A 137015-nucleotide genomic window follows, 5' to 3' on the forward strand; every position below is an offset into this window, starting at 1 on the left:
TGCCTTGAAGGAATTTATTTTCCTAGTTGGAAGACAAATTTAGTAAATGCACAAATGGATAAACAAAATAGTTATATGTCCTGGGAAATATTTTGTAGGAAATAAACAGGGTGCCCTGAGAGAGGATCACTGGTGGGGAGGGCGATTTTGGAGAGGGTGGTCAGGGAAGGCCTCACTGAGGAGGTTACATTTAGCTGAAACTTCAGGGTTGAGAAGGGAGGGAATGGCACCGAGCACGGAGTGGGCAAAGGGCAGCGGGAAATGGGTTTCAGGTGGAAGGAGCTGAAGTGTAAATGCTTAGAGTTGGGAAAAGAGCTTGGCCAGAAAACCGGGACCTATGGCAGCTGTTTGACTTCAGAGGAGATTGAAGACAAATATTTGCAAGGTATGTGGGGAGGTGAAGGAACAAAAGTGTGACAGGAGCAGGGGCCAGGTGGAGAGTGGTACAAGATGAGGCTGGACAAGCTACTCAGAGAACTCCGGACAGGGCCCTGTGGAGCACGTTGAAGAGTATGGATTTTATTCCAAGTATGACGGGAAGCCAGGAAGAGTTTTTTTTAAAAGAGCAAAGTGAAAAGGATCTGATTTATCTTTTTCAAAGCTCACTCCATGGAGAAGGGCTTCAGGGAAAAACAAGCAGAATCAGGGAGAAAAGTCAGAATGCTACGAAAATAGTCCAGGCAGACGACAGCTGCATTTTGTTTTAAAGAGGTGGGAGTGGAGCGGCAGACCTCTCTGAGTCGCAGAGGTGGAGCTCAGGGAACCTGAGAAGGACGAGGTGTGGAGGAAGACAAGGGAAAGGGAAGAATCAAGGATGCCCCGTTCTCTGGCTTGGGCCACTGGCTGGATGTTGGACTGTTTACAGAGAGGAGGAAGATTAGGGGACAGTAGGGATGGAGAAAGACTGATAAGGTGAAGAGTCAGACAGCAGGCAGATGGCTGCCGGAGCCTAGGACCCAGCCTAGGGGAAGCTTTTTTCCAGTTTCTTAGTGGTCGAGCAGGTTTCTCAGGTCAAACTGGCCTGGCCAAAAGGGATCTCCAGCAGGCCTGGGTGTCCTCACTAGAAATGGGGTTTAGATGTGAAGCCCCAGGGGGTAAAAAGCATTCCTATACCTTGCTTTGTCATTCGTGCACATATTTTCTTTGAAGATCTCAAAGAAAGAGAAGGCCGGTTGAAAGCAAGATACGAGAATTGCTAGGTCTTTGACTAAATGCCATCATAATCTTGCCTCTTGAGTTCCAGTTTCAACATGACTTAATGGTATATTTAAAGAACAGCCCCCAGAGTCCAGTTTGGCTGACGTACAGTAACATCCTTATGGGGGGAGGCATGTACCCATAGTAAGAGATAAGATGCTGAGGCTTTTCATTCCAGTTGTCATGGCAACAGCCTTAAGGGCTCTGGAGGTAGGAAGGAGGAAGCTGGGAGGAGAGAGGGGAAACCAGAAGCTGTGGTGGCTGCTCGTCTTCCGAAGATGATTAAAGGCAGATATTTGTAAGCTGCATGGAGAACACACCCTGTAAATCCAGGGCAGTTATAAGTGAACAGTTTGTTAGTGGACAACTTGTTCGTTTTAAGGACCAGAGATACACATGAAAGCTTTATTAGACTTGATGCTAGGAGTACTTCATGCACCTGTTTTATCCCCTCTGCCTATCACACTGCCTGGGCGGGGTCGGGGGGGGGCATGTACTTGAATGAACAAGCAAATGAGGTCCCAAAAGGAGAGTCACGTCTCTCCTTAATTTGTGTGTGTTTTGTATTTTGCAAGGTGGACAGATTCTTCGGGTAAAGATTCTATGTTACATCAACACCGTATTCATATCATGGTCAGTGATTACAGGGTGACAAGCCTGAAATGAAGACTCACTCTCACCTGCAAACCCAAAGACCAAATCAGGAGGTCTCCCTCTCCAGGTCTGGTTCCGACACTCACTCACTAAACGTGGATGGGATGTTATGTAACCATATGCTTCCCACGGGGATCTCTGGTAGAACAGGCTTTGGATTCGATCCTTGAGGTGACAACATTTCATCTAGAAACTGAGAATCTTGGATGCACTGAAAGTTGTGGCAGTGAGGGAAGGTGACGGTGTGATAAAGAATACAGACAAGTGGACAGTTAACCATAAAACACAAGGAAACCCAGGGAATGAAAATGCGTTCAAGGGAGGGTGTTCCCTTTGGTGCTCACGTAAACATCAGACACTCAGATGGGAAAATCCTCAGCGGTGGGATCCTTCTGTAGCCCATATAAAACATCCCTCGAGAGCTTCCATTTACCTTTTCTCTCGTTCTGCCCTCACCGAGCAGCCAATATTTTAATTGTAATTCTGTTTTCCTTAGATGCTGAAGAGAGTACCTTGGACAAGAACCATGCCTAACTGGAAAAGTATATCCTCCTCTCTAAAATTTAAACACTCTACAGAGATCTCCCAGCCCTCATGCTCTGGTCCCTGCTGATTTCTCTGACCTCAGTTCCCATCACTCTCCCCCTTTGCTCTACACTCTAGTCACATGGCCTTTCCATTCTGGAAACACCCCAAACTGTTTAAAGTGTTTAAACGTTGCCAAGCTGAGTAATACGACACCAAACTTCCCCACCTGCCAGCAGCGCTTTTCCCCAGATCTCCTCACGGCTGGTGAGTTCTTACCAGTCAGGTCTCAGCTCACCTGTCCCCTTTCCAAAAAAAAGGACTTCCCTGATCTCCGTGCCTGTGGTGGCAACCTTTCCCCTTTCACATCCCCCTTCCCCATCCAGCAGTCACTACCTACCCTTAGCCTGTTTTATGTCTCACTATATAATATCTTTTTGGTTTATTATGATTCCCAAACTAGAATAAAAGTCCAACATAGCTGAAGCCCCAGCAGTGAGCAGAGCATAACAAATAAATATTTCTTAAATGAGTTGTTATGTGGGAGAAAATGAAGAATGAGACTAGAGAGAGATGCAGCAAATGCAGAGAGCTATCTGAGGTATATGCAACCTTCCCTTGGGCCCACATTGTTAATTTTGCAAAGCACCATGACAGTACAGTCATTGCATATGTCTTATTTTTGTTTTTGTATGTCCCTTCACCCCCACTCCACATTAGACCGTGAACAACTTGGGGCAAGGACCATCCTGTTCATTTGGACATCCCCAATGTCCACATAAATGCACATAGGAGCACTCAACGCCCTGCTGATGGAAATGGGAAGTTCAGAGAAAAATTAGAGACTTTCTGTTGGGTGAGCTTGGCTTAACTGTCTGGACAAGAGCCTGCCAGAATAAGCAGTTTCTACAAGAAAACAAACAGGTATGTACGGGTAATGGCAGCACCAAAAGATGATCCAGGGTGAGTCCTTTAGCCCTCCCTCCTCTGTAGTCTCACCGCCCCGCTCCAAGTAACTCCCAAAAAGATTCCAGGCAACTACCCATCCAAACTGCTGCCCTGAGCTCCTCCTGCTTAGAAATGCTAGAGCCATCTCTGTACATGGAAATCAGACAGAAACAGATCCCACGTGACCCACGTCCAAAATGAGACTTATGAAAACAGACCAGCTGAACGTAAGGGTGCACAAAGGAGGCACCAGTGAGGACCAGCACCCGAAAGAAATGACTGGAAAGAACTGTTTAATGTGTTTCAACGTTGCCAAGCTGAGTAACACAACACTCAACATCTTTTTTTTTTTTTAGCTCAACTATATATAGTTTGCATCCTGGAATTCACTCATACTATATATAGTAGAGTCTTATGCATGCATTCGAACTGATTATGTGTGCCGGACTGAAGTGTTCCAGTGGTGCCAGAAATGGAAAAAAAAATGGAAATCTTCCCCCGGACCTATGGGCATGTTCCTTAAGCCCCGTTACCGGCTTCACTAATGCGTGGCGGCAGCAGAAAGCTAATTGAGACCAGCCATGGAATAACAGGGTAGAGCCTCCCCTGGAAAGAATGCCTCCTTTCAGTCTTTTCTTTGTGGAGTATTTATTTATTTATTTCAAAACTGGCTATGGTCATCGTTCAGAAATAATACATATTAAAAAGAGGGTTTACAGGCCCAAATAATTCCCCAGCTTTTATAACAAAAGAATCACATACACAAAAATAGTTTATTGTCTTGTCTACCTCAAGAAAGGCAGTTCTATGAAACTGCTCAATATAAACTGTTTCACGAATTTCAGTCTTTGGGATAGAAACAATTTGTATTTAACTTTTGTTCTTTCTTGATTAAAACGGCAATTTTTCTGACCTGCTTTGAAAAGTAAAATGTTCTCTCTGCCTAGCCTATTTCAGGCTGAGAAACTCTTACTTAATTCAGGCATCTCAAATCTCTTTTTAAAAGCTACTTTTGGTCATCTTTCTCCAAAACTTGAGCTGTCTGGTGGGAGCGAGCCCTGAGAAGACAGCCTCTGAGGGAGGGGGAGTCTTTCTGAGGAGGTGCTGTAGTGAATGTTTTTACTGCCTAGCCTTTAGCATCCTTCCTGACAATGCACCCCGGTTCCACTTGGGAGGGTTACTTCTCTCCTCTCAACCTGCCCATTTCAGAGGAAGCGCACTTACTCCTGTGCCCACAGTGGAGCATGTGAGCTAGACTAAGCCAATGACTAGCATGCTGGCTCTCTGGTTACAGTGACTGGTTGGGAGATGGGCACATGATTCAAAACAGGCCAATCAAAACCCATAAGACTCAATGCTGGGACTTTGATTGGCGCCATTAGAGAAAAAGTGGACCTTTCTTCTGTAATTGGTTGTTGTGATGTTGACAGCCTGTAGTGGCCAGGGACAGTTTATCCATTGGCAACTACAGAACAGAATTCATTTGGAGGAAGTAGAGCTGAGGACTGGACCCCAGTGTTCTCTAATTTAATGCCTGAATCAAGTTGTGTCTGAAGATCAATGCCTGGACTTTTTGATGTACCTCAATCAATAAATTCCCTTTCTGCTGAAATCAATTTGGGTTGGGTTTTCTGACACCTGCATCAAATCCAGGTGCAGAAAATTTAGCGCTTGAACAAGAGTAGCTGAGGATTCACGGGCTGGTGGAAGCAATTCGCATGGAGGATCTGATGGGATGGAGGCCCAAAGATAACTTTATAGATCCCAGTCTAGTAGTTGGGGAATTCTCATCCTACAAGTAATTTTTATTTTAATTTTGTATTTCATGATCCAAAGTCAAACTAAATAAAAAGGTATACAAAAAGAGATTCTATGCTTTCCCCCGTCCCTAGCTCTTTTACTTCATGGGTAATTAATTTTTGTTTGTTTTTTTTTGTTTGTTTGTTTATTCTTCCAGTGTTTATGCAAATATAATCAAATGTGAATATGTTTTTTATTTCCCTATATTTGTTATGCAAGAGATAGCATGCTTGTCTCTGTTTAACATGCATTTTATCTCTTCAGTATAGGTTCATTCAAAGAGTGCCCTTCTTTGAAATTCTGTAGTGCCTTTGATTATTCCTGGTTGCTTTCCACATAATATTTGAAATCGCTCAGAGCCTTATTTTGCATATCCTACCACTTCTCTGCTCTGTTGCCCTGGAGACAGCTTGGTTTAATACTGGAGAGTCCTCTTTCACCAGAATTAGAGAATTCAAATCAAGGAGCCAAAATGAGGGTCCAACTCTAAACTAAAAACAAAACAAAACAAAATAAATCTAGAAAGTCCAAATTCAATACCAACAAACAGACTGTTGCAGGTGGTGGAGCGGGGATAGCTCTAAAAATTAAAATGCCAAGAAGTCTAAATTTTAGACCAAAAATAGAGACTGGCATTGACAGGTACATAGGCAAATATCCCGGAAAGAAGAGGGTATATTGCCACCAAATGATACATGATTTTGAATAGATGTCAAATACAGTCCTCTTGGTTGGGCAAAAAATCTCTGATGAGAGTAATACACTGACCCACAGGATCTTTCAACAGGCTGTGGCTTAAACAGGCCTGACAGCCTCAGAACTCAGACCTGAAAACATGGGATAATTTACTTGGGACAGTGTGAAAGAGAACATTTTCAAACTGAGTCTGTATGATGAAAGATCTAAAATTAACCTTTTTAAGAAAAATTATATTTAGCTTTCACTATGAGAGAAAGTATCTAAAGGAATATGAATTTCAATGAAACAATGGGTTGAAAATGAAAGGCAATCTACAGATACAATTTCACTGCAGAAAGACGATAATTTACCCTATTCTACTGAGTGTTTGGCGCTTGGATAGAAGGAACACAGTACTTGGCACACAACTGGATACTGAGTAAGTCTTTCTGGGTGAATAAAGAGATGAATTTCTCTACACAGTGTGTTCATCATTGTTTTCCCCTAATACCTAGAGGCAAACCAGCATGTTAACTTAGTTTATTTGCGCACTTATATATTTAGTAGAGGAAAATTATTTTAAGAAAAGAGATTAACCATTGGATCTTATTTTTCTGGTCACTTTTTCTTCTCTTAAATTACAAACTGTGTATTGACACACCCAGTGAGGGCTGTTTTCTCTGGATTGGCTAGCTTTTAAGTGGGTTACATAAACACATTTCCATTTTTATGGTTTCATGCAGGTCTTAATTAGAAATAAATGAGCCAGGCACTCTTTTATTTTATCCTTCAAAAATTAGCATTTATTGCTTACTTCCCTTTTGATCTTCTAAAATTTCAATTGGGGAGTTAAAAGAGTCATGAGAAAAAAATTGTTTTTAAGTTTTAGATAAATGTATTTGCCACTGTGTTTTACCAAACCACAAACCCCAAGGAATAAATGAAAATTCAAAGCAGACATTCACAAAGGAAAAAAAAAAAAAAACAAAAACCTTGCAATATACTATGGTTTCTGTAAAACATAGCCTTAATAATTAGGAGTTAAAGCTTCATCTTTTCAGCCCTAAAAATGAAATATTTGTTTGCTGGTCAGGTGATGTTGGGGATGCATTTCCAGATGCTGGGTTCTCAAGAAACAATTATTGAACATACTTTATACTCAGATATGTGCTATTATTAATTAAGGTAAATATTGTATCATCAAAATTCATCTATCATCAAATTTCAGTAATTTTGTTTTGGGTGCAATAAAGCAACCAAAGAACCTACGTATATTTTGGAGCTAATGCTATTATTCTAAGAAAGCACATTTTATAAGAGCTAATCCAGCATTAAACTTATTCTAGTCATGAATCCAATAGGCTCAAACTGCGACTCAGCTCATAGATTTACACTTGTAAAATAAGCAAGATTTCAATTAAAACTCAATAGGTTATATGTAAGGATCAATTAATTTTTGCCCTGGGGCACCTGCCATTTTCTGCCTAATAGAAAACACTTCACTTTCAGTTTTATTTCCAATTTCACTCACACACCATGTGTGAAATATACATTCTTGGCACAATATATTATACAATGTTTGATCACTTGCCTGTGTTTCTGATGTTTACAATACCTGCATTGTCTTCAGAAGGTGCTACAGAGTTTACGAGGCTGAACAACAAGCAACAGGAAAACAAGCTGGTTCACAATTTGAATAGACAGGAATGTGTAGCCAAAGAACAATGGGAACACTCCTTGCTTGTGGCTTTTTTAGAATGTAGTAAACAACTCTCTTTTAAGGATGGGTCACCAACCAAAAACTGTTACGAAACAAAATCTTAAGCTTTGCAGAAGAGAAACTAGCTTATTAGATGAGTAATTTGCAGAGAAAAATAAAGGCAATGGTGAAATCCACAAGACTTGGCCATCAAGAAATCTGAACTTACATACATTTACCTACTACTAAGGGCCTTTGAATCTGTTATGATGCGCACCTTAAAATCAGTGCAATTAAAAAACAAACAACTACAAACATTACAACTTTCCCTTTGTTTTTCTTCTCCCTTAACAGCTAACAACCCCATTACGGCTTCAATTTTGTCTTTCTTTGCTCATCAAGTACTTTTGACTCACTTTTACTCTTTACAAATGTAATTGACAATGATGCTGTTATAAATATCAAATTACCTGCTTTATAACGACAAAATGTCACTGTTAAATTCTAAATCCACTTTGCTTATAAAAATGTCCTTATGAAATGAGTCATTTTTCTTTCAGGGGTTCTTAGAGCTGAGAACATCGTAAGTTTTAAAAATATATCAGGGCACAGATCTTCTCCGTCTGATATCATTTTATTGGGCGTTGACATCTAATATATTTGTGCCTCTGTCCCATTTGTGTGTTGGGACTGTTATTTATATTAGACCTGAAGATTTACAAAGTAGTTGATGAGGGGGGAGGGGATAGCTTAGTGGTAGAGTGCCTTCCTAACATGCACAAGGTCCTGGGTTCAGTCCCCAGTACCTCCACTTAAAAAATAAGTCAATAAATAAACCTAATTCTTTCCTCCCGTAAAAAACAAAAAAGTAGTTGATGAAGGACTAAAATAAATTTATGTCAGGCTTTTAGCCACTAACTATCATGATACATTTTCTACTATGTGCTGTGTGTGTTTCTATATACAGTATTTCCAGAACATCATAGTTTTGCTGTTTACTTGGTAGAATTTGCAACTCCTTCAGTTATCTTAGAGAGGTTTTTTAATCTTAAATCTTTAATCTTTGTTTAAAGACAAGATTAAATTGCTTACATTTAAAATAAACGTAATACGTATATTTAAAAATAAATATATACATTACATCACCTTTGGAGAAAGAAGGAATAATTCCAAACTAAACTCAAGGAGATGTGGGAATTTCTTGGCCCTAGATTAATTTACTCAAAACAGAGAACTCCTTGTCCACGTCTGGTGGAAAAAGAGACATTCTCATGATCAATATTCTACGAGATTCTATCCAACAAGCATGAACAGAGTTGCCTTTTCTGAATGTTGTGTGCATAGTTTAGGTAAAAAAGGAAATGTCTAGAAAGGAGGGATGGGGGAGGAAATAAATTCCTGGGACGGTAAGTTCGTATATGTGCACTCTAACGACTTAAACATTATTCAGCACACGTGCTAGTTAGCTCATGTTGCTAACTGAGTATCGGTCCCAGGAGATTAATAAATGTACCTATCACCTTTGGAGAACTCTAGTTACAGGTCAGCCATTTCCTCTTCCTGTCCCTGCCTCTCAGTAAGTGACTTCTGTTTCACATTATCCAGAGTGGCCAAGTCCAACTGAAGTAAAACATCATGGTTCTTAATGAGGAGAGTTTCAAATACCTCTTGCCTTCATAGTGAGCTTTCAGTGAACAGCCAGGCATCAAGAGTTACTAGTAAAAAGAGCTATATTTTCTTTATAGCCAGTTCTTGCCCTGAGACTGAAGCATGTTTGGTTAAGGATCCTAAATTGAGACAGGCTCCCTTCATTTAAAAAAAAAAAAAAGATTAAGAACAAGTTCTGCAATGTTTTTATAATAATTCAAACTGAAAGCAAATGAATGTTCCACTTTTTAGGCACAGACCAAAAAAATGAGGATCTGTTTCATTTTATTTATTTTTCAAGTTATTGCCAAGAAAAGACCATTCTTTACACAAGCCTGTTTGGACTGAGTCTGAGAGGTAAAGAAATGGATTCTTTGTCTTAAGAGGAACGATGCTACAGGTCCAAGAAGAAGAAAAGGACCAAGGGGGGTTGACAAAACTGTTCGCTGCTCAGACTTGAAGGGACTGTCCCTGACTTGAGATACTCAAGGATAGGATTTTTTTTTTTTTTCTTAATGGCTGTTTCGGTGGTATTTACCCTTCATACTTTTCTTCTCTGAAATCTTGCACAACCAAATTCAATTATTATTTTTACTCTTACTCTTGAACAGGTATGTGCTCTCTTTTCCACCCCCTTTGCCGTCTCTCCGTTTCCTCAAGGCTTCGCAGCTCTTCCTTCATCTGCCCGTTTGACCCTCTCTTCACTCTTTCTTACCCTTCGCCCCGAACTCTTTTTATTTGCTAAGCTGTGTTTGCAGGTTGCCTGCCATGTACCAAGCACATTTCTCATGAAGGCCTCAGGTGTGTTCCTGTCATCTGCTCCCCATGGGAGGCCCACGTACTTACTACCCAGTCCTGTCATTCCTGAGTCCCCCTTGTCCTACTCATCCCTTCTCAAAAGATGCAGCCAGGAGCTCCTAACACTGAGAACAAATCCAAGCAGAACGAAAATGAAAACCAGCCAAAGAAAATGTCCCCATTTCCCCTTTTCATGTTTATGAGGAACTATATGATGTGGGTCTACATCTGTGTTATCTCACTTCGTTTATATAGTTCGTGAGAGAAAGAGATTCGATTCCTGGCTCTGCCACTTATTGTCTGGGTGATTCTTGGACACGTTACTTAACCAGATGCCTGAAATCCTTTCTGGAACAAGGCAATGGTATAAATAAATAAATGATCTTGCTCAGACTTAATTTCCTAATTATAGAGGAAAGATTGCTTGGAGGTTAAAAGTACAGGCTTGACTTAAACATACTTGGGTGGGAGTCTGGGGCTTTCCGCTGACTCGATCTAAGGCCTTGGTTTCCTCATTTGTGAAATGGAGCCAATAATAATACCAACTTCATAAGGCTGTGGTGAGCATTGAATGAGATAATGCATAGAAAGCTTTCAACATAGTGCCTGGCGCTCCATAAACGTTAATTATTATTATCACTGATGATATTTTTAATAAGGGAGCATCATGACAATTAAAATCTTGGAGGCTGTATCAAGAAGTTAAAAGTGAAATACCATTTTATAGGAATAATCGACTATGAAATAATAATAAACATATATATCGGTCTCTGTCCCCAGTTCCTGGCATAGAGCTCCTAAAACTCTTGTAAATAGGGATGCTAAGGGGGAGGGGATAGCTCAGTGGTAGAACACATGCACAGCATGCATGAGGTCCTGAGTTCAATCCCCAGCCCCTCCATTAAAATAAATACATAAATAAACCTAATTACCTTCCCCCGCCAAATAGATAAAATAGGGATGCTAGAAGTTTCTTTTGTTCTAACATTTACCTTTGACCCTGAATCCTCACACTGAGCTCCTGAGGTCTTTATAACTTCCTGGGTGATAGGAGAATCTGACACAGATCTTTTAAATCCTTTGAAATTTCCTGGGTGATAGGAACATCTTTTATTCTAATGAGGTGACTCTTGGTGGGCTCTTCGATGGTGGATGGTCACCAGAAAGACCATGCAATGAATAGAAGCTTGGAAATTTCAGCTCACTCCTCCCACCTTTCTCCAGAGAAGGAAGAGAGACTAGTAATGGAATTAATGATCGATCATGCCTGTGTAATGAAGCCTCATAAATATCCCTCATAAATAATACAGTGTTCGGAGAGCTTCTGGGTTGGTGAACACATCTACCTACCAGGAAGGTGGCACACCTAGTTTCCCAAGGACAGGAGCTCCTACACTTGGACACTTCTGCATCCTATATATCTCTGCATCTGGTGTTCACTCATATCTTTTATTCTACCCTTTGTAATAGACCAGTGAACATAAAGTGTTTCCCTGAAGTTCTGTGACAATTCTAGCTAACTGTTGAGCCCAAAGAGGGGGGCATGGGAATTCTGATTTATAGCCAGTGGGTCAGAGGTACCGGTGACTATCTGAGCCTTACAATTGGCATCTGAAGTGAGAATGCTCTTCTGCATTTGAGTGCTTAACCTGTGATTCCAACAGGTTAAGGTAACCGCAGGTGGATGGTGTCAGAACTGAATTGCATTGTAAGGACACTCAGTTCGTGTTGAAAGTTGCTTGATGTGTGGAAAACCCACACATTTGGTGTTAGAAGTATTGTGTAGTAATAGTGTGAGAATAAAGAAGAAACACAGGAGTGTTTTTCCAACTCACCTGCATTAGAAGAATTCCAAGCACATTTAAGTATTATCGATTCTACTTTTACTTATTAACACTCCCTTTTAAAATAAGTTTATTGTCTTTTCTCATCATAGACGTGCAAACACACTTGCTTGCAAATGTTCTATGTTCTTTTAAACGTCTAAAATACATATATGTTATATTTATCAAAACTCATCAAATTGTTCATCTCAAATACGTGTAGTTTACTGTATAGGAATCACACCATAATAAAGGTGTTAAAAATACATACATGTTGCACACCTGAAACTTACATAATGTTGTACATCAACTATACCTCAATAAAAAAATTTTTACTGTATATATATATTTATTCATTTTTATAAAACTAGGGACATACTGTACATACTATTTATAACTTGCTTTTTTAATTTAATAGTACATAATGGACAGTGTCCATGTAAACAAATATGGGACCACATCATAATTTCTAATGGCTATAAAGCACTCTAACATATGGCTGTATCATCATTATTTAACTAGTTTCCTATTGTTGGACAATTAGGGCATCTCCAATGTTGCTATTCCAAGCAATAATAAAATAACCAACCATCTATATTTTTGCTCAATTAATCAATTTTCTCTTAGAAAAATTCTTAAATGTGAAATTGATTGATCAAAGAGTATGTACTTAAAATATGTATGTATATATTTTAGTGTACTATCAAACTGACTCCCAGAAGAAAGCTGAGGCAATTTCCTTGCAACAGCAGAGGATGAGAATGCCTGTTTCCACACAACTGCGCCAGCAATGGGGCTTGGTAAACTTTACATCTTTGCGAATCTAATCACACTGGCTCAACCACAGAGTTGTGGTATGACCCAAGCTTGGCCAACCAAACTTTCTCCAGGACTTTGAACCTTGTCTGGAGTGACCCAGAGATGGAAGAAACCACAGGGGGAGATAGCTGAGCAGTTCCTACTACCAAGACATTCTGGAAGTGCCAGCCTCCTTTCTCTCTTCTTCAGCTTTCTTGACCGCTCCTGTTACATCCTCACGTTTTCCATCAAATTTCCTTTTCCTTAGGTAGCTAGAATTAGTTTTTGTAGCTTGTAACCAAACTGAACTATCAAGCAGGTTGTTGAATATATGTCTGAGGCTCAGTCGGTGGGGGATGGTGAGGGGGAATCTGGGCAGGAGATGTAAATTTGGGTGACACCAACAATCCTATTAACTCCAGAAGGAGATGAAGTTAAACCTCTAACTCCCAACCTACTTCTAAGAACAGCATTAATTTCTTCAGAATGAATTTGATTTTTAATTTACCTTCATGTCTTAGGCAGAAACCAAAGTGCAGACTAACTACACTGATTCATTTAAGTACTATAGATGTGTTTGTAATGAAAAAAAAGTATATATATGTACACACACACAGGATTAACATGATAAAATTAATGTGGTTTTTTTTTTAATGAAACCACAAGCAAACAAAATTTTTGAACTGGAGCCCAGGCTCACCTGGGACATTTCTTTAAAATTCAAATTAATTTCTCTTCGGCCCACATTCTCATCTATTTGCCTAAGCAAAGAAGACATTAACTTTTCATTTCATTTAGCTCGTCTCATTTCCAGCCTAAGAACAAAGCCCAAACTCCAAATGTCGGTCCAGGAGTGTACCCTAAGAGTACCAAACACTGTTGCATAAAATAATAACGTTATTTATTTTTGTAGCAGTTTTGCCATGGAACTACCTAGGATTTAATGCCAATTTCCTCGATATTTATGTATCCAAGCCAGTTTCCCTGATATTTATATACCCAAGTGAACAGAGTTCAGTATTGTATACGGTAATTTCTAAATAAAAAGGCCTTTTCTTCAGAAAAGATTAAAAAAAAAACCATGAAAAGAGTGTTTTAGTGCTGACCATAGTAAGCCAGCAAGAGCATGAAGGAGGTTGGGGGGAGGGCGATGAAGATGTGGGACAGTTGCTCTGCTTATGGCATGCCTAATTTTGGATCAACAAGTTCCCTTAGGAAGAGGCAGGGAGGGATAAATTACGAATATGGGACTACCATACAGAAAATAGATAAACAACAAGTTTCTACTGTATAGCACAGGGAACGATATTCAATATCTTATAATAATCTAATGGAAGATAATAAAAAAAAAGAATATAGATACATACATACATATGTATAAGCGAATCACTTTGCTGTACACCTGGAACTAACACAATATTGTAAATCACTTTTACTTCCAAAAAAAAAAAAAAAGCTCCCTTAGATGACACCAGAACAGTGCACAGTACCTAGCGACAATGCCTGAGTCAAATGTCTGTTGAAAGTTAATAAATGATGCTGTTTAAATAAAAGATAGCTTGCAGATAAGGGAAAAACTGGATGAATTATGCAAAAAAAAATTGCCTATTTGTTGTTATTGGCTAGGAAATGCTAGAACAAGAAGGATACTAAGAGGTGACCTAAGTTGCTTCCTGTATCTCAATTTATAAATGAAACTATGGGTGTCCAAATAGATTAATGACTTTTTCAGACACAGTGCTTGAGTTTTCAAACAGTGTAAAGCAATCTTATTGTTCTGTACACCCTTAACTTTGGTTCTTATACCTGATCAGTTTTTCAGTCACTATTACTACATAATAAATTATCCCCCAAACTTAGTGATGTAAAACAACCACCATGTGATTTGGCTTGTGATTTTATGAGTCAGGAAACTGGAGGGAGCTCCAGTGGGCAGTTTTATCTTGGGCTCTCTCACTTGGCTGCAAATAAAGCTTACTCTAAGATCAGAAAACACACACACACACACACAGAAATATTTCAGCTTAGATTTTACCTGTGGATTTAACAATGATCTCTTTCACTCACTTGCAGTGGCTTTTTACTGCCTTAAAAAAACTGAATCTTTTTTTTCTTTACTTCCAGTACATCCTCGGTTATAATCACTAGCTTCTACATCACACCTTCACAGATTACTCAAAGTCACTTTATTTTATCATCTCACTCCTAACTCTCAACCTGATTTCAGGCTAAATCCTCTTCTGGAAGTGGCCTATCAATTGCATTGATCTCACTGGACTGCCCCAGTCCATTATGAAATAGTGGTTCAGAGCTTGCAGCTCTGGCATCCAGCAGACCCAGTTCATCCCTGCTGGGCCAACCTGGGATCAGATGACCTTGGGGAAGTTGCTCTCGTTGCCTCAATTTCTCCATCAGCAGGATAGTAAGAGTACCTATTCCACAGGTGCAAAGGTTAAAAGAGAAAATATCTGTAAACAGGATAAACCTCCGAGATACATATGAGTTACTACTGTTAAAGAGCAGGCAGGCATGCAATCAGAGGCATCTCTCCTAACTCTTATCTAAAAACACGAAACGGTGCTCCTGTGCAGGTGAACTGGAGAAGTCCATTCACAGGATGCCCAGGAAAGACTAGCACATGGTAGGCACTGGAGGTGGAAGATAAGACACATACCCTCCCTTCAACAGGCCTAAGACTAGCGGAGGAAGCAGACAGACAATGTGGTAGGTGATAGAATAAAGGTAGAGCAGGGAACCCACACACCTATGGTCAATTAATCTTAGACAAAGGAGGCAGGAATATACAATGGAGAAAAGACAGCCTCTTCAGCAAGTGATGTTGGGAAAGCTGGACAGCCGCATGTAAATCAATGAAGTTAGAACACTCCCTCACACCATACACAAAAATAAATTCAAAATGACTTTAAGACTTAAATATAAGCCATGACACTATAAGCCTCCTACAAGAAAACACAGGAAAACATTCTCTGATATAAATCTCAGCAATGTTCTCCTAGGACAGCCTACCTAGGCGGTAGAAATAAAAGCAAAATTAAACAAATGGGACCCAGTTAAACTTATAAGATTTTGCACAGCAAAGGGAACTATAAACGAAACAAAAAGGACAATCTACTGAATGAGAGAAAATATTTGCAAACAATGTAACTGACAAAGGCTTAATTTCCAGGATATACAAACAACTCATACAATTCAGTAACAAAAAACAAACAACTCAATCCAAAAATGGGCAGAAGACCTAAACAAACAATTCTCCAATGAAGACAGATAAATGACCAATAGGCACATGAAAAAATGCTCAGTATCGCTAATTATCAGAGACATGCAAATCAAACCTCCAATGAGGTATCACCTCACACCAGTCAGAATCGACATCATTCAAAAGTCCACAAATGACAAATGCTGGAGAGGGTGTGGAGAAAAGGGAACCCTCCTCCACTGTTAGTGGGAATGTAATTTGGTGTAGCCACTGTGGAAAACAGTACAGAGATTCCTTAAAAAGCTAAAAATAGATTTACCAGAAGATCCAGCAATCCTTTTCCTCGGCACATACCCAAAGGGAACTCCAATTAGAAAAGATACATGCACCCCAACGTTCATAGCAGCACTATTTACAAATAGCCAAGACATGGAAGCAACCTAAATGTCCATCCACAGATGACTGGATAAAGAAGATGTGTATAAATACACAATGGAATACTACTCAACCATAAAAAAGAATAAAATAATGCCATTTGCAGGAATATAGATGGACCTGGAGATTGTCATTCTAAGTGAAATAAGCCAGAAAAAGAAAGAAAAATACCATATGATATCACTTATATGTGGAATCTAAAAAAAAAATGACACAACTGAACTTATTTACAAAGCAGAAACAGACTCACAGACATAGAGAACAAGCTTATGGTTACCAGAGGAGGGGAAGGGGTGTAGGGTTAAATTGGGAGCTCGAAATTTGCAGATGCTGACTACTATATATAGGATAGATAAACAGCAAGGTCCTACTGTGCAGTACAGGGAACTATATTCAGTGCTTTGCAATAGCTTTTAATGAAAAGGAAAAGGAATATATACATATATATACATATATATATATAACTGAACCACTATGCTTGTACCTCCAGAAATTAACACAACATTGTAAACTGACTATATTCTTCAATTAAAAAAAAAAGGAAGAACACGGAACATGTTCATCATGACTGAGTGGGGCCACCACGATTCTCCCCGTGGTAACAGTTGTTTTATGCAAGGGCATTTAGAAGAAGGCTGTGGACTCTTCCCCCATGTGACACAAAGAGGACCTTTTTTGCAAAGCAGGTTTTTTAATAGTAAAGCAGATTCAGACACGGAATCTGCTAGCACAGTGGCAGGGATGGTGGTTGCAGTGGTGAATCTTGCAGTGGGTAAAAGCTCACTATGGATTGCATCGAATATCGCCTTAGCCTCATTTCAAACTTCGATGGATACGTGGATGGTGATACCCCTGGGCTGGCCAGGAGAGGCAGGACCAGGAATATAGCCAAGAGGGTCTGAGGGATAGTAAAGGGACAAATTAGCTATGTAATAAGAAACTTACCCAAGAGAGGTCTGACCTACGGCTTCAGCTATGGAGAGGTAATCTCCAGGCCCCTGGAATGTCCTGCCTGACCGGAGTGGTATTTTTCACCTGGGGCCTTTAGTCATTTGACAGTCTAATAATGTGATTTATAATGAGGGCTTTGGGTCACACCATATCAGCTCCGACCTCCAGAAAGGGCTGGAGACTAAAGGTCAGTCAGAGGGACAATATGTGATCAAGCCCTGGTTAAAAACTCTGGACAACAAAGTTTTGGGTAAGCTGCCTTCGTTGGCAATACCATGCGCATATTGTCACACATCAAGGTCAGGGCTCCACGTCTCCATTCAGAGAGGATGACCGGAAGCTCCGTGTTTGGACCCTCCTGGACTCTGCCCTTGCGTCTCTTCCCTTGACTGATTATAATAAAACTGTACTCTTAAGGGTAGCACTTCCTGAGTTCTGCGAGTTGTTCTAGCAAATTATAGAAGATGAGGTGGTCATGGGAACCTCTGACTTTGTAGCCAGCTAGTTTGAAGTGAGGGCAGGCTTGTGGGGACTGGTCACTCAGAATGTACAGTTAGCTATACTCAGTAGAGTAGCTAAGAGTTGCCAGGACAAGGACCAGTGGGATCTGAAAGTCTTTACAGGTATCGAACTCTTCTTAACCCTCCAGGGTGTGCCGTGGCCCCCTCCCGGCACCTCTAACCATGGAGCACCCACCTCAAGTTCAGCACCTCTTTCCCACCATCCCAAGGCTTAGAGACCAATCCTGCCTTAGACTGTGGGGGGTTAAAGAGCACCGACCCAACACTCGGGGACTCAACCCAACCTCACGGCTGGGAATGGGGAGAAGCGGGAGACAGAGTTAAAGGCAAGGCCTTCAGCAACAGACCACCCGGCGTAGCAGTCAGGGTCTCCCTAGAAAGAAGATCACAAAGAAGGACTTATTATAAAGGGGTTTTCTACAAAATAGCAGGTGCAGGGACCACAGGGGATTGGGCAGTAGCCTGGAATAGCAGCCCTCGACTCAGAGACCCGAGGGGAGGAGATAGGAGAGGATTCTGTAGAAGCATCCACTCTGTGGCTCAGCCAGACGAAAGCCACCTCTCCTTTCTTGCCCCTGATCTGTGGGGGGGCCACTGATGCAGCCCATGCAGGTCAGCCTCTGGGGTGGAGAAGAGCGGAAAGTGGGTCTGGAGGGACAGATGGAAGCTACTCGGCACTGGGTTCAAATCCTTGCTCTGTACCTACCAGCTGTGTGATCTTCAACAAGTCACATACGCTTAGTTCCTTCACTGATAAACAGAGAGCTTTAATAAGCAAGGACCAGAGGGCGGTAATGCCCACGAAGTGCTTGGTGTAGCACCTCCTTCATAATAAGGAGCTCAGAATCCGGCAGACACTACTTCTAAGCTGGATTGCTGCTCTGCCTCTGCCTTCGTGCCCAGTTCTAACAACTAGGCTTCTGACTTGCTTCTGAGACCCAGTTGCCCCCAGTATCCTTTTCCCATCATTGAATCCAGGTTATTATCACTGTGCCAGAGGCCCTGTCTTGATTATTTTCCTAATCCCGGGGCCTCCTAGGAATGACACCTTGCTGCATGCTTGTAGGTAACCATGGAAACCTGCTGCCTTGCTCAGGCGACCAAACGCAAGTCGGTAATAGCCCTTGATGGCGATGATGGAGAGAGAGGCTGACAACAAAGACTTTTAAGGATCCAGATTAAATAAAATTAATCACTTGGGGGTTGAATATTTTCATCCCTCAAGAGAGTTAGGACTCAGCTCTACATCGGGCACCCCCTCCCTCAGGCCACAGTGTCTACTGGACAGCATCCTCAAGGCTCCAGGCAGGGTTGGAGGTGTCCCCGCCACTCTGCCTGCTGACTTCTAGTGAGCTCTGCAGCCCCGCGAGCTCTGGCAGAGCGCTTTTATTTGACATTCATTGTGTGTGTTTGTGTGTGTGTGTCTGTGTCAAATTATCCCTATTTCTAAGGACACCAGTCATAATGGATGAGGGCCCACCTTAATCACCTCAACTGAACTAGTTACATCTTCAAGGACCCTTTTTCCAAATAAGATCACATACTGAGATACTGGAGCTTAGGGGTTCAAGATAATGGATTTTGAAAGGCAGAGGGGAAGAGCTCCAGTGGTAGAGCGTGTGCTCAGCATGCATGACGTCCTGGGTTCAATCCCCAGTTTGTCCTTAAAATAAATAAATAAACCTAATTACCCACATCCCCTCAAAAAAAAAAAAAAAACTTAAAAGATAGATTTTTAGGAGACACAGTTCAGCATATAACAGGGGATATAGGTGAGGAAAGGCCAGAATTTCTCACTACTGACTACCTTCCCATCAGCAAGCCCTTGATATTCTGGGCTGGGCCTTCTGCCCTGCTGCACTGACCTTTGCCCATCCACGTGCTCCCTTTCAGCAATCTGGTTCCACCTCCAGCTCTCACGGTTGGGTGAGGGTCTCTAGGCTCCTAACCTGCCAGTGCTGCTTCTGTTTGCCTGAGCAGACTTCCTCAAAGTCCAGTGTGTGCCTCTGAGAACAGGCCTCACCTCGGGGAGAGTGCTAATGCAGTTCCCTGCTTCTTTAGCTGTGCCCCAACCTCTTCAGGTGCTGGGGCCACCCCCAGCTGCATCCTAAGGGAAGCCAGCAGTGCTTGAAGTTCATGGAAGTGAGGACGTTTCGAATCAGACAGGCAAGGTTGAGAACCAGGTGGAAGAACACACAAAAGTCAAGAGTGCAACTTGGTAGATCTAAAGATGTTTACTGCTGCCCCCTTGTATGGATGGCCTGGGCCCACCAGGCTGGATTATGGCCACATAAAGGTCTGCAGGTAGGTCGTGCCCCAGGGTAAAGCAGGAACAGCCTGGCAGTGGCTACAGGCATGAACTTTGTTCATTAAACCTCAATTTCTGCCTCTAGAAAATGAGACCCATAAATCAAATTTATCTTATGGGATTTTTGTGGGAATTAAATGAATAATGAATATACGGCCTTAACCCAGTGCCTGGTAAAATGTGAACATTCAATATGTTAACTGCGGTGACCATGACGGCCACTTACATTTGACTGCTTCCACCAAGTTTCATGATGTTGATGATGAAGTAGTTTCTGGATATGACAGGTTAGAACTCCTGCTCCTCTCTTCTTGAAATTATGCACCCACACAGAATTACGCACACTCTTGGAAAAATGCTGGTATTTGGGGGGCTATTTCTAGAAAAGAGTATAGCTGGATTATAACCACTGACTCAGGATGGGGACTAACAGTTTGCAGTCTACCCAAATATATTAAGTTGCTTTCCTGTAATGAGCAGGGAAAGAGTAACAGGTATTTTCCTTTCCCTGCAGGGAGAGGAGGAATTCTATGGGTTCCTGAGATGTCAACACCGGGCTAGAACTAGGTCCTCTGAGTGCTAACAATTATCCTACACGTTTCCTAACTTAGCTCAGAAATACCCACACTCTCTCCAACAGGGTCAGGAGCACCTTGATCATTTTGAAAAGATAATTTCCTCAGATGAGAAGTGAACCACTTAAATCGTCATTATGTGCATCCCCTCCTGCCCCTCCTTTGAAGCCAAAGTGTGACCTAATGTATTTATAGGAACTAAAGTTCAAAATGTGAATTTCCTGTGTAGAGAAAAATAATCTGTCAGAAAGCACTTAGGAAAAGGCACAGCAGACAGATTAAATATGTTCAGAGATCTGGCCTTGGTCTCCTTTTCTGTTTTCCGTGACAGTGTCATTCAAACTCCAGCTTGTGATGGAGGCTGCGTCTGCCTGTGTCTGGGGCCTTGCTCAGTCTCTGGTGGCCTGGGTGCTCCATAGCCAGTGCCCTTTGGAAGATCCGCCTACAGCATCGTGAAAGCAACAGATCTCAGCGGGAAGGGATCACCTCTACTCTCTTCCAGCCAACCCCACCTCCTGACTTCTTCCTTGTACCTCTTTTTCTTGAAAGCTACTGCCATCCTACTGGTCATCTGGGCATGAAACTGCTAAGTAAGTGGTGCTTCCTAGCCTTCTTTGAAGTCTCAGATGCCTTCGAGATTGCATTGACACCATGGATTCTCCCCTCTGAAAAAGAAATCTATGGCTATTCACACATTTATTCAAAAATTCAGGGGTTCTTTGGGCTCTCTTATCTAAGCAATTTTTATTCTTCTCTTTTATTTCCTAATAATACCTGCTCAAAAATCCTTAGTGACTCCCACTGTACATAGAATAAAATATGTCCATATCCCTTAGCCTGGCACAGAACATATCACGATCTGACTACAGCCCATCTTTCTGAAATAATGGGTTAATGCATGCAAAACACAGTACTTGGCACATGGTGAGCACTGTGGAAGTGTTTTTTTATTATTATTATTATTATTATTACTATTATTACTACTACTACTACTACTACTACTACTACTACTACTATTATTATTATTATTATTACCCTTTGTTTCCATCCTAGTAATCTCTCACTGGTCCTCTTGGTGTCCTGTGTTTCATTCTTTTCTGGGTCTTTTTCATCTCCCTACCAGTCATTTCCTCCCCATGTCACTAAGACCTCCAGCCTTCTCAGATCAGAAATCCCTTCATTCACGCCCCTAATCTATAAGAAATTCAACCTCTTCCTCAATATTTCTGAATCCACCCAGATCTATTTTACCTTCTTCCAGTTGGGGCTTATCACCTCCTGCCCCAAACCCCTGTCCTGGCTCTTTCTCTGTGGTGTCTGACTGTAGCACAGCTGGGGCCACTCCACACACTTCATCACCATAAGCAGGGACCAGCCCCTCTTCTTCATGGCCCCACTAACACCATGTTCATTGCATATGACCCAGGAGCCAGAGCAATCTTTCTAAAATATCAGTCAGTTCATGTCACTTGTGTAACCAAAACTCTTTAATAGCTTCCCATCATACCTAGAAGAAAATCCAGACCCCTCCCTTAGCCAACAAAGCCATACTTCATTTTACACTCACGGGCAGATTTAAGTTTTGTGGAACCTGAAACTTATACAATTTTTGTGGGGGGAGGAGGAGTAGCCTCTGTAAGGAAAAATATAAAACCACAAATGAAAAATTAAATGGAAAGCATGGGATTACTATGGGTACTAATTCACAATTACTGAAAAATAATATGCACTTTATTATGGTCCATATTAAAAAATATTGTCTTAGCTACACTTCATTAACTAATTAATAAACATTATATATTCTAATTGTTCTTATATGATAATAAATACATAATTTATGCTAGATTTGTGCCATTTTAATCCAAATTTAAATGTCTTTGTTAATCCGTGTCACATAATGCATTCAAAAATTTGGGGATGTTTTCAAAAAAAAACTAATTGAAAATAAACATTTATTTAAAATCCGAGAAGAAACTACAATAAATTTCAAACTTATAAAAGCTTACAAATATTACAATTACAAATATCAGAAAAACAATAGAATGTAATATTTTATTAATTAACTGCTTAACACAACTATACTACTTTTTTCTACAATTTTTGTCTACCAATTATTTGTGCCTTCAAAAGACAACAAATTTTAACATCACCTTAAATTTCATCTCCCAAGGAGAGGATAGAAAGATAATTCATCTTTCCTTCAGCAGAGTTACTCAAAATTTGTTTTTTATCATCATTTAGAAGAGTTTCTTTCAGCTTCACAACTCTTCATTATGTAAAATTTTAGGACTGATGTCAAATCTGGCCAAACTGCTATCAGATTTCAATTACAGATGATCTAAAAGATTTCAGGGCATTTCATGTTTTCTTGTTAAAAAATTAATCTTAAGAAGTGGGGAGGGTATAGCTCAGTGGTAGAGTGAGTGCTTAGCATGCACGAGATCCTGGGTTCAATCCCCAGCATCTCCATTTAAATAAATAAATTAATAAATAAACCAAATTACCCCCCCAAAAGAATTTAAAAAATTAATCTTAAGTACTCTTTGATTTGACAATAACCATTTAACTGGTTTGTTGTTGAAATCCTTATTTTAGAGGTAAATTCTGAGTGTTACATTACTTTCATTGACATCAGTATTTCATATCAAATCAGCAAGAATTCAGAATCTTTTTCTGATGAGTTCCTATGATTCCCTCATCTTCATTAACTGGATTAGCAAACAATCCAAGAGTTTATTTATAACTTCCATTCAAGTTTTGTCTCTTCCTTTTAACATATTAGCACTTTCTGTAGAATCTAAAACTTCTGTTGTTGTCTACTTCACTTCTCAATGTCAGAGTATTGACTATTAAATTGATCATCTCTATCACTTTTATTTCATATTCTAACTTTTTCTACTGTGAGCTTCACTCAGACCTTTAGTCTACTAATTTTTTTTTTTTAACTGTTTTGTTTTGGCAGCGAGGAGGTAATTCGGTTTGCTTGTTTGGTTATTTATTTATTTATTTATTTACTTACTTACTTACTTACTTACTTATTTTTAGAGGAGTAACTGGGGATTGAACCCACAATCTTGTGCATGCTAAGCATGCACTCTATCACGAGCTATACCCTCCCCTCCTAGTCTACTCCTTTTCAATCCGATTTTTTCAGCCTTATAATAACTAAATATAAAAGATTTCAAAAGAAGATTGACTTCATACTCAAATCAGAGACCTGTAATTTCTGAGTTATTGAAATGCTGCAAAATGTCATTCCACTGACTTCAGGGTAAACCAACCTGGGATTACAGTGTGTGCTCCTCAGCCTCCCCCTCACCATGCTCCAGCCACCTGGACATTTGGTTCTTTGAACAAGCCAAGCTTGTTCCAGCCCTAGGGCCTTTGTACTAGCTGAGCTCTCTCTCTAAATATTCTATCTTCTGATCTTCACTTACCTGACTCTTGCCTGTCATTCAGACCTCAACATAAAGTCATCCCCTCAGAGAAATCTCTGGCTACCTCGTGTTAAGTAAACACCAATGCTATCATATCAACCTGCTTTAAAGCTTTTTGGATCTAAGTTTGGTTAAATATACATAAAGCCATAATATTGCAGTTTTCAATGAATTATCCCTGATAATCAACTATGAAATTTATCAGATGGCCTATCTCCCGATTCTCTATCCTCCCCCAACCAGAACTCCTAGGAATGGCTGAAATGTAGAAGAGAAATTCCTACCACTTAGCTATTGGAACGGATTCAGCAGCAAACTGCCTACCTGGATTCTCCCTTTCACGACTGAGCACTCAGTCCCCTGTCTGCTGGGAGACTCAGCTGACAGCTCTCAGATGAGTGTCTCTCCAAGAAATGCTCACCCTCAACTGAAGAGAGCTGACTTGTCCAAGATCATGTCCTTGTCCTTGAGGGCAGCCACTCCTCATGACTGGCCAGTGATGGGAGGCAAGGGGGCAATAGTGTGGGGTAGGAGGGTAGGATGGGGTGCGGATCCCAAGTCCTTAGGTGCTCAATGAGCAGACTGCTAGGGAGGCGTGGCTTCCAGGTTCCAAAGAAGCTAAAGATTCCAGGACACATCAAACCCAGTCCCCTAATGGCCCCATTAGCAGCTGCTAGCGTTCCACCCTCACCGCTCAGACTCTCTCCTCAAAAGACTTTGCAAGCCTGGGAGTGTGGGAATCACTACCAACGCTGAAAGGGAGGAAGAGGACCTCACTGACTTCACAGCGTTAGACGATGTTGGCTGAAGTTGTTTACCTTTACCTCTAGCTGGAAAAACAGAAGTTGCAGGCAGAGGTATTTTGTGAAATGGGGCTGTGTGCCAGGAACAGGACCATGTAGCCATCATGATGCAAAATAGCTCAATTTTACAAGATGTTTTAGGTTTTGCTTTTGTTGTGGCTGTCTTACTAAGAGCTGGACGCTGGGCATGCATTATCTAATTTAGCCTTTACAATAGCCCTTTGACTCCAGGGTCATATTAAATGATTAAAAAAATTAAGTTTAGAGAGATTTAAAAACTGTGCCCCTGGGATTCACTGCTAGTAAAAAACAAAAGCAAAAACAAAAATAAAAACATTTAGCAAGTGGAAGCCAGGTCCATTAGGAATTTCAGTTCGACTACTGCTCTCTGCAGACTCGCCATGAAGTTGCAGCCCACCGTAATCTTTGTCCAAAGAGCTCCTGTGATGAACTGAAAAAGATCCAGTTACAATCTTCCTATCAGCACTGCCTAGCATAGTGCTTTGTACATAGAACCTGAATTGAATTAAAAGGTGCTGACGGATCTCTTTAATAATAGACGTGATCGTGATAGACCGCAAACATACTGAAAAAGGCAGAGTTGATTTGTACTCATGCAGAGGAAAAGAACGGAAGCCTCATCTGCCTTTATCAGAGCTTTCTGTTTCCTGTAACAAAGCAGAACTCACAAAATCAGGATCCCAAGGTGACGTGTTTCTCTCTAAATAGAAGTACTGATGAGTCAGACGCTGTCATTGCTGTTGGAGACAAAGGGTTAGGTGGGCTTATCTTCTGAGCGGTTCTCCTGCTGGGAAGGACTTGCAGGGGGAAGGGGTGGTTGCTCAGCTGCCTGCTTTGGCTCCTCACTGCATCCCCAGCTGCTGACACAGTTTCTGGCACAGAGGAGTCTTTGGGTAAATCTGTGTTGTAGTCAGTGCGTTGCCGAGGAACGTCTCGGGGTACTGGGACCGGGAAGGCGAACTAACCTTTACTGAACACCCACAGAGCATCAGTACTGTGCCAAGTACTGGGGATACAAATTTGGATTCAGGACGACTGAATTTGCAGGGCCGGTGCAAAATGAAAATGAGCAGCACCTGCACCTTGTTCCAAAATTGTTAAGAATTTCAACATGGTGACAGCAGAGCATTCAGCCAAATGTACTTAAACCCTTCTGAATAGCTTGTGTGACTCACCGGTTGCAAGCTCAGGAAGCTGGCCCTGGGTGAATTACAAAGTTTATCTTATCAAAGGGCTCTCAGTTCAGTGGGCAACACAAACCCATGCTCAGTGATGATTTGATGTGATAGATAGTGTGTATTGGGGAGGGGAGCCTGAGGTCTTAGGAGAGCAGAGACTCAGATCTCACACAAGTATTTCAATCTCCTTTTTTTAACATCAAATATTTTTTACAATATTACCTGTAAATACTGAATTTACACTTCCATAGTTTTTAGTGCATTGATAGAGATGTGCAACCATCACCACAGTCAATTTTAGAACATTTTCATCACTCGGGAAAGAAGTCTCTCTCCATTATCCTCCACCTCTCCCAGCCCTAGGCAACCACTAATCTGCTTTCTGTCTCTATGGATTTGTCTATTCCTACAAGTGAAATTGCTGGGTTATATAGTAACTCTATGTTACTGAATTTTTTTAAATAACAGGTTTATTGAGATATAATTAATATGCCATAAAATTTACCCTCTTAAAATGTACAGTTTGGCAGAGTTGTGCAACCAGTATTATCTAATTCAAGAATATTTTCATCACCCCAAAAAGAAATCTCTTACTCCTTCACAATCATCCCCATCTCCTCCTCCCTCCAGGCCCTGGCAACCACTAATCTGCTTTCTGTCTCTACGGATTTGCCTCTTCTGGAAATTTCATATAAATGGAATCATATATTATGTGGCTTTTGTGTCTAGCTGCTTTCACTGAGCATGTTTTCAAGGTTCACGCGTGCTGTAGCATGTAGATGATTTCCTTTTTACAGATGAGGAAGCCAAAACTCTGGGAAGCTAAATGATTTGCTCGAGATCACATAAGTGATAAAACAGCAGGATGGCTGGGGGTGACCAGTCATTCCAGTTTGACCAGGACAGTTCCTGTTTTAGCTTTGAATGTCCCATTCTTCAGAAAATCCCTTAGTTGTGAGCAAACTAGGACAGCTGGTCACTCTAGAAGGGATTCAGCCTAGTCTTCCTGTGATACAATGGAAATGGCTTTATGAGATGAAGAGTTCACTATTTTAAGTGAAGCTAAGCCAACATATCCTAGGGTACTATAAAAAATTTGGACATTTTCTCAGTATTCCTTAAATCAATCTCTGTGCTCCTTTCACTGATCTAAGCCTCCACTTTAATAATCCCCAATTGCCCCCACAACCTTATTATTTTTTTCCATAGTGCTACAAAGTTTATTTATTAATTATATCTATTGTTTCTGTTGGTCTGCCCCTGCTGGAAAGTGATCTCCATGGAACCAGAGATCTCTGTTTTCTTCATTTAAGTATCCAAGTTGCCAAAAATAGTGTGTGGTTCGTAGTAGGCACTCAAAACATTTTACTGAATAATTCTTATGTGATAGCTAGACCTTGTGTCAGGATGTCTAGCTAAGCATATCTTAATATCTGCCAAAAGGTGATTATGAATATCGGTCACAATAAGACTTAAAATTCCAAGGCATAGCATGAAGCCCAAGACGTTTTTCTTTCTTTTCTTTGGTTTTTTGAAAAGTTTTAAATGTCCAAACAAGTTGAAAGAATTGTTCAATAAACATCCTAAAGCCTTTACATAGATTCACCAATTATTAACATTTTGTCACATTTGCCTCCACACGCCCCCCCCCATACTTTGTCAAAAAGTAGGATGCAGCGGGGGAGGGTATAGCTCAGTGGGTGCTTAGCATGCACGAGATCCTGGGTTCAATCCCTAGTCTTCTATTAAAATAAATAAATAAACCTAATTACCCACTCCCCCCAAAAAAGAAATACGCTTAAAAGATTTAATTAAAGACAATGAGAAAAATAGGAAATAAAAAAAATTTTTTTAATTACAATACAGCCATCATGATACTTAACCCCTAAATATCTCAATATGGATCTCCTAGAAAAAGAGCATTTTACCAATAACCAGAATACCATTACTACCACAGCTAAGAAGATTAACATTAATTCAGTAATACTTTTTGACAAAATGACAACCTATGGAATAGGAGAAAATATTTGCAAATGATGCAACTGACAAAGGCTTAATTTCCAGAATATATGAACAGCTCATAAAACTTAATAACAAAAAAACAAACAACCCAGTCCAAAAATGGGCAGAAGACCTAAACAAGCAAATCTTCAATGAAGACATACAAATGGCCAATAGGCACATGAAAAAATGCTCAATATCACTAATTATCAGAGAAATGCAAATCAAAACTACAATGAGGTATCACCTCACACCAGTCAGAATGGCCATCATTCAAAAGTCTACAAATGATAAATGCTGGAGAGGGTGTGGAGAAAAGGGAACCCTCCTACACTGCTGGTGGGAATGTAGTTTGATGCAGCTATTATAAGAAACAGTATGGAGATTCCTCAAAAAACTAAAGACAGGCTTACCATATGATCCAGCAATCCCACTCCTGGGCATATATCTAGAGGGAATTCTAATTCAAAAAGATATATGCACACCATGTTCACAGCAGCACTATATACAATAGCCAAGATATAGAAGCAACCTATATTTCCATTGATAGATGACTGGATAAAGAAGCTGTGGTATATTTATACAATGGAATACTACTTAGCCATAAAAAGGAATAAAATAATGCCATTTGCAGCAACAGGGATGGACCTAGAGATTGTCATTCTAAGTGAAGTAAGCCAGAAAGAGAAAGAACAATACCACATAATATCATTCATAGATGGAATCTTAAAAAAAGAGAAAAAAGAAAGGATAGTATGAATTCATCTACAAAACAGAAGTACACTTGCCGACATAGTAAACAATCTTACGATTACCAGGGAAAGAGAGTGGGAAGGGATAAATTTGGGAGTTTGAGATTTGCAAATTTACCTACTATATATATAAATAGATTAAAAAAACCAAGTTTTTTCCATATAGCACAGGGAACTGTATTCAATATCTTGTAATAATTTTTAATGAAAAAGAATATGAAATATGTATGTATACACATAACTGGGACATTGGGCTGTACACCAGAAATTGACACATTGTAACTAACTGTACTTCAATTTAAAAAATAATAAATAATAATACTCTTTGATATTCTATTTCTATTCAAATTTCCCTAATAGTCTTTAAATATATAGCAGGATTTTCTCCCTCAATCCAGAATCTGATTAAGATTTACACATTGCATTTGGTTGTTTTTTTTCCTTAGTCTCTCTTGGTAGAGAAAAATCTCTGCATTTTGGTGTTTTCCATGACATTGAACTTTTTCAAAAAATTTAAGCCAGTTGTCTTGCAGCTTTTTCCAAATTCTGGATTTGACTCATTATTTCTTCATGTTTAGATTCAGGATAAGCATTCGGGCAAGAATTCTGCATAAGCAGTATTGTGCACCCCTTGCATAACATCAGAAGGCTGGTCATTGTCTTACCATTGGTGATGCCAAGTTTGATCTCTTGGTTAAGATGGCATCTGACAGATCTCTCCATGATAAAGGAGATTTTCCCTTTGGAAGTAATAATAATAATAATAAAAAGATAATAATTCCCTTGGGAATTATTAATTGAGCTGTGGGATGCTACTTTGAAACCATCTCATTATCTTGTTTCTCAACATTCTTTCACTCAAAGCCTTTAGTGTCCATTAATGGTCCTACCCTAAATCAATTATTACATTGGCAGTTGCAAACGCTATCATTTGCCTACATTTATTAGCTGGCATCCTTGTGAATCACTGTGGATTCATAGATTTTATTTTACATTTCATTTAAAGTATTATCATCTATTACTACCATTACTTTTTTCCTTTTAATATGCTGAAATTGTCCAAAATTTGGCAACTGGGAGCTCTTAAAAACCAAAATTTGAAAAGTCTTTAAAACAGGCTAATGTACATGTCACAAAATAGGATGATTTTCGGGGCCATGAAGCTTTAAAATATATGAATATAGTCTACATTTTAAACTATCTTTTGGATAGTTTGTTGGTGTAAAATGTTTGCTACCTAAAACTAGTTCAGAAGGAATCTTTTGACAATACCTTTGATTTTCTCAGAAGCTTTATCATAGAACATTTTCTTTGAACTTGATGTTGATGTATTATAATAGGACTTCCTAGGAAAACTGATGAAGTTTGATCTTTACATATTACCTGAGTTTGTAACAAGATTTTAAAACTCTTTAAAGTGGCACAGGAAGAGCTGGAGAATTAATACAACTTCATTAGACACCAGAAATTTCATTTCCTGAGTGACGGTGATGGAATGTGAGACTAGAAGGAAACTCTAAATAGCCTCAAATAGATAGGATTGGGTGGGGTTGCAAGTAATAGAAAACCAGATCATAATGGCTTTACCCTACAGGGACTTTATTTTTTCCTCATGTAATTAGAAACCCAAAGGTGGTCAGTTCAGGGCTAGTGGAGTTGCTCAGTGATGTCATCAAGCCTTCCTCTTCCTTTTCATTCCAGCATCCTACTGAACCTCTAAGGTATTGTGTCTAAGTTCTAGGTCAAGAAGAAGAAAGAAGGGATATGAAGCCAAACTGAGTCAGTCCCTAGTAGGAAACATTCTTAGGAGCCCAAGCAGATCCTTGTGTTTACACCCTGTTGGTTAGAATTGGAACATATGGTCCCCTTACCTGCAGGGGAGTGTACAGTAGAAGAAAGCAAAGGAGGAAAAGGCTACAAATAGCTTTTGGCAACCAATTCACAGTATCTAGAGCCATATAAATAGCTATGGATCTTTAGTTGATATTTTATGAAGTTACATTGGGAGAAATTAACATGGCCATAGTCTATACGCCTTCCATTCATAAAGCAAAAAAAAATGTTGAGCTTCTTCTATGTGCTGTTACTTCACTGAGGATATAAAGATGAAAATGATACATTGCTTCATTTGTTCTCTTTAGAAAATCGTTACGAAAGTTCCAAGTACTTAACTCCTAGGACTCAGGAAACAAGCAGGTGTGCTCAGCCACCTGGTTCCTCCTGACAACGTTTCAATACCAGACAAAACAGGAATTGAATCACTCCACCGAGATAACTAGCTCAGTCAAATAGTCAATGTTCTCCTGTGTAAATAGTTCCTTTTATGAAAAAAATATCCTACCTGAAATTCATATTCAGACAGCCTTGCTGAAGTAAAGTCAGTAGCTAGGTAGGGCCAGTGTTATCTCCAATGTTCTGTTTATGCTTACAGAATAGTGATGATCGTTTGTGTTACACTAAATGATAATAGAGAGCTATTTGGAGCATCTAACTTACAAAAATAACTTTAAAATTGTAGTGATATGACCCTAATCCCTTGTCTTAATAGGAAAAGCATAAACATGTAGGACTCCTTAAAGAAAACTGTTTCATTAGGCTGCAAGCTCTCTTAGATATTCTTAGATATTGGCAAACCATGGCCCATGGGCCAAATCTGAAGTACTGCCTGTTGGGAACAAAGTTTTTCTGGAACACAGCCATACCTATTTGTTTCTATACTGTTTAAGGCTGCTTTGCGACTGCAGCCAGCAGAGCTAAGTAGTTGTGATGGATATTTTCTGGCCCACAAAGCCTAAAATATTTACTCTCTGGCCCTTTACAGAAAAAGCTTTATTTATCATTACTTAGCACATATTAGGTGCTCAATAAATGCTTCTTGATTTTCTGAATGACCACATTCAAGGCTTTCCAGCTGGATATAAAAAAAGTGAACAAATTAATACATCTAAGCACAAAGCAGTCTGTGCTTCCCCAATTTATCTGGTATTTACTTGTTTGATTGCAGTTTGTTACTGTTGACAGAAGACCACATGATTCGCAAGGATCACGTAAACGCTTTGAGATTCCAGAATGCAAATTGCTCTGAATCCAAGTTTTCAAAGAGTTGGCCTTTGGGCTAAATATGTCTCATTGACATGTTTTATTTGGCCCACACAAGGCTGCTGTTGTTTGTTTTGAAAGCAGCATTAACTGCCAACATTTAAAAATAAGGAGACTTCTCATAATAATGCAAATCTCCAGCTTCTTTTGAAAATTTGAACGATCAGGCAATGTGGGTATACAGTTTGGTTAGGGTCATAACCACCTGGGGCTTAAGTAGTTTTTGCCTTCTTTGATGGGGTAAGTGCCCTCCAATTCACCACAGTCCCCACTACTCCTCACAGTCTTACCCCAGGCTGCCCCCATCCAGGTACCTTATCAGCTGGTCCTTCTGTAGACATCTGCATTTAGCATCCTTACTCTAAAGGACTATCGTTTGCTACAAAGGCCCCTGAACTACAACACTTTCTATACCTTTGCTTCCTTTTCCTGGCTTGAAAACAGACCGGCACATCTGAAAGCAAAACAGGAAAGAGCAACAATGCTATGAGGACCGTTACCTTCATTCCAACTAGAAGGCAACTTCATCCTCCTGCCCCCTCTTTCCTTTTTCAGACAAGCCTGAGGATTTAGCCTGCTTTCCTTGCCGCTATTCCGCTCCCTCCACCCACTCCATCTCCTGGAGTTGTTGACTTCAAACCCTGGAGTGCAGTCTCCCCAGTTCCCCGCTGCCCTTGAAAACAAACACCGTGGCCCTTCTTGTTTTTAGAGCTGCACCACTAATCATTATAGGGAAACAGACAGGAAATAACAAATAAGGAGGAAATTACAAAGTTAAAAAAAAATCATATAGTTCTTGCAGTCGTAGTCCATGATTCCCTTAATGAGGCAGCACCTGGAAGGAAGTCCCCTATTATTACTGTCTCCTGTTAGGGTCTCATAGCTGGTGGATTATGTATAAAGGGCCCAAAGCTTCTACAAGATCCAAACGGCGCTGAAGAATCGACTTGACAGCGCAGGAACCATTAGGTGGCAGCACAGGGCATATCTTTTCCAGTCTCTCTCCAACCGGGCAGGCGGATGTGAGGCACCCAACTGTCTAGGAAGGGATAACTTAGCGCCAGATCAGGGCAAGCATTTGGGCTGAGACCAGGCAGAGGATAAGAGCCAAAAGGCTCCCAGTCGCATTGTGCCCTCAGGAAGCCAGGTGTGGAGTTCTTGTCTCCTCTGTGCCTTTCCCTGATGTGTCGATTAGAACCAGACTTGAAGGACTGATAGAACCTTCCAGTCCAACATCTTGATTTCATGACAAATACACCTCCGAGGCCTGGAGAGATTTGACTTGGCCTCTGTTGTCGCCATGCCATGGGCCCAGTCAGCTGTCTTGGCAGGTTCACTGGTGCCAGCTTATCCTTCTGCCCTGTCCCTCTGGTTAAAAAGCATTTATTGAGGTCTGCTAAGAATAAAGACTAATTTTCCTAGCCTCAAAGGTGAAATGGAGAAGTGCCTCCCTGCCTCTAATACAGCAGGACTTTATGTAGGAAACTGAGACTTAACTGGCTGCAGGAAAACACAGGTTAAACCTTACTTTTGCTTCTACCAACCTAACCCACCGGGAAGAAAAGTGAGGGCCCCTATTCCAGAAGGGGAGTTACAGCTCTCAGCAGGCCAGCGTGTGCCCCTTTTGGGGACTGGCCAGTATTGTTGTGGCTCTGATCACAAGTGGCCTATAGCATAGCGGGGCTGGGCCACGCACAGCCACATAAATCACCAGTCCTCTTGATTTACATTACTAAAACCACCCGTATTCCTAGAAGTTAAACACAAATCCAAACTGCCCTTTAACAAAATCATGTCCCCAGGCTTCAGTTGGTTTACAGGAGAGTCTAGTGACCCAAAGGTTACCTTACTGCGAGGCAGCATTAGCTTGAAGGCGCCAGGCCTCAGAAGAGGAATTTTCCCAAAACTACTGTCAATGTAAAGTCTTACCTGTTTCTGTTGAAAGCACCATGCTGGATGTTACAGGGCCTTGCCTCTTCAAATGTGGTCTTTCAACCCGTGGCAACACCTGGAAGCTGGTTAAAAATGGAGAATCCCGGGCCCAGCCCGTTCCTGCTGAATCGGCATTTCCGTTTCAGCAAGATTTCCCTGTTGGTTCCCTTGCGTGTTCAAGTTTGAGAAGCGCTGCTTTAGGACACCTGGGAGAAAAGATCAAACCGACAACAGACAAAGAGACAGTCCCGACCTCAAAGGGGCTTATAGATTGCTTTAAGAGCTCAGACCACACGTGTGAGAAATGTCCTGAAAATGACCAATAAGAAATGTATATTATTAATGCCATGTGGGCTGCCCTAGGACAACATAGGACACACATTTTGAGAGGGTGCAAAAGAATGATTACAGTGAAGAGGGGTCAGCTGCGCCGTCTTCCCCGGGTTGGTGAGATTTTGAGAAGTATGGACGAATGAAGAGGGAAAGGACAGGGAGAGGCCCTTCTAGAGGACAGATCAGTAGGCAAACTAAATTCTAGGCAGTGGCCTACAGATTATTATCCTATGCATGTGTCCAGACTTCCGCTGGATCTTTCCAGCATGGGACACGTTACTGTGGCTGCACACACATAGAACCTCATGTTAAGTATTTTGGTTTAATCAATGGTTCTCATGGAAATTCTTCAAATGTGCTCACCAAACTTGCAAACTGTTCTTTCTTTGCATTCAAAAAGGCAAGTCCTCACCCCTTTCTTGTGTAGTTTCTAGCTTTTATTTTAGAATTCGGTAAAAGGCAGTTCCTTACAGGTAGCGCTCTCCTATATTGCTAGAGCCTTTCAAACACGGGGCAAATCTCTGTAAAGCTCTTAATCAGATCTCAGAAATGATTAGCCCAAATGCGTTCTCGGTTTCTAGATAAAGTTAATCATCCTCGAAGGTCAGGAATTAACATGAAAATGGGGAACTTCGTAGTTCCCCCATGTTTACGTCTAGATTTAGTTTACAAAGCAAAAGTGATTGCACAGAAGAAATCCAGAGTTCCAGTGTTTATTTTCCAAATGAGCTGGTGTGATCTTAACCCTCTGCTCTTCACGCTGGTAACCCAGAGTTGTTCCCGGGATGGAAGAGCCGGGATGAAATGTAGAGTGTGAGAGCGCCCCCACTGGATGCCAGTGGGAAAGCACATAAGGAGAGCCTGACCCCTAACCCTACCCCTACCCCTACCCCCACCCACCTGCTTCAGGTTGAAGCAGCACAAGTAAACCGGAGTGTCCAGAAGAGAAATATGATTATTATGTGGAGATAATACCCTTTAAATAATTCTTCAGAATATTCCCACCATAAGCTCAAGGACTCTTCTTATCTGAGCCCTGTTGCAGGTCACTGAAATCAGGATAGAGCCCTGAGTTTGTCCGGGTGGATGTCTGCCCCTTGGCTACAGGGCTGCAAATTCCTCTGCCCAGCAACACTCTGGCAGGGATGGCCTCGACTGCCCAGAGCAGCTGACTGTTCATCTCTGTCAGAGCCTATTAGCAAGCAGCTTGTCACCAGTGGCCCAGCACACCCAGGAAAAAATGGTTCCTGTGTCCATAGAGATAATCCAGGTTGATAGGAATAGCATCAGAGAAGAGAATGGTGTTGCCAAATCAATACTTGAGCTTTGCAAATTAACGTCTTGGCTCTGGCTCTCAGTTTATATTCAGCAGGCCCTTGCTCCCAGACAGAGATGCTAAATGGAACAGACATTTCTCTCCAAACAACAGCAAATTCTGTTTTCTTAATGAGGAGTCAACTAGAGGCTTGACATACTAAAGAAAATTCATTTAGAACATCCATTAACAGTGAATTTTATCATGTTCCTTGTGGCACGCCATTTGGAGATGGTGTGGATAAGCTGGGAGAGGGGAGCTGCTACCTGGCACAAATGGTGACTGTAAGAATGAATCTTTCTACACCCATGTTCATAGTAGCGTTATTCACAGTAACAGGGAAGAAACCCAAGAGTCCACTGATGGATAAAAGAAATTTGCTATCTACATACAATGAAATTTGGTAAACCAAATGTGCTAGCTACATACAATGGAATATTACTCAGTCTTAAAAAGGAAGGGAATTCTGATATAAGCTACAACATGGATGAACTTTGAAGACGTTATGCTAAGTGAAATAAGCTAGTCACAAAAGCACAAATACTGTATGATTCCACTCATATGAAGTACCTAGAATCATTTAGTTCATAGAGACAGCAAATAGAACGGTGGTCATCAAGGGATGTTATGAGGGGGCGATGGGGATTACTGTTTAGTGGGTACAGTTTCAGCTTGGGAAGATGAAAAAGCTTTGGAGATAAATGGTGATGATGGTTGCACAGTAATGTGAATGTACTTATTGCTAATGAATTGTACACTTAAAAATCGTTAAGATGGTAACTTTAGGGGAGGATATAGCTCAGTGGTACAGTGCATGCTTAGTATGCATGAGGTCCTGGGTTCAATCCCCAGTACCTCTGTTTAAAAAAAAAAAAAGCCCTATAAGATGGTAGCTTTATGTTATGTATATTTTGTCACAGTTTGGCGGGGGTGGGGTGGGGGTGGGGTGGATGCTTGGAATGAATCTTTCACTCATCAGCCAGAGAGCAACCCCTTCATTTAAAGGGATCTCAACCTCATTGGCTCCAAGGGGATTTCTTGGAAATGTTTAGTAGAGTACAAATGGTTTCACCCCTGATTGAGTTTACTCTTGGACAGAAATCATAATCACAGAGGTTACAAATCGACTACATATCAATGGGCCATGCATTACAACGTAGATTGTAACATGGTGACAAGCCTTACCAGCTAAGCAGTTTTTTTATTTTGTAAATCGGGGCTTTTCAGACTTGAATGTGCACGGGAATCACCTGAGCATCTTGTTAATGATGCAGATTCTGTTTCAGGTTTGGGGTAGAGCTTGAGATTCTGTTTGTCAATCCAGCTCCCAGGTGATGCTGATTCTGCTGGACCAGGGGCCTCATTTGAAGCAGCAACAGTATAGACCTCTTTCCAGTTAAGAGACCTCCACACCTTGCAGGTTAACAGCCCCTCTGTTAAAACCAAACACGGGCATCTCCAGATTTGAGTGGAAGGAGAGTCTCTAGGTGATACGAATTCTTTCTGAGATCCTCATAATTTTGTTTGCCAACAAAGTTCTGGTCTCAGGGATCTACAACTCCTTTTTCTCTAGCCCAAGCATGGGCAAACCATAAATAAATCCCTTGCCCTTTAGGTATAGGCCAGATCAGCTGCAATTTCCAAAAGCATGCTTTTGAGGAGGGAAAGAAGAAAAGGAGAAAGGGAGGAAGAAAAATGTCAAAAGCAAAAGACTTCCTTTGAAGTCCTCTTTAAGAGTCAAAAAAAAAAAAAAAAAAGAAAAGAAAAGAAAAGAAAAAGAAAAAGAAAGAAAAGAGCCCTTCAGTAGCCCTCCATTACTTGCAGGCTAAAAACTTAGACTCCACAGAAGGGCTTATAGCCCTTGACCACCTCTCCCAGCTCATCTCTTGCCTTTCCCCTCCATGTGCTCTGTGTTCAGCCATATTGAAGTCTGTTCTTCATTGCTGGCTTCTTGATCTGCAACCTCTCCTCCTCCTTGTATCACTTTGGCCAGGTGTTGGCTCTTCTGGAAAGACTTCTCTAAACATGTTGCCACCCTCATTTCCTACCTTCTGCATTGGGTTGTCCTTGTCTGTCTTCAACTGCATAAAGTGCTTACCTCTTATCATAGCGCTTCACAGTATATTTGAAATGTATTCCCTTGTTGATGTCCCCACACCCACCTCCACTGGACGGTGAGCTCTTTGAGGGATGGGAAGATGTCTTTTGTCCCTAGCACAGTGTCTAGAACATATGAGGTGCTCAAACAATGTTTGTTGAAAGAATGAGCAAATGTAAAAGAACTATAACATTGTATGACATTTGAAGAAGTTGCTTAGTTCCTAAAACACCACGAAGTTGCCCTCGGAATGACTTTGCTAAAGGCCAAACATGTTGACTCCAATTTCTGTGTTCCGGCAACTAGGAATGAACTCCCCTATTCTGATAAACTGTATTTCCCCAGCTTCCTCATTTTATAGTATTAACCCTGTATCTTATCTGCAAAACAAAACACAAATAAATACACAAGGTGAAACTGTACTGTTTAATGAAATTTAGGGGAAGGCTAGAATCTCTGAATGTTAGTATGCTAATTGTCCTCTTTTTATTGACATATAGTTGATTTACAATATTATATCAGTTTCAGGTGTATAGCATAGCAATTCAACATTTTTATAGATTATACTCCATTTATAGCTATTACAAAATGATGGCTATATTTCTCTGTGCTGTACAAATATATCCTTGTTGCTCATTTATTTTATACACAGTCATTTGTTAGTTGTATGCTTCTTATTGCCCATTTAACCCTAAAATAAGTCTTTAATATTGCAGTGGCTCCAAATTTGAGGTCTCTGGGCATCTAGCTTTTACTAGCAATTTCCAAATTATCATATCTATGTATGTTTCTGTAGATTTTTACATGGATACTACCTGCTTTATGCAAAGTACTAGGGCAGGGGTTTTGGGAACTATTAAGCTCCTAATGTCACAAGTTTTGCCCATTAGTAGTCTGGTCTGTGCCAATTAATTCCAGGGCCTCAGCACCTACCTAAACCCTAGTCAATCTCTAGGCTCAACTCTCCACAGCTTGCCCATCGGAATGTCATGTAGGCATCTTAAGGCCAGCATGTCATTGTCTTTCCTCCCAAACCTGTTCTATTACCTACTGTGGTTAGTGGAACTCTCATTTCCTCTGCTGGGCTGGCTACTGATCCTGAACTTAAGCCACTCTTAACTCTTCCTTTCCCATGTCATCTCCCATCAATCATCTATCAAGTCTCATTGGTTGATTTAATCTCTCAATTCTTCCTTGAACCCATTCTGTTCCTCTTTTTCAACTGTCAAGACCTTATCACTTCATACCTCCCTGTTAATTCACCTTCCTGTTGATTTACCTGTTGAAATACCTCCCTGTTGATTCTTTGCCTCCAATCCCTCCCCACTATAACTCTTCTTTCAGACTGCTGCCAGAATGTCTTTCTAAAGCCCAAACTGAACACTGTACCTTCCTTTACTTAAAGTCCTTCAACAAATCCCCTTTATCTGTGAAATAAAGTCCAAAGCCCACAGCAAGAGCTATGCATGACACTCTGCGTGACTTACCTTTTACCCCACTTACCTTTTCAACCTCCTCTTCTGACACGCTCCCTACATACTTTAAGATCCCTTGATACCAAACTATAGACCATTTCCTTGACATACCATGCTGGCTCCTTCAGGGACTTTCCAGATACTCTGGAATTTCAGCCTAGAAAACTCCTGTTTTCTTTAAGATCCACTCAAATATCATCTCCTTTGTAAAGACTTCACCTCCAAGCACACAGTGTGTGCTTCTGTTACAGCACCTCTTGTGTTAAATGTTTTATATGCCTCTTCCCCTTCTGGACTGAGGGGACCTGGAATGTAGGGACCACGTCTCACTCTGTTTTGTACCCTGGCCTTTGACCCAGTACTTGGTGCATAACAAGCCTGCCATAAATGTTCAATGAGAGACCGACAAAATAATTGAATGAATAAATAACTGACTGTGATAGGAGTCAGAATACGAACAGTAAGAAATGTACAAATGAACTGCCGCTGTTGGGTGCTCAGAGGACTGTGTCACATTTATTTGGAAGACCAAAAAATACTGTAATTGATTGCAATCTTTCAATTTAACCCTATATATTTGTTTGTCTTAAAGCAAGATTCACTTAAATTCACCCATGGCCCATTTCTTCTCCAACTTCCACCTCCAAATGAAACTAGCTTTACTTTCTGCCTCTGATACAACAGTAGATCTTTAGTTCATCTTAGGTTTGCCTATAGTAAACTGGTTTCTTATAATAATTTATCGTAAATGGAGATTCCTTCTTTTTTTCCAAAAAGAATTTAAGTTGCAGCCTCATAACTGAAATTATGTATTCCTATTATAGCTTCTTGTACAGAAAATACCCAATAAATGTTTGTTGAATGAAGAAATAAAGGATTGCTCTGGCCCTGCCAGAACTCTTGAGATGTCTAGCAAGAACTGAGACCTCTTGAGAGAGTCCAAGCTCACACTGCTCATTGCACAACAGGCCAATGATTGAGAGAGACGAGTTGCTGGGGCAAGGAGTAGCAACTCAGAAAACCAGCAGACAGCAAAGATGGTGGACTAGCATCCCGGAGAACAAACTTACCCAAGTTAGAATTCAGGCTTCTTTTATACTAAAAGGGAAGGGGGTGTGGTTGTTTGTTGCAAATTTCTTGGTATTGGAATCCTTTGTTCTTGCAGCTGTCCACGTAGGTCAGGTCACCGTGCTCCTGTAAACCTCCAACAGGACAAATGCTATTCGCTATTCTGCAACTCCGTATCTCTATGTGAAGGGGAAAATGTTATACCTTTAAAGGTCAGAGCCTGGAGAATGGGCTGTCCTGTATATCTCAGGGTATATCTCAGGCTATGGGCAACATTCTTAACTTGTAGCAAAAGCAATAGAATGCAAAGGTTAAAGGAAAGGAAACAGATCTGATACGGAGTCAGATTTCCTGGGCACTTAGCTGGGGCACTCTCCCTACCCTGCATGTCTGACTGCATTTCTGCCCATTTTCAACTCATTTGGGTTGTATATTATTTCACACAGATCTTTGAACTTAGGACACTGAAGGCCTGTATGTCTTCAGGGTTCGTAGCTCCTGTAGTGCTAATCTGCCCCAGGGTGGTTAATGTTTAACCCCTAAACCACTGGCTGAATGTCCATAAATCTGAAAGAATAACAAGCACATGCCAATAAATAGCTCGGGTTTATTTAGTGACAGGTGCTTCGGAGGCCATCACCTCTGCTACCCTTTTAGCATGCTCCTCAGTCACCTTCTCCTCCTTTCCATAAAGAGAAAAGGGACCACAAAGCAGGAGAATTCAACCTGAGGGCAGTTCTTGAGGGGCCAGTTCATGAATGACTTTCTGAAGGGCCTCTTGTGCCCTGCACAGAATTTCTGATCCAAATCTCTGATTCCTAGGCCTGTAATTGACTCACCAGGTAATAATGGGATATCTGTGTTTTCTGCAAGCTGAACTGTTCCCTCAGAGCAGGATTATTTTATTTATTGTCTTTTCCTTCTATCATGGACAGTTACAGCTTGCTGCCCCTTCTTCCTTCCCACTAGGTCCCCCCAATTTTTTTTTTCCTTTTCTTTTTACACCCAAGGAGAGAGGGAAGGGCACAAAGCCAGAGGCCCTCCCGGAGCCCATCCCCTCCCAAGCTGCCTCCAGGAAGGCCCTTGGACCCATTCCAGGCCCCAGGCCCTTAGGGTGGACTTTCAACCCCCTTGGCGGCCCTGAGAGGCTCCTGAGACCCTCCAGGGGCCCTGACTACCCCTCACTCTGGCTATGGCAGGGGAGGCACTCCGCTCTCAGCTGCCCCATCTCCTGCCAAGCACTGTGCCCATAGCTCTCTGCTCCACGTGCCCGCCCTGCCACACAGAAGGCCCCTGAATTTCTGAGCCCTGTAGGGACTAGGTTTATGCCCATCAGTGTACCCCATGACACTAAGCCAGGTTCCTAAAGGGATGGCCTGTGACTTAAAATGGTCTCATCAGAGCGACCTCCGGGGTTGGCAGGGAATGCTGGGACTTGGACCCTTCTCAGCCTGGTAAATGCTATGTCTTGTTTCTGCTGCAGCCATAGTGGAAAGTTTGAAGCTGCCAGGAGAGAGGAGGGGTTGCATCATGTGGCAACAAAAGAATGAATCCCGCCCGGGGGAAGCAGAGCCAAGCAATGGATCCCTGTTGTTTGAGTCCTGGATCAAATTGTGCCTGGATCCCCAGTAAGCCAATAAATTTTCTTTATTGCTTAAGCCTGTTTGAGGTTGTTTTATTTCGCTCGGAACATTAAAATTTCTAATTGATACACCCTAGTTAGACTATAAACTTTGTGACAGCAGAGAGGGTCCACCTTGATCACCCTTGGCACATAGTAGGCATTCAATAAACAAATGTTGAATGGAAACATTTCAGCTGGAAGGAACACCTTCTATAAACTCCCCTTTACTCATCTGACAACGAAGGAACCTAGTATTCTGTAGGAAAGTGGTGATGTGGCTCCGGAAGCCAGGATCTTACCCCAACACAAGGCTGTTTCTAACCTCCAAGGGTCTTTGATGGAGTAAACACGTGAGGGTCTTTGAGGAGGCCACAAAAGCAGTCGCTCCCCACCCCCTACTTTCTCTGTGAGTTTTGAACTAAATCAGAGGTAAATAGCCATAAGCTAGATGAGGACCAAAAGTGTCCTTTATTACTAATAAAGCTGATATTAGAGAATGTGGCTTATATTGTCTGGCAAAAGAGCTTCACAGTATTCAAACTCAGAATTCGGCAGAGCTGACCACTCAGCGACAGGCAGCTGGGCCCCATCCTGGGGGAGCAGTATCATCTCCCAAGAAGAAAGGAAGAGAAGATATTATGAGGCACAAATTCTCCTTTGAAACTCACCAGTCATACTGAACCACTCCTTCCCAGGGAGGAATGAGGAGGTGGAGAGAAACCAGGCGTGCTTTGCTAATTGGGCTCCTTCCACCAGGAAGAAAACAGCAAGAGTGGAAAAGACAAGTCTCCCTGACATAAGGCAAGTGTGATTCGGTCAGGTCGGTTGAATCTGCTTTGTTTTTAATCAAAATGTGTTATTTTTCAAAGTGAAGGAATGTGTTTGCTGTCTACAATATCATTCTCCGTGGAATTAGCTCACACACCACAGTCACAGCAAGCTCCCAAAGGAATTCGAGATCTTCATTGAAAATCATGCAAAATTCAAAGGAAGAACCAAGAATTCATGATAAAAGTACACAACTGAGGGCACTAGGTGGCAATAGTCCTTGTGCTCGCACACCATGCCCATCAAAGGCATTTCAAGAGCACTGAAATCTCACACACTTCCCACGCCGACTGTCAGTTTCTTTCTCGCTGATCTCAGAGCCACACGGTGCCTATTAGTCACCGGAGAGCAGAGCCAAAGTTTAACTCCTTGGTGGCACAGGGGAAACGGCACTTCAGATTGGATTCCAGGAAATCTAGGGAAATACTTGACAGGAAGTCTGTTACTGTTCCCAGTTTTGCCAGTGTCAAGGCTGGGGCTGGAGGCATTTTCCGAAACAAATGGTCAGTTTGTTGCCACGTGCTTTTTGTTTTATTCACCAGGGCACTTTATCCTGCTCCAGGTTTTGTTTGTTTGTTGTTTTGTTTTGGGGTTTTTTGTTTGTTTGTTTTTTAAGGTAAACATTTCCCATTCAGGCTTCAAGAGGCTTTCCCAAAAAAAACATTGTTTGTTAATTTGAAGTTTGGTCGACAAATAAATTACATCAACTGGACAATAACAACCCCCCCATTAGCCTACAATACATGTACAATTTAATAGGTTTTACTGAAAACTGTGGTGCTGGATGTTTAATGTGACTCTGAACACAGTGAGGACCAGGATGCCCTGATGCCAGCATGGATCTCCTCTTATGTGGCTGCTAAGACAAAGCTTTGATCTCATCCTGAGAAGCTCCCTTAATGGACTTCTTGCTGAAGGTCACTGGCCAGAACTGGGAGAGAACCCAAGCCAACGATGGAGACCCAGATTGAAATAACATGTTCCCATCCTCTCTTAGCAAATGCAAAGCTCTTTTCTTAGCTATTACCTGCCCCAATTTGTACCATGAGAAGTTCTCCAATGCCACTTTAGCTATCAATAATTGGCAATGCGTTTTGCAATTAACAGCTGCCCACAATCAATTTCAAGGAGCTACGCAGAAACCACTTCCAAAAAAGCAGATTTGGGGATTACTCAGCTGCTTACCTGTCCTCCAGTCCTTTTCTTAGCCCCCACGTCATCTGCTGGAAGAACCTGAAACTTGAAACGTGTGCCTAAATGCCCAATTCTGAGTAGATGGTAGATATTTGAGAAATTCTCTACTTGATGTGTACCTAGAGAAAGGGAACGGGCAGTTCCATAAGGACTTGCTGTGTAATTCATAGCAAGGAGCTGACTCATAAGCCCTTTCTAATTTCAGACCAAAGACCCCAGGGAAAGATTTGGGTAAAAAACTTGGCCTCAGAGAAAAGCCACTGAAGTTTATTCATTCCCCTGACGAGAAGCAATTGGGGAATTGCCAGCTGTGATGGACACGTCTCAGTCTTCTCTGGTTTATCTTGTTCATCGGCAGTAGTGAAGGTCCGTGGTAAAGCTGAACTTCCCACCCACCTCACCCAAGCCAACTGGAGGCATAATCCAAGGCTTTGGTTAGTTTCTCACAGCTTCTGCTCACATGCAACATGAAGGGAGCCGGTTCCCCTACCATGACCTCTAAATGACACTTTCCAACACTGAAGACTGCGGGGCCTACTTGAGAAGTAGGAGGTATCTATTGTTAGAGACATTCTGTCATCTGAGCAGCCTCAAGTGGATTTTTTCCCCCCATCTTTCCTTAGCTCCTGATCTGGTGAGTTTGGGGCAAGAAACCCTCCAAGGGCAGCAACCTCGGAGGAAGTGTTTACCAATGCAAGAGGCAGGGCAAGGAGGCAGCCAGAGGGGGCCTGGAGCTGCTCAAGCTCCTGGAACCGTCAGTGCTCAGGCCAAAACTCGAGATTTGTGCGCTGGCCTCTCCCTCGTGATTCCGCATTGAGCTTCTGGAAAATCAGCCTCAGCCAAGCAGCTATCTGGGGCTTAGTGTTTACAGCTGAGCCGGAGACGATAAAACCACAGAGATGCCACCCCTGTTTACGTACTGACCCAGTGGTCAAGGAATCATCCCCGGGGCCCGAGGACAATCTTTGCTGGGTTTCCTCTCTGCAAAACGCCAGAATGCCTTTGCCTCGAAGAGGTCGACTCTGTTGTCAGCTGTGGGAAAAAAAACAGCCAGAGTTGCTATTTACACCCTGAACTGCAAGCTGGGTAAAAATAGCATAAGCAGCCTGGTCCAGCTTCAAACCCCACTGCAGAAAGAGATTATTTTTGGAAGAGAAGATTTTCCTCCCCACCTACAGATCTGAAAACGGTCACCTCCCAGTAGGAGAAGAGGAGAGACGATCCCACGCAAAGGTGAAACATACCCTCTTCTCCACCCCCACGCCCAGAACAGCACACCGAGAGCCAGATTAGAAATACCCTCCCCTGCCAGCCGGGTCAGGCCCCAGCACAGACCTGCAGGTGACCTAGTTCAAGGTAGAGTGGGAATTAATTAACTTTGAGTACAGTGAGAGGAGGCTGCTGTCTGAACATGGATGCTGCCACCATCCTGTTGACTGTCATTGCTGTTTGTCAGGCTACTTGTTTGCCTTTCAAAAAAAAAAAAAAAAAAAAAAAAAAGGAAGAAAAGAGAATTGACCAAAAGAATGCATAAGACCCCAAAACAATCACTTAGATGCTCTATTGCCTGAGGACTTGGAAATCACCCAAGCCTGGTCTGGTCCCATCTCTGTGGAGCCACCCTGAGAGCTGGGGGCCGAAACTCTCACCTGATGTATTTGCTAGAGCTTAGGACCTGATGTTTGGGGCCCCAGGATCTCTTTCAGGTTCGGAAAGTGGCCCACATGACAAGGAAGGAAAGTCACTTCTTTCTTTTCTGTGAAGAGGTATTTTATAGATGCCTATAAGATTATGACACCTGTGTAACTCTAAAGAGATATACACATGCGGATAGTTCCTAGGAAACGTGCAAAACAGCAGAGAAAAATACCAGATCAATGACATCATTCAATTGTTCTATGACCTGAACGTGCCCAGGCCACCCAGAGCTGAGCCCAATAGGTGCTTAGTAGTTATTTTTAGGTAGGAAGGGGGAAAAAAAATCTCCCACATCCTAACTTCATCTGAACCTCCTTCTTCAGAGATCTGGGAACCAAAGTGAATCTACTTTGAGGAAACATACCTAGGCATGCCTAACCAACTGAAAGGAAGGGGAGAAGATGACAACATACCACTGCCCCACTTCTCAGCACCTCCCAGCAACACGCACACACAGTCCTTTATCACCTTGTCCTCCATGCGGGTACTGGTGTAGCTACGGAGCGGGGACGACTGGGTCAAGGTAGAAGCAGCAGAGAAGATCGGATGTGCTTTGGGCACAAAGCCTGGCTTTTCCTCTAGCCTCAGACAGACCTAGTTTTGACTCCTATCTTTGACTCCTATCTTTGACCAAGTCACTTTACTTTTTTGAATCTCACTTTTTTCCCTCTGGGAAGAGAGGTGATAGTACCCACCTGCGGGTTGGTGCAGACGAAATGTCACAACATCTGTAGAGCATGTGTTCTGTGCCTGGTACAGAGTAAGGGATGCTCTGAACCCAGCATCCAGGAGCAGTTGTAGCTTTCCTGTGATACACTGTGGGCCAAATTTTGGACTCTAGCTTGCTTCCAGCTGCCAGATGATGGCAAGTCTACCAAACGGCTAAGATTTAACTCCCTGCAAAAGGCATTGCATTTTCAGAAATTATTGAAAACTTTCTCCCACATTATTATGCCCTTCTGCACATGCCCTTCATTCTCTGTGGACCTTCACCTCTCCGCTGGCATCTTTCTGTAACACCCACTTCCCCAAGCCTTATCAAGAAGCTAGAAATAGAATCTCCCTACTCAGCCATCTCTGCCAATGGAGAGCTCTGGGCAGCTGACTTCCCACTTGAGGGAGGCCACAGAGAGGTAGCCCAGCACCTTTCCAAGTCGCACTGACTGATGACATTGAGAGGGAAGAGCTGCTGCTCTGCTGAGTCATAGCTATTTAAGCTATTTGTCCTCAGGGCTCTGAGACTCCCTAAGGACCTGGGAAAGACGGCTGCATATCCCTTGGAGCAGGACTTCTTTAGGTTTCTATTTGCAAAGTTAAGAAATCCAGATTGCGCTGACTCCGGCCCAGGAACGAGAAGAGCTCAGGTCTTTCCGCCCCCCTCTATCTCGCTGACCTCTGGCTGAGGATTGTAGGCCAAGGTGGCCAGGATCTCCCCTCCAGTCTAAGTCAGCTTCCCCCTGAATCAGCTTTCTTCACCTCCCTATTAATAGCCACTGCTCTGGCTGGCTCCACGCACGGTATGATTACAGTTTAATAATATGTCACAAATAAGGAAGCAGGGAACTTCCTGGAGCTGGGCTGCTGAGGCCAGGAGAGCTCATGTTCCCCCCCAGAAGGCAGAGGTGGGGGCTTGTTTTCTGCAGAAGGAGCAGCTGGCTAGAGATTGGCCTCTAAGACAAGGCACTGCTTTGCGATTTCTGTCTTACTGAGATGCCTTTGGTTTAGGGCAGGAGACAAGCCTGCAGGTGATCTTCCATTTTACTGGAGCCTTTATTCCCACAGGTATTCCTGGGTAGCACTGAAAAAGTGTAGTTTTCATCCAATGATGCAGTTCCTTCAGCTACCCTGGTTGGAAGTTCTGGGCCAAGCTAGGGTTAGTCCCTCCCAAGGTCACCTTTTCTCTGACACTACAGCAGCAAGGTGGCCTAGTTAGAGAGGCTTGGATTCTCTGGATGTGACAGGATGCCAAGAGCAGACTGAACCCTGGCAAAAAAAAAAAAAAAAAAAAAAAAATTGTTTTCATGCCATTCTCCACCCCCTCCTCTGTCTCTCCCTAGTAAAAGCAGACATGCTGAACAATCTTTGGTATTAAATTCATACTGACAAGCAATGTATTCGGGTTGCCCTATATTCTGTTCCAGCATTCTTGTTCTTTGTTAGCCCTAGAGAGGGAAGAAGACACAAATTTAGGAGCCAGGCACTGAGTTCAAATTCTGACTCAATCTCTCAGTTGAGAGGGTTTAGTAAGTTTATTCAATTTTCCTGAATCTCCATCTTCTCATGTATATAAAAGGAATAATAATCTATCCTGAAATGGCTTTATACAAGTAAAATGAAACAACTTTGGCAAAAATCCTGGTACAGTACCTGGAATATAGTAGGTGATCAATAAACAGTCTTAATTTTCTTTCCAGAAAATAAAAAGTCAGGAAAATATGAGGTCAAACCAAGGATGTCCAGGCACCTCACACTCGTGGGGGAAAATGGGCAGCATCTCCAAATGTGCAGACCCATGACAGATACATCTCTGACACGAAAGCTCGCAAGAACAAGTAGAACCTCGTTTCCTTTCTCTGAATTCGTACCATTTAGAGTCCCAAAGAGAGGCCCAATCTAGACTGTGATGCGTCTTGCTGAGGCCATAGTGAGGAGTCTTCTGGCTCCATTTATCTTCCCTAATGACATTTATTGGAGGTCTCAGAGTTGATAAACAAAGGATGGCAGGGGAGGGTAGAGCTCGGTGGTAGAGTGTGTGCTTAGCATGCATGAGGTCCTGGGTTCAATCCCCAGTACTGCCATTAAATAAATAAGTAAATAAATACTACCCCCACCCCCAAATATTGTGTATTTAAAAAAAAAAAAAAAGGATGGCATGAGGAAGAATGGGTAAGGCAAAGTGTAGGGACTGTATGCTTAGCTACATTTCAAGGTCCCCATTCAAAGAACCAGGTCAACCAGACCTCCAGGGTGAACCCTGCTATCAGCAAGGCCAAAGGAGAAACAAAATGTCATGCCTGCTGAGAAATGATCTGCCCTCAAACACCTGCTTATTAGATGACAAATAATGGTCTCCTTAACCCAGTACCAGCTGGCTTCCCTCAGCGACTACTTCAAGTCTGGGAAGGTGGCAGACTTTGTTCTTGCTGCAGTTTGCTCCCTTCTCGCTTGCCAACAGCCGGCATATATCTGATGGGAGGCAGCCAGGGCTCCCAGCGGCACAAAGTGGGGCAAGCCCCAGCATGATCTGCCCCCAACTGGGCACTGAGTGGGGGCTGGGGTGGGGAGGAGAGACAGGCTGAGTGGACTTGGGCTCACTTCCATAAAAGCAGCCCAGAATCCCCTCCGCCTCAGTAGCCAAAGGAGCAGGACTGCCCCGATACCTCTTGGTGTCCCCTTGGGACCTATCCTTGGTATTAACTCTCACATGATTTTCTTATATGCAGATGGTGAGGGGGATGAGCACACTGTCATTTATTTACATGCCATGGAGATCACCCACCCAGACACCGATCACTCCTTCAGTCACTAAACGAATAGTGTTTGAACACTAACCTCACACTAGCACTGTTTGAGGTTCTGAACAGACATTGGTGAATAGAACAAAGATGCTCTCTGCCCTTGGAGGGGTGGGAGCCAGACAATGAGTGTGAAAGTAAATGGGTATGTATTTCAAATGGTGAGACATGCCTAGTGAGAGAAGAGCTTGGTACAGTTACAGAATGATGGCGGTGGTGAGGGTGTCTGATTTCATAGTCAGGGGAGGCCATTCTGAGGAGGTGACAGTTAAGGACCTGACTGATGGAATATTGGTGGCATTTGGCCATGAAGGTACCCCCTCACTGCTCAGCTAAGTTCCCTTCTCTCTTAATGAAAGACTCTAAGAAGAATGAAAGGGTCCCTCAGCCAGGGATGCAGTGAAGAACATTCTGGGAGAATGAATGCTGCCACCAAACCCTTCTTCCAAGTCTCCTGCTGTCCTGCCGTGCGCACATTTACTTCTCTCCCCTTTCTCCCGCACCCCCAGCACTCATCTGCCCTCTGCCCAGGGCCTTTCTGCTACATTTGTTTCCCTGCCAACTCTTCCTTGTTCCTGTTACCCGGCAGGTTCTCATCACTGGGAGGACATTGCCCCTCACCAGCTCAGCTCATGTCTTTGAAAGCAGTTTTCTCCAAGGTCCCCACAGTCCTGCCTATGGATCTCCAGAAGCCAAAAAGCTGTGACCTGCAACAGATAAAACTCATCATTCCTGCTGGACCCGCAGGCTAATCAGGGTCTTTGCTCTCTTGCTCTCTCTCTCAGGATTGTTCTCCTCAATTAGCATTGGCTAAGTTGACATCAATGCCATCCACCACCTGCATGGAGGTTTTCCCTCAAGACTGTTGGGGAACCAGCCCAGACGTTGGAGCCAGACAGCTGTGGATTTGAATCCCAGCTCCCCACTGTAACAAGCTTAGTGACCTTGGGCAGGTCAGGAGTTTCCTCTGGGCTCAGGTTCCTTACATGCAAGAGGAAGAGAATGCGTACTCTGCAGAGTGGATGTAAGAATTAGCCAAGAGGGATGCAAAGTGGATGGAATGTAGTAGGTGCATTTGTTTCTGTACCAGCTATAAACACCCTGAGCAGAGCTCTGGCAGTGCCTCTTTTAGGAAGGTGATTGATTGCTCTTTTAAGAATGGTGGCCAAGTCTCTATTTCACCAACCATTTGGCCACAGTAGCTCTTCAATCTGAGTATCGCTAAAAAAACCAGGTGAAAAGAGGACATTTCAGGACATGGTAAAGGGCATGGATCCCAGAATCTTGGATTGGAAGGAATCTTGAGAAAATTCGAGTCCAAGTTCTTGCCATCAGGCAGGATTGAATTTAAATTTCAGACAGATGGAAGTCTTTTCCAATACATAGTTGAGCAGGCATCACCACGCTGCCCCAGCAGAACTGTTCTTGTGATCACACACACTTTATTACTCACTCAGTTCTTCAATCAGTAATTCAAAAATGTTTACGGAGCAGTTACTATGTGCCGAGTACTATTCAAGTCACGTGGGATATGGGGGCAGGAAGACAAATTCTAGCCCTCATGGAGACCAGATATCTGTAGAGATTTAAAAAGAAAGAGAGACAGAATGGAAGGAAGGGAGGGGAAAAGGAGTTAGAGAAAAAAAGAAAAAGAAGTGATACGAAGGAAATAAAACAAGGTAACAGGATGGAGCGATGGGGTGAGGGTGATGAAGTGGGGCGGCCAGAGACGGTCCTTTCTGAGGAGACGACATGTGAGCAGAGACCTGACCAGTGAGAAGGAGGCGGGCACAGCAGGATGAGGGATCTTCGTGTGGCTGTGGTTAGACTGCAGGAGCAAGAGCATGTAGGGCCACGAAGATTGAATGTTATTCTAATTACAGGGTTTTAAGCAGAGGTCTGGTCTGATTTACGTTTTGAAAAGCTCCCTGTGGCTATTCTTGGAAATGAGCTACAAGGCGCACGGGTGACAGTAAGGAGACCAGGTAAGGAGGTTGTTGCCGAGTCCGGATAAGGGGAGACGGTGAAAACTGGCCAGATTTGAGATATATATTTTGAGGGTAGAGCTAACAGGACTTACCCGTAGGTGAGATATGGGGGCCGGGGAGTGGGGTGGTAGAAAGAGAGAAGTCAGAGGGGAGGGTAGAGCTCAGTGGCAGAGCACTTGCTAGGCATGCCCAAGGTCCTGCGTTCGATCCCTGGTACTTCCATCTAAATAAACCTAATTACCGCCCCCCCCCAAAGTGAAATAAAAAGTTTTTGTTTTTTTTTAAAGAGAGAGAGAATTCAAAGATGACTGCTAGATTTTGAACCTAATAAACTGGTAGAATAGTAGTGCTGTTTAATAAGATGGGATTGTTTCGGAGAAATTACGTATTCCATGTCTTTCTCATTCTCTAGACTATATGTTCCTGAAGGCAGGGCCCCTAACTCTCTCATTCACTGCTGTGTTCTCTGTGTCCTGGCACAATGGCTGGTTTGCAGAATGACAAAGCAACCACCTGCCAATGATTGAGTGTGTAGCCCGTGCCCAGCCCTGTAGTCATTTTCATTTAATCTGCACAAGAGAAATGTGAGGAGATACTTGTGTGAACCCTCATTTCACAAACAAGGAGTAGGGTTCAGAGGGTTAATTGACAGCCTCAAGGTCTCCTAGGTGTTGCACGGTAAAGCTTAATAATGGTGTGTCTGGCTGCAAACTCTAGGCTCTTCACCGGTGAACCACACAGTCCGTCTTGGATGGGTAGGTGGATGGGTGGACAGATGGATCAAAGGATGGATGAATGGATAGATGGGAAGAAGTTAACATCACATGCTGAAAATCATCTGTACCAAAGTGTCTCCCTGAGAGTAAAAGAAACTCAAACCGAAAGGAACTACCCCTGAAAGGCAAAAATAGAGGCACCAAGTACAAATTCCCACTAGAGTTATTTCCAAGAATTCCGAGGAGATAGAATTCAGTCTCTAGGGGGAAACCATAGAAAGTTCTAAAAAGCTTTGTCACGTTAAAAAAGAAAACTTAGAAATCTGAAGAAATGATCTTTTCAGGGAGCATTTCCTAGTACTTTTTTCGGTGATCTGGGATTACTTTAAGAGCATTAGGATCACATGAAATATTTTTGATATTTGAAAAATATCTTCTGAGAACAAAGGCAGAAAAATATTGCTTATGAGCCAGGCTGCCCAGAACCTGGAGCTACTCAGGGGTGCCACTGATTACTTCCACGGCTCAGTAAGTACATCAAATCTTAGCCGTGGCCCATTAGAACCCAGTTTCCCGGTGTTCTTGGTAGGTGCTCTGCTAGACTACGACCTTCTCCCTGAGGGTAGCCTGCACCTAGTTTATGTCGACCCGGTGACCCTGGTCAGGAACGTGGGGCCCAGCCTCGATCCCTCCCCTTCTCTCACTATGACATAAACACAAAACCTGTTGAGCACTTACTATGCCAGACACTGTTCTCGACGCATGGCTCTCATTTGACGTTTGCTGTGAGCGCTTTGCTGGAGATGAGGACACTGAGGCCACTGACTGGCCAAGTCACACTGCCAGGAAGTGTATGGAACCAGTGCTGTCTGGAGCCACAGCCTGGACGGCTAAACACCACATGACCTTGCGGTGAAACAATCCTCCATCCCATGGACTCTGCCGTCTTAATCATACTCTCAGGTGTCTCTTCCTCCCCATCCCCGTGGGCACTGCCCTCCTGTGGCATTTTATCTTTTCTCATCTCTGAAATTGCCCCATCCTCCTAAATTACCTCCCTGCCTCCCTATTACCTCCCATCCAGCCTTCCTGCCTCTCTCTTATCCTTCCTTCCATAACTGACCAAGTTGGGATCTGACACCTGTCGGACCAGGTCATGCTTCTGCTCAAAATCCTTTATTGGTTTCTTGTTGCCTGTGAGTTAAAAACCCTTATAAGGCCCTTCAAATACCTGGTGCCAGCCTCATCCTTCTCTCCTGCTGTTTCCCTTGAAACCCGTGTTCCAGGCAGACCAAACACGCGCTCTCAGGTATGAACGCTACGCTTCTTCCTTTTCTCGTCTGTGCAACACCCCCCCACCCCATGTGCACGAGCACCTGTGCACACGCACACACGCACTCTCCTTGTCTATTCCGTGATTCCTCTTTATTCTCTGAGACTCAGTTGCTAAGATGCCTTCTCTGTGAAGCCTTTCCTCATTCTCACAATCCCATAGAGGCACCGCTTCCCTCTCTTTGGCATTGTGCCTTCATAGCACTGATAAAACACGTAGTTTTTTTTATTATAATTTTCTGTTCACAAACTGTTTCTTTCTAAGATTGTAAGGTCCTTGAGGGCGGGGAACCGTGGTTATCTTGTTACTATTGTGTATCCCCAGCATCTGTGCATATTTATAAATCTTTGTTAAATGAGTAAAGGAATGACTTGTTGAAATTAATTGATTTTCGAAGTAGATTTCAAAATCTGGGCAACATTTGGTCCTCACTTTCCCATTGTCAGACTTCTCTACCTGGGGATTCCTGCTGCCGAGGGGCTCTGGTTGAGACTGAATGTCATAGTAGCTAACAAAAAGGACTCACATTACCTGGTTTTAAAACCTGGGACTACCATCTGCTAGCTACGGGTGGGCTCTTAAGGAAGTTACCCTCTCACTAAGCCTCAGTTTTCTCTACTATAAAACTGAGTTAATAATAGGACCTATCACAGGGCTAATGTGAGGGCTAATAAAAAAAAGACCATGTGGAGCATTTGGTGGCTGGCACAGAGCTAGTGCTCAGTACATATGTGCTATTATTAGTAGCTATTTTCCTGACAGCTTTGCTTGACCCCATTGTGTCACCATCACTTTTTGAACCAAATGTCTGGAGTCTGGTTCTCAAACACGAAGGCTCAATTTCAGCACACTCTCCATTCGTCAAAGTATTGGGTCATGACTTGGGGAATATGGAAGCAGGTGACAGCTGAAGGCAGGAGTCACCTTTTGCTTATAAGTCATGATTTATTGCTTAGAAACCAAAAGTAAGTCTTGCTAACCAGTCAGCAGATTACCTGAATTCAAAGTTCCTGTCCCTCTGCCCCCTGGCTCTCCCTTGCGTTTGGTAAAAGAGAGGTGATTGGTGTAGGCAGTTTTGGATACGAGCAGCAATTTCTCCTTGGAGGAAAGGAAGTGGGACACAGAATGTCAGGGCTGGCTGTAGGGTGCTTTTTTCCTTCTGCAGGCTGCACAGAGGTGTACAAAGTGACCTTAGGTAAACAAAATCCCCGGTGTGGGTCCCAAACCCAGCTGGAGGAAGTGCCCTCCTTTCAATTTTCATACATGAGGGTGTTGCAGTCTCTGTTTCAGACCTGAGTTTTCTAGATCTCTATTCAAGCAGCCTCTTTTATTAGAGGTCATGACAGTCTCAATGGAACCTCAAACTAAATGGCCAAGACATAAATTGCAAGATTATCCCACAAATGTGTGTGCCAATGAAGTGAATGAGAAGCGACAAGGAAAAGAACAAGATGATTGCTCAAAAGAATTCAAAGACTCTTCATGTCACATCATTTTCTAAAGAACTAAAAAAAAAAAACAAAAAACATAATTTTGGGTCAAGGGTGAGGACTTGCTTTGAATGTACAACCTTTTATAATCATGTTACATGTGGCTATTTTAGCAATGCTATTGTCCCAACTATCTTTCTGGGAGAGCTGGCATTTCTGGTTTAAAGGAGCCTAGGTTGGAAAACAGGAGTTAACAGAAAGTGATTGGTTTTATCATCTATGCAGAGAGCAGAAGTGGATTTTTCCAAATGGATTAATCAGAAAATTTGGCCAGGAGGGGAGGGTATAGCTCAGTGGTAGAAAGCATGCTTAGCATGCAGGAGGTCCTGGGTTCAATCCCTAGTACCTCCATTAAAAAAAAGAAAAAAGAAAAAGAAGAAAGAAATCAGGCTGGAAAGATTGTGAGATCCCATACCTGGGTCCCTCTTCCCAACACCTGCTCTCTCTCTTCTTTATTTTTTCATTCTTGCCTTTATGTTTTCTTATGAAGCAAAATATGTTTTTGTTTATTATGTGAAGTTACTCTTCAATTTCCTCTTGGTTTTACTTTATTTGGTCAGATAGGATTTTCTGCACATTCATCCCAAGGGAGAAATGTGGCAGGAGAAATCAGAAAGAAAATAAAAAGAGTATCTATATCTATCAGAATGACTAAACTGAAAAATAAACAAATAGACAATTTCAAGTGCTGGCAAGAACTCTCATGCACCGCTGCTGGGAATGCAACTGCTTTGGAAAAAGTTTGTTAGTTTCTTCTAAATTTAAACATCCACTTGCATATGATCCAGCAATCTCATTTCTAAGAATCTACCCAAGAGAAGTGAAAAAGTATACAAAATACATACAAGAGCCTGTCCACAAATGTTAATAGCAGCTTTTTCATAATATCCAGCAACTGGAAACAAAACAAATGTTCATCACCTGGTGGGTAATAAATAAATAAAAAGGAATGACATACTGAGCCATGTAACAACATGAATGAACCTCTAAAGAATTATGTTAAGGCATTACAAAAGAATCCAGATTCAGAAGGCTACATACATATTGTATGGTATTCTGGAAAAGGCAAAACTACAGAACAGAAATCAGATCAGTGGTTGTCAGGGGCTGGCGATGGAAGAAGTGTGTTCATTATAAAAGGGACATGAAGGAACTTTTTGAGGTGATGGAAAGAGTCTATCCCTTGATTGCGGTGATGATTAGTTACATGACTGTATACATTTGGCAAAACTCATAGAACAATACAGCTCCCTAGACCTGAAGAGAGTAGGGAAGAGAGAGGAAGAGGAAAGGATCAGAGAGAATAGTGGGGCCTGGAGATGCAGAGGCTGAACATAAAGGGACCCACAGGAAGGATTAGGGTCCATGTTCACCACTTCCCAGCCTGTGATCGAGTGATGGGCAACCTTGCATTGCCTGTGTCCAGGCCATACTGGTGAGGACTTTCCTTGGGTAGCAGATAGCACATCACCCTCTGACCAGCCAGCTAAAATGACTCAACTTTGATTCCCTAAGACTTTGCTCAGCTCTTTGTCCAACATACACCAGGAGGAGACATCCTCCTCCTTGCTGTTACGGGAGTGACTGCCAGCTACCCGACACTCCCAGCACTTGAACTTGGTTAGACTGAATGAAACCATTTGAGAACCTTCACTCCCACCAGGAGATTTCCCACGTTAGTTACATTTCCTGCCTTCTAAACTTCTCTCTTGTACCTTGTTTCCAATGGAATGAAGGTAAAAGCCAAAGCAAGTTGCACCCCCACCCCCACCATATATTCGATGAATGTCACTAATTTCCTTTTGCACTGGGGTCGAAAAGAATTCTTTTGTTGGAAGACCATCAGTTCATCAGCTTTTCACTGGCCAGCTCTAGAGTCTGGGTCCCTGCCCAGGAGGAAGTCTTAGGGAAGGAGACGGACAATCAACCTGGTGAAGACCGCCACAGAGGCCTGGGCCAAGTGCTACAAGGACCCAGTGGAAGACGGGCGGCAAGGGGCCCCTGGGAACCCTTTCTAGAACATTGCTTTCTAGTCCAGACCAGGAATTCCTGTCTAACTCTGACCTTTTCTTCAGTGGGCAACCTTCACTCCCCCTTGTTAAATAAACAAGCATTCCCTGAAGAGATTGAGAAAGCTCCCTGGGGGTGGGGAGGGTGTAGCTCAAGGGGTAGAGCCCATGCTTAGCATGTATCAGAGGTCCTGGATTTAATTCCTAGTACCTTCTCTAAAAATAAATAAATAAACCGAATTACTGCCCCCGCCCCACCCCCCACCCTCCGCCAAAAAAAAAAAAAAAAAAGAAAGAAAACTCCCTGAGGGCAGGGACCTCATCTGTTTATCCCTAGCTCACTCCTGGCTCCTAAAGACTAGTTGAGAGAACACGTTAAGTTATTGTATTTGGGGATATTGAGTATTTGTTAAATATACAGACATAAAGAAATAAAAAAAACATGGTCAGAAAGTGCATGCAAAGAGGAGGATCATTATAAATGAGCCTAACAACCCTTGTCATCTGACCAGTGGTTCACATGCATTTTCCCACTTCGAATATCATACACCCATGCCTTGCCTTCACTAAAGGAACACTAATCAGCATTTTTTTTTTTTTAGCTCTCAGGTGCCAGGCATTATCTCACTTTGTCCTTACAGCAGCCCTCTTTTACAGAGGACTCAACTGAGCCTCAGAAGGGAACCAACCTATCCAAGGTCACACAGCAAACTAGAGCCTGGAAGCCTGCTTTTTAATCCCCTCTGCCTGGTAGTCTCCTGCCCACAGGCAGAAAAAAATCTCTGCATTCTTCTGTTGAGCTCTACCTGCCTTATCTCTTTCAGGCGAGCTTCCCTTGGGCTAAATCTAGCTCTACCCAAGGCAAGATGAAGTATCTGAGGCAGAGGACACAACAGGTCCAAACCAGTCATCTCAGTGGTAACTCTGACCTTTTCTTTGCAAGATGACTACCCACTCCTCTGGTTAAACAGAAACTCCCAGAGCTCCCTCCTACAGCCAGGGCTCTCTCTTTCCTCAGCCCTGCTCCCTCAGATGGCCGGCTTTCTCACTGGTACCACTTCTTTATAATACTGAGATATAAAACCAAAATGAAACCTGAGCCTTGGGTACGTCTCATCACCATGGAAACAACTGCAACCCGGAGTGCCTCCAGGAGATGTGGGTGCTGTTCTTCCAATGGAAATAGGGTTTGGGAACTGGATAAAGCTAAAACAAGCTCCTGTTGGATTAGTGACAGTTTTCATAATAAACACCATGCTCGGTGTCAGATTATGTCAACAGCAGCATTATCAACTTATATTTTTCAATTTCCGACACCGTGCTGGCTCGGTGCAGAACATACCAGCCAAATGAACGCCAGCTCAAATTATCCTACTTTTGTGAAGGGATGTTTTAAACTCTATTAAGGTGGCTCAAAGAATGTGGTAGGGGAGAAAAAAACAGTAATAAATTTCAAGAGCGTTCTGTAGATGAATTTTTGCTTCTGGGAATGGGAAACCAAAATTTTCCCAAGAGACTCCATTATTAAAGCCATAAATAAAACATCCCTGAGTGAACTACTTGGTTGCAGTGATTGCGTGGCTGTGCTCTGGAGAAGTGGCTCGTAATTGGAGGCGGGCAGCCCAGGGGAGGCTGGGGAGGTGAGCAAGTCTGAGAACATTCTGCTGCTTCTTCCACGTGTTGCCCTCACATCAGACCAGGATACAAGGATAATGAGCAATTTTAGCTCTATGGAAGATGACCAAAGATGGTTACTATAAACATCTCAAACAGGATCCTAAAATTCAAGGATGTTTTTCTAGCTGACACCCTTCCTTTCTTTCCATAAAAGTACATACACTCCTCTTGAAGTAAAAGCTGGCAATGTGATGCGGGGACAATTAGCCTAACTGCCTGGGTGCTCTGGGTTCCAGTTCTGTTGTTTACCAGGCCAGTGACCAAGCGCTGGTTGCTTAACCTCCCTGGATGTCAGTCTCCTTTGCAGAGGTGGGTTGGAGGGATGAAAACTGGATCCTAAATGTTCTATGTGCTAGCAGTGCTTATAACAGTGAATTCTAATCACTCAGCCAGAAAAAAAAAAAAAAAAAAAAAACCAGACAGTGACACATGCTAAGGCCTATTTGGTCTGGGCAATGTAGTGGGCACTTTCTGGCTATTATCTGAGCCTCACAATAACTTGTGTGGTTGCTGGCACCCCTGGTTTACAAAGGATAGAAACTAGTCCTGAGAATCGCAGTGACTTCCTCTCCCTCCCTCTCTCATAGACCAATGTCTAAGCGGTCAGTCAGGCTTCAAATCCCCATCTGTCCAACTCCGAAGCCATCTGACCCTGCTAAGATCTGAGCGTGGGATAAATCACGAACATTTAATTCCAAATAAATATACCTCCATAGTTCTGTCAGAGCTTTCAAATAATTTGCGAATGCCTTGAAAAATTCAGCTTCTCTAGCTCTTCTGTCTCTCATCAAAAAAACGATCCCACAGTACTTGGGAATTAGAGGAACCTTCACAGAATGTGAATTTTTAATCCTTGGCTTCTTCAACCTGGCCGGAGCACCCGCCCCAAATTGCCCCATAGAGATGTTGGTATGTGTTAGAATACTTTAGTTACTTCCGCACTGATAAGTTTTATCTTTTTAAATCAGTCTGAACAACTGAAAGTAACACTTTTTTTTTCTTTTCCCTTCAAGAGAAACAAAAAAATCATAGTGCTGCAATCACAGGCCTGAAAGCCTATAAAGTAAAGGCATAATACAACAACTCTTCCTCAGTTCTAAGCTCCTGGCTTCCAATGTAAGAGCCAGGGTTTCCATTTCATGAAAAAGTAAAATAAGAGTGAACAAAATAGCCATGACATTTTGGGTGTGTGCTGAGTCTGATCTTCCAGAAGTTTTCCTATTTGATAGTTACTCCTGTTTCCTGAATGGCTGACTGGGGCCACAGATATGGTGTGGGCTTCAGAATCAGAGCAAGAGTTAAAAATCCCAGCTCTTTAAGGGACGCGTTATTCATGCTCTCTAGAGCATCAGTTTCTCCCTCTGTAAAATGGGAGTATTTGCTTCACAGGGTTGTTGAGAAATTAAACAAGTAACATACACATAGAGCAAACACAATAGTCTTCTTTATCCCATTCTCAAAGTCAAAATAGACTTAAGCAATTCGTAATAATAACAATCATTTTATTATTGTCTCCTCACTGGCACTGGGCTAGCCCTTTCCATAGACTGCCTTTTTATTACGGGAAACCAGTATTTGAAACCAGGTGCTCTAATTTCAGTGCTTGCCCTGTGCCCTGCTCTAGGACACGAGCCATTTATTGGGTTCAGATTAAAGGATTTATGAGCAATTGCTTCTGCAGGAAACAGCTGCCTGAGGGTGGTGGTCCATGTGGCTGGATGTTTGGCCAACAGTAGGGAAGGCCATGCATAATCCTTTGTTCTCACTCAGCACAACTAGTACCCCTGATTTTCTGCTCTCTGGGGTTAGTTTCTTGCCTGGACTAGGCACATTAGATGTCCAAAAAGTGCTATCTGAATAAATAAATGCAAATTAATAAGCTGACTGTTCACGGTATGACCATTTACTTCATGTAACATTTAACGCTAACTTCTCCATTCTTGTCTTAGGGAAACTAACATGTTAAACAGATTTTTTTATGCTGCCAATTCTCCACCATTCACATTAATTCAGTAAATACCTGCTATTGAGAGGCCAAAGATGACATATGTAATCCACTGCAGGGCATTAAAAAACAATAAAGCCCTGCTTATTATATTCAGCTATGGAATACACAATACCTTTCAGGTAGCAATGAACTTTGTGGCTTTGTTTACATTAATTTTCTATTTTGCATCCCCTGAACACTTACTTACTAAGCAGTCATGGTGGGCAGATGGGTAAGGGTCCTGTGAAGCCATGCTAGAATTAAGGCTGGAGGAAGAGAGAGGCTGAAATTGGGAGCATAATATAGGGAAAGAACACAGGGCTGTGAAGTCAGACGGGCTATGATTCCTGACCCCGTCATTAGCTAGGAAACCTTACAAACCTCAGTTTCATCAGCTACCCAGTGCAGATGATCAGCATTTGTCATTGCTTTCCCACAGGTGGTTAATAGCTCCTAGGAAGTACCTTGTACCTCTTAGTCACATACACTAAGCACCCAACACAGAGTCTGGTGCAAACCAGGCTCTCAGTGAACATCAGAGCTCTCCCCTCACTTTCTTCCAGCCTGATCTCCTAGACAGCCCCTGTAGGCTATGAGAGCTTGGAAGGGTGAGGGGGATCCAAGCATCGCTGGTTTGAGACTGGTTGTCTCCTACACGCGTTATCTTTTCTCTCCTCCCTGCCTGCCAAAGGCAAACGAAGAAATGATAACAGGCATAGCCACCGAACCAAAACAGGTCACAGGAAGAAGATAATGCACTCAAGGACAAACAAAAATCAACTGTAGGTGGGCCCAGAACGGGCAAGTAAAAATTCTAGGAGAGTAGAGAAGGTATTTCCTATTTCATAGGACTTTTAAAATATTATCGCCAATGTGAAAACACACAAACACATCAACGTGTGTAGCTTTAATGAAGTTTTGCTTTAGGTGGGAACTTCACCAGTTATGGAGGCAAGCTTTTGAAAAAGTGCTTTAAAATTGAGTATGAGTTGATGATGTCCAGGCAAATTTGTTTGGCCTGTTAAATGAGGCCACCAGAATACAAAACTGTTCTTACAATGGCTGGATATGCAAGACTGTGTGTGCATATGGACGAGACTGGAGGAAACATACTTGGGAAACAAAAATAGCTGCTTTACAGGATGGTTGAATCTGCCTTGCCCAGTTAAAATCTAATGGATGCTTAATATTTGTCCAGAGAGTGAGAAGACTTGATTTTCCACACATTGTAACTATTTATCTCCCTCTGTTAGCCAATCATTCAGAGATAATGCTGCCTCTTTTTGACATTATTTTGTTGTTCTGTTTCTTTTTCCCCTTCATCTAATGCAATTCTTTCTCCACCAAAGAAAATGGCATAAACAAAAAAAGGTTGCAGAATCTAAGAAAATGGGCTTCAGTAGACAGAAATGATAAAAGGTCACTCCTGCACTTCTGATCTCTAAAGCCAGAAGTTTTTGTACATAAGCAGGAGACCTGATTTGTATTCATTAATCAGCCAACTTGTCCTTGGAGAATATAACCCCTCAGGGTCTCAGCTGACAGATCTGTGAATGGGGTTTAACACGACCTCCTGCAGGCCTTTCAGTTGCTTTAAATGGTAAATGGCAAGACACAGAACTGCTGGGTCAATTGAGACAAATGAGCCCTCCAAAGAATTAATATTTGAAAACTTTTATTTTCTCAAATGAGCACCAACACAGATTGGAAATATGACAGAAACAATGCACTTTTCTCTAATACTGAATCACTATGTACAAATACAGGAAAAGGTGAAGACAAATTATTTGAAAAAAAAAATCATCTTTGTCATTGAAGCAAAGTGACCTGGAAATGCCACTAAAAAAAAAAAAAAAAAGGTAAAAGAAAAACAAAACCCAAACCCAACAAATACAGTTTGTAAACACAGGCATAAATAGACAGATTCTGTACTGAAAGATAGTCTCTGCAGGTTGGAAAAGGGAACTGACTCACTGACTTTCACCAAAATGTTATACAGAAACACACGGCAGATAGAATTTGGTAATATGAGAACAGCTTGTTTCTTCTTGGCTTTTACCTTTCACTGCTGGCAGGATTTCATGACTGTATTTTTATTTTGAATACTAAATATCTCTTTCCTCTACCTAGACCACTAGCATGTTTTCTCGTTCGAGGCAGACTTTTTTAAAATATGTAAGTTGATTGTGTTCAAGATTTGATTTCCCAGCCTCTTCCTGAACCTGAGGCAATCTGACCTTAAAAAAAAATTTAAAAAAAAAAGCTGTTTACCTACAAGGTATGTGTATCATGTTGACATTCCTTCAACCCAGACCAACTTTATGTTTAACATGATGTGGATGGTGTGGCTTCCATAACGAGAGCCCTGGATCCATGATGAGTACACTCACATCTCAGTGAGAAACACAAACAACTAACTTCCTTACAGTCTGTAAAAGCTGAGCACACAAAGAGAGACAAAGGGGCCAACAGGCAACAGCTCCATGCTCGGGAACACAAAATCCTCGAGGTCTGTGCTGCTGGTCCACTCAGAAACAACCACCAGAGTGAAAGAGAAGAAAAATCTTATGTGCCCAAGGTGTAAACTGTAGGTATAGTGTCCCCAGTTAAAAACGAAAACAGGAGGCACAATTCAAAGTGCTTACACACACACACACACACACACAGACACATACTTAAAAACAAGACTCCCATCTGTTGGAAATTCTTCCAACAAGAGGAATCACTCTAAGTTGTTGATAAATTTATTTGATTTTATTTATTTTCTTTTCTAGCCAATAATGGGCCAAGAAAATATTTTAATTCTCAATCTGGTAATGTACTGCAGAGTCTGTTCCACTGGGGAAAAAAAATGCAGAGGCACTGCTTTATTGCCTCCGTCCAGACTAAAGTGATGGAGATCTTTTTTTTTAAAAAAAAAGAGTATATTGGTGATCAATCACTGTTTCCCTTAAAATATACTTCAAGAAATGCTGAGGAAACCACAGAATTTAAAAATGAAAATAAAAAGTGCTCTCAGGGGATCTGAGAAGACAGCACCAAATATATTATTTAAAAAATTAAATATTATTTACAAAAGTATATTTCACAAGCAACTGTTTCTTATATATCCACTTGCAAATCTTTTTGTAAAGGGGACACCTCTCTTTCACACACTGATCCACCAGTAAAGAGTCACTCCATCCTACCTCCAGGATCTTACTGTCATAGGAGTTGGGGGAGCACTCAGTCAGGCCCAGCTGACAATCTGCAGACACCAAGCTCGGCTGTGATTCGTGTATGTCCAGTCAACCCATCAGCAGCCTGAGACTAATATCCCGGGGGGCGGGGCCGGTTCTAACTCTGGGCCACCAAGGCCATGTGACCCGGGGTGGCACAGGGGAGATGGAAAGAGAGTCTGACGGCTGGACTTCAGTTGAAAATGATGGCAGCTGCTGGCTGAGGTATAGAACTTCATGCCTTTCCCTTCCCCACGTCACCCTCTCCCCTTCCCTACTCCCCGCACCCCACCCAAGCTTTCCCATTGAACTCCAATTCCCCGAACCGACCAGGGGTGAATGGACGAGGTCTTTGGTTATGCTCTGAGTCGATAATTTGGTGAGGAAATTAAAAAATGAACTGACTGAGGCCTTGAGTTGATGCATCTCCATCTCTCCAATACTACTGGATGTTAGACAGACAAGCCAGGAATGGAGCTAAAGTTATAAGAAGCACTTTTGGTTTCATTGACACAAAGGGAAAGCCTAATGAGTTGGTTTTTTTTCTTTCTTTCTTTTTTTTTTTAAATTCCCTTGTAGTTGCAGAAAAACCAACATTCTGCTCAGATCTCTCGCACCAACTAGGGCGCCCTGCACCCACTGGCTACTCAATGGATAGTAACTGAGAAAACACCAGAACCAGGGTCTGCTCTGATCCATGCAACAGGCAGAGGCCCATCCCACGGAAGAACAGTGGCACATTGTTCTGCCCCTTGAAAATTCTAGGGCACCCCATGTCCAGTTTCTGTGTAACCACACTCCATTTTTCAGTTTTCAAGATAAAACACCTACCCATGTTTAACCACCATTTTCTTTTTATGGAAAGGACTGCCAACAGCCAGGACTCTCCCTGAGTAAAGGGGCTAACCAGAATACACACATGAGGGCCACTACCTTCAGGGTGGATGGAGAGGGGAATCTGTGATTTCTGTGCTGGCAAGCCAGCTTAGGAATGTAAAAGTTGGAAAAAAAAATTTTTTTTTTTTTTTTTTTTTTTTTTGAGATCTTGGGCCTGGGAGCCAGAGGAACTGTTTCTCTGGGATCAGAAATGAAAGACTTCTTCTGAACCTCATTCTGCTTCTTAATAACGTGGGGAGAACAACTTAATCTCCCAGGGCTACTAAAGCACCAAAAGATGAGGGCAAGAAACCTTTGGGAACAAAATCAGATTTTTAAAGAATCCTTTCTGTCTAAAGAAGCAGGCTACTGCTAACCCTGGGGTACCCAGCTTGCAGGGCAGGACCACCCCCACCTCGGGGCCCTCCTTTGGTATTCAGCACAGAGATACAAAAAAGGGCATTTCCGCAAGAGACTCACTGCCTCTGGAAATGTGGTGCAACTCTGACAACGTCCTGCGTTGGCTGCTTTAATCTTGGTAAGAATTTTACAGATTCTTGTCTCCACGAACTCACTCCTTCGTGACTTTTCAGGTGAACTTTCCTTACGGGCTCAGCCTACTTGGGGAATGAAATGCTGAGAATTACCTAACATAACCTACACCTATCTTAGCAATAATAGTATTTTCGGCCTCAGCGATGAAATTAACTCAGTTAAATGAGTTTTCGGTCAGGCAAGGCGTACTGGCTAAACTGCTGTAGAACAAACAGACTTCACAGTGTTGATTAAATGTAACGAACTTCTTTCTCTCTCTCTCTCTCATGAGCCTTACAGGGATTTGTTCTCCACTTCCCTGACACAACTTCGGATGGGGAAGGTGGTGGGGGGTGGTAATACTGGATGTCTGACATCAAATCTAAGCCATCCTCGTTGCTGGAACATACTGACAGACTTCTCCCCACACGAGAACAAGGAGGACGGGTAGGAGCATGAGGAATCTGCCAGCCAGGTTATCACTAAGCTTGAAGCCTTGGGACTTCACTTTCCACGATCTACCACGACAGAACTGGAGAAAAACACCCCCAAACTCTACGTACAAAGAATCGCTGATGTCAGTGAAGCCACAGCAAACCAAAGAAGAAAGATGCACCTGACTTGTAATGGTTCAAACCTAAACTATTCCCGGCAATGCCCTACCCCACCCCACTTCCTTGCCACAATGCTCTTCTCTTACTAAGGTTCAGAAAAAAGGTCAGTCAGAATTGCTAACTGGTTCTACTTTGTATTTTCTCTGGCCCACTGTCTGAGCCACTTCTGCAGGAGCTCCCAAGCAGCACCCTGCCCCGCTTTGTTCCCTGTTCTCCTCAGTTACTGATTTTACTTGGTTGCTGGTCAAAGCCTTTGGGATGTTTGGAACTTGCACCCATTGCAAATGGGCAGTCCCCTCCCCTGTACAGCGGCTGAAGAGGCAAAGAAGATTACCCAGAGGAGCAGTGAGGCATCAGGGTCCTCAAAACGACCTGGGCTTTTGCCGAGTCTCTCACTGCTGCCAGGACACTCCCCGGCTCGGCCCAGGAGAACCGGGCGCCTGCCCCACCAGCCAGAATGAGGGCTATTTCTTGTGCTCATTCGCTAACCTGGCACATTTGGTGTCAGGAACAGAAGCTTCTGATCAGAGAATGCAGCCATGAGGTATTTTTTTTTTCTCTTTGTCCATTTAGACAAGTCGACCATTTCAAGCCTAGTTACCAGGTCTCCAGGAGCAGCACAATTTTGTTCCTACCTCTCCCTTCCCATCCCCTCCCCACCCCGGGACCCTCGCGGTTCCCCTCGTCCTCACACCCCCGTGCTGTGCCACTGTTCTCCTGACAAGAGGCCATCAGGCAGCTCTTCCTGGGCCTCGGGGCCCTTCTCAAAGTGGGCTGCCACCATGCGGACAGACATCTGTTCCTTTTGTTGTTTCGTTTTCAGCCAACACTCAAACAGAGAGAGAAGCCAGGATCAACTCACAAACAGATACAAAGCAAAGAGACAGAGAGACAGCGATTTAGAGGCCGGTCACCAGAAAGATGGCGTCAGGATGGGAGAATGCCCCAGATGGCAAGGCCCCTAAATGGATGGAACCAAGTGTTCAGTCACTCTCTCACGCTTGGGTAGAATGTTCGGTTGGATGGCGTTCACGCGGACACTGGATTGGGGAGATGCTCTCTGCTCAGTCCCAGCCATTGTCCTTGATCATGTGTGCTAGCTCAATGATGTATTTGCCTTCTTTATATTTCTGGCTGCTTTCAAAGGCATGTTCCTAGGAAACACAAAGGAAGAGAAAAGACACCAGGTGACTGCTGGAGCAAAGGTGGGGCCGATGACAGGCATCAGGACCACTGAAGTCTGGCCCCAGCTCCACACAGATGCCCTGAGAGAATTTCCACCACTCAAGCACGCTATGTCCCCTTCGCTTAACTACAGCACTGAGGCAATGCCAGGACTTCCACAACATTTACAAGAGAATTTAAATATTTTTAAATTTAAATATTCTAAATTTAAATAGACATGATTTAAATATTCTAAATATTTTCTCAGTATTTGCAATCGGGTTTTTTCAGGATCTTTGCTCATTCGCTTCTTTGCCCAAACATCACCATCTCAGTCAGCTCTTTCCCAATGACTTTACTGAAAATCACCACTTTCCCTGCAGCAATCCTTCCCTGTATCTCCGTCTTGTCCTGCTTTATTTTTCTCCCCAACACTTGTCATGTTCAAACATGCAGTATAACGTGCATACCTACTTTGTGTATTGTCTGCCTCCCACTGCCTCAATATAAACTTCATGGAAGGCAGAGATTTTCATGTTTTGTTCATTGATAGATCCTTAGTGCCTAGAAACTCCTTGGCACATAACAGATCTTTAATAATAACTGCTAAATGAATGAATGAATAGATTATAATATTTATACATATAAATAAAATCTCAGGGGCACTTGGTTTCTGATGCTAACCAGAAATCTGCCCCATGGCTGTATCCACCAAGTTCCCCTGTCATTATTTTAAACTGGGCTTTGTTAGGCTTAGAGAAGACAGGCAGGGAGAGAAACAAAGTATATTGTGAGGCCAAACATGGGTCTCTTTTCTATTTCTTATCTTGCTATTTCCACGTCAGATGTGTTAAGTTTGTTTTCCCCTCACTGCCTTTCTCCAGGGAGACAGGAGCTGCGTGAACTCCAGGCAGAAGAACCTGGCCGCCCTTGAGCCCTATGCAGCTGCCAGGCTTCCAGAGGGAAAACCCAGTACAAACCAGCTGGGAGGTTATCATCTGAAACTTTCAGCACTGCAGGGTCTCCCAGCTAATAAGCCCCACAGAAAGAAGTCCCACATAAGTGTAAGATTAAGGTGATATTCTATTTGCAGACATAGACACATAAAACATCCTGGTGCATCATCTGAAAAACACTGGGCTTCAGAGAGCCATCAGATGGTGATGCCTGATGTGCAGAGCAGTGGACCTCAGCTCTCCCTCCTGAGTCCCACAAATTAGGAGGCAGCTAAATCCTACTGTCAGTAGGTTCTGGGCAGCATTTGCATGAACTGTATCTCCTATTCTAGAGTTCAGGGATTCTAGGTCTCAGAACAAGAGTTCAGACTTGAGTCTCTTGTTGAGAGAGGACCATTCCACAGAGTGGAGAGCGGAGGGGCACTGAGAGAAAGTGCAAACACCACACACATACAAGAGCTGTGGGCTCAGCAGTAATTTCCCTGACACCTCATTATCCCCCGGCTCCGTCTGTGTGTGTGTGTGTGTGTGTGTGTGTGTGTGTGTGTGTGATATGTACACAACAGAGGAATGTGGTTTGGGAATAAGATCTATTGTTCCACAGTAGTGTGTTTGCGGGGAAGGGGGTGGGGGGAGGAAAAACAAAACTAAAGGAAAGTGACAGTGGGTCCGTATTAAACAAACAAAAAAACTCAAAACAAAAGTAAAAACAAAAGAAAGAGAAGAAAAAAGAAAGGAAAAAAAAAAAAAGGAAAAAAATTCAACACTCCCAAGCACAGGGCACTTGCAAAATGTCAAGCTGGCAAGGTCCCAAGAAAGCTCAGAAGGCAGGATGAATATTATTCCCAATACCTGCCACCCCAGTTTTAATCAGCGGTGGAAGAATGGACTCAGAACTGTTTGTCTCAATTGGCCATTTAAGTTTAACAGTAAAAGACTGGTTAATTATAACAATACATTGTAAAACCTTTCAGAAGGAATGGAGACTATTCCGTGGACCATTTGTTTTTGTGTGTGTGTGTGGCAGCTTTAAGTTATTAGTTTTTAAAATCAGTATCTAATGGAAACAACTTGACCAAAAATCTGTCACAGAATTGAGACCCATTAAAATAAAGTTTAATGAGAGGAAAAAAAAAAAAAAAAAAAAAGCTCTGTCGAAGGAGTGAATCCTTTTGCCTGAAGTTAAGTAGCAAAACCAACCAACTGAGATGTATCTTCTGTCTGGAATCCAGCACATCCTCAAGGAATAAGATAACTAAGAAGTTGGGAAATAAAGGGGCAGAACATTTCTGGACAATCAAAGCCAGAACTGTGGCCCCCAGATCACACAGAGGGGGCTAGTGGTCTTAGACGGGGAGCAGAATGGCCAATGTCAGTTTCTCCCATAGGAAGCTGTAGCTGAACCTTCCTGGCATCATGAAATACAACGTCCAGGCTTTTTCGTTGTCATTCTGAACATTTCAAGGAAGACATGAAAGATGGAAACTAAAGGCAGTGTTGCTCCACTGCAGACTCTAGCTGCAGCAGTTCTTAAGATTTTTTACTTTAATTTTTTTAAAGAGTTTCACATTTTTGAACTTTATTTAAATGGAATCATACTTCTATGTTTGGCTTCTTTTGCTCAACATCTTTTTTCACACAGACTCATATTTTTACAGCAGTTTTAGAGTCATAGCAAGAAGGAGCAGAAGGCACAGAGCTTTCCCCTGTGCTCTCTGCTCCCACATAGGCACAATCTCCTCTCCTCTCAAAGCCCTGCAGAGTGGTGCATTTGTTACAAGCAACAGACCGACACTGACACATCGTTAGGGCTCTGCGGGGGGTTGTGACTATTCCTTCAGGCTCCTTGCCAAGCTGGCTAATGGCAGGTCCCATGAGCCATCCCCCACACTGACCCTCTGCAACTGACAGGATGGGGCATTTGAGGCATTTTATGTGGAATAAACTGCCCTCCCACAGATAGGAAGATTCTTTTTTTTCTTTCTTTTTTTTATTAAATCCCCACAATGACAGAGAGGGCAAAGAAAAGCACTGTGAAGAGATAAAAGCGGCAACAACAATGATGCAAGTTGACTTTCATTGAACCCAGACACCTCCTCTCACCCTGGCAAAGGAGTGCTCACTCTCCTAGGTACCCAGAAGATGCTAAAAATATCTGTTGAGTTAAACAATGAATGTGTAGCTGGGAAAGTCCAGCCATGACTTTATCTGACAGCAGACATTAATTCACATAATGTCTGATGATGCCTAGCACAGGGCTGGACCTATGCGACGTTCTGGGGACACTAACTGGAGAATCAAAGAACATGCGCTCTGTAGTCAGAATGAGGCAGGAAGCCCCATAAAAAGACCGGCAGGACCCCCAAGCAAGGCCACTACTCTCACAGGCACCATCTGGTTCCCTGGCCCAGAGGCTCTATCTCACTTTTTGCCTCTGAAACGGCTTACTTACCGCTAAAATTCTATTGGTTCCGAGCTCACTTCTGATTGGCCATTTCCTTCACCCCTGATTGGTTATTACTCTCACTTCTGATTGGTCCACTTCCCTAACTTCTGATTGGCCCATTTGTAGTACTTCATTTGCAAGCAGTGCACTCCTGATTGGTTATTTCTCTCACTCCTGATTGGTTTATTTCTACAAAGCTTGTTCCTGGTTGGTCAACTTCTGTTATACTTTATTTGCATATGATGTTGCAAAGTGTGAAACTGGCAGCCTATAAAGGCCTGTGTAAACCTACAGACAGGGTCCAGAGTTTGGATTGTTAACTCCTCTGAGCCTGCTGGCGTAATAAACCTGAGTTCTCCAACTCTCCGAGTGCTGCTTGGTCTCTTGCCAGGATCCAGGTTGCTGTCACAACTGAACTTCAACACCGAGCTGTAACACATTTTTCCACAACAAGACCCCCTAATCTGGACTTCTATCCCAGTCTGGCCATGTAATGGCTAGATAACACCGGACATACTGTCAACCTCCCTAAGCCTCCGTTTCCTCAATCATAAAACAGGGATTAAAATACGATCTACCCTCTAGGGAGTTTGCGAAGAGTAAATAAAATAATGTATGCCTGGAACACAGTAAGCTGTCAGGAAATGTTATGCCCTACTATTATTATTTCTAATCAAATCGGGAAGTTTGTCTGTGTGTGTGAGTCAGGAGTGTGTCAGGAGTGTGTCAGGAGCAGTGGAAAGAATGAGTAGGAGGGGTGGACTGTCAGTGAAAAGGGAACGAGTGTGATAAACAAGAGTATGCCAGGAACTGCTCTTTGAGCTCAGTTTCCCATCTAGTCAAAGATAATCCCACAAGGCCACAGGAAGCAAGTAGAAGAAAGCATTCTTTCAGTGCAGGGCTCTTGGCTAATCCCTTCAGGGCCCCCTCTCCACCAGCCAGACTCCTCAGTACTTACATATTTCCAGCCCAGAGTGGTTTTGCAGTTTTCACAGTAGATGTCTGCGACGGCGTGCAGTCCTGTTAGCAACACACGCTCTTCCGCAGGCCCACAGCCCACGTTAACTCTGTGCCAAGGGACAGGGAGAGAGCGCGAGGGGTCAGGCACATGCTCATCGTCAGTTGTTCAAGCTGAACTTCCAGCACAAAATTAACTGAGTACAGCTGCCCGAAGGGAAGCCAACACGAAGAGCATCGTCTCTAACTGAAACCAGTGACAACCCCCTAAAGGTAGTCACATGGAAACATCTCCACTGAGATGAATTTCAGATCTGCAAGTTCTGGTGCAACATGTCTACTAAAAATAGTCTTCATAGTTGAGCCTGCAAATGCATCACAAATGCTTTTAGTCTGATGATGAGGGGACAAACAGACAACCACGCTGGTCCACAGCCACAAGCACAGGTCCTCAGAGCTTCCCGAGGACTGAGTGCGGCCAGAGGCATCAATCACGATGGCACAGTCTTGTCCTGGTCACAAGGATGAGTGAGCCCCGGCTATCAAACATACTAGACTCCTTCACAGAGCACCCGCTATCTCAAGCTGAACATGCTAGATTTCCACTTTCACAGTCTGTCAGGCTTGCCTTCTGGGAGCAGGCTGTAAATGATGTTCCCAGCGATGACTGAGGGCTGCGAAGGACTGTGTGTCTCCAGGAGGGGATGGGAGCTCTTCACTGGCTTCACCTCGCTAAGGCTCCCCCCAGACTCAGCCCCTCAGCAGATCCCCGTGTCTTCTGTTTGCCCTCCTTTTCTCCCTCAGTGACATCTCTTAGATCTAGTTTTGAGACCTCCATGTTGAGGTTCAGCTTTTCCCTGTGAGACTATAGCCCTCTGATGTGCCTACCAGGGGTAGCAGATACACGATTTTTAGCCAAAGATGCTGCCAAAAATACTCCCCAAGAATGGCTGGCTACCAATTGTGGTGAGTAATGCCCCATGGGGTTTTCTGTGTGTGTGTGTGTGTGTGTGTGTGTGTGTGTGTGTGTGTGTGTGTGCGCGCGCGCGCACGCGCTTGTGTGTGGCAGAGAGGACAGGGTCCACTGTTTAATTGTCATTGAGAATTGTTTTTTCCCCACCCCTCAAAAATTTGAACTGAACAATGAATATACCATTCAGAGATACTCACACTGAGTTAAAGAGGTATGCTCGTCCTTGACTTCCTTGGAACGACTGAAATGCAAGAAAACAAAACAATAGTTAGAGATCCATTTTACCCACCCATTTGGGAAACCAGCCCCAAATCACAACAGTCATGACCTTGCCGGATTGACACAGCAAAAAGGGAGCAGTGAGCCAGTTAACAGTCCAGCTGGCAGACGGCATGGCGGGAGGAGAGGGCAGCATAAATGGATCTACAGAGCCCGGGCCAGCCCACACTTGGACTCTCTTCACCAGCCCAGGTAAGAAGATATAATTAATGCACATGGGTATTTCCTGGATCCACTTATTTTCCACCAGCTGTGCTGGCCACAGCTTTCCTTAAGTTGGCTAAGGCATGGAAACCAGCACATGCATCTTTGCTTGCTCGCTTGGTCCAACCCTGCAGAAGACAGCAAAGAATCCCCCAGGCAAAAATAAATGAACAAGCCCACACTTTTCACTGGTCTTGCTTCTTGTAGGTCTTGAATGCCATGACAGTTACAATCTCCTAAATGGGAGCATGAGAGCGCTCACTTGATCTCCAGATCACAGGAATGCTCGTTAATAAGCAGCAAACCCATTTTAACTTCTGGCTTAAACATGAGCTTTCTTCTGGCTGGAGGATGGCAGGAAGCAAGAGCCAGAGACTGCCATGCAGTCTGGCGTCACAACGTCTACTTCCATTAACACAGGCCCTGGTCATGTTTTCCTCCTCTGGTTACACTGAAACGTCTGGCTGACATGAGCCAGCCATGTCCTGCATCGCTGCTGCATTTTTAATGTGGTCTGACAACTGTACCCTGAATTAAACATCCTAGTCTGCTCTGAAAAACCACTCTAAAAATAAACAAACAGACCAAGGACTCTCTCATGACCTCTGTTATTCAGAGGCTGGAGAAATCCAGGGGTGACTGGTTAACAGATGACCAAAAGGTAGGAGCGAACCGGACAGGACACAGATCACTGCACACTGGACAGTCATTGTCAGAAGCACAGGACTTTAGGGACTGGTGCCGCCAACTAGAGAGAAAGGCAAAATTCTTGACTTGTGAAAAAACTGCCTTTGGGGCAGCTGGATTCCTGGTTGCCTCCAACATACAAATGCACCAGAAGACTTTGGTCCTAGGTGCAGCTCCAAGGAGCAAGCAGATGTCCCCCAGCTGCTGCTCAGGCCCTGGACCAGTGTTCTTTCCTTTGGGTCTTAAAACATCCCTGGGGAGCATAAGGGCTCCAGACTAGAACTGAGTATGGATGGATGTGAGTGTCTCAAAACCTGGAACCTGGAAGTCCATGCCAAGTGTTTGGATGAGACAGTGGCCCAGTAATACAGACCACAGATGTGGTCAATCTGTTAGTTCACCTCTGGGGCACAGGTCACCCAAGCACTGCCAGGACAGCAAAAGCTTCATGATCTGGCCCCACCCACCCCTGCGGCCTCTTCTCTTGCTACTTTCCCACTGCGTCCTTTGCTCTAGTCAGGCTGAACCACGTGCAATTCCTGGAACGTACATTTCACCAACTTTGCCCACAATCTTCTCTCAGATGGGGAGGCTCTTCCACCTGACTGATCCTAAGCCCGGGCTCAGCCTCCTCTCTTTGGTAAGGCTTTCTCCAGCCTCCCCAGGAAAAGGCACCCACTGGCACCCACGTACTGGATGCCTCTTGCTCCCAGTCTGTTCCTTTCCCTTAGCTCTTGACATACTGGATTTAAACTGTCTAGTTATTTGTCTAACTCTCTCACCACACTGTGAGCTCCCCGAAGGCATGAACCATGTCTTCTGTCTCTCTCTGAACCCCCAGGGCACATAGCATGAATGTGGCATACAGTAGGTATTTATTAAATTATTTATTTCGTGAGTCAATTGCCTCTAATTTCCTTTTTTTTCTTTAAATGGCTTTACTAGTATATAACGGACATATAATAATAAACCGTGCATATTTAAAGTGTGCTATTTGATGAATCTTATTATCTGCATACCTGTGAAACCATTACCACAACCAAGATTACAGACTGTCACACCCAAAGTTTCTTCAAGCTCCTCTTAATCCAGCTTTGCCTTCCCTCCTCACCCCCCTTCCCACTCATCCACAGGCAGCCACTGCCTCCTGTCACTAGAGTTTGTATTTCCTATAATTTTAAATAAATGAAGTCATAAAGTATGTAGTGTTTTTTTGGTCTGGCTTTTTTCAAGCAGCACAATTCTTTTAAGATTCATCCATGTTGTTGTATATATCAATAGTTCATTCTCTTTTTACTGCTGAGTATATTCCTGTCTATAAATTTACCACAGTTCATTTATTTTTGGCTTAATTTTACTAAGGGATTTGGACTAGTTGACCTCCAAGTTCCCTTCCAGCTCCAAACTTATATTCTCTTATAATTCCAAAGTCCTACACTATGGATAATCAGGAGTATCATTTGTCAAGACCTTCAAGTTAGAGCTTAGAAGAAGGTGGTTATGGGAAAACAAATTCTAGAAGAAAGCAGACTGGAAAAGATAAGATAATTCATAATTCGTAAGATAATACATATTACAAAAAAGATACGTTATAGACTGGAAGAAGATAAAAGACAAAAGACTTGTATCTAAAATATATAAAATGCAAATAAGAAAACAAATTCAACAATAAAACAAAAAATCTAATTTTAAAATGGGTAAAAGATCTGAACATATGTCACCAAAGATAGACAGACGGAAAACAGGCACATGAAAAGATACTCAACATCACTAGTCACTAGGGGAATGCAAACTAAAAACATAATTGAGGTATCACTCACTACACACCTATTAGAATGGTCAAAAAAAGTTTTTTAACTGACAAAAAAAAAAAAGTGTTGTCAAGAACGTGTAACAACTGGAACTCAGACACTGAAAAACGGCACAGCCATTTGAACAAGAGCTTGGTGGTTTCAATTACCCAACGGTGAAAACCTATGTTCTCTGTCTGGGAATGTTTTCAGCAGCTTTATTTCATAATCGTCCAAAACTGGAAACAAGTTTTCAACTGGTGAATGGTTAAGCAAACCAGTACGTCCACATAATAATGCTCTGTAACAAAAAAGGAACCAACTACTGATACAAGTAACGTTGTGGAAAAATCTGAAATGCATTAGGCTAAGATCAGTGGTTGCCAAAGGTTACGGTAAGGGGAAAGTTTGACTCCAAGGGATAACAGGTGAGATGGAACTTTTATCTCAATTTATGTAGTGCATAAGACTATGCATTTGTCAAAACTCAGAGGATTTTTTCATTTTTATTTTAAATTTTACATACAGTAAAATTTACTCATACTGGTGAAATCCAATAAAAGTTTAAAAATCATCAGCCATCTCTAAAATCGCCTGTATCTCTGTACACTGTACTCCTGTATTTGTACAATTAGGAATTGTAAGATTTCCTGACCTATTTAAAGGTATTCCAAACAAGAGTTTCAGAGAGGTCTGAAGCCTTGTCAAAAGACAGTTTTATGAAAAGTTTGCAAGAACAACTGCAAAGTTCAGCAAAATCCTTTCTATAATTGGTCGATGGGTTTGAAAATGGGGATCATGATTTTTGTAAGCTCAAAGATGCAAACGTTCCATTTGAAACTACCTTCTTTATAAGGAAGTTTTCAGCAAGGACAACTGTTAAGATGAAGCACTAAGTGCACTCTCCTTAGGACACACCTCTGAATTACTGAATCAGAAAGAGATAAACCAAGATACGTTTTAAAAGATCATATTCAATCACATATACTTTTAATAAAATAAGATTAGAAACAAATGTACAATTGTTTTATTCTTTCTTCTAGCCTTCTACATTACATAAACTATAAATAAAAACTTTAGATACACGTTTATAGTGTGCATATTACATGGTGACAGATGTGTATCATTTATAAGTAAGCAGACATAAGGGCATATTAGGAATATATGCTCGAGCATTTTACTAATAGGAGCACATGATCTTAAACGTTTGGAGGTCACTGCCCTGGGGGTTCCGATCTGTTTCAGGGCAGGGCCTTGGAGGACCTTCGTCTAGCCTGACACAGATTAGAATTCCTAGAGAGTTGGGTGGGGGAGGGCACACGGCAGCAGAGAAGAGGAACGCCAGCCAGGCCCAGAGGCGCCTCGCGAGGCCACCACGGTTCCTCCAGGCCTGTTCCACAAGAGCGTGCTGGCAGAGGCCCACACTCTGCAGAAGGTGCCGAACCCAAACTGGGCTACCTTGGTGGCAGTACCTATTCAGGTACCCCCTGAGCAACAGCATCCGTGAACCCATCTCCTCAGCCTGGCCCTCAGGACCAGCTGCATTCCCGGGGGCAGGACTCTGGAAGCTTTGCCACCATGGCTTCCACGCTGGGCCCCTGCCAAGCCAACATTTATGACGAGAAAAACATTCACTGAGAACAACAGGCATCTTACAAATAGACACAGACAAGAATAGCCCGGCTGGGGCGCTGTATCCTGTGGGGCCCGGCCCAGCCTGGCGCGAGCAGGCACGGCCTGGCACTCCCTTGGGTGAGGGTGGTACCGAAGGTGGGGAGACTGAGAGGAAGTGAAGGAAGCAATCAGAATGAAGCAAACAGAATTTCAGACCAGGAGATCCCAAACAGACGGTCAGACACATTTGTTTGCTGTCATTACTGCCAGGCAACAAGGCAGCTCTTCACCATGTTGTGTATCAACCAAGGCTGGTGTTCAGGACTCCAGGAAGGGTTTTTTTGTTTTTGTTTTGTTTTTTTTTTAATTACACAAAACTTTTCATCTGTCCTTTAAAGGAAAGTAATAATTCCAGGCCCAGCCCTTCCAGCCAGCTCAAAGGAACGGAAAGGGCTTTGAGTTTCCTGTTTAGTAGCCAAAACCACTGATTTCTGGCCCCTTTGAAAGTCTGGAAGGCAGCATTTTTTTTTTAAAGTAGGAGGGCCACTGAAAAACGAGTATTTGTTGGGGGAGGCAGCAACAGAGCAAACATGTGGGTTCCTCCTTCACTCAGACTCAAGCATGAAGTACTCCTGGCACGAAGCAGACCCTCTCAAGCCCCTGTCGCTGGGAAGGTGAATCATTAGCAACTGAGTACGTGCCCCAGGAGGTGCCCAGAGATGAGGGGAGCACCCGACTACTTGGCACTAACATCTAGGAGCTAGACGAGCCCTTTATATCTGCGTACAAGAGAGGATCTAGCCTTGGCTCAGAAATTCAGGATAAAATCCTGGTTTTACAACTTCAACTGAATAACTACTTGACCTTGGGAGAATTATTTAGCCTCTCTCAGTTTCTGCATTTTTTTACATCTGTAGATGGAAACCATGCCTATTTCATAAGGTTTTGGGGACCAAGAAGTAACACTAGGTAAATGGAAGCGGAGAGGAAAAAGAGAGTTGGTTCCCTGTCTTCCTTCTTTGGCCTTTTCTGGAGCCTGGAGAAGACAGATGAAAAGGCTGACTCAGCGAGAAGGTAGCAGAAGTACAGAAGAGGACTGGCTGAACACCCCACCCCAACAGACTGGGCATTCTGCTGCGGAGGGTCAGGTCGGTCCTTTTTCCTTCCTCACTCTCTTCTGCATCCATGGTTAGGCCTGGTGGAGTTTGCTATCCAGGGTCAAAGTAAACCACGGGCTCCATTCCAAAGAGCTGAAACCAAAGCAAAATAATACTGGATCTTGTTTGGATTTCACTCTCGACGAGGCATATCAAGAAAGTGGGAAGGGTGATAATAAAGAACAATGAGAATGATGAAAACTTCCATAATTAGAACCCAGGAGCAACTGGACGGTTAGCTAAGAGGAAAGAAGATTAAAGGGGATTTCTTCCATCTTCTCTGCAATAAGAAAAAGAGGAAATGGACTTAGATGGAAATAAGGGAGACTTGGGTTAATTATAAGGAAAGAATTTCCTGACTCTATATGACTTCCATACTAGGACACAGGTCACCAGGAAAGAACAAAAGCCATTTGTAGGTGTTTATGGTCTACAGAAAGTGTTCACGTTATCTGTCTAGGAACTTTTGAGATGGGGTAAAAAGCCACGTGTGCTGCCTAGAGGCAGAAGCACGGCCACCTCCAGCCCTCCTACAGTGGCTTTGAGCTTTGGTAGATCTCAAAAATCACCCTTAAATTCCCAAAACAGATGGAGGGAGGGGCAAGGAAGGGACTGGTTCTAAAGGAGGAAATATCTGCTGTGTGGAGTCATAAAATTCCAAGGGCATGGGAGCATTGGCGATGCAAATGATGCAAGGAACTGAATGGCAAAGACAAAAGGTGGTGCAGGGCCTGGGTGCCACATTTTATGGCGGAACCGGAGAGATTCTGGGATCTAAGTCACTTAATGACCAGGCCTTTCAAATTCAGCAGATGCTGTCAGCTCTGAACAACCTGCACTCCCTCCTAGCTCTTCCAAAGAGGCAGCATGGAAAACATGCCTTCTCCACAAGATAAAGAGCATGGGGTTCCTCTAATCAGACAGTCCCCATCCTCTACAGAAGAAAGCCTGACATGGAGACTGGCTTCTGGGTTACAGAGCAAAAGAGGTGGAATTAAAATGTAACAGCAGCCAGTCATTAATAGCTGGGCCCTTTGCAGTTCAAATATAAGCTAAAACTTTAAGGGGACTGAAATAATGGAACTCAAATTTCTCTCATGCCTTTGAAAACAATTCATTATAAGCTGCTGAAGTTAAAAAGACACTGCAAGTTAATTTACCTGGGAAGAACATACCAGTTCCCTGGTATATTTCAATCTACACTTCTGTTCCCAACGCCATCTGGACACTGGCAAATGAAAATGTCCTTACACTGCGAAGGATTTTCGTGAAGTCAGTGAGCAAAACCTACAGACTCTCAAGGCAAGTCTTCCCCTCTAATCAATTCAGGCAAAAAGGACAGAAAAGGCTTCCTTCCAAGATGAAAGCCACATGCTAGAGAGGGGGTTGCCTTTCAAATATTTTCTAACAACCAATCACTATAGTGAACCTGGAGACAATTTTTAGATGAGACTGAGGTGGTGCATTACATAAATTGGAAATTGCGAAGTTAGAGTCATGGCTCACATTTATACAGGGCTCACTCTATACCAGGCAGGATTCAAACTGTTTCACATCAGCCAGGTACTTTAATCCTCTCAACAACCTGATCAGGCAAGTACTTTCATCGTTCCCATTTTACAGATGAGGAAAGTAAGGCAGATGCCCAGGGTCAAATACCAATATATGACAGAGACCCAGGTAGTCTGGCTCCAAAATCTAAGGAAGAATGAAATGGAATGACAAAGGTGTTGTCCAAGGGACTTCCTAAAAGAAAGAAGCCCAACAGAATTAGACTAACACTGATGTGTTCATAAGATCTGAGGATATACAAAGCACTTTTACATCCCTTAACTGATTAATCTCCAAAACAACGAGGAGGAATCTGAGGTCCAGAGCTGTTCCAGTGACTTACCCGGTTTCATATAGCTTGTTAAGTCAAGGTCAGAACTTAAGCCTACAGCTTCTGACTCCAGGTCCCAAGATTTTTCTAGAGCGTGTTCACTTGGAAAATCTGTCTCTTTGAAGAAGAACGATGGATCAAGCTGTCAGAACTGATGAAAGTCTCTTAGGCGATTCACCTCCCTCTGCTCTGATTCCATATTTACTTAGCAACTGCCTAAATTTAATTCTCTCGCTCAAGTGGGTTTACCTTCAAGGAAGATAGCACACAGTCCAAGCTTTCAGGATTATCTGTTCCAGGGTAAATTAATGAGTTAGAATTCTAGTTTACCAATTAGCTTCCTGGGAGTTGTGTTAGACTGAATCACATCACCAGAGCTTGGTCACTCTTGAGTGAATGGATAAAATTAAAATTGTAAACCCACAATGTTTGAGGCTGACTGAGGACCAACAAGAGAATATTTTCTACAACTGAGCCTGAAAACAGCCTTCCCTGCTGACTCCTGAATGAGTGAGTCTCATTTCACAACCTGGGGTGGGGGGTGGTAATTAAAAAGCAAAGAAGCCCTTTAATATTCCTTCTTTCTTTGGCACCTGGACTTCATTGCAAAGAACGAGCAGAGAACCCAGAAGAATGCTTTGGAGAGTTTGCAGAAAGAGAAATACTTAACTAATTGCAATCTCTAGGAATCTCATGCAGTGGATCGCAGTCTGAGTAGAGTGGCGGATCTCAAGACCAAAACATACATATGACTTTATCCAGTTTTAATTTCATAGACCATTGGAATTTGAAGGCATCCCAAGGTCAACCACTCAGCATATGGATGCATATGGTTCTTGTCCACATTTCTACCAAACCTCTGCTTAAATACTTGCAGGGATAGGGAACTCCCTACCTCCTCAGGAAGCCCGTTCTACTGCCAGCCGCTCTGACAGTACAAAAACTCCTTCCGTGAGCTGAACTCTGTCTCCTGAGAGCTCCCGGAATCCTCATCCTTACATCCTTTGGTGCCAAACAACACTTCAAGTTATAGCTTTACATCTGCTGTCTTGGCCACAGCAAGGTTTCCTTCTACAAGCTAAACTTCGCCCACTTTAGTAGATGAATGAGATTCAAGTCCCAGTTCTGGCCCTGTCTCTGCTGTATGCTGTTGGATACATTCACCTTCCTGGTGTCAGGTTCCTCCTCTGCCAGGTGGGATATAATACGCGCCCTACAAAGAGCAAAGTGCCTGGTCTGCGACAGGCCCTCGAGAAGTGGCAGCACCCTTCCTTCCACCAACTCCTTCAAATTTCCTGTATGCGGCATGGTTTTACCCACACCGAGCTGACCGCTGCCTTCGTAGCCCGGTTTTGCATTTCATACTCGGTGTTCCCTAAACATTTTCAACACTTTCCTCTCTTGGAAGTGCTAATCAAAGCACAAGGCCTTATTTAAACAATCGGGCTTCAGGTTGTACATACAAACTAAAGCAGGGTGATTAATGTGCTCTTCCCCATCGTGGCAGCTGTCCAGTATTATCAGCCTTTCCTCCCATGGGGGTATTAGCATACATCTACATTTAACCTCTGTGTTCATATACCCCCGGGGACTGGGTTTAGGAGTAGAGTTATCTGAAACAGTTATGAAGGAAGAGACATTATTACTTAAAAGGATCATAATGGGGGGCTCGAGGAAATTACAGCCAAAGAGCTCTTGTGAAAGAGACTTGAGTATGTATGTCGGGAAGATCTGAGCATTAGATGCTTGCCAGAGTGCAAAAGCTGGGCACTGGTCTCAGTACTCCCTCTAGAAACGGAACACAAAGGGTCAGAATCAATAACCAGCCTAGCCACTCCCATCCCTGCCAGGCGAGGCCAGCTCATCTGTCTCCAACTAGCATGACGTCCTTGGGCAGATCCCCTGATCCTCTGAACTGGGAGTTGCATCGTCTATGAAATGAGGGGGCTGAGTAAGGTTTCTTGCAAGGGTGAATATCCTGAGTCCATATTCTCAAGAGAGTAGACGCCTCGCACATTAAACCAACGTTTCTGAGTAAGAGTTAGACCTCTTCCCTTGTGCTTTTAAACTTCCTGTTGATCTGCATAGAAGGTCTTTCCTGCTCATCAGCTGACCTATTTTATCTAATTCCTCACTAAGACGTTCGTCCTCAAGACAGAGACTTAAATCCCCTTCACCTATTCTGGTGCTCAACCTTCTTCCCTGGCCAACAGAACAGCCTGAGGCACACTGTGAAATATCAGGTACTTGGAAAATCATCTCCCAGGGGAAAGGTTTTATCCCACACTAACGCAGTCCATGATATTAAAAAAAAAAAAGGAGAGAAGGCGAGATGTCCAGGAATATACATACGGCTCAGAATCTTGTGATATGGTCATAAGAAGGAAGGCTGTGCCTTCATAATTATAAATCAACAAATATTTAACGAGAAGCTGTGTCCCAGACCTCGCTCAGCACCAAGAATGCAGCGAGCCAGCTCTGCCCTCAGGATGCTTACACTCCAGCAAGGGGCTCTCCTTGGAGAGGAAGAGGGTGAAGAAAACCGTGAAGGCTTCAAATATGAGTCTATCTATGTGCTCATCTCTTTTCTGGGGGAGGAAGTAACTCAATGAGAAGTCAGCAGTGGTCCCTAGATATTTGCTACATAATAAGAGAAACAACAATATCTTGTATCTTCCATAGTTTGCTACTACACTCAGGGTACTATCTTAAGTACTATCTGAGTTTTATAAGACAGCTGACGGGCATAGAGCCAAGTCTAGAAGCCAAATCCCAAGAAGCCTCTGTCTCTCTTTTGGGCACCTACTGTGTTTGGAAGTGTGGGTGAGCACTGACCATTGTGCACACATCCAAACACAGGGCAGTCTTATCATTCCCCTATCCACTGATTTTTCCTTATTGATGGGGGTGGAGAGGGTGTGGGATCCTTAACAGCACTGGACAGCAAATTTGAAAGCAGAACTTGTTAGTTTTTAAACAAGGACCAGCCAGTTGGATCACAGAGTGGGTGTTTCCAGGCAAATTCCAGCACTTTTAAGTTGCTCCATGAACTGAGCCCAGCCAAGACTGGCAAGCCGGCCTTTCTTTCTTTCTTTTTTTTCTTTTTTTGCAATCAGCTCTTTGATTAGGTCTAGAGAGGGACTCAATTAGCATCATGAAAACACAGAGCAGATTTCAGAAAGGAAAGGTCAGCTGCAAGCCCTAGCGTTTGCTATCAGCCATCTGCCGGGCAGGAAGTGCTACTCAGATCTATTTTTAATCATCTTCCCTAGGCAAGGGCTCCTGGGAGAATGCAGAGGCCAGGCTTATTCCAAGAGAAACATTTAATTGCTACCTTTCTGTACACATTTTTAAACAGTCTCTGGATAGTCTGGATATCATTTTAAATATATTCTGGATACCAACTTACACACAGAAGCCCAGTTCTAGGGTTCTGTAACTCCGGCACCTACCTACAAGGTTATCTTTGGAAGCCATGGCTGGAGACCTCTTCTTGGGAAAATTACCTGAGACTGTTTGTAATACTGACTAACTCCACCTAACATCATGATCCCCAAAGCCAGGTTCCAGATATTAGCTTTGGTTGCAAACATGGGGGAAGGAAGCAGTGAGACTGTGAGACTGGTAAAGCTAACTGCAGACTTCCTGGTCACTCTCATTTCTAAGTGCATCTATCACTTAATGAGAAAGTGATAGAAATTAAAACCAGTTCATCCTGCAGTAACTCATTTGTTACTCAAGATACAGATTGGCTAAAGAAAGGAGAAAGGTTTCATCTCGACTTGCAGGGACCCAGCCTGTGCTGCGGCTGGTCCATCCAGGCGCAGGAACATTTTGTTCACCGGCTTCTTCCCCCTCCCGACTTGCAGCAGCACTCGTGTCTCAATTTCTTCCAGCCCAAGGAATGAAACATCTCTGCAAGGTCTGGACAGGGAGTTTGGCACGGCCGTGGCAGATTATGCAAAAACAGATCCTGGCCCAGGAACCCTTGCATTCTCCCAGCCCACACATTCAACACAGAGTTTCCTTGTCTCTTGACACTTAAACTTGCAGCCTCCAATTTCCACCCTAAGGTAAAGCCTAAGCATATGTACAATTGTGCCTCAGCCAAGTCAAGTTCCATTTGCCAGTAAAGGACTGGGGCCAGGCAGCTAGCCACCACCCACAGGCCTCGTCCCATTAAACACAAAACTGGGGATCTGCAGGACCCACTGTGCCCCATGACAAAGGGACAAAGGCATGGGCTCTGGGTTCTATCCACCTCTCCACCCTCCCACTTCCCTCCTCTTAGGAGCTTATCTGTCATTGAGCAGCCATGGGAAAGCTAAGCTGAAAGGGCACCTTGGCCGCAGGATCTTTGCCTGAGGATGTGAAATAAGAGACTGGGTATTTGGGGCAACTTAACACCAGCAGGAGCCCAGCCAGAGGGCTAGGGAGGAAGGACTGAATAGGCAGACATGGGCTTCACAGATCTTACTCCCCTGGGCTAGGAGGGTGGGGTGGGGGAGCAGGGCTGGAATCCCTTCCCTCCAGTGGCATGGAACTCTGCTCTAGTGAGCTGTGACACACATGCCCCGGGGTGGGGTGGGGGGTACTGCACAGGGTCATTCCCCCTGACCCAGCTGGACCACAAGTTAGGGCTTCTGAGCCCTGCTGACTCTTCTTTCTCTTTCAGGAGCAAAGGGAGTTAATCAGTAAACAGCTTGAGAAAGAATAAGTCTTCTGCCCCTGCTGAGTGTCACCTGCGCTCTTCCTCCGCTCCTCCCCCGGCCTGCCATGGCTGTATGTGTCAGGAAATCCACTAACCAACAAACGAAACACCCAATGAAAATTTGGGGTGCCATATTTAATCCAAGTACAAAACCCCAGGTACAGGAAGTTACCTGGTGATTTCAGAGCCAGGCAGACAGCCTGTGAAGGACCAAGAGAGGGGGCCGGCCCAGGTTCCTCTGCTAATCCAGACCGAAAAATAGGCCATGTGGCAGAGCACCTAGGGGCACGGCTTGGGGAGGAGGCGGGGGTCACAACTGAATTCCAATTCTGGTTCTACCATTTCCTTGGCTGGTTCCCCTTGGTCCACTCAATTTGACTAAGCCTCACTTTCTTCATCTGAAACGGGAACAACAGTGCATCTTGCTCTGGGTTGGCACAAAAGATACGAGTCACATAAAAAGTGCCGAGTAAAGTGCCTGACCACACTTTGGACCTTCGGGAGTGGAAAGGGCTGGGTGGTAGATAGCGGATGGTAGGGACAGCATGTACAGCTATTTTCCAAGCACTGAGGACACGTGTCCTAGAGCAGTGGCTCTCAAATATTAGTATTAGATGCATTAGAATCTCAGAGGGGAGAGGAAGGGTACTTGTTAAAAATACAGATCCCTAGTAGGCCTGGGACTAGGGTGAGGCCAGCCAAAAAGCTAGAACACAAGATTTAAGGAGGCACCCGCTCTGAGGTGCCGCCTCTGCACTTGTTCGACCAAGAGTGAGCGCCTCCTTAAATCTGGTGTTAGGTGACTTGTCTCCCTCCTTTAGTCAGGGCTCTGATTCCCAGTCACATTCAGATCAACAGAATAGGAATCTCTGGAGGTGGGACCTGGAGACCGGCCTTTATCCCAGCTTATTCTGACGTACTGTCAGATTTGGGAATCACTGCTCAAGAACCCCCACATTCTAATGCCATTTTCAGTTACTCTCAGGCCCTAAAATCCATGAAGACTGCAGAAGCCACTTATTTTGCCCCTTCACTTTTCCCCGTCCTAAACCTCAAAACTACAGCAGAGCCATCTAAGTCCGGCAACTCAGTTCTCCTTTCAAAGTAACAGAAAAACTCAGACATGTGGGGTTGCAGCTGCCAGCTTACGATGACTCAGTGAGCCTTAAGAAGCCAGGAAGGTCACCTGAGGGAGTCTCTCACTCAGCAAACCAGGGAACCCAGGTCCTGAGGTACTCTGAAAGGCCCTCTTCTCAGAGTTATGGGTGTTTGGTGTTTGACAATGATTTATCTGTTTAGCTGAAAGCATCACCAGGAAAGGACGGAGCCTGGTTATTAATTACAGCTACTGGCTTAATTGTCGGTGCTTATTAACTTTACACAATATCAACATTCCTATACATACAAAGCTTGTGGATATATGGTTCGTAGAAGCTAGAGAGAAGTTGAGTCCAATCTGAATCGAACGTTATTACTCCCTTGCTTACAGCGTACGGAATTGAGTCTAAACTCCTTAGCTGAGCTTCTGGGCCGGACATGATCCACCCCTGCTCAGTTCCTGCTTCCCCCTCACACGGCCTCTCCACCTCCTACCTGGGGGCCCGTAGGCTGGATCTCCTCTCGAATGTTTCTCTGCCTCTGCTCAGAATGGCTTCCCCTTTCCTGTTCACTTAGTAAATACACATCCTCTTTGCCCCCAGAGCATCCTGAACAATTGCCTACTCGAAGCTTGTTTTTCACTAATAATAGTTCACCTGCTTGTCTTCCCCACTAGACCACAAGCTACTTAAGACAAACATTTTGTTGTGTCCATTTCTGCATCCCCGCTGCTCCTACAGTAGTACTCAGTGCGTGCTGACTGGTCAGAGAGGGTACGTGCCTGATCCAGTGCCACACTCAACAGTTAACGGCAGAGCCAGGCCTAGAGCAAAGGTGGCTTGACTCTTCGTTTAGGGCTTTTAAAGTGGTGCCACTGGCTCACCATCCACGGGACCCCACAATGTTTTCCCATTCAAGTGATGAGATTGTATGAAACTATGTGCACTGCCTCGCTGGACCACCTTGCCACTGTTAGTGGGAAGCTGCGGGTGCCGGGTGGCTCAGGCTGAAGTTTGGCCTGTGCAGTGGAAATCTTTCTGTCAACCAGACCTTGGCACTGAGCACAGTCCATCAACTCCTACACTCTCCCTACCCAGTGAAGCCCCAGGTTGATTTGGGACTCCCGAAATCACATAAACAAACCCATTTCTCCAACACCTATTTCACAACAGTCATTCCAATCATCTAGCAAGGAGTCGGCAAACAGCACACTAGGGCCAAACCGGGCCTCTCACCTGCTTTGTAAATAAAGTGTTACTGAAACACAGCCACACTCATTTGCTTATGTCTTCTCTGCGGCTGCAGAGTTGAAACCACATCACCAGCAAAGCCAAAAATATTAACTATCTGGCCTTGACAGAAGAAATTTTGCTGACCACTGATACGGCGAAGGAATAAGGAATAAAGTCTCCAAACAGCCCCTCCCTTCTACCAAGAGACTGGCTGCCCCTACTCTGGAAGCTCGTGGACCAACTGGCTTTTGCATGATGTCATTTCTTTTTTTAGCAATGGTTACAGGCCTGGGATCCAGGAGGAGATTTTGCCTCAGAGACACCCAGGGGCCTGAAACACCTAAGCACGTGGCCCAGCATATAATGATGCTCAAGACATGTTTATCAAATAAACCAACCACAGGAAGTCAGCCAGTCTGTGCCCTGAACCGAGGTCTATCCTCCCTCCTGTCAGCTTCAAGGTGACCAGTCACACAGGTGCCTAGCAGTAGCCTGGTGACCTAGATTTGTCAGGCCTTATCTTATCGGCTTTCCTTCCTCCTGTACTTACCCAGCACCTGCCCCCACAGTGCCCAGGGCAGACGGGCCTGTTGTTTTTACAGAGAAGGAGACAGACTGGGAGGAGCTCTCCTCCCCCACAGATAGACTTTGCCTTTTTTTTTTCCTCTCCCACTAAAGGGAGGATCGAGAAATATGGAGACTTGGAGCTTAAAGGAGCTGCAGGAAGTCTGGTTTTTCTCGCTTCCTCTGTCCTTGGGTTTCCTACGTGAATCAGTCTGGAGTGAGCCTGAAAGGACTCCTCAGAGCCCTACCTGTCATTTGGAACATCCGGCATGTGAAGGGGAGGGGCCAGCTGTGGGTAAAGTCAGCAGAGCAGTCACCAGTGGTGAGAGGCCTGGTGCTAAGAACAGACATTCCTCCCAAGACACATCAGAGCACAGCAAGTCTGATTCACTGACCGCCTCGAGCTTTAAGAGCCCAGCTGGCAGTTTTACAGCTTGGGCTGACACCGTCGAGGAGGACAGGGGCAGTGCGAGGGTAAAGCTGTACACATCTGGGCATCTCATGAAAATCAGGCAGATTGGACAGACAGCAATATGGAACTGTCGGCTTCTCAGCCGCTCCAGACAATCTTGGGTACCAGGCTCAGGATGGAGCTCCCCACTTATACTGCCACGAGCTGCTTCTTCAGATGGTGGGCTTTCCAGTAACCAAGGATTCTGGGTACAAGCTGGGTGAAAGCAAGGCACACACCTCCACTGTATCCCTGATATCTAACATGCAAGAGGAGCTCACTGAATGCAGAATGGAGAGGGCTGAGTGCATGCAGGAGTTCTCACTCCAGGATCTTTTGTTTTGGCAAGAAATGCTTTTCCGGCCCCTCATTTATCTGTTAGAGGGTTGACACTTCAGTGAGTGCTCTTGGTGGGACCAGTCCTCACAAGGAGGAAAAGGAGTTTCCTGGGCCCCCCCAAATAGATAATTTTCCTCTTGACAATCTTAAGTTGCCCCTTCAAAGACCCAAAGATGTTAGGGCCGGGGGTGGGGGGGAGGGGAGAGCCAGTGCCACCTGCCCGGCCTCTTGACATCCCTGTGGTCTGGACAGGAGGGAGTTTATAGACTGATTAGATGTTGTTGTTTTTAGCAGCGGCTGGCGGAGCTGTCTCCTCCTCTCTTCCTCTCCTGCCTCCCCTCCTTCCTCCTCCCCTGAGTCACTGTCCAGCCACTAGCAATAGGCAAGGGGCGGGGTGGTGCGGAGGGAAGCAGAGAACGAAAGTTCTCCTTGGCTTGGCAGCCCTGACCCCAGAAACAATACTCTGGGTCACCAGGTCAAACCCTCCCTTCAGGAGCTGCCTGAGTGCTTTAAAACAAAAGTGCTGGAGATTCTTTTCTAGTTTTGGTTTTTCAAAGGTAAGGAAAATGGCTTCTAGCAGAAGAACCTCACTCCACCCCCACGGTGAAGCATCACAGAGTGAACCAAACTGACAAGCAATTCTCCTCTGCTGCTCCAACGCTCAGACCCAGAATTCTCTTCCAGCTGCCACAGTAGTTTGAGGTCTCTGTAACCGGTTGATGTTTTGTTCAGAGGCAAAATAACCACCTGGCAGACTAGAGGGGAAGGGGGCAGGGCCAGATTTTTCCACTTAAATTCTAGAGAGGTCTCCCAGCTGCTTGCAGATAAGCCCCCCACCCCCCACGAGCAGAGTGGAAGCTGCTGAGCAGAGTGGAAGCTGCCGCTGCTTGTGACTTAATTACCTCCAGACACCTGCTGGGCCCTTTGGAATTACTACAAGGAACAAGAGACTCAGTGATTCTACAGGTCTCAGAAGACCACTGACGACATGGTACACTTAAAGGGCAAGAGCTGAGACCCTCGAGAGAGGAAGGAGCAGATATACCAGGACTGTTATGGGTGCCAGCACCTGGTTACGTCTGAGTGCCACTTTCTGTTTGGTTTTCTTAATGAATCTTCATAGATAACCAACATTTACTGAGCATTTACTATGAATGTCCGGCTCTATGATAAATACTTTATATTGATCAACTCACTTAATTCCCACAAAAAATCTTACAGGTGTCTAATATTAATATTATTCCCATTTTCCCAATGAGGGCACCAAGACAGAGAGAGGCTACTTAACTTGCAAAACTACTAAGCAAAAAAGCCAGGGTTTGAGCCCAGGTAGTCTGACTCAGACGTTAAGACTGCTAACCACTAAGTTACCTCGGATCAGCTTTGGGGATGATACTAGAATGGGAGGACGGGGGAGGTGGCTGGAACTTTTAGTGGCAGTCAAAGCTAATGCCCGAGAAAACAGTCTTGCCCAAGAGCATGCAGTTTGATACCAGCCTTCTCCGAGCTGCCAGCCCTCTCCTCCAGGGCTGCGCCCAGCATTTACAAGCACCTGTTATGTGTACGGCAGTAGGCGGTGGGGCAGGGAGGGGGTGGCAAAGTGCAGAGTCAGAGGGACTCGGTTTCTCTGGGCCTTGGCTTCCTAATTCCCCTAAAATGAGGGGTCGAACTAGAAAAACTCAGAGGCCCCTCCAGCTCTAAAATTTGGATAATCCGTGACTCCAGGTCATTTGGAATTTTATTAGGAAACAAGACAATTATACATAAAAGTGCATGTAACCACAATGACACAGACCATATTATTACAAGACAGTCATTACTAATTGCCAAATGAACCACCAGGCAGTGAGTTCTACAGACGTCCAGTGGAGGGAGAGAAGCCTGCACTCCAGGAAGACATCCTAGGAAATACTTAAGCTGGTCTTCAAGAATGGGTGCAAACTGAAGAGAGAAAAGGGAAGAATTCTCTATGGCAAGAGAAAGGTAAGAGGAAGAAGGGGTAGGATTAACTACCAATGTTACCAAGAGTTCCAGAAAACAGTCGGCGGAGCTACCTAGGTCAGGCTACGGTAAAGAGGGCAGAGACCTAACAAGAGCTGCATCCCACGCAGCGTCATGGTACCCGATGGCCTTAGGCAAGTCACGTGACCTCCACCTTGAAATGATGCTGTAAGGAGTCCTGGCACACAGTAGGTCTTTAATAAATAGTAATCAACAGCAGCAATGCGAGATTTTTTCATTCTGGGGTTTTCTATGGCACCAACACAACCGCATCTGGAACATTATTCTGCCCTCCACGGTGAGCCTTACTTTCCCACGTACCCCAAAGATCGCAGGCTCTCTGAGAGTAGGAATCATGTTGGCTTCTGCTCCCTGTCCCTAGCACCCAGCTGAGGGCCTGGCATGTTGTTTGAAAACACAAAAAATATTATTGAATTGAACAACCAGTGTATGATGGCAGATTCCAAAAATACAAACAGCCAAAGCAGCAATGGTGCCACCTTCCTTCTTGCTTCTCAGGGAGAACTCTCTGCTGAAGAGGGTTTGGATTTTCACTAGGAACACGAGCTTGCAACCACCAGAGTCCTTGCTGAATGCTGAGACATGAATGCACAATCTTAGGACTGGAACCTTACAGGCACTTGCAAACCACAGAGTTAATTTTCAGGGTACGCCTCATAGCTCAAGTCAACATTTCCTTTCGGTATTTAAAGCAACCACATAGAAAGGACCACATTTGAGCAGATTTTGTGCTCCAGCTGCCTGCAGTCTGCAGCAAAAAACACAGATGATTCACTCGACTTGGTCCCTAGCAGCTCCTTTGATAATAAATCGGTGAGCAATTCTACTTATGCCCAGATCATTAATTTTCACAGACCGTGGGACAGATCCGCCTCCCAACCAAAGAGTGTGACTTCCTGAACTCAATTCCCTTTTACTGTGGCTATAAATGAGAGGGAGGATTTTTTTTTTTAACCTTAGAATGCTTGTATTTCTTTCCCAAGCAGTGGTCAACAAGTATGTACTGAATGATCACCATGTGGCCAGAACACCCTCAGACCACTGGGGTGTGTACGCACTAGTCTCTCCACTTCCAGTCTCTTCTTCAGCAGTTTACCTCCTACATCTGACATCTGACAGCAGAGCTCCGGTCATGTCACTGCTTGCTCACAAGTCTTCAGTGGCAGCCAACTGCCAGAAGGACGAAGTCCGAACCTCTATTCTCCCAGCAATCTGACTTTGGCCCACTCTTTCAATCTGTTTTCACACAGCTCCTCAATGATCTCCCCCAAAAGAACAGCTGCCCCACACACACTCCTGGCCCCCACTTCTTTATTCATGCTGCTCTTTTTACTGGCCCCTCACGTCTAGGTTCTTGCTTCAAGGTACATCTCAGTGTCACTTCTACCAAGTCTTCCCAGAACTTCTATTTCTAGACATGGATCTTAAGGGGTGTTTTTTTTTTTCTTGGGGTGGGGGTGGTTGAGGGGTTTTTTGGATCAACAATCCTTTGAGGACCTAATGAAAGCTATGGAACCCTCCCTAGAAAAATATACATACACACAGAATTAAACATACAATTTCAGGGATCCCTTGAAGTTAGTCCAAGGACCCCAGATTAAGAATCCCTCATTCTGTCTCTATTTTAGAGTACTGATAGTGATTCACTCAGATCTTCACTGAAAATTTGCCAATCTTTAGGACTTGGACCAGGTGCTATAGACACCAGGATGACATCACGATCATCTCCACGAGTAGTTCATAGGTTAATGGGAGACATTCATCATCACATTGTGATAAATGCTTTAAGATAAACCTAAGGTAAAGTACATAGCCGCAGGGGATTGGTCCCAGGATCCACTTCAGATACCAAAATTCGAGGATGCTCAGATTCCTTATGTGGAACTGTGGATATAGAGGGCCAACTGCACAAACTCCAAGAAGGGATGAGTTTTGGGGGCCTGGTCAAGATGGAGGAGTACGAAGACCCTGAGCCCCGCTCCCACCATGGGCACATCAAAATCACAACTACTTAGAGAGCAACTGTCAGTGAGAATGACCCAAAGACGAGCAGAAAAGATCTTCTACAACTTAAGATATAAAGGAAACAGAACCAGATGAGACTTAGACATTGACCAGAAAACACCTGTACCAGGGCCTTCATAAGAGGCCCCTAGCTGTGAGAACTCACGCCATTCACTCCATGCATGGAGACATGCTACGTGGATGAGCGCCATTTTTCTCCTCTGAAGACCCAGGCTGGAACCTACAATGAAGAGTTTGTACATGGAGGCTTTGTAAGAACCAAGCTGAACACTGGCTCCCTGATAATTGTGACTGCAGACATTCCTGAGCTGGATGTTGTATCTGCAAAGGTTGACTGGCCCCCTGCTCCAGATGGCTAGCTTTCAAATTTAGAAACAAAGAGTATGGTTTCACGGCACAATGTGGACATCCATTCAACATATACTGTAGAATGACTGTTTACCCACCATAATGGAAACCATCTGAATCATGCTGACATACATATTTTAAATTTGCTATAACATCTCAAGATCTATACATATGTGTGCTTTGGTTTTGATTTTGGTTTGTTAAATTGTTCTCAGGAAAAAAAAAGGAAAAGAAAAGGAAGAGATGGCTTATGAAGCTTTTATCTCCCTAACTAGAGTAAAAGTTCTTCAGGATAAAATCCATGAGGGTAGAGTCATAATATCTAGTACAGTGCCCACACCCCACCATGCCCACAGAGAACATATTTACTATTTGTGCAATGACAGAACGGAACCAATGAAACAAAAGGGCAAGTTACAGGCACAGTCCCCACTGCCATCACCCACATGTACCAGAGGCCTCTGAGCTCCCGTTAAGGTGGTCCCAATGTTGAAAATTATGCTATACAAATTATACCAGCCTAATTTGTGGCTTATCTCACCCTGAACTGATTCAATCTCTGTCCCCATGTGGAGAAGATATCATAAGATGTTATATTATACAAATTCTAAATAATTTCTTTTCACCAAGAAACACTATAATCTAACCACATGCCTCTGTTTGGAGATTTGCTGTACAGACTTGGTTCACCTGTCACCCCTTCCTGGGTGGTCAGCAGACAGCTCATTTGCGCCCCTCCAGAAATAACACTCCATTAGTAGGAGATTAGGGCTTTCAAAGATCAAATAGTTGTGGAAAAGAAGTAATTGCAGGTTGGATATGTGATTTTTCTTTACAAGTTAAACTGAATGTGTTCGTAAACTGGGCTTACTGGCTTATGTTGGAACTCTTCCATAATTTATCACTTATGCTTTTACCGAACCCTCAGAAATGCTCTTTAGGAAACTGACAAAAACACAATAATGTTTTGCTAATATTGCAAAAGAAGCAAAAGCACCCACTATGGTATGGGTTGTGCAACACTGACTATCCTCAACCTTTTGTTTCTTGAAACCTATCAATCACTCTGGTCTTAGGTCCCCACTATTTTAGAAACAAAAACAACCACTTTTAATGAGACAGACAGACATAGGTTTACATGCAATCTGGCTTTTTTCCTAGAATAGAAATACTAATTTTATTGAATTATGGTTTTATAATAGTCATCCATTGGATCCTAAAATTTCTTGGTTAACAAAATTACAATATAACATATATTCTGCAAGTTAGAAAAGCTCACAAAATTATCTTCAAGGACCATCTTATTGGATGTGTTCTTTAGGAGTTATGCTGCTTAACGTTATGCGGTAGTCACTAACACTCCTAATATAATCTGATGCTCACTATAACATTTTCCAGGGCATTTAGAAGAAAAGAAATGAATAGATGTTTTAGAAATTCTGTTTCTGCATTTAATTTTTACATTAAGTTTTCAGGACATAAATAACTGTATTAATATTCTGGAGTGTTAGCTTTATTGCACATTAAAGACAAACTGGTGGGTGGTGGGAATTAGAGAGACAAATCCCTGACAAATTCTCAAGTGGTCCACAGTCTCTAAGTCATTGTGTTCGGGGTACAAGTCTTGCTGGGCATCACTGGTGGAGAACACTCATGCTCAGACGCAGAGTTGGGAGCCTGAGGCAGAGCGGGCCTCTCAGAAGCCACCAGGTCAATACAAGGCTTCAGGCTTCAGAGCAAATCCCTCCCTGCCACTTTTCTCAAAGCAATGCTATAGCTAATATCTAGGCAAGAAGGTAAAACCAAAATGCCACCACTGTAAGCCTAATGGAACCCTGCAGGGAACAAAAATGACCTGCCTCCTAATTAGACTGCAGCCTCAGAAGGAGGCCCAGCTCCTCACACACAGTGAGGCCGAGACGCGGCCTGGCCCCGAGGCTGTGTCACCTCAGGCTGGTCACTGACCTGCCCACTTTACCGCCTCCTATGACACCTTCCCTCTAAGGATCCAGTGCACTTACTGCAACCTGTGTCTTGAAATGAAGCCAAAGTGGGTTCATGGTAGATTAATCCGATTCACCGCTCTTTTTTTTTTTTTTTTGACAATATTGGTTCTTTTTATTGGCAACATGCTTCAGCATTTACTGTGTACAATTTACCACTCTTAAATGGCCTACTTGCAGTGCCATCGAAGGGTTAGCAGGAAGGAGGCAAGGAAAGGACTACAGATAGAAAATTTCTATGGAAAAGTTTTGTGAAGATCCAGGTTCCCATAATAGACAGTATCCACTTACATGAGCATTAGATGGTTCTCACTGGGGACAACTAACCACTCCAATTGAAACTATTATTATTTTATAGCCAAAGCATATTTTTATACTGGGCCTTGCACCATTAAGTGAGAAACTGTGAGCAATTCCTCGTGCTAACCCAAAATACCTCTGCGTGCAAACACTTAAGCATTTAGACCACAACACCCCCTAAGAAAGAAGTTGTAGGAGGCCTCAGCACATTCCCTAGATAGTTCTGTCATCGATTCAAACCCCCCCACTCCCCCCAACCCGTCCCACATCCTACAGAGCAAATGCTGTTACCTTTCTGCCAACACACACACACACACACACAAACTCTGCTGCTCTTCTACTGCCTTATCCTTTTAAATCCAACTCCTGTGCCCCAGGTTCTAAAGTGAAACTGTCTTGGCTAAACCAAATTTGCTTAGTGTCAGGCAGTAATGAACCCCTCCATCCTACCTCCTTGCCTTTTTTTTTTTTTTGGACATCAAGGCCAAGAGAAGCAAAGGAAACTATTTTATCTTTGCATAGAGCTTTGTGATTTGCAAACCATCCACACATCTGTGACCTCACCCAGCCTCATAACAACCCAGTGAGGTAAACCTACTCCCCCTACACTCAAGTAAGGTAGGCCTGCCTCCTAGGACTGTTACAGCAAAGGCACAGAGTTTGCGCACTAGAAGGGCAAGGTCTTAACCATCAGACCCAGCCAATGTTACTTTACTCATTTCATCAGTGAGAAAATGAGACTCAGGTTGGACAGCTGATTCCAGGCAACGAGGCCTCAAAGAATCTAGACCACGCTCGGAAGACGGAAAGCCCATACAGGAGTCTTTCCACCACCATATCAATGCAGAACCTAATTGTTTAAAACTTGATAACTACACATTTCCATGTTGGTTTAGCCACACAGATCAGAAGGGAGCCTGAAGTCCTGATTCTGTTCCCAGTTCTCCGCCAGCGACATACCCCACATACCTTTAGTTCTCTGGACCTTTGTGTCGCCTTCTCCATAATAAAGGGAGACTGACTTTAAAAAAAAAAAAACACCCAAACAATGGAATGTCAAGCTTCCAGACGAAAGGCTCTATTAGAAGTACAAAGTCTTGTTTAATTACACTGCTGCTCCAGTTTGCTGCTTCCCAGCTCCTAACTCCCACTGGGTGGATTCTGAAACCGCATAGGAGATTATGTCAAGAGGGGAGAACAGGAGAAACATTCTCTCCCTGAACTTTCTTAAATGGAAGAGAGAAACAAAACGAAAAGAAAGGCCCATTTTCCAAGGAGGGGGCTGGGGGCCGTGATCTTTCCGTTAAGCGGACCTGCACAAGAATCTATAGATTATTTAATGCCGGGGGTGGCTGTGGAATGAAATAAAGGAATCTTTGTGCAGTGCCAACCACAGTTCCCTCACTTTCCCCACAGTCAGGCATTTAACCCAACTCTCTAAATCATCAAGCTCTAATGCACCCCATCTGTGCACCGGTTGTAGCCAATGAAACTGAAGCCTGTGCTGACTTTGGCCTGGACTTGGGAAGGAGCTTTTCTGCCCCAAATGGGGCAGGAAGGAGACCATGAGGCCAACAAGGCCAACAAGGTCTTTTTGGCTCATCCCTTGTCTTCTCCCAAGGCCCAGGATCCACCCGTCTGTTCATTTGCTCATTTACTGAGCTCTTGCTGTGGGTCAGCTTCTGACCCAGAGATACAAAGCTAGCAGGACAAGGTCCCAGGAGGAAAAGGACGTGTGCGGGCTCTTGGGAGAGAGGAAGGAGGTAAAGGAGAAGGGATGCTCTTGGCTGAGGCACAGAGACCTGAAATACCCATATCTGCATATTCAGGGAATGCTGCTTAGTTGGAACATAAAGCAAGGACCAGCAGGGGCCCTAACTCCAAAAACTAGGCTCTGCCAGATCATGCAAGGCCCCGTGTACCAGGCCAAAGAGATAAGATATCAACTTTGAAGGCCATTACCACCCCCACATATTCACTTCTGCCCATCGACAAAGCCCAGCTCAAATGCCACCTCTTCCAGAAATCCTTCTTCAGCACCCTCGAGGTAACTGCCCTTTCTCCTTTGAGAACTCCAGATTTGAGTTCTTGGACAACTTGTATGAGTCTCAACTTCTCCATCCATACAACATCTGACTAACAGCATCTACCTTAAGGTTTCTTGTGACAGTTAAGTGAGGTAACATTTATAAAGGGTTAAGTGGCAGTTTTTAGTACACAGAAGGTGCTTTAGTACAGTTTATTGTGACCTCCATTTCTTATGATACATAGCACTTCTTCCTGATACTAAAAAGATATATGTGTTGGCTTCCACTTTCTCTGGAGATTTCCAGAAATAGGACAGCTCACATTTTCCCTCCAAGCTTGCGGGCCCCCTTCCAAAGCAAAGAGGACTGACTCCTCTCTCCCCTCACTGACACAGCCTTTCCCACATCCAAACTTCCAGACTCAAGGGGTTCCCAACAGATTCAAGAAAAATCCAAGACAAGATGAGTTAGTTGACAGAGAAGGAAGCTGGAGGCTGGCTGAATGTAAATAGCACAGAGGAGAGGAATTAGCAGAAACCTAGAGAAGGGAAAGTGGGCCAGAGGCCAGGACTCTGAGGGCCCCAGGGTTCAAGCTCTGCGGTAACCCTAGACCCTGGAAGAGGCCTCGCAGGAGGAGCTTCACCCGCGGCCCTGATTTGAGAACCCCACTCCCAGCCGTGGTTGTTTCAGCAGCCTTCTCCACTTCCTGTCAAATCAGCCAGCTGGACAGGGCTCTTCTCTAACTTCCTCCCTCTCTGGCTGGGGCTTCCAAGGCAGAGGCAGGGAAAGTAATGCCACCATTTCTAGCAGTTCTTGTAAACAGAATAAAAACACCAATTTTTTTTTTAACTTAGTCTGAGTCTGCGTAAAGGTTTCTTCTTCTTTTTTTTTTTTTTTTTTTTTACTTTAATGGCATGAAGTCCAGATTCTGAAACAGGGTGTTTTTTAAAGGGAAAAGTCCCCCATGGGTTCCTTCTCCTTTTCATGCAGCCAAGTAAAAGCTGTTTCTCCTCCCTTGGAAACTTAGGGCCAGGAGGGAGGCGGTCCCCCTGAGAACGCTCCCGGAAGGCGCTAGTTCTTGGACTGCACAACTGAGGCATTAGGTGTATTTACTTATTTATTATTAACACCCCCACCCCCACTTCAGGAAGCAGTTGCCAAGGCTCCTTAGGGAAATGGGATTCCACTCTTTCTTCTGATTGTGAACAAATGTCATGCCATGTTACCTCATGTAGAAGCCCTAAAGGTCCCCATAAGCCACTGGGTCAGCTCTTCACCAAGCCACTTTTGGTCCTCCCAAAGGCCACCCATTTTAGTAATTTGACTGTCTGGTAACCTCTCTGGGGGCTTGAAGAGAATAACCCCTACTACATGATCCTACCTTTCTTAGAACTCCCTTTCCAGGCAGGCAGCCCCCTACATCGCGTTCACCCGCCAACCCAGGCCAAGCAAGCGGAAGGAAAGGCTCCCATCACTCCTCAGCCTGCAAGCTGCCAGCACCCACAGCCTCCAACAGGGATGACATCTAAATTCCAAAGTTACACGTTAAACTAGTACACCCTCCCTCCAACTCAGTTATTTCTCAGCTGAGTGAGACAACCACGCGGGACAAAAGACGGAGTACAAAGGTCCCAGGCTCTCTGGGAGAGCGTGTCAACCTCTGCAAACCCAGGAGCCAGCAGTGCCCTTGCCCCACCCCATGGGTAGGCACGGAAGGCCTGCAGGGAACATGTACCTTGGAAATGAGTTCATCATGATTGGCCAAGTGGGCTCTGCAGTGAATGCAGCTGTAGGTCCGATGGCACGAGGGCAGGTATGCCTGGAAAGTCTTGGATCTTGTCATCTTCACCATTGGCGCTGCTGAACGTGGGCTGAACTCCGGGGTGGCCCACGAGGCACTCCCACAGGATGGGTCGCACGGGAAACACCGGAAGACACAGGTAAAGGCCGTGGTTTGGCAAGGGGTGGGTGTGCGGCAGGCTCCACACACTGGTGATGTCTTCAGAGGAAGGACCCTCAGGCAGAGGTCGAGGGCTGGTTCTCAGCAGCCTGCAGTGCCAAGATAAGGGAATATCATGAGCTGAAGGAGCTGGGCTTCCGGCAAACCAAGCAGAGTCCAACTGCCACCCAAGAGAGAAGGCAGCTTTTACAGGATAAAACGACCCCCTTCTCTGTCCTTACACTGTGCCAAGATGCCCAATGAATACGAAGAAGCCAATGGAGATCTCAGTATTGCTGCTGTTCTAGAGTTGGAGGTTCAGTATCAACTCAGGGCTCTCAGCAGTCACCCTACCAACAACCAGAAAACTGACACGAATACCATTCCCAGGAAGCCCTAGAAAAGGCCAGATATGCCACCTGCAACCCCAAGGAGAGGACTCCTCAGGCGCCCCTTCTCCTGAGTCAAGCAAGACAATAGGCTGAAAAAGCTTACTCTCTAGAGATTCACTACATCAACCGTCACAGGTGGATTTCTCATCCATTTACAGATGCCAGGAGTCCTCCCACCCTTGAAACCACCACCCACAGAGGCAACAAACCCCATCCTACCTTTTGCTTATGAACTAATAAGCATGGGATACAAAGGATCAAGTTCAACCAGCAGGGTCCCTCATGGCTGGCCAGTCTTTTTGGGAGAAGTGACTCTCTTTGCAATATCTTGCCCAGAAGTAGATGCTCAGTATGTGTGTGTGTGTGTATATAATATATATATATACACACACACACACACATATATATACACACACACACACACACACATATATACACACACACACACACACACACATATATATATATATACACACATACATACATATACACACACACACACATATACATATATACAATATACATACTTTTTGGAGGGGAAGGCAAGTAAATGAATGAAATTCATGGTATAATCAGACTCCTGCATCTAAAATTCACAATAATGGTGAATCTTTCCAGAATTTCCCTTCAACCCTCAAACTTTCCATTACTCATCCCACAGTACCAAACATTTCTCCTACCACAGCCTCAGCTCTTTTATTCTAATGAGAAACAAGGACACTGAGAAGTGGGGTGGCTCCCAGGGTACGTCCAAGTAAAGGTCTGAGGGCAAAACTCCAAGGTTTAAGACCCACTCTGCTTCACTGAGGCTCACATACCTGAGGCTTCTGGACCTACCTATTCCCTGGGCTTCACTAACGGGGGTGGTGTTCCCACTTGTCTACCTCCCAGGAGAGCCAGAGTGTTAATTAACGCCTGTGTCATGCTTTGAAGATAAAATTATTTAGAGAGACGGGGGAGGAAGACAAACAAAATCAGATCTTTCTTGCTGGATTATGCCTGGGATCCATCTGGATGTTTAGACAAAGTCCGCAAATCATAGTCCTCTTTTTCCTCTAAACCTCTGGAACCAAATCTTTCACAGGGAAGCTGTCCTCCTCCCTGACATCCTTCCCAACACAGCACCACTGAAGGCCACTGTACCCCTGGGACTCTGTATCTTCCTGAGTGGCCAACACCACTGGCCAGCACTAGACTGAAGGACAACAGTGGTCACTAGCTCTTCTCCTGCATGTCCCTTGAGCAGCTACGCCAAGCAAGCCCCACCTCCAGGGTGACCAGTTCCACATGAGATGTCCAACCCTGTTGAAGGGATTCAGACCTACAGGGGCCCAGACATAACGTCTTCCTTGCTCAGTCTTCCACCACTACTTTTAAAGATGTGAAATCAGATTAAACTGAACATTACAGTAACATGTGGAAAATGTGGAGGTGAGAATTAGTCTCCCCAGCTCCACCTCGGAGTCAGACCTGGCCATAACAGGAGATGAGGGAGATCCACGACTCCAGGGAGCAGAGAGCCCCTTCGTCTCACCCTGGGTGTCCTCCCGTAGTGGTAAGGTGAGGGCTCAGAACCAAAGCCCAGGGCAGACCAATGCTGTTGGGTGTTGAAGCGTTCCAGGTGGTAGAAAGAGCAAAGTAGGGGTTTCCTGAAATACCCTTGAACTTTCCAATACTCCTGTTCCACTCTCAGGAGGGACAGCATTTCCAGGAAGGAAAGGGGTGATAGGTCAGGGGGTAAGTTAAGACAGAGGCAGGGCAAGCGAGTGGGAGGCTTGCCCCAGGCCAGCCGCTTCTGAAGTCCACAGCCTCAGCTGCCCAGCGGGGAGCAGTGGGAGCACCGGCCCTGTCAGTCCGCCTTATACAAACACTGAGGGAAGAAAAGGAAACAATGAGCCCTGGCTGCCAGTCTGGGTTTACAGAGCGGCCACAGAGTCTGTTTTCTTACACACACAGACGGCTTCTAAATTATGCATTTCCCCAGAGCGGAATTATTTCTTCGCTCACTTCTCTTCTGTAGGAACCCCCCAAAAAAGTTCACAGGCAGGGGTTTCTGGTTATGCTCAACTTCAAATCTGAATCTCACAACTTATTCAAAGCTACCTACTGAAGAATCAGCATTCACGTTCTGCATGAAACGTGAGTACATCACACACAAACACGTACCCAGGCACACACAACCATTGCACACCACACCGCAGAACCTGAAGAGAGAAAAATGGGCCACGTGAGCAACATCCCAGGCTGCCTGCTGCTAGGGGAGCCCCGAAGAGTCGAGAAGACAGGCCTTGGACTTGGCTGCTAGACTCTGCTCCTCCTGCTCTTCCAGAGGAACGTGAAGGCACCCACAAAAGGTGCCTTGTGCCCCGAGAAGAAAGGAAAGAAAAGTGGCTTTTGGAAACACACAACTTGTTCAACTGGGGCAGGGCGAACTAGAAGGAATGAGAGGGGGAAAGTGGAAAGCAAGGGGAAGCAGGATCAAGAGGCAGTCCTTGTGTCTGAGAAGAAAGAAGAGAATGGACCGAGTGAGAGAAAAAGATGAGAGCTGAGGACCGAAAAAGTCACCTATTACCATCTTCTTTCCTCTTTAAGGGAAAATGCTAAAAGCTACTTCTTTTAGAAAGAAATCAGTTTTTAGGAAGGAAGAAAAAATAGATTTTTTTTTTTTAAAGGAAGAAATTAAGAGTATGGGGCTGCCGAACTCACATTTTAATTTTTGGACTCTGGGTACCTGCTAATGGGGCCACAGGCTCCGTGGGGCTTCATGAGTTGAAAATACTGTGGAGTCCAAATTGATTCCCAACAATAATCAAATGAGCTCAATATTTAAAAGCCTCAGGGCACATGTACAAACTAAACACCATTTTAAGTGAAGTAATAATCCATCACAGTGGAAATTAAAGGAAGATTTGCTACCACCCCCAGCTGGCTCCTGCTGATCAGCATGGAAAGAAAAGATGTGAAATATTATGATTAAAAACAAAGACCTTAGATACACCAGTCTGAGAGCCAAATGCATAGGGAGCACACAGCAAACCTGGCTGTCCCACCTTGCAGACTGGTTTTTTCCATAAGGAGTCACAACTGCAGGTGGAAATCAAAACAGAACCTTCTGAGTCACCAGGATGGAGAGGTAGGAGGTACGGATTCATCAGGTAAGTCATAAAGGAACTGAATAAACGATGTGGAAGACAAGGCAGAACAGCCACACACAGAGCTCCAGAAACTGAGAAGATGGAACTCACCAGGCGATGTGACACCTCAGCCAGAGAAGCAGACTATCCCCAGGTGTGCCTCCGGACTGTTGTTTTGTTGTGGGGTGTTTTGGAGGAGGGTAGGCAGAGACTGCCTGGAAAAGAAGTGGGCTCTGGAATCACAAAACCAGTTCTGCTCCTTTCTAGCTGAACGACTCTGGCAAGTTACTCAACAGCTCTGATCCTCAGCTTCCCCAATTCTAATAATACCAACATACACAGGGTTACAAGGATTAAATGAGATGTTGTAACTGCATACACGGTGCTGGCACACAAAACACACCAAAATTGTAGCTATTATGATTTTCAGTGGTCAGTGAACTGGGGTGGGGGTGGGGTGGCGATGCTGCTGCTTAGAAAGAGAGGAAAAAGAAAAAGGAGGCCCAGGAGTTCAGAGACAGACACAGTTTGCCTGCCACTTCCCTTAGGACTCTCCAACTTGTCTTCAAGCACTGTAGCTGGAACTACTGGAATGACATTTCTCTAAACCTTGAATTCTCCTTTCATGGTGAGAGGAGGTGATGATGACCCCGGGGGAACCAGAGTATTCCCCTCATCACTACTGAGGTTCTTCTAAGAGGTGGCTTCCCCAGTGGCCATGCTCCCATAGGCCCCAAAGCACTGCCAGGAATATAGTGTCTTATTCACACAGCCCAATGAAGGCCCCTGAGCCTCCTTTCTCCTCTAAATCCACCCTCCACATTGCAGTCACTGTTACGTATTTAAAAAGCAGATTTGGCCACATCATCTCTCTCACGTCCTTCAGAAAGGTAACACAGGGCAACAGTTAACCAGATGAGTTCTGGGTATTTATCTAAAGAAAACAAAATCACTAATTCAAAAAGATCTACGGATGCCTATGTTCACTGAAGCACTATTTACACTAGCCAAAGTATGGAAGCAATCTAAGTGCCCATCGATAGATGAATAGATAAAGATGATGTGGTATTTAAATTCAGTGGAATATTACTCAGCCATAGAAATGAATGAAATATTGCCAGTTGCCAGGTTGGACCTAGAGGGGATTACTCAAGGTAAAATGAGTCAGACAGAGAAAAACAAATACCATTTGATTTCACTTGTGTCTGAAAAAACAAAACAGAGCAAATAAACAAATGTAATAAAACAGAAATAGAGTTATAGATACAGAGAACAAACTGGTGGTTGCCAGAGGGAAGAGGAGTAGGGGGACAAACGAAATAGATGAGGTACAAACTTCCAGCTATAAAATAAGTCATGGGGATGAAATGTACACAGAGGGAATATAGTCAACAATACTGCATTAACTTTGCATGGTGACAGATGATAATGGGTAATGATCATTTCATAATGTATAAAATATTAAATCACTGTGTGGTACATTGGAAATTAATATAATACTGTATGTTAATTATAGCTTCATTTAAAAAAAAAAAAAAAGATGGGTAACGGAACCAGACTTGAGAGTTTCAAATCTCAATTCTATCATTTCCTAGCTGTGTGACCTTGGACAGTTTACTTAACCTCTCTGGACCTTGCTCTCCACATCAAAAACTAGGAACCCTAATATTGACCTCATAAGGCTCTTGTGAGAATTAGCTAAGCTAATATATATTAAGTACTCAGCATGGTGTGTAGCAAATATACAAATTCCAAGTACGTATTACTGCTGGCAACCATCTACCACTGACACCCACGAACGGCTTCAGATTCATCTCTACCACCTTCTACTCTACACTCCATTTTTTGAACTGACATTTAAGGGTCTACCATGTGTCAGGAACAGTCTCCTAAGTGCTCAGTAATGGCAACCAAACTTTGCAGTTCCTCCTAATACACCACACCTGCATTTCACCCTTTTGTGGTTTTGTTGATGTCATTCCCTCGATCTGACACACCCTTCCCATGTCTCCTCACCAGGCCCTTAACTTGTCTCTTAAGACTCAGCTCAAATGTCCCCTCAGCATTGGACTTATTTGCCCCTCCTCTGTGCTCACCTCCATCTTAATATTTACTCTATTGAAATGGATATTATCCTTTTTTGCCTTTGTATCCTCTGCTAGAAGTAAGAGCCAAGAGAAGAGGCCACATTTTAGTCATTTCTGTACCTCCTGAACTCGGCAGCATGGAGCATACAGTAGGGGCCACTGCTGAACCGAATTCCCCCTGCTTCCCACTGGGCTGCTGACTAGTGGGCAGCAGACATGACCGAGGCCCCGCCCTTCCTCCTGCCAATACCGAGGCAAGATGCAAAGTGGGGCTCCGGGCACCATGGAACCCTGTTCATCCCCGACAGCCTCTACTCAGATCCTGTGCTGAGATGCCAGAACTATAGTTCTTCTGGGCTATAGAAGATTTTTTAACATTAATCAAAGGCCTGTCAGCCCCTCTCTCTCCCTTTGGAGACGGCCCACATTCTGTCTATGGAGTGTGTACCTACTTTTAATCTGAGCACCAAACCCCCACACCTCGTGGTCTTTCTCTTGCCTTTCAATGTGTCTTTCTGAATAAATCTACCTTCACTCAAGAAAAAAAAAAGCCTGTCATTGTCATCCATGCCCATTTTTCACATTTACAGGGTCTAGGTCAAATATAATAATATAATGTGTTTTATATATATAGCTGTTGGGGGTATAGCTTAACCATTTTCCAGTTTTTCTGTCTCTTATTTATTGTAGAAACTCTTAGAAAGCCCGAAGAGGACTTTATGCTGGCTTTAAGGACAGGAGCCTGGCTGAACAGTCTGTTCTAGAGGGAAAGAGAGAAGCCCAGGTTGGATGCAACAAATAGGTGGCAGTGGGAAGGGGACACGTCAGCCATTTCTGAGACTGGAGACAGAAAAAAGAGGTACTATGGCGGTGGAAAGTCTCTATCCCAGGAGGATCGTTCTCTATCCCCAATCCTAATCTCACCAGAATCCTAAACCCAGACCAGGGAGCAGAGAGACCCAGTTTCCCTGGCTGCCAAATAAGAGAAGTGGGTGGTGGTGTCATCCACTGGAGACGAGGACAGGATTAGAGACAGATGGACTTGGATTCCGCCTTGGGTCTTCTCACTAGCTGCACCACCACTGGGCAAACTGAAAGGGAATAACAGCGCCTACCTCGTGGCAGAGACAAAAACATCAAGTGAGACAATGCAAGTGTAGCATTCACCGCCTGCACGGGCTTAGTCCTCAATAACCGTGATTTGCCATGATCATCCTTACCAGCGCGGGAGAAAAAGCACAGGGACTGTTCGTACTCACAAGACCTAAACGAGCAATGCTCTGGTCTGCCCGGTTGACTCATGGTGGTTAGAGGGTTAGACCCAAATTAATCCACTTAAAGGTATACAGTGATATAAGTAGGTTTTTGTGGTTTAGCTGGGGATCTGACACTACTGCAGTATCATTCCGGACAATAGACCACTCCATCACTCAGGACAGTGGAAGTTACCTTTGCGGTCCACACTGGCTCTACTAATCCCAGGATGGGGCCACCATTGAGAACTTTACTGAAACGCCCCTATTAAAACTGCCGCGGAGCTGACTGCAAGACACACAGGAAAATCAATGCCATCATTTCATAGTTAACCATTTTATAGCACTGGGCCCAGGTGGTACTTCAAATCCTTCCAGTTGATAATAAAAACCAGTTTGAATACTCCAGAAACCACTGTCTTTCACAAACAAAACCAGGGAGGGGATAGCTCAGTGGTAGAGCGCATGCTTAGCATGTACGAAGTCCTGGGTTCAATCCCCAGTACCTCCATTAAAAAAACAAAACAAAACAAAGCCAAAAACAGATAAACGTAATTACCTCCCCCCACCAAAAAACAAAGCTTGAAAAAGCAAATAATTTTTTTTAAAAAAGGGAAAAGAAATAATAAAGACCACTGATAACATCGCACCATAACAAATATAACAATGAAAAAGTTTGAAACATTGTGAGAATTACCAAAAACAAAAACAAAAAAACCCACCATTCATCTTCAGCCTGGATACAGGGCCTAGCCTTGATTTCAGGGGGATTCTCTGTCAGGTGATAATCCTACATGATCTCTAGGATTCCTTCAGCTCTTAAAGTCCTGATTTCATGTTGTAAAATGATGGCTCTGCCAGCCAAACCCTGCCCCAGAGCAAAGTACCCATCAGCCAACCTTCGTTCTGTTGAGACCTTGATTTCAGCGAGGTCACAGAACGTGCCAGTCTCACAGAGTCCACTCAGAGATGGCTGCTGAAGCAGTGCTTTGCAACATCTGTTAGCAAAGCAATATATTTAAACATGGCTCTTAGTTCAGCACTCTGCCTGGGAGGACCCCACGTGAAGCTTAAATCTGTCAGAACATCTGCATAGAGAAGGGGCACTTCCCCTTGAACATCCTGAAACTTGCATGTAATTTACTAGATATTACACAGAAGTAGCTGTTGCTAGCTGGCTATGGAGTGATCAGATCTTACTTTGGGTTGATTCCACAATTTCAACCAAAAATAACCTGTCTGAAGATTCATTACCAAGGATACTTGGTTAAAGCTCATCAATGGCTTCCTTCTTTTTCTTATACAACTCCTGGATCGAAAAAAGGATTTAAGGTGGCTTACAAAAAAATAAATAAACAATACAATACTACCAAAATAGATTAATTAGGGTAGGAGGAATAAAAGAACAAAAGGAGAGGACACAGAAATGCATGCTGTCAAATTGCTAAATATTTACTGAATTTCAATTATAAATTTGGCTTTGAGCTCCCCAGTAACCAAGAAAATATCAGAAGTTGTAAGATTTATATTTCCTGTGAAATAAGAGCATCTTGGTTACTCAGGATACAGATTTTCTAAGAAACATGTCTCCTATGGGTGGTCGTAGGAGACAAGAACCAGCCAGTGAGCCTCAGCACACATCAACAGTTCCTACAATGTAGCCCTCCAGTAAGACTTTCTTACAGTTCCCTCCATGAAAACAGACTGTATAATAAACACCAAAGCACAACTCAGTAAAACGGATTCTACACGGGGTCAAACCAGGGCAGCCCAAGAACATGGCTTTCTGATGGTCTAGCTGGATCCAGTGATATGGACTCTCCAGAGGAATGGAAGAGCTACAGAGCCTTCTGGCAATGCTCCATGAATATCATTTATCACAACCACGCTTTTGAGTAACAGAAAATAAGGGCAGCCTCCAACATGCCAAGTCCAAACACTAATACTTTTGAATGCTAACACTATTTGGCCCTGGTGCTGCATTCAGCCCTCTCGTGGGCTGCTTTTCCCCGAAACTCTCCCTTATGGGCCTCATCTTGCCTCTGAGGGTTCTTCTGTCTCCCTGACTGAGCCTGTCTCCCTGACTGCTCTTCTTCCATCCTCCTCCTCCTTGGATGTGATTCCACCATGTGCCTGACTGCCTGGTCCCCTGGGGAACTATCATCCACACCCAAGTCTTCTGAACCTCTGTCTCCAGCTCCTGAACCCAGAATCCCTTTCTCAAAAGTGCCCTACCTGGCTCCTAGGAAGGCACTTCAAACTGAACTCTTCCAAAGCCAGTACTGTGGTTCCCCTTCCCCCGGCTCCTATTTCTTTTACCTGAATTCTGCTCCTTCCTCCTGAAGACCCAGTCACCAAGCAGGAAACGCCCTTTATTCTCTCTCCCTCCTGTGTCATACACTATCTGCCCCCTAGATGGTTGTACCTTTACAATCCACCCTCCCCACTGCCACCCTCAGTCACAGCCAGCAGCACTGTGGGAGCCCCATCCTCTCTCATCCTGAACGACCGTGACAGCTCCCTAAACTAGTCTCCCTGACTCAGCTCTTACCTCTCCAGCCCATTCTAGAATTCTATTTATACAGCACAATCTGATCACATCTCTCTCATGTTTCAAAACCGCCAGTGGCTTCCTAGCAGCCTACAGGACAAGGTCCAACCCGTTAGGTGGCACCAAGAACCTAGACCCGATTCTCCTTATCTTCTCATCACCTTCCCACCCCACTCCAAACCTGTTTCCCCAGCAGACCAAGCCTGTTTACTACCTTTTCTCAAGTTGTTTCAGCCTCCTGCAGAGCCTTAACCTGTCTTCTCTGCCCAGTAAAATGCCTGCTCATCCCTTGCTACCCAGCTCAAATAAGACCCTAAACAGAGCTGGGGGCCGCCTTCCAGCATGCAAAAAACTTCTCGTCACACCATTGTCATGTGTCTCCCAGACTGGGGACTCCCTGCAGTCAGAAGTCCAGTCTTTACACCCCTCTGGTTTTCCCAGGACTCCTAGTGTCCAGCACATTGGAAATTCTTGATAACTGAGTAAAATGAGTGACCATCACTGGCACTGTGCTGCCCTGTAAAGCTATTTTTGAGTCTCCTGACTCTGCCACTATTTAATACAGTTAAAATACTAAACTCTGGGCATTACATAGGACTCACCATGAATGCTCCGCAAAGTTCAAAAGCCAGCAAACTCTTACGATGCCAACTCACTTGGGCTGGCAGATGGAGTCTGAAACTCAGGACTGTGGCACCATGTCTCTGATGGGCCACACCACAAGAACCTCTGATGGTTTTACCCATTCTGCCTCTCCTGGCCCTTCCTGCCGTATCTGTGTGCCCCCTAGGGCAGCGTCCCAGGGGACACTCCCAGGGCTGGCACTGGCTTCCGGAGAAACCCCTAGAGAAACCCTCAAACCTCCCACTCAGAAACATTCTTTCTCCCAGTCTGAGCTGCTGCTCTAGGCAAGACTGAGCCAAAGAAAATGCAGTGTCAGGTTTAGTTCAGGCCAAGAAAAGGGGGTCCCTCCACCCGGCCTCTGCTCCACTGCCCTTTCCTCCAGCCCACAGAGGCTGCCACCCTCAGTGTCAGTCCTTCACATTATCTCTGCCATACTCAGAGATGATGACCCTAGCTAGAACAATGTGAATACATTCTTCCCGAGATCTGGGACCCAGTGAGGGATAGGGTCCATTTCTCTGTCCCCAGACAGTGCTACACTTGAACTGTAATGTAAAACAGCCATTTAAAAGATCTAGCAAGAAAACAAAGTCCTGGAAAGCCGAGTAAGAGATATGGCCAGTCTTGGAAACTTCCCCTTAGACTTCTCCAATCCCCACTAAGTCAGGTTCCTGATTTCATATGCACAGCACTTTTCACAGTTGTAATTTTACTTTTATTGAGGTGATTATTTGATTGTTATCTGTGTCTCACACACGCAGATATCCAATATTATTTACTGAATAAATGAAAAGTCTTTTGAAAAAGAAAATGAATGTCTTTTGGACTCTGGGCACTGTGTGACCTTGATTTCTCTTTAACTGCTGCTCCCCCAGGGCACAGCTGGGGACCCAATTAGTTACAAACCATCCATCTCAAATCTGCCAATACGATTCTATTGTTCAGCTGTCAGCATGCCTTTGGCTTTCTCACTTTAATCTCCCAATTCAAATAAATCCAAAACTCTAGACCCTGACATCTGTGGCTGGGCTCCCTGCCTGTTCACAATTGGAATTTGGATACTGAACTTAAAACTCAGGAGAAAAAAAGGGCAGAGGCACTTTCAAAAGGATACCTTAATGTCCAAAGTCCTAGCCATCACCAGCCCAAAGATGGATGGATTCTGTCCTAAGAATTAAATCGTCATTGAGTGTTACCATTCACTGAATTGTAGGAGAGGAAAAGGAATAGGGTGGGAGAGAGAGCCTGATTCTAGAGCAAATTTCTGGATTTCTCCTGTTATGGGAACGGCAGATAGATTTTAGTGAGAATGACGGCCTCTTTTTCCGCTCAGGCCTTGCACATCAAGGGGAGCCATGCACGTGGCCAGTGCAGCCTGTTCATACAGTTTAAGAAACCTCCTTGAAGCTTGTGGTTTATGGGTCAGTTTTCCCACTAGATTGAGCCATTCCTGACCACGTCCAGAGACCACGTCTGGTTAATCACCCCTCACAGCTAGCCTGAAGCCTGGCCTTCAGAAAGTATTGGCTGAAGGAAAGTGGGAAATGAGGGGAGGAGGTAGGGAAGAGTCATCTGAGGCCTTACAGCAACTGTCAGTAAGCCTCCAGGAATCTACAATTTATTTCTTATTATGGGCCCATGAGGGGCCGGTGTACTTGACATGCGTTATCGCAATTAATCCTCACAACAAACAACCCAGGGAGGCAGGCACTGTTAGGATTACCCCAATTTGAAAGATGAGGAAAAAGCTCAAGAGAAGTTGAACAGTTTGTCCAAGGTCACTCCACTAGAAGGTACCAGAACCAGGATTTGAACCCTGGGCAACTTTCCCAACTTGCCCTACTGGATCCTTCAACCCAGGCAACAGAGAGGGGTCTGAAGATGGGCATCCTTGATTCCTGAGCCTCTTAGTACAACAGGCAGAATATCTCCTGGAGGGAGAGTCTAAGTCAATTAATCCTAATGCAAAGCAGAGATGTCCAGTTCTCTGAAAATATCTTCAGACTCCTGGGGTTGGCTCAATGCATCCACTTTTAATTAGAAAAAACTGAGAGAACAAATGAGGGACAGGAATAACCTGAGCCAGAAGGTGGGACAACAGATTAGGCACAAGAAAAAGCTTATTTTCAGTTCTTGTCATCTCTTCCTGCTAATGGGATATTTCCCTTTAAGGCTGCAGTCACGTGAGGGGACACAATTTTTTTCCCTCAAATCCTAAAGGAAACAAATTAAGAATCATGTACACAAAACTAACCAAAAGCCCTATCTAATTATATTTACATAATACTCATGTTTATACTATTAACACAGCAAACACTGAAAGAGAATTTCATTTTTAACTTTAGGTCCGTTTGGTGGTGGGTCAATTTAGGTAGGGACCCCCAACAAACAAAGACCAAAGTGGTAAAAGAAGAGATAAAGGGGAGGCAAATATAATGGATGGCACACAGGAACATACAAACAAAAGAAGAAAAGGAAGAGGCAAAAATAGAACGTAAGGGAAAGGAGGCCAAAGGTCAAGGATGTTTAGCAGTTGGTTTCTGCCAGTGACATCAACTACCTCAACATGTGAGGGTGTAGACGATCATTAGAAAAACCAGGGAGACTTGGGTGAGGGTAAAGGGGGTGGTGGTGGTGGTATTATTATTTGCTTGCTTTTACTAAATTCCCCATCCTGAAAATTCTGATTTTATAGGCCTTTGGTTGGGCTAGGAATTCTTACGGCAACAAGGTTTGAGAATCCTGAGGGGCAGTCTCACCTCTGAGGGTGCCTCTTATCTACGTCAGCTGGCCATTGTTCACAGGTCTTCACCCCCCGGAGTTCGACTGTGATGTAAGTCACAGTCCAGTTCGATGGAGTTACTCTAAACTGTAGCAATGGTAGCCCAAGCAGTATCTCCTTCCTGCATCTCACATGCCTCCTGAGCATTCCACATACGTTACCTTTCATATATACCTCGGTGCCTTTGCACAGTTTCCCCTGGCGTGTTTCTGCATGTTTCAACCCTCTTGTATTCTTTCCAGCCCCATCTCCAAAATGCCCACCCTTCTTTCTCTATGTCTGTAATGTGTTTAAACTCTCTACCTTGTACTCTGGTTATTGACACATATGCCTTAATCACTCCTATTTGAGGACAGACTCTTACGGGCAGGGGCCATATGATAACTTTGTCTCCCAAAGGTCTTCCTATCTGTTGAATGATTATTACCCAGGAAAATAAAACAAAACCAAGGTTGAGTTTCAGCCCCAGGCCAGAGGTTCCTCTTCGCTCTCAAAATAGGAATCAAAAATTTCCTGACTTAGGCAGGCTATGTTCCAAGCCTATGCTCTCTTGCCCCAGGTACTCCCAACCAGAACACCATGGGAAAACAAAACAACTCATTAGGCAGGTCAATATTTTCTATAACTAAATTTCTTATCAGAGAGAATAAAGCCACTTTCTTCAGTTCAACCAAACTCAACCACTGTTCACACCCAGAAGACACTGTTTGAGCTTCTGTGGCACCCATCTGTCATCTAGATATCAAGCCTTCCTTTCATGGCAAGAAATAGACAAGGGGGGGAAGTTACAGCTCCGTGGTAGAGTGCATGCTTCCCATGCACGAGGTCCTGGGTTCAATCCCCAGTACCTCCACTGAAAAAAAGAAAACAGACAAGGGAACTCCAGGCACTAGAGGCTAATTTCATTCTGAGCTGGCAATCTAGTTTCACATAAAACCCACTAAGTCTGGACATACTACATTCTCAAGGCCACGGGGGAGCACAGCGCTGCTGACACAGCCAGGAAACAGGAATGTGGGTGGCAAGGTAACAGCTCATTGGCAGATGCTCCTTCACCCCATCAGAGAGAGAAGGTAGGCTTTGCCTAGTATTGAGACATTATGAGTTACTTAGGGTTTTAGTCAGGAGTTGGTACTCTTCCAGAACGTACAGGAGTAGGAAGAGCCCTGGGCCTGAGAAACAAAAGGTATGGTTTATACTCTGTGCTTTGCTCTGATTAGTTCTGTGTCTTAAGCAAGTCCTTTTTTCCTGTTTGAGCCTCAGTGTTAGTATCTCTAAAGTGTAACACCTAAAATGGATTTTAATACCCAATCCAGCATATAACTAATGAATAGAAAGTTGCAAATTATTAACTTGAAATCAGAGAAAATAAGAATTACAAGGTTAATGCCAGGAAAAAAAAAAAAAAAAAGGGATGCAGGGCCTCACAGTTACTAAAATCAAGCCACAAATTTCCATCTGTGCTTCCCAGCAGCCAGAGCATGAAAAGAAACATGATCAGTTATATTCAATTGTCCACAAAGAAAAATCATGCCAGTTTCTTGGGAGATGGAAAGCTTTTCCTGGTACTTGGCTCTGAAAGAAAATTTCTCCAATTAACAGGGACATTAAGTGAAGTTGTATTGAAGTCTTCAACAATATAAAGCCTTATAAGAAACATAGCAGCAAGTTATAGAAAAGCTATTTTGGACAGTGACCCTCCGTAAAGCAAAGGGCAGGACACCGGAGATGGTCTCAATGAAAACAATTTTGGAGGGGCTGAGCTAACATGGCCCAAGCAAGCTGCTTGCAGTTGGCCCAGCTTAGTTCAAGGATAAAACTAAGACCAGGTAGATAACATGTCCTTCTAAAAATGTCTATAAATATTACTTCTTCCATGTGGGTGTTTATTAAGAGTTGGACCGCAGTTTGCAATTAGATGACTTCTAAATTCCATTCCAGTTCTGATAAATCTAAGTGACATTTTTGTCTTCATTTACTTAGACTAATTTAGGATTTGGTAGTCTTCCCTCTTACTGCCCACTCCCAAATCAATGGATTGGGAATTCCTGCCAGGGGTTGGGGGGAACTCTCATTATTAGTATTAATAACAACACTAATGGCTAATACCAAGTGCTTATGTGTGAGGCTCTGTGCCTGGTTTCCTGAGCATTCTCTCATTTAATCCTTCCAAAAATCTCGTGTGATAATAACTATTAATAGTCTCATTTTACAAATAAGGAACAGAGATTCAGAGAATTTTAGCAAATTGTGCGAAGTCACAGACCTAACTATTCAGATCGTTCTGACTCCAAAGCCCAGGATCTTAGCCCTCCTTACAGTGCCTCCTCATATTAATGAAACGTGATTACCGGTAGAAATGCTTGTCAGAATAGTGAGGCCTGGAATAAGGCTAGTGGGGGAGACAAGAGTTATTAACAACAACAAAATAACAATGGGGAGTTTAGAGGCTTTGGCAACCTGTGAAAAGAATAAAAGTATGAAAAGTATTGTGCAAAGCAAAAATCCCAAAAGACAGTAATTCCAGGGGAGCAGGAATACCCAGAAGAGAGAGATTTCTTTTCCTCCTCTTGAAGGTAAGTATTACTCCTACTCTTAAAAGACTCAAAACCTTGGCTCTCTTGGTCTATCATCCATTCATTCCACCAACAACTAGATGTATATCCAGTGCTACTCACTGCCAAGCACTGAGCAAGACTCTCAAGCTTCCAATCTAGCCATCAAGTAGACAATGCATTTGCAGATGGTATTAAAGTACTTTGAAAAAAAATAATACAGGGGATTAAGAGAGACTGAGGGGCAGGGAGGGGTGGGCTGTTCTAGATAACAGGTCAGGGAGGGGCTCTCTGAGACCCAAGTGAGAAGCCAATCATGCAAAAACTTGGAGAAAAGGAGTTCTGTGACCAGGGACTACCAGTGGAAAAGCCTGTGAATGAAAAATGTTGCCTGCCATATCAGTAAACAAAGGATGTGGTAACCATCAAGACACTACAGCCCACCCCTGAGGGAACTCAGGATGGGAAAGAGGATACTGGTCCTAGACAGCTAAGGTGCATATTTACAAGGAAGGATATCAGTGAGCCTGGACTGCAGCATCTTCCCACACACAGAAAAGTGCTAAATTCATTAACTTGAGATGATTGGTTTTCCTCAGTGAACAGTAATCTTCTGGTGTTTCGAACACCTGTTTTTTGTTGCAAAACTCCTATATATTCTGGCTCCTCCCTCACCCCTTTGGAGCAGTCCCTCAGAGCTCTCTGAGAGGCTGCTTCCGGGCTTGAAGTCCTCAGAAAGTCTACTGAATACAACATAATTCTCAACTTTTAGGTTGTACGTTGTTTTTCAGTCGAAAGGCCAGATGACAAAAGCAAACTTGACCTGCTTTGGAAACCTCAGGAAGGCTGGTGAAGTTGGAGCCAACTGAAGCAGAGTAGACCAGGTGAGGACTGGTAGGAGATGAAGTGGGAGAAGGTGGGAGAGGGCGTCAGTGCAATGCCTACAGGGAAAGGGGCTAGATTATTTCTGATGGGAAGCCATTGGAAAGTTTTAAACAAGGAGTGGCATAATCCTATTTACTTTTTTTTCCCCCTATTTACTTTAAACCCCACCGCCACCTCAGGGGCCACATTCACAACTCCAGAGATGCAAGTATGTTACCACCTTTTGTTAGGGATAATATCACTGAAAACTACCAGCTCTTAACAGAATATCTTTAGCTTGCAGGCCCCGGCTTTCCATCTTTGAAGGCTAAAATTCAAAGAGATGCTTCCTTTTCTAGAGCTTTATACCCCTTCATACTAAGGGAAGGCAATTAATTGTCAGAGCAACTGATAGTTTGGTTGACAGACCCTAGGGAAATGCCAAGATCATTTACAAGGGAAACTGATCCAGTCCTCCATTTGAATCCCACCTGACTGTCTCTTCCTCTGCTTTTCCTATCCTGGGATATCCTATCCTTTGCCATCCTTTTGTTGCTTTCTTTATTCCATGAGCTCAAAACTAAACATTCTAAATGTGAGTTGCTTGACCAGACTGAACATTATTGAGGTTAATTTCAACATTCCTATAGTTAGTGTACCCATACAAGACATACACTTGACAGGGAGGATTATAGTTGAATTTGAATTTGGATAATTTAGAGTTCTTTTTGAAGCTAAACTGCAGCTTTGAGAAGTTGAAGAAAATTTCTTTACCAACATGTTTGGACACAATAAGGGGGAAGCATCCAACATGTGGATGTATCAGGTGTGTGTATGTTTATGCTTGAAAGAAGAGACCGGTAACAGCCTCAGAAATGGTATGATTAACAAGAGCCACCTGCACACAGGAGCGGAGATGTCACAGAGGAAGAACCAGGGCTGAGGCAGGTAGGCATTGAGGTGGGAAAACTTGTGCCTCTTCTTATTAAGAACTGCTGACAGACAAGCCCCTGGTTCCCCCATTCCCTGCCTCCCCAAACAAAAATAAAATCACCAGCTTGCCCTTCCCCTAGATTACACAGCCTGGAATACCTAGATATTAAATAAAATCAACCTTTCCTGCTGACCAACTGTTAATGTCCCAGGTGCAATGACTGCGTTGCCAATTCAAAACCATTAAAGTCATTAAAGCAGTAAAAATTCACATAATCTGTGAATAATACAGCAAGCTCATCAGCACTGCTCACACCCCCAACCCCACACACCTAGAAACAGTGGTACTGAACAGCAGAACACCAGCCTTCAAATGGGCTGGGCAGGGTGCTGTGGGAAGGGATTTGGGGGGGGGGGGTGCTGTCTCTTGAGGCCAAGGCTTCATGGCAGCTGAAGGCAAATAACACTATATCCTTAGACTTTTCAAAGCCTGGGCTAGTTGAGGGATCCTGGGTTTGCACAGACTGTGTGGGTCACATATCTAAGGTTCAGTATATTTCATATCTTAAGTAATGCCTGTCATTGTTCATTCTCCCCAGTTTCCACTAGATCAGGGTTTCTTATCAACCACCTGTCTCAAACCTCATGGCCCACTTATTAAAAATGTGCCCTGCTGAGAATAAATATCTCCAGATTGAACCCACAAACTTCATTTTTAAACACTACCCAGGTCATCTTTATGCACATTTAAGTTTGAGGACCTCTGCTCTAGAGCAATGTTTCTTAAACTGCAGGTCATGACCTGTTTGGTCAAGAAATCAAATTAATGAGTCATGACCAGTAGTTGATTTATTTTTTTTTTAATTAGGTAGGAAAAACATAAATAGAACACATTGCAGGTAGTAAGGGCAACTGTTTTTCCTAGAACTTATACAGTTGTGGACCTCTGTGCAGTGATGTAAAATGTATTCCACACTGTGGATCCCACTCAAAGTTTGGAAACCACTCTCCTAGAGGGAAAAAGGAAAACAATATTCTTGTGCATGGCATTTATTTTCCATTTTCTACCCCTAACTCCAAGCTTCTGGATTTTAGTTCAAGACAGATCCCAGAATCTGTTATCAAATCCTAAACTGATTACAAACAGTGGAGGAGGGTGAGCTACTCTGCTCCAGCCTTAGACCCTTTTCCATGGAGCTGGGGACAAGGGAAGGTGCCAAAGAGAAGTTTGCACAACTCTCCTGAGACTGGACCTGGAAATGAGGGAAGGGATAGACAGAACTCAGGTGCAGCCCATCTTTGTGGCAGTGATTAGGTCAAATGAAAGTCAGAGAAGGGTGAATCCAGTCCCACTGGTAACAAGAAACCGGGAGCACCAAGCATGTGAGGTCAAGTCCCGCCCCAGAGCCAGTGACATAAGTTGCCTTGGATAAGTCACCTAACTACTCAACCCCCTAGATTCCTTGCACTGCAAATGTTCCGTGAGCAAGTGCCATACAGAGAAACATCAAGCTTGCCTTCTTGCTCCTCGCTCTAGGACAAGGAGCCCCATCTTGCTGGACCAAAACAGAGAAACAAGGGAGGAAGGGCAAGGGAAAAAAGATGAATAGCTGGCCATCTTGTTAGCTTTTAGACTCATCAGAAGCAAAGACTTACTGAAATGAACCTCAACACCCGAGAAGAGCAAACTGAGGAGGAGGCCAGAAAGCAAAATACCCAGCAAAGCCCAGGAGCAGTTTCATGTGGGACCGCCGCGGGACTGCGGGAGGGTCAGCTACATACAGAACAGAGAAGAACGGAGGACACTCACTCACTTGGTTTGTAAGCTCTTGCAAGCTGAGAGTGAAGTCAGAGGTGTCAGTCTCCTGGACTGGGTCCAAAAGAACAGGTGGTTTCCCCCATCCGCCAACGTGAGAAAAGCCACGACTTGGGTAAAGACACACAGAGGAGGTCAGCGGCCAAGGAGGGTGAACTTGAAGCAGTGAAGCGATGAGAGATCGGGGCTGCCCTTCAGCGCCAGTTCCTGAGAGGTACTCGCTGGAGAGGCCCCTACATTCCGTTGGGCAGGAGAGAACTCGCTCCCACCCCCTTGGCAAGGGCACTGGGGAGGCGCCGGGAAGCGGCCAGGCAGGAACTCGGCTGCGGTTACCTCGGCCCAGGGCCCGCCAAGCGCTCCTGGGAGTTTCGAGAGCGCCCAGTCCCCCAAAGGCGGGGGCACCAAGGGCGGCGCCCCCGGACCCAGTGTCTTCAGCGGAGACCCAGGGTCACCGGGGACCGAAAACGCCCGAAGCCCCCATCCTGGCCCCCACGGAGTCCGAGCTGCGGGAACTATGCTGAAGGAGAAGCAGCGACCGGGTCTCCAGGTCTCCCCTGCCGAACCGCGCGCCCCAGACTCGCCCAGCTCCTCGCGCAGGTCCCAGGCCCCGACCCTGGAACCCGTGCCACCTCTGCTCCAGTCGCGGGCCGCCGCCAGGGCCCGGCAGTGTTTGTAAACAAACCGGTCACGTGGCCCCGGCGGCCCGCTCCCCGCCCCCGGCGCCCGCGGCCCCCTCGGAGACCCCCAGCCGGACCACTCCTCGGCCGCGCAGGGCAGAGGGCGCCGCGGGCTCGGCGGGAGCGGGGCGGGAGGGGCCACAAGACCTGCGCCCAGTGCCCGGGGCCAGGCGCCCGCGCTGACAGCGCGCCCCACGCCCACGCATGCCCGGCCCGCGCCGCGCTCGCGTCTGCTTACCCGACAGCAGGCTGCCCCGTCCGGCCAGCGCTGAGCTTGGCTCCGCGGGGTTGCGCAGCAGCGAAGGACCGCCCGGCCGGATCCCGGGCTCCGGGCGCGCTCTTAAAGCCACAGCCTCCGCCACTGCCGTCGCCGCCACTCCGCATCCCTCCGCGTCGGGGCCGGGGGCTGCGGGGTGATGGACGCGCCCCCGCGCCTATCCCCTCGGCTCAGCACATAGCAACACGCCACGGGTTGGCTCGGCCCGGCCGCAGCCCATCCGCCCCGAGCCAATCAGCGAAGGACGGAACTCCGCCCCTCGCTTCCCCTACCTCCCACCCCCCACCTCTCTGACCCGGCCCGGCTTGGGTGCGGGGAGTGCGGCGAGTACCGAGTCTGGCCCGATGAGGCTCAGCCGGCGAAGCCTGGCTAAGCAGGGCAACTGGCCGGAGGAATAGGGAAAAAGGGTGATGAGAATGGGTGGCTCTCGGCGCGCGGGAGGAGACCGTTTATTTGGGTTTGGAGTTTGTCCCTAGGTCATGGCTGGGGTTTCTAGAACCCGGGAGAGGGAGAGGGGAGGCTTTAAAGTGCTTCTTGTTGGAGGGCCACGGTAGTAGCTCCGTCCTCACACTTTAGCCATCCCTAACCCGGAGCCTAAGTTACCTGAAGAGACTGTCAAGACCTAGGGCAGCTGAATTTAATAAGATAGTGCTAGCCCCACGGGGCCCTACTCAGAAGCAAGGCGTTTCCCCCTCTCCTCTCAGCTCTGCTTAATTTCGGAGAATTAAAAGTAGAAAAGAGGTCTTAGGAGAACTGGAAGGCACCTTAACCCCTATTGTTGCTGATTTTCTAAGGCTTTTGCAGAGAAATGATGATCAGGAGAGTAGACGGTCAATGACTTCAGGGGAGGCGCCCACCTTCTGGGTCACTGGGGTGGTGCTTTTCAAGGAAGAGAAGGTTAAAAAATAAGCCCAGGGCAGTCAGGAAATCTAGGGAGGCACCAGGTGGGTGGAGTGGGGCAGTCTCCCAGCAGGAAAACAGGTCAGTTTGAGAAAGAATGCTGCCAGGGATCAGGAGCAGAGAGCAGCCCAGCCTTTTCAGTTGGCCACTGTGGTTCTGCAGTTCCTCAGAAAGCAATAGGAAGCCCCATGGTTTATTGAGCTGTTAGACTATGAGATGCTTCTGGAGGTGCTGCTGACTTCACCCACCCGCCACACATTTAAAGGGAAAATGGTGCTGAAGTCGTTCCCTAGATGGCTCCAACTTCACAGCAACTTTACCCAATTGTCTTTAAAATATATTTGATTCAGTTAATATACACTGCATTCAAATTGTATTCAGTTAATAGACTTTATGTGGTTGGATGTGAATCCTATCCTAATGTTAGTAAAAACAACGAAAGATACCTCCAATACATCAGTATCATGACTATGTATCAGTCTCGAATGCTGTTTCAGTGTAAGCAGGACCACCATGTCACTTTTTGCAGTTGACAAACTTGGAAAGTCTAAAACAGGAAAACAAAACAAAAACAAACAAAAGAGAATCTTGAATAAGAAAGGTTTAATACTTAATCTAAGAAGAGGTGATGGATTCTTTAGATTATCAAGAGCTTGATTTCTGCCCTGATCTGCCTCTTGGGCAAATTTCTTTGCCTTGGTTTCCAGTGTAAAACAAAGAAGATTGAAATAGGATGATCTCTAAAGTCCCTTCCAGCTCTAAAATCTAAGCGGGGCCAGAGAGTCAATCTTGTTACAACATTGCAGCAATATTCTCCTAGTGAATATTCGTGTTGCCAGATCTCCACTCCCCAACAATAGATGTTGCATTAGCTTAACACCCTAGGATATTGGTATGTTATGTAACAAGATTGGTGGCTACTGTTTCTGTTTAAATAAAAGATAATGTTAGCTAAGGAGGACCAGTCTGGTGCAGTGGTTCAGAGGGAGATCTGAGGACCCCTGCAGGCGTGCTGTGTGTATGCAGGGAACTGGAAGAGGCAACGGGACTGCAAGATGAGGAGACAATAGAACCAGCCAGACAGCCAACAAAAAATATTTAATAAGCGGGATCATGTCTCCTCCCAGCCAAAAGAGCCAAGCATTGTGAGTTGTTAGGTGAGAAGGTAGAAGTGAAACAAAATTGTAAGAGCAACTTCTCTTTCTCTCTGAGAGCAAGCACCTCTAATCACCCCTCGGTACTCGTTTACTCAGTGCCTATTCTGTGCAGAATTTCCTGCTTGGCTTGGAAGATAATATTCTAAAGACTTTACTGAGAGGAGAGACGCTGAGGCCAATGTAGAGTGTGTGAGAATGGAAAGATATTTATACTGTAGGGCAAAAAAGAGATGGAGAAATATAGGGAGAGATGTAAATAACTTCATTCAGATTTAACCAGAATCCTTTTTTTTTTTTTTTTTTTTTTAAATCCTACTAGTAAAAGTTTGAGAGGTTCCTAGCCTCACAGACAGGTTATCAGCTAGGCTTTGTTACTGGCCCAGGACCCTTGTCTCCACTGTGTGAGGCCAAATTCATTCATTCTCAAAGCCATTCTTTTCCAGCTTCCTTTCCAATCCCAGTTCTTACTGTTGCCACATTGACATCACTACGACTGAGAAAAGGTCACTTTTATGTGCTCATGTTACTCAACCTCTGGCAGTATTTGACATGATTACATCTTCCTTTCCCTCACCCCCACACCAATACATCAGCAGGTCCCATCAGCTCTACTTCAAAAAAATGTATTTGCTCTGAACACGTATCTCTGCTGCTACCACCCTGGTCAGAGCCAACAACTCTCTCGCCTAAAGCAAGCAACAGCCTCCCAGCTGATCTCCCTGTTTCCGATCCATTCTCTACACAGCAGCCAGATGGTACTTCTTCAAAACAAACCCCTTTATGATGGCCACAAGGCTCTACTAACCAGTCTGGCCAACCTCTCTGTTCTGTCCTGGTGGCTCCTTGGCTCACGCTGCTCTGCACAAGCTGGCCACCTTTTTGTTCCTCGAATACACTGGGCCTCGTCTTGTTATAGCGTCTGTACTTACTGTTCCCTCCACCTGGAACAGTTTGCTTCCAGAAGGCTGCCTCCTTGCCAGGGGGGTCTCAGATCAAACGCTTCCTCTGTAGAGTCACACCCCCTCCCCAATACTTAATCCTACATGCCAGTCATAGTGCTCTGTATCCTACCTACTCTCAAATTATCACTCTCTGCAATTACCTCGGCCACTTTTTTTTTTTTTTTTCCTGGCCCATCCAGCTCTAAAATGTAAATTCCATGAAAGCACCAGGGACTTTGTCTGTCTTGCTTCCTGTTGAAGCCCCAATGCCAAGAACAGTGTCTGGCACTCAACCAATATTTGTTGAATAAATAACTATACAAATAAACCGCTATGCCTGTCCCCTCACACCCTGGTCCATGCAGTTTCTTCTACGTTCCTTTATTCCGCCCCTTCTCCTCCTCTCTTCTCTCCTCTCCTCACTCCATCTCAAAGCCTTTTGCTTGATGACTCAGTCTAGAGATGAGATTAAGTGTCACTTCTTTGGAAGAGTTTCCCCTAACCTCTCTAGAAAAAGCGATCTTCCCTTCTTAGTATCATCCATAGCACTGTGTTCATAGCTCTCTCACATCACTCAACACTCTGCACTTCCTGCTTAGAGTTCTCAGTTATCCAACCTCACTCTCATTCCCTCCTGGGCTGGAACCTTATCAGGTCAGATCGTCTTTGTATTTTCAGCACCTGGCACATGGCAGACCCTCCCTCCAGGTTTATATCTGAGTTGGATCTAGTCAGGATCCAAGCAGGAATGTATAGGGTCTGTCTTCAGAGTCTGCTGATCAACAGATAGCAGTCTTACTTCCCAATATGACAATATTAACCTGAAACTTCAAGATATTCAATAATGAAAGGGGCTGCCTACGTTTTAAAATCACACTACAGTCACTCATACTACCGTACCACCTGGGAAAACATTCCCCTCTGCCTGTGTGGGGATGGGGAGTTGCCCCTCTCAGGCTTCACTGGACCCCCCTCCTCCCATCTTCCCCCTCAGGGAAAGTCCCATGACATTACATCACAGAGGAGGGCATGGTACCATCTTCCTGCAGACACGTCTTGGCAACAGTGCTTTGTTTCTTTATGTACAATAAATGCTTTCTCTGATCCTTGTCCAAGTCCCTCACTTTCAGTCATGGAAGTGGCTGATTATATGCTTTTCAGACTGTAAGTGGGTAAGGGTTGTCAGCCCTCCTCAACACACTCTGAACAAAAGAGCTGCTCTCATTTATTGAGCACATGTTATGGACAGGAGCAGTTTCTTTTCTATCTTGTTATCTTTAATCCTCAAGATAGGTATTTTCTGCCATTTTTTTTTTCTTAAAGAAGCTGATCCCACGGAATTTGAACCCTGATCTATCTGGCTTCAAAGCCCATTCATTCTCTTTCTTCTACACCATCAAAGAGTACAAATCCTTTTCCCCTGTTCTCTTCAAATATCTCAATCACCTTTACAAGGAAACTCATCTGAACCTCAGACTACTGCATCAAGCAAAACCTTATGCCAAGCTAAAGGGCCCAGAAACAAGAGTTGTCAGGGCTTAGCACTTCCATCTCTAAAACAGCAACGGTAACAATATTCATATTGTGCTTCCTGTGTTCTGGGAGCTGGTATAGACACCTGACACACATTGCTCAATTTATTCCAATCTTCACAACAGCCTTATGAGGAAGACCCCGGAGGTCTACATACCTTAACCACAGTTCCAAAATCCAAAAAGCTCTAAAAATCAAAAGTAAGTTTGACACTGTTGTTACTCCTATGGCACAATAACAGGACAGTAATATTCAATAACTAAAATCTGTAGGGTGAAAAATATTTGGCAGGATACAAGCAATAATATTTTCCTTCTTTACTTTCACAAGCTACTAACAGTACTCTCACTTGAGTATCTTTTGATTTCCAGTCCTTCCCATGTGGGCTAGTCTCAATATTTGTCTAATCAATAGGTTATATCTCACAATCAGTTATAATAGCATTGAGGATGTCTCTCTTCTGCACAATTTTTAAACTGATGTAACAAACCATAGAAAAATTTCCTATGCTCCACTTAAAAAAATAAATTGACACAGCCTATTTGATGGCAAACTTCAACCGTGCGGTCATGCATAGGCTTTATTAATCCCACCTAGTGTATTCATGTTTCTTATATGAATATTAGTGTTTGAAACAGCTCATACTCCCTAGGGTTTTATGTAATATACAGTGTATGCACTGAAAGATCCTATAATCTAAAACACATCTATATCAGGGTTTCAAATATGGGCTTGAGGACTACATTATTATTCCTGTTTTCTAGTGGAGTAAACTTAGGCTCAGAGAGGTTAAGTAACTGGCCCAAGGTCACACAGACAGTAAATAATAGAGCTACACTTAGAAATGTGTCTGAAACTGTGAAAAAAAAAATTGGAACACATATGACAGACTAAGGGCTAATTTTTCTAAAGGCAAAGAATATGAGATAGCAATTCATGGTAGAGGAAAAAGAAATAACTTATAAAGATATTAAAAAATCAAAACATTCTTATAACAAGAAAACTAGCAAATTAAAATTACAATGAGGTACTATTTTTATCTTCTCAGATAGGCAAGTAGTAGAAGGTTCAATAACATTGTATTGGAGAAAATGTGACCAAACAGCCACTCATACGTTGTTTGCACTAAGGTAATTAGTACAAATTCTATGAAGGACAATTTGATAAACTCTCTCAAAATTAGAAATTAATATACTCAGAAATGTTACTTCTAGGAATTTATCCTTAAGATAGATTCATGCAGGTGTGCAAAGATGGATATTAAAGGATACTGTAACATTGTTAGTATCAGCAAATAGTCTGACTCTCTGGGGGATGTAATTTTGCAGTTGTTTAAAGCCCAGAGGTTTTAAAACTCTCTAAAACTGAGCATGGGGAATGTTTTGGGTTGTTTTTGGTTTTGTCCAATAGAATAAAACCTCAAATGTTATTATTTTCACCCTGTAGGACATTAACCAGTTTTATTTTTTTTAATTTTTTTATTATTTTTTTATTAACCAGTTTTATATCAAAATTAGCAATGTTATTTCAGATTTTTTTTATCCACTGACTACAATTTTCAACTTTCTTGTTCTCTTTTGACCCAAATTTGTCATCCTAATGGTTTCTTCATTAATGAGTTAAATAAAACATTAATATATGGCTTTCTATGCATTTATGTTACAAATATGCTTTTCATCTTTTGAGACTAATGCTTTAAAATAAACTAAATCCATTAATAAAGGACTGGTTGAATAAATTACAATGCCCCTTACACAAAGGAATACTATGCAGCCATTAAAAAGAGGCAGGTTTCTACATAGCTTCTCCATGGAGGCAAAGATCTTTGTTTCCCTAATGAACATAAGCACCTAGACTAATGCCTGGGCACAGAGTGGTCTTAGTTTGATTCTGGCTGTAATAAAAAAAAAATCCCAAATTATCAGTGACTTACACACACACACAATTTATTTTTTTCTCATGAATATGTAGGGCAGCTATCATGGCACTACTCCAGGCTGAGGGTCACAGGTTGGGTTTAGGTTGGCTCCTAGTGTCTTCTCATTTATAGACCATGGATGTTTAAGAAGTACATGGTAACATACGATGCCTCTTGAAGCCTCTGCTTTGACACACTGTCACTTCTACTCAGAATCCACTGGTCAAGGAAAACTGACCAAAACCAAAGTCAAGAGGGAAGAGAAGTATACTTCACTTTACTCTTTACTGAAAGAGTCTCAAAAGTCACAAGGCAGAGAGCAGGATGTATAACCCTATCTGTGAGGAGTAGGGAGCAATATTCCAGTCTATCACACTGCTCAATAAATATATGTGGAATGAATGAAATGAGTGAGCAAACTCCAAGAATTAAGTGGGGAGGAAAGGCATGGTGCAGAACAACGGTATGATGTATGCCACCATTTGTTTTTAAAAATCTATTTATATGTAGTTTGTATAGAAGTACGCTCCACTGCCTTTACTAATTCTAGAAGAATGCACAAGAAGCTGGTAACTGAGGTTGCTGCTGAGAGGAAGAACTGAGAGCATAGGAGTTAGGAATAGGAGGGAGCCTTCCCATTTAGTATCACATGTATGTACTATTTTAAAAAAGAGTTAAATTCTCTATGGAGGAAACAAAAAGAACAACCTAACACTGTCTGACTATAGAGTCCAAATTCCAAAACTCTATGCTATGATATCCTGGGGAGAAGTCATGGATCAGAATACTTCCTTTTGTTCTGAATTCATCGCAAACTGTGCACAACATCTCCTTTGTCTCTAGTTCCTGTAGACTCACCTATAATACAATACCGATTATAGCAAAACTCCATCTCAGACAAATTTTAAGTGTCCCAGAGCCATCATTTTCAAACCCAATGGAAAGCTTCCCAGGAATGGAAGTCTCTAAAGAGGGAGGGCTGAAACTAGTTCATCTTGATCCCTTCAACCAAACTCTTTTGCTTCTGAGTTTAAATAAAACCATTCTCCTAGTAGTAAAATGTGATGATGGCTCTGGCTCCCTCATACTCACTTTGTGGTTTTGTGTAGAACTGTGTGGTCCTCAGTCACCCTCAAGACTTCAGATAAAGTTCCCCTCAGGAGGTAACAATTAGGAGAATCTAAATGTGATGGAAGACACTGGACATCTACACCAAAGACTCCCCTAGTCGGCAAATGGGTAGACAGAGATTCACGACTGCCCATATACAGTTAGAGATTAGGGCGTAATTTCTAAGAAAGAACTATTGTATTTTGCTATTGTATCCAAAGCTATAAAATATTCTAGTCTCTGAGTGAATGCGTTGTATTGTATATTGTCTAAAGAATAGCCTATTCGTTACTGAGGTATCCCAGCAAAGAATGGGGATTCCACGACTGGAGGGCTGACAGTGGCACCTCACTCCCTGGCTTCCTCTCAGCAGAGCCTGGGGCATCTTGCAGTTTACTGTACCCTGTTCAATGGGTTTACAGATTGTATTATACGACAGTGTTCAGTTTTCACTAAGTTAACCCTCATGAAATGGACAAGGGCTTACCAAGATTCGTGCAAAGAAACCACAAATTAAAGATAATGCTAATAATTAAAGCACAAGCAAACAAGAAAATGGTAGGGTTGACATTTCTCTTACCTTTAATATAAGATGTCAGCCACATTACTCAGTAAAAGCAATAATCGTCTTGTGAGATCTGACAAGTAGATGATACCAAAACAATTCAAAATTATCCACATGTGATTTGAAAAAAAAATGGATTTACAATTTTTTTTTCCCTGTTAGGAATGCACAACCAGAAAAGTTTGGAGACCCTTGGTTTGAAAAAAATGACCCCAAGTTGGGGAGGATATAGCTCAGCAGTAGAGTGCATGCTTAGCATGCACAAGGTCCCAGGTTCAATCCCCTGTACCTCCACTAAAATAAATAAATAATCCTAATTTCCTCCTCTGCCCAAAGGAAAAAGAGAAAAAAATTACCCTAGAAGAGCCAGAATATCAGTGACTCTCCACCCTGAATCAGGCAGAAGGTCCCCAGCCAGAGTCTGGGATATTTCATTCTGCTTAACTAGTCACTCCTACAGAGGCTGAGTGAATCCAGCTACTGTAGCTTGATGATACCTTTTTTTTTTTTATAATGGAGGTATTGGGCATTGAACCCAGGACCTCCTGGTTGCAAAGCATATATGATCTACCACTGAGCTATACCCTCCCCTTGGAGGATGCCATCTTTTGAGATCACCTAACTCACTTCTTAGCTATATCCTTTATTTTCAAGTATAATTTATGGTTCCAATGTGGCTCCCCAGATTGGCTTTCTTACAGGTAGTAGAGAATGTAGCATCTGGGGTTAATGCCTGGTCACTGTGTAACTCAGTATTGGACTCTTGCGAGCTTCGTTAATGTGGATCCACCCCCAAGAGATCGCTCACCTCTGAGTGTTATGACAAAATGAGTTCCTGGATTTGTCAAGATGATGCCCAGTCTCCGGAGGACAGGGACCTTCAGTTTGCCCAGTTGACTTCTCCATCTCAGTACTCTTTCCTGGCAGTGCTGTAGCCTAAACCTTTTTTTTACCAAAGACCCTGAAAATCAATACATCTAGGAACCTGGGCCTTGTTTCTAAGAGTAGGCAATTTCTAGCTCTGAATTGCATTTATTCAATAGCACATCTAATGTTATTCTTACTCATCAGCTTTTTCTTCTGTGATCTCAGTTTTTGAGCAGTGTTAATTCACTAACTTGTATGCTGATTGTTGCTTTGATCTGCCAGGCACCAAGGCCCGGGCTCCCAACAAAGGCTCTTCAGACAACACAATAGCCAACATAAACTCACCCGCTGAGCTGAGTTTACAAAGGCTCGGAGCAGCCTCTCTGCTCTCCTGGCAGATAATTGCAGAGCCAGCCTCTGCAGCCCTCTCCCTCCCGTGACTGGACTCTTCCTTCTTTGAATAAAACTGACATAGATCCATTTCCTTTAGTCAAATGACAGTACCATCAGCTGCCTCAGCAGCTTGGTTGACCAGACTTTTATTTTTGCCTCACTGCCTGCTGGCAATATTCCAACTCCAGCAATTTCTAGGAGTGAAGAGCAGCCTATGCGTGCGAGGGGTAGGGTGGACCCGGCGGGACTGGGCTGACTTTACATCAATTAGGATGGCATTTCTCAGCTTTGGCTGCGTGTTAGAATCACCTGGAGAGCTTTTTGAATTCAGTATTGCCCATGCTCCACTCATAGCAATTGCGGTTTGATTGGTCTGGGACCGAACCCGAGCATGGATGCCTTTGAAAAGTTCCCCCAGGTGATTAAGTGCAGTCAGTGGTGAAGATCACAGACTTGGGATCGTGTACTCCAAGGGAGGATATGAAGCCGACACAAGTCTCTTCTGTCTTCTGGTCCAAAGCTCCCTTCTATCATCTTCACAAATTCCGTTTTGCCGTTAGTTCACAGACATATTTGCAAAAAGCTCCAAAAGTAAAAATGTGTTAATGATACAATGCCACACTTCACAGGCTGCAAGACATTGTCTCATGTAATCTTTCATTTGACTCCTAAAATAACCCAGTGAGGTAAGCAGGACAGGTATTATTACCCACAATTTTCTTGTAAGGAAATTGATATCCTGGGCCAACTGAGGATGCAGACTTCCGTTTTTTGTTCAGCACTTTTAAAATTATGTAATACGTACTCTACAGTGACATGGATAACCTCGGCTGTCACATATAGCCCCTATAATATTGCACAGGAGTTAAAAGCAAAGATTGTAGAATCAGATGTAAAAATTTGACTTTCAGTTTGTCACTTACTAGCTCTACCGTCTTGGGCAAATATACAATCTCTCTGACACTCAATTTTTCTCATCTGGATATAGTTCTGGACTATAGTACCATCTTCAAAGGGATATCAATGAGATATAAAAGGTGATATTCTCATTATATGATCAGGCCACGTTTCCCTACTTGTTAGGGTAGAAATGATTTCTAAGAATTATTTGAAGTAGTTGGGCTCCTTTATTCTATTCTAAGTCGTCTTTGGTATCAGTCGTTACCTTTCTTACCTGATACTGCTGCAAAAAGGCTTGATTGGTTCCATATGGTGGCTTTTCTCATTACAGTTATCAGATAAGTCCTTTTAAATCAGAATTCAAGCAAATTCATCATTTAAAAATCTTCTTCATTGATTTTACCAAGTGCTTAATCAGATGCTTTTAGAAAACTAAATTTTTAGAGCAGTTTTAGATTTATAGAAAAATAAAGCAGAGTCTTCATATAATCTGCCCATGCACACTATTTCTCCTGTTATCAAAATTTTACATTAGTTTTTGTTATATATTTGTTATAATTAATGAACCAATATCGATTCTTTATTATTAATTAAAGCTCCTAGTTATTCAGATTTCCTTAATTTTTACCTAATATCCTTTTTCTATTCCAGAATCTCATCCAGGTTACCCCCTTCTCTTCAGTTGTCATGTCTCCAAGTTCTTCCTGGCTCTTACAGTTTCTCAGATTTTCCTTATTTTTTAGGAATTTAGGATGTCCCTCTATTGGAATTTGCCTGAGGTTTTTCTCATGATTAGACTGGGGTCATGGGGTTCGGGCAGGAGGGTCACAGGGGTAAAGTGCCATTTTTATCACATCATGTCAAGGGTGCACACTATCATTATGATTTATCAGTGTTGATCTTGACCTCAATCACCTGGCTGACTTCGTGTTTGTCAGGTTTCTCCACTGCAATTACTCCCCACTCCCCCTCCCATACTGTACTCTTTGGCAGCACATCAGTACGTACAGCCCACTCTATGGGAATTAAGCTCCCCTCCTTTGAAGTGGAATATCTGTGTAATTTATTTGGAATTCTTTGGCAAGCGAGATTGATTAGATGCTTTTGTTTGGAAATCTTTTGCTGTCATCACCCACCAAATCATGAAAATTAACCTGTTTGGTGGTGGCCTATTTTCCAGAATAGAACCATAATGAGGTCTAGGGAGACCTCTCGTGGTTGAATAAGGGCATAACCAACCAGCTACAGGTTCTCACTGAGCCACCGACATTCCCCCAGTTGTCGAATGGTTCTCAGCCAGGAGCGATTCCCTCTCCCTCGCCGCCCCCCCCCCCCCCACCCCAAGCTCCAGGTAACATTTGGCAATATCTAGAGATGTCTTTAGTTGCCACACTTTGTGGGGGGAGGAAGGATGGGGGTGGGGGGGGTTGTGATGCTACTGACATCTAGTAAGAAGAGGCCAGGGATTCTGCTAACCATCCTACAATGCACAGGACACATACTGCACGGGATTATCTGAGCTGACAGGTAAATAACGCTGAGGTTGAGAAGCCCTGTGGCCAACAGCTGTATACAGCTGTATAAAGGTGACAGCTATGCTCAAAGGAATATTGTTATCATGGAGAGGGAGGAAAACCGTGTTTTGTGAGGAAAAAAAAAGACAAATTCTTCAATAAAATGTGCAGTGCAACACAACTGATCACAGCAGAAATAGAGGAAATGGTGAAGTGACCCCCTGGATATCTGCAGTTTCTATTTGGGCCAATTTCTTGCACATGGGCCTGAGTGGAGAGGGCTCATGCTGGGAAGCTGAGAAGAAGCGAATGAGAGCTTAGGGAGCTGTTCTGAGCAGACAAGGTGCAGGAAGAGAAAGAAATCGAATTGGGCCAGTGTTCTGAGAGGGGGATTTTGTGATGAAAGCGTTCGTTTGAGATAAGTTTTTTTTTTAAACTAAGAACAATTTTAAGGGAACAAATTGCAGCCAGTCCAATTGTACAACCACTATCTACAACTACTTTCAATTGTATTTCCCATACACATGTATTTTATGTTGCTGCAATCAATGAGTATGACCACTTCATAGTCTGCTTTTTTCACTGAATACAGTATATGAAATATTTTTTTCATATTCCTAGAGTCTCCGTTATTTTTTTTAAATGGAAGTGCTAGGGATTGAACCCAGGACCTTGTGTGTGCTAAGCATGCACTCTACCACTGAGCTATATTATTATCTGCTATTATATTATCTGTTTTTTAATGTCTATATGATATTCCATAACATAGGTGAACCATACTATAGCATTCTCCCATTGTAGACAATTACATTGTTTCAAATTTTTCTCTTTTCTAACTAACACTGCAATATAGTTTTTCTTCAGTTACAGTGTTTCCTTAGAATTCCTTTCTAGAAGTCTGGAGTCAAAAAGTATGAACAGTGTGGCAACATAGCAGAGTGGATAGGAACACAGAATCTGGAATTAGATAACCTGGGTACAAAATTCAGCTCTGCCCATTACTACCCATGTGACTTGATTTGCTTAAGCTCCCAGATCCTCTGGGGATTGAGAAAATTAAACAATATCATGTCTGCCAAGTACAAGGTATGATCCTGGCAAATAGACAAATTATCTTGTTATTCCTTTTTTTTTCTTGGTTTTCTCAAGGTTCTTTTTTTTTTTTTTTAATAAGTCTTTTTTTCCCCCTTAAGACTCTTGGAACTTATTTTCATTTCGCCTTTTCCAAAAGATTGTATCAATGTACAATGCCACAGGCAAAGCAAAAGCTGGCCATTTCTACTACAACCCCACAAATTGTTTTAAAGTTAGCTAAAAATTATTAGGAATAAGTTTTTATTAAGTTATGTTACTTTCATGGATGAATTATCTTCCTAAAAGTGCAAATCTGTAAGGAAAGAATATTTTGAGATTACTTTAAGCAGGAAAAAGGGGGCAGGGAGAAGAGAGAGAGAGAGAGAACCCTTAGATTTTATCACTCCTTAGAGAATCTGCGCATCCCTCTTCCTGTAAACTGCTCCGTTTTGGCTTTTCTTGTTGCTCCTGTAGGCCTGTGAGGTTTCATTCCTTGTGAGGCACTTGGGGTTAATAAGAGATTGGTGATAATCCTTGGGTAAAACTGAGCATTTCAAACAGGAAAGAATATCCTCTGACTCTCATTAGAATCCTCTAAGTGCTTTCTCTTAGGTTGTGGAGGCTATAATATGAAGAAAATAAAATACGAGTCAAATTGATAACTTCTACATTTGGTTCTGTACTTAGGTACAAAGGCTTGGGCCTGAACTAAATCTTTGCCACCTTCTGCTCTAGAAATAGGCAAGATTTCAAGGGGGAAACAAGTCCCAGCTGTATGAAGAAATGAACTAGTATAAACTGGATGCATGTCATTCTTTTTTCCCTTTTTTCTTTTTTTTTTTTTGTCTCTGTATCTTTGTCTCTGAGACCGTCAAATTTAAACATACTATGTCTCTTTTTCCTTTCAGACATTTCTAACATTTATACTTCGATAACTGTAGAAAATTACAGAAAAAAAACTAACCCTTTAGAGTATTTATCATCAGATTTTTCTATAAATATGTAGTCATGTAAACTTATAATTTTTAAAATGAAGTTTGAATCATATGATATACGCAGTGTTGTTTCTTGCCTTTTCTCCTTATTATCATATTGTGAAACATTAACTGAGATTTTCAAAAATATGGTTTTTATTGGCACCATAATATTCTACCTTATAGCTATAATTTATTTAATGATTCTATTATCATTATACATTTTGATCACTTCTTAATTTTCATAATTCAATAATTCATAATTCAGTGATGAGTATCCTTAAATATATGTCTTAATTTACACCAACTATTCCCTAATTCCAATGTGTTAGTTTCCTAGGAACTGCCATAACAAACTGTCACAAACTAGGTGGCTTCAAACAACAGAAATTTATTGTCTGACAGCTGTTGAGACCAGAAATTCAAAGTTAAGGTGTTGGTAGGGCCATACTCCCTCTGAAAACTGTAGGGGAAAAAAAAATCCTTCCTTGACTCTTTCGTTTTATCTTCTATTGTTTGCTGGCAATCCTTGACATCACGTGGCTTATAGATAAGCCATTCCCATATCTGCCTCCACAGCCACGGGGCCATCTTCTCTCTGTGTGTCTCTGTCTTCACATGGTATACTCCCTTCTTGAAAGGACATGAATCGTATTGAATTAATAACCCTCCCTATTCCAGCATGACTTCATCTTAACTAATTACATCTGCAACAATCCTATTTTCAAATAAGTTTACAGCCTGAGGTAGAGTGGGTTAGGACTTCAACAAGTCTCTTGGATGGAAACAATTCAACCCATAACAAATAGATCACAGGATCAACATATATGAAGTTTTTCAGACAGTGCTTTTTGCCAAAATGCTGTTTAGAAGATCAGACCAAATTTATTCTTTTAGTGAGTGCCTGTCTTATGACACCTTTGTCAGCATTAAGCTTTCTATTTTTAAGTCTTAACCAATTTATTAGTTTGACTGCATTTGATCAATGAGATTGAACCTTTTTTCCCATGTGCTTGTAGTCATTGGGCTATTTGCATTTTTCTTCCATAAATATTTTTGTATTTTGCCAATTTTCTATGTATTTTGATTTTTAAAAGTCACAAAAGTGTATTTACCTTCATCTATCCCATTTATTTTATCTATTTCCAAGTTTTTTCTTATTCTAACTTCCAGTGTTTATTGATATATTAAATTTTGTTTCTTTTTCTTTTATATTTAAAAAATCATCTTAGTATTAATTAAATATCCATATATGTTTTCTTCTAAATATTTTATGCTTTCATTTTTTAGATATGCTTCTTTAAATTCTGGAATTTATTTTCAGTAAATGGCATGAGGTAATGCCCCAACTAAAGTATTTTTATCCAATTTTCTTCACACAATTAATGATATCATTTCTTATCTATTGTGACACATCCTTTATAAAAATTTAACCTACTTAATCTATTACAACCTCTATGAGACAAGTAATTATCATTACCCACATTTTACACCTAAGGAAACTGGCACAGAGTAGTTCAGTAACTTGTCCAAAGTCACACAGGTAGTAAATGGAAGATACAGAATCTGAACACAGGTAGTCTGGCTCCAGAGACCCATTCTTAATTAAATTAGTTAAGTTATAAATGAGTTAATACTTATAAATATTCTAGAACAGTGCTCAGAACATAGTAAACTTTGTGTAAGTATTTGTTTAATAATAAATACAATGAAAATGTCATTCACAGTCCAAAGATCTGTTTCAAGGATACTTCTTTATATTCCACTGTTTCTGTTCTAGTTGTGATTAGTGAAACAGCATTTCTAAAATTTGGTAGGGCAAGCCCACATTCATATCCACTATTTTTTGATAACACTTTCCTCACTGGTCTTGGCTCTTATTCTTCCAAACAGGCTTTTTACCCATAATTATTTATGAAAAATTTAAAATACAAAGAAAGGTTGAAAGAATTGTACAGTGAGCCCCCCAGATAAACTTTGAAATCATTTGTTTCAAAACTCAAATAAAAACAAAATCAAACCAAAAACATCCTCTTTGAGGATTTGATGGAAACTAAACCACACTAAGAATTGATCTGATGATGTCGCCTTTAAACTAATTAGTATTCTATTTCAGAAATATGATTTATTTCTCCACTTACTCAGGTATTTCTTTGTACTTCTTAGTAATTTATGGTTGTTTTGTCACCCAAATTTCTTGTTAATATTAATCAGTGATATTTTTCTTTTGATTGCCTTTGTATAAGGGGTACAGAGGAAGGTCTCTTTCTATGACATTGTTACTGGTTATTGTTAGGCATTGAGGATATAAATTAATGTAAAAAAGTGTATAATCTAGTGGAGCCTCATAAAAGAATTGTTAATTAATTAACTCATCACAACATCTATTGAATGCATGTTGTATGCCCGCCTCTGAAGACACATGGATAAATGTGTGTTTTTTTTGCCCGTCAGGAGCTGATAGACTCTTGGGAAAGAGAAATACAAGGTCAAAATAACACAAAGCAGGGCATTAAAGTGCCACAGGGAAGGCCAATAAGTCGCTATCAAGAAAGTAATATTTGGCACACAATATCAGATAAGCAAGAGTTCACCAAGTAAAGAAATGAGAAGGTATATTCTGTGGAACAGAAAGAACTTGTGTAAAGGTATGGGAAGTTGGGGCACTTCTGTGTTGAAGGGCTGAGGGAAGGCAATTGAGGATTGCTGGGGAGGTGCTGAATAGTGCTGTCAGCACAGAGAATGGGGCACCTGTTCGGTGTTGCTGAATTTCTGGGTATTTGGAATGGGGGTGGATTCTGGAAAGGTAGGTAGTGGTATAATACATTAAGGAGTTTGAACTTTATCAGAAAAGTAATAGGGAAACAAAGGTTTTGAAGCAGGAGTTTTGATCAGAACTAGTTTTTGACAAAAAAAAAAAATTATTCTGGCACCAAGGATGTCTTGGATTGGGGAGAGAGAAGGTTGGGAAAATGATGGGAGTCAGACTGTGAAGGACATTGCATGCCATGGGGAGTCAAACCTGCCATTTGGACCTTAACCTGCAGATAATGAAGTGATAAGACCAAATAAGTGGAAGAGCAGTAAAATATACCACTGATGGTGAATGGCACAGATAGTTACAACTGTAGGCATTCAGGGGAGGGAGTTATTACCAAATAGGAAGATAATCTTGTCGTCGAAGTCCCACCTGGGTAGGAATCCCAGCTCGTGCACTCATTATCTGAGAACAAATTCTGTAGCCCGTCAAGCCTCAATTTCCTGACCTTTAATGAAATAATGAGGCCAATAATACCTACCTAAATACCTGTTGTGTGTACTAAATGAGAAAAACCTATTAAATGCCAAATACAGAGTATGTATGCAATAAACACTATTTCCAGCCAAGCCAGCTCCTACCCTGAGTTTATTGTTGAGAAATTTTCTTGATTTTTCATCACTGTTTTCATGCTTCTGGATCTCTCAAAATCCTCTACCCATTTCCTTTTTCATGTCTACATTCTGACGCTTGAATTCTACCTTAATTTTTACCCCCAAATTACTTTTTGTTATATATTCCTTATTGTCTCCCTGTGTTTTTACCTTTTTTGAATCAATAGGAGCTTTCTTGGTCTGCAGGGATCAACTCCTCCACCCTGCTCGCTTTACTATACCACATTTCTTTTTTTTTTTTTTTTTAATATCACATTTCCTAAGATTTGCTTTGCTAATTATAGGATTATAGGGTCAAAGATCTTGATGACAGCACCAGCAGCTTAGCTTAGGGAGACAATGACTTATTCATTTTCCTCTTCCAGCTTCTGAGAAAATAATTCTGAACAACTCACCAATCTTGGCAGAGTGAGAAATATGAACCGATATTCCCTAATCTTCTGCCTTCTTAGCTTTGGGCCCAGAAGTCAACCAACCAACGTCTTTGTCAATACAATCTGAGTGCCAGCAACTCAACCCAAAGACTGACATCACTGACCTCAAACATATTTTGCAATCTGTAATCAGTTTGTAGATTAGTCATAGTGCTGATTATCAGGAAAGAGGAGTATCTCATATTCCAGCCAAAAATTGATTTGTAAGTAGACTCAGAGCTAAAGCTGCAATATAGTAATTCATCTATTTAACAAATCTTTATTGAGACCTCCTAAGTGCCAAGCGTTGTTCTAAGCTCTAAGATAAAACAGTAAACAGAACAAAGTCCTCACTATCACAGAACTTATATCCTAGTGGGACACACAGATAATAATAAGCTAATACATTAATATACATAAAGTATGATAGCTGGTGATGTGTGTTATGGATAAAAATAGAATATGGGTGAGAAGTGATAAGAAGGTAGAAAGGGCTATTTTAGATAAGTGAATTTGTTTGTTTTATTTTTCTTTTCTTAATTATTAAAGCATAATATACATACTATAAAGTATGCAAGGTGTACAGCTATGTACAACTTGATGAATTTTTACATACACTCATGTAACCACTGCCCACATCAAGAAACAGAACATTTATAGTGTCCCAGAAGGTTCCTTTATGCTCCTTCCCAGTCAGTGCCCTCCAGGAGCACACTATTCTGACTCCTGTCACCATTGATGAGTTTTACCTGCTCTTGAACTTCAAATAAATGCAATCCTCTCACAGATACCGAGTATAAACTAGTGGTTACCAGTGGGGAGAA

General features: G+C 43.4%; 1 protein-coding gene and 1 long non-coding RNA gene across 7 annotated transcripts; both read right to left on the reverse strand.

The window, feature by feature from the left end:
- Window positions 1–19102: 19102 nt before the first annotated feature.
- On the reverse strand, window positions 19103–34097 carry LOC116669270. The gene is made up of 4 exons (XR_004326608.1): window positions 34088–34097; window positions 30191–30198; window positions 21811–21816; window positions 19103–19331 (listed from the first exon to the last, which is right to left on the reverse strand). It is a non-coding gene; the product is annotated as an uncharacterized LOC116669270 (long non-coding RNA).
- Window positions 34098–46125: 12028 nt separating this feature from the next.
- On the reverse strand, window positions 46126–118704 carry YPEL2 (yippee like 2). Of its 6 annotated transcripts, none has more exons than XM_032498391.1 (5): window positions 118462–118704; window positions 98352–98665; window positions 72081–72124; window positions 70912–71020; window positions 46126–47413 (listed from the first exon to the last, which is right to left on the reverse strand). In XM_032498391.1, exons 2-5 carry the CDS (start codon window positions 98466–98468, stop codon window positions 47360–47362), a joined length of 324 nt encoding a protein of 107 aa, XP_032354282.1. In that variant the 5' UTR covers window positions 98469–98665; window positions 118462–118704; the 3' UTR covers window positions 46126–47359. The 6 variants fall into 6 exon arrangements, with proteins under 6 accessions (XP_032354282.1, XP_032354278.1, XP_014412000.1 ...); XM_032498387.1 differs by lacking the exon at window positions 46126–47413 and adding an exon at window positions 61804–66541 and having other exon boundaries at window positions 118462–118691; XM_014556514.2 differs by lacking the exons at window positions 46126–47413; window positions 118462–118704 and adding exons at window positions 61804–66541; window positions 117545–117813.
- Window positions 118705–137015: the final 18311 nt, after the last annotated feature.

The sequence above is a fragment of the Camelus ferus genome, chromosome 16 (assembly GCF_009834535.1).
Source record: "Camelus ferus isolate YT-003-E chromosome 16, BCGSAC_Cfer_1.0, whole genome shotgun sequence".
Lineage (NCBI taxonomy): Eukaryota > Metazoa > Chordata > Mammalia > Artiodactyla > Camelidae > Camelus > Camelus ferus.

Bases quoted from the DNA above. Each gene is read 5' to 3' on its own strand.
- YPEL2 (XM_032498387.1), bottom strand. From the start codon at position 98,468: ATGGTGAAGATGACAAGATCCAAGACTTTCCAGGCATACCTGCCCTCG. The intron at 72,125-98,351 runs GTACATGTTCCC...CTTGCATTTCAG, and splicing joins ATGATGAACTCATTTCCAAG to TCGTTCCAAGGAAGTCAAGG. The intron at 66,542-70,911 runs GTAAGTACTGAG...TGTGTTTCCTAG, and splicing joins CCACTCTGGGCTGGAAATAT to GAACATGCCTTTGAAAGCAG.